This window comes from Megascapheus bottae, chromosome 8, assembly GCF_031878675.1.
Source record: "Megascapheus bottae isolate mThoBot1 chromosome 8, mThoBot2.hap1, whole genome shotgun sequence".
In the NCBI taxonomy this organism is placed as follows: Eukaryota; Metazoa; Chordata; class Mammalia; order Rodentia; family Geomyidae; genus Megascapheus; species Megascapheus bottae.
This window is the reverse complement of record NC_143516.1, coordinates 37,824,534-37,968,712: the sequence shown is the minus strand read 5'-3', so window position 1 is coordinate 37,968,712 and position 144,179 is coordinate 37,824,534. Positions and strand designations below refer to the sequence as shown.

Below are 144,179 nucleotides of genomic sequence, written 5' to 3'. Positions count from 1 at the left end.
TAAAAAATATATTAAAAAAAAAAGAAAGAAATGTACCCTGCAGAGAATAACTTCTAAATGGTTTCAGAGAGCAATGGAGATGAGTTTGGCATAAAGATTATTGTCTTTATTTCTTGGTGAGACCTTGAATTATTTGTGCTATGCTGGGAATTCTTTAGCTTATCAACTAGACTTTTAATTTGCACACTCATTGTTTATTCATGAACCACTATGGAGAATCTAGCTAGTAAATACAAGCTCCTGCCTGAATTCTTTTTTCTTTCTTTCCTCAAAAGTGGTGCTCTACCACTTCAGCCATAATTCTACTTCTGGCTAGTTGGAAGTAAGAGTCTCTCAAATATGGGCCGGGAGTTTGGCCTAGTGGTAGAGTGCTTGCCTCGCATGCACAAGTACCCGGGTTCGATTCCTCGGTACCATATACATAGAAAAAAGCCGGAAGTAGTGCTGAGGAGCAAGTGGTAGAGTTCTAACCTTGAGAAAACCCAAGGACAGTGCTCTGGCCCTGAGCTTAAGCCCAGGACTGGCAAAAAAAAAAAAAGTCTCTCAAATATGTCTGCCTGAGGGGTCCAAACCATGATCCTCAGACTTCAGCCTCCTAAGCAGCTAGAAGTGTAAGTGTGAGCCAGCAGCAGCGCCCAGCTGATTGCTCTGGGCGTGGCCTGGGAGCCATGTCCCAAGACGAAGAAGACTCTGTGCCATCTTTCTGAACCTCAGAATCTGTAGTAGTCAAGCAACTGAGCTCTGAGTTGGGACGTCACACTCAGGAATTTGTCTTTGTCCTGTCCCTATTCCAATGGTTGAGTCATTACCAACATCCAGTAAATCACGAGGAATGAGTGAACAACCACATAAATAGAAGTTTTCACAAACCATAACTACAGAATATAAAGGGAACAAAAACAATAGAGATTAATTGCTACTTGGTAGATGGAGCATCTAATTTCCTATAAAATGTCAATATGATTTCTTTCTTTTTTTTTTAATGGTCAGTTATGGGGCTCGAACTCTGGGCCTGCGTATTGTCCCTGAGCTTTTCAGCTTAAGACTACTGCCCTACCCCTTGATCCACAGCACCACTTCTGGTTTTCTACTGGTTAATTGGAGATAAGAGTCTCAAGGACAATAGTGGGGGCCAACTTTGAACCGAGATCCTCAGCATCCTGAGTAGGAGGATTACGGCATGAGCCACCTCCACTGGCTCAATATTTTTTTTCACATTTCAATACAATTTCTTCAATTAGGATTTTGATGTGTAAAGCAGAACCTTTCAGTCTAGCAGCAAGATACCTTTTAAAATACAAACTATGGGGCCAGGAGTTTGGCCTAGTGGTAGAGTGCTTGCCTAGCACGCACAAAGACCCAGGTTAGATTCCTTGGTACCACATACATAGAAAAAAGCCAGAAGTGGTGCTGTGGCTCAAGTGGTAGAGTGCTAGCCTTGAGGAAAGCCCAAGGACAGTGCTCAGGCCCTGAGCTCAAGCCCAGGACTGGCAAAAAAAAAAAAAAAAAAAAAGAATGAGTGATTTTCAGGGACCTTTTCCCAAAAGGAAAAATATAAACTAAATTAGTTTTCCCATCCCTCAAAATAAAAACACTGGCTCTCTGGGGCAGACTGACACTCATGAGATGAAAAGGAAAATTAATCATTTTATTTTATTTTTTTGCCAGTCCTGGGCTTGAGCTCAGGGCCTGAGCACTGTCCTTGGACTTTCTCAAGGCTAGAGCTCTACCACTTGAGCCTCAGCACCACTTCCGGCTTTTTTCTATGTATGTGGTACAGAGGAATCGAACCCGGGTCTTCATGCATGCTAGGCAAGCACTTTAACCACTAGGCCAAACTCCCGGTCCCTCATTTCATTTTTTTGAGTGTTAAAAACAAAAAGCAACATCTGTTGCATTCCACAGAAGCACATTGACAGACTATTTCTGCAAACATATTCAAGACCCTGCACGGAAAGGCTGTATTGGAACAGGGTCTGGTCACTTGGGCAGGGACTGGGAGGAGGAGCTGATGGTTCTTGAAACTGTGTACTCATTTCTCTGGTTCACCTGTGTACAAAGAGTCGCAGCATTTGGACTGGAATCCAGCTCTGTCACCTTTTAAATTGTGCAACCATAAGCTACTAATTAGGGCTGGAAATGTGGCCTAGTGGTAGAGTGCTTGCCTTGCATGCATGAAGCCCTAGGTTTCATTCCTTGGTACTATACATTCAGACAAAAAGCCGGAAGTGATGCTGTGACAGTGTGCCCAAGGACAGTGCTCAGACCCTGAATTCAAGCCCCAGGACTAGCCCAAAAAATTTTTTTTAATCTAAGCTACTAATTACTTTCAGTTAATCTGTCTCCTCACTAGTAAATGGGGAAAATTAGATATAATCTGCATTATATGAAAATTCAGTTTTACAAAACATTTAAAACTTCTGGGTGCAGTGGCTCACACCTGTAAATGCCTCAGAAAGCTGAGATCTGAGGATCGAGGTTCAAAGCCAGCACGGGCACTAAAGAACATGAGACTCATCTCCAATTAATCACTGGAAAATAGGAAATGGGACTGTGGCTCAAGGAGCAGAGCAGTAGCCTTCAGCTGAAGAGCTCAGGGATAGCACCCAGGCCCAAAGTTCAAGCCCCTCAACCAACAAAAAGAAAAGAATATTGAAGCAAGGTGCAAATAGTTCATGTCTACAACCTCATGAAGCTAAGGTTACAGAGAATCTGATAATTATCATTTGAAGTCAGTCTGTATAATATATTCTATATAATATATAATTAATATACATATAAGATATATATGTAATATGGCTGGGTACCAGTGACTTATGCCTGTAATGTAGCTACTCAGGAGGCTAAGATCTGAGGATTGTAGCTCAAAGCCAGCCCAGGCAGAAAAGTCCCCATGAGACTGTTGTATCCAATTAACCACTCAAAAGCCAAAAATGCCACTGGTGCTCAAAGTGGTAGAGCACTAGCCTTGAGCAAAAGAGCTTAGGGACAGCATCCAGGTCCTGAGTTCAAGCCCCATGACTGAAAAGATATGTATGTATACATATATATATATATATAGTAAATTATAGTGTAAGTTGTACATGAGCTGAAAGAAGGTCTTTGCCATTCACTTCTAGAAAATGCAAAATGTCCTGTCCTGCAAGAGCTCAGCAGTCTAACAGAGGACACAAAGACACATTCAAATAATAAAACCAGGAAACTGCACTGTGGTTTATGAAAGACACATGCACTCAATTCTATGCAGGCATGCGTGGTGAAGGGAGAAATCGGATCTTTAGATCTGGGAGGCCTTTCTGAAACTCTTTTGTCTTCTTCTTTGTGCTGGTTCTGGGAATTGAACTCAGGGCCTGAGCCCTGTCTCTAAGCTCCTTTTTATGCTCAAAGCTAATACTCTACCACTTGAGCCACAGCACTTCTGGAAATAAGAGTTTCACTGCCTTTCCTTTGTGGGCTAGCTTTGAATCTTGATCCTCAGATCTCAGCCTCCTGAGTAGCGTGGATTACAGGTGAGAGCCACCAATGACTGCCTTTCTAGAGAGAGGATGTGCATTTGACAGTTTGGGAGGGGAGATGCAGGAGAAGAACATTCTTTCTGGAGAGGCTGTTCGGGCAGAGGAACAGAAGTAGAGAAGACTGGGGAGACCCAGGAAGGAAGTTGGAAAGCCAGCAGTGGGAAGTGATTGTGAGAAGGGGAAGTTGTGCAGCTGTGTGAGGAAACCCAACAGAAGACTAAGGTGGGTGGGCAGTAATTTGGAAAGGTCTAACTATTGCCTGTGTTGAGCCCCTCAGTACCAGCTCAGCTGAAGACCCCAAGTCCTTTAACCCCTCCATCAGGTACCACAGCATCTTTGGGAGAACAGGCAGCCTCCAGAATTTTCCCGGAGCTATGGGCCAACAGCAGGAAGGCATGGGCAAGGATTGGATCCGGTGGTGGAAGCAGAGGCCTGAGAGAAAACAGAGAGCACAGCCCTCTCTGCTGCAGTGCTGGCTTCAGGCTGAGGGTGGAGGGAGCCCTCTTCTGGCCGGTGGAGATCATGCAACAGCTCCTCAGGGCTGGAAAGCAGCAATCAAAGAGCCACTATCACCCTGCTAAAGTGTGAGTACTCATCATGTTTCTATGAACCTCCATCGTTAAATGTTAAATTGGCTTCCAATAAATAGAAACATAGAAGATAACCAGACACAACAAGGTCATGGCTCATGTCCATAATCCTAGCTAGTCAGGAAGCTGAGTAGCTGCCAGTTTGGGCAAGAAAGTCCCCTATCCCCAACAACAACAACAAAAAAGCCAGAAGTGGGGCTGTGGCTCAAATGGGAGGGTGCTAGCCTTGAGCAAAATAGCTTAGGGACAGTGCCTAGGCTCTGAGTCCAGGCCCCAGTACTGGCACACAACAAAATACAGAAGGCAATTGGAGACTCTACCTCTATGCTATCCCAGTAAGGTTCTGTAAAATAATGAGGCCCTGTAGTAAGAAAACCCAGATTTTGGTGAGCTCACTGGAAAATGGGTACCTGGCACTTGCCACACAAGACACATCCTGCACCAGCCTGCTACTTCCCATAGCCATTTACATGAGAAGATGAGAGGAAAGAATCAGTAGCAAGAACAAGACCCATACATGAAAAGCACCATTGATATAGAGCTTGGCGGGACTACTTCCTGGAGCTCATCTTCTGCCCTCCAGAGTGAGGTTAAATAACAAAACTTTAGCTCAGAAGTAACCTTCATTTTTCAAGAATTACCCATGATTTAAAGCTACTTTCTATGAAACAGTGGTGTAGATAAGCATGCAGACAATTCAAGATGAAAGAAAAAAGCCAATTGTTTTTGATCTACACATAACTGAGGCTCTTATGTATAATTGATCCAGCTTACTACTAAGGCTAGAATGAGTTTTCTAGAACAGGATTTTTTTCAGGTAGGAAGTAGGAATTTTAAGAGCAACAGGCTTATCTACTCATGGATCATTAAATTTCAAGTTTTAAAGCTTAAACACTGTCTTAACACGTTGTTTTTCTAACGGTTAAAGAAAATTTGTAGTGTATCTTAGGAAATGGCAGAGCACCTGCCTAGCAAATATGAAGCCCTGCAGTTAAAATCGCAACAATAACAAATGATACAGAACTCTAGGCATTCACATACATTGAGACCAGAGGAGGATATTCTCAGGAGAGGAACACATAGGTACAATGCCTATGTGCCTCTGATCATACACAATAATATTTATTGAAATGAACTCCAAGAGATGGAAAAGAAAAATAAATAAAACCCCAGCAGGGCCAAAGACTTCTAATATGTCTATCAGCTTTAAAAGAAATGACTCTGCCCCACTACCATTTTGGGGTCAAATCCAAGGCCTTGGGCAGGCTCGGCAAATACTGTATCACTGAACTACATCTGGCCAGCCCAAGGAAAGACGGCTTTGAATGTGCACATGTTGTGTGTATGTATGAATGCTGCATATAGAGCTTGAACTCAGAACCTGGGCTTTTCCCCTGAGCCTTTTTGCTCAAGTCTAGTACTCGACTGCTTAAGCCACAGCTCCACTTCTGGCATTTTTAGTGCTTAATTGGAGATAAGAGTCTCATAGACTCTCCTGCCTGGATTGGGCTCAAACCAAATCCTTAGTAGTTAGTATTACAGATGTGAGCCACCAGTGCCCAGTTTGAATGTGTACCTTTGTAAGTCAGTGGTGCCTTATCTTTTCTGGGTCATATACATTTATGAGTAATTCATAAAAATTAAGGCATTCTTCTAAGAAAGAAGTCGCACCTCAGCAAATTAATTCACATGGGCTATATCAGGATGTCAGAAAATCCACAGAATTTGTTGAGAATCCCCTTCATTAAATATTCATATGCTAGATTTGTTTTGAGGACATGTAGCTCTAGCTACAGACCAACAACACCAAAGAGACCTTAATGCAATTGTATCTGTAATCCCTAAGTACAGGGATATTATTTAGTTGGGATGACTTCTTTTTTCATATAATTTACATTCAGTCAGCATACATGTGTTGAATTGAGCAGGCTTTTATTCAATCTGTTTGAACTGAGAAAAATCTTCAGATTCTCCCAACTGGGCAGAAATCTTCCCAAAAGCCCACAGAGTATGCCAACATTTTTGTCCTGATTTACAGAGCATTCTCTTTCCTGTGGAACTACAGTCCAAGATGGCAAATACACAATTTCCCATTCGGTGATGGTCAACCAGTTCCCTAATTGTCACCCTTATATGTGCTTATCTGTACAGAAATTCTTTTGCCTTTCACACTTGTAATGCATGGCAAATAATAGACTTCTAAAAATGGACTTCTAGATATGCAGTTCAGTATTCCAAAAATATCTGTATAAAAATCACATGCCTTGGATTCAGAATTAGAATCCCCATGGAATTTTGCCACATCTGAGAGCTCAAGATACATTCTACAGAAGAAAACAAAAGATACTGGACACTAGTAGCTCATAACTGTCATCCTGGCTACTTAGGAAATAGATCTAAGGATCTAAGCCCAAGTGGGAAAGTACGTGACATTAACCACCAAAAAGCCAGAAGTGGAGCTGTGGCTCAAGTGGTAGAGCAGTAGCATTGAGTGAAAAAAAGCACAGAGACAGCACTCAGGTCCTGAATTCAAACTCCAGAATCAGCAGGAAGGGAGGAAAGGAGCGGGGTGGGGGGGGGAGATCTAGTCAGCTGGGTACTGGTTACTTAACCAGTAATCCTAGCTATTCAGGGAGTTGAGCTAGCTCAGGCAGGAAATTCTATAAGATTTTCATGTCCAATCAGCCACCAAAACACTTGAAGTGTCCATGTGACTCAAGTGATAGAACATCAGCCTTGAACAAAATAAGCCAAGCAACAGCACAAGGCCCTGATACACACACACACCCCATCACCACCACCACCAACAACAACACTACCACCACCCTCCCCCTCCTCATCATCATCTAGAACCACACCTTGCTCTCAGGTTTCCCATCATTTAATTCAAAGTGCTTTCTTGGCTCTGGCTTCTTTTGCCTCACATTCTACTGCTCTTCCTCCCGCTACTCCACTTCATCCCCAACATAACAAATACTCCCCAGTCACTGCTTTGACACTTGCTTACCCCTCTGCCCGGAGCCATTGTCTCCCAGGAGCCCCATTGCTCTGTTCCTTACTTCAGGCAGGCCCCTGTCCTAATCTTGCCTCTCCTGCACCACTCTAACTTTTCTTCAACATGATTACATAGGCAACACATCCATGTACAGATGCTAGAGCCTCTATAGAATATAATAAACTCCACAAGAGGCTGTACCTGCTGTTGTCTACCCTATCTAGCTGGGCTCACTGCCCACCGAGGAGCTTCGCTTAAGTGCTAAAAGGATTTGAGAATTCTCAGGCTATCCTGGGTGCTAGTACTTGTCTGCTCAGTATTGCCCAGTGGTTTTCTGTCTCCAAATCTGACAGTTCTGTGTTCTGCAGACAGCCCTGTAGAGAATGAACCCATAACTAATTACCTAATGGTTCCAGGAGAAGATAGGAGCAATAATAGGAAAAAAAACAGTGGACAACATCTGATACGGTGGTTATTATACTGTGTTCCCTGATAACCCTCTCCCTACAATGCCACCAAAATGGCCAGAGCAACATTTAGACTGAATTGTGCAACCAGACATTAAAACGACATTTTGAGTGTGATAGCAAGGTATGATAATCATCACATAGACGCTGAGTTTGTGACATATCAAGAGGATGTGTTCCATGCAGGTAACAAGAACACAAGACAGGTTGGAGACACCTCTGGGAGAATAGTTGCTAGAATTCCCTGGGAAGGCCATGACCGAACCCCCAAAAAGAGAAGTATATTAAAGTGAAGCTTATTTTTCCTGATCTCTGCCTTTGAGCAGGTAGGAATTGCTTGCAGTCATGCACCACCATGCCCTGATACAGACGGCTATTTCATGTCTTCTACCTGATTCACTCCAATATTTTTTTGGGGGGGGTCGGTCATGGGACTCTTCAGCTCAAGACTACCACCCTACTCCTTGAGCCACAGCGCCACTTTCTGGTGGTTAACCGGAGATAAGAGTCTCACAGACTTTAGTGTCTGGGCCGGCTTTGAACCATGATCCTCAGATCTCAGTCTCTTGAGTAGCCAGGATTACAGGCATGAGTCACTGCAGCCCAGCTTCCAATATATTTCTAAAGAAAATACATCAGGGCATCTCCTAATTGTTATAATACTTCTACCACAAGAGGGCACAATGTGATTATGTATTCTAGGTGAGAACACAAGTGCTGAAAATAAATATCATAATACAGGATATACTGTATCACAATCGTTGTTTTTATTTAACTATTATTTTCCTAGCTGGATTAGACCTGTGGTCCTCCTGCTCCCACCTCCATAGAGGGCAGACCTCCATTGCCACATGCTTTGAATTATATTTTTTGAGGTAAGAATAATTGAAAGCCGAAAAACACACTTTTGGAATTTTTCCCCCTCAGGCTATAACTGATTGACTTAGCATCATTATTTTCTGTCTAAAATACTATGATTCATCTGTTTTCTGGGAGTCTTTCCTGCAGTGCCTAACCAGGCCTTGAAGCTCCAAATTATTCTACATTCCTAGTTCATGTTATGTTTCCTGCAGGCCATCAAGTTCATGGGTTTTATTATAGCTTTGCAAATTAGTAGAAAAAAACTTTACTAGCCTATAAACATTTTATCAGCTTCATCTTGCTCCTGGGGGCAGATTGGTAATGTAATGCTGAAAGCAATATTATTCATAACTCACTCAGCTATAAAACTAATGATTGTTATGCAACCAGTTGCTAGCTTTCCCTGCTCCCTGGTGAAGCATGTGCATGCTCATGGAAGCTCTGGTAAATGAGGTCAAATTGTCCTGTTGCTCAACATCCCGTGCAGTTGGCGTTGCACAGTGGTACTGGTAGAGTCTGCTTCCCATGGAAACTAGAAATCACCCTCGACTGTGGTCTCTGTACTGTGTCCCTGGAAGTCTGCAGATTGAACTGATGATGTTAGGGGGTGGGGATTTGGAGAGGTGATTCAATTATAAGAGTTAAAGCACTTTAGTATCCTTCTAAACGAGGTCCCAAAGAAACCATACGCCTCTTCTGCCATGGAGGTTACACTGAGAAGCTGGCTGTCGGTGGTGAAATGGAACTGAGCACACACTGAGCTGCCAGCATCTTGATCTTGGAGTTCCCAACCTCCAGAACCATGAGAAATACTTTTGTGTTGTTGTTTAGACATCATAAGTCTGTGGTGTTTTGTTTTGCTTCCTCACTAAGACCTTGCTTTGAGCAGTCCTGCGGGCAGCAATGTCAGCTCCTGCTAGAAAGAATCTGTGTGCCAGGTGTGCACGCTCATGCCTGGAATGTGCTCTTAGCTGGGTGTCCGTGGTTCATGTCTGTGGTCCTTCCTGGCTGCTCAGGAGCCTGAGATCTGAGAATCAATGTTCAAAGCCAGCCTTGGTAGACAAATCCATGCAATTTTTTTTTCTAATTAATCAGCAAAAAAGCTTGAAGTGGAGGTGTGGCTTTAGTGGTAGAGTACCAATTGGGAACCACAACAAAAGCAGAGTGCAAGGTCTAGAATTCAAGGCTCATCACCCTCGTTTGTTTCATTTTTTAAAGAAACACTTATGACTTCCTCAGACCTTCCTCGCCCTGCTACTCATGTGTTTCCCTTGCAAAGTCACATGTGCTTCTTTATGATTATCCCATTCATCTCGACTTCCACTTCTCAAACGATCTTAACAGAAACCTCACTCTCATATTTAGGGCATGTCTCCTCCCTCTGGAAATCTAGCCGAGGTCAGCATCTTGCTCACCCAGTCTATGGTTCCGTTCCACTCATTCCAGCCAGTAGAACAGGATAGCAAAGGAGCTACATGGTTTATAACAGAAGCTGGCTCAGCACAGAGAAACAGCCTTCTGCAGGCCAGAGGGGCAGCCATGGAGAACTGATAGGTTGTCTTCTCCACCATCAGACCTTCTGCTCCCATAATTTAAGGGCCTGAGCTGTCTGGCACCATTCCTGGATAGTGGCTGTAGATGGCAGCCATCATCACAGGGAAAGGGCCAGTAAAGAAATGGCAGCAGCAGGATGGGGCAGCTGCAGTCAGGTTCCCCAGTGGTTCCCAGGCCTGGGAAGCCAAGAAAAATGTGCCACAGGATACTAACAATCTGAACTGTAAGACAGATCTCAGAGTAGTCTTTTTCAATGGTTGTATGAGAGAGATCAATAGATGCCCTGTGAAAATGCCATCCTTTCTTTGCTACAAGACTCCCTGGAGCCCTTAATAGACCAAATTTCTTATCTCCCAAAGGGAGAGATTATTTTACTATAAATCTATTGAAAATAGTGTCACACAAACCTACTGTTTTGACTTACACACATGGGAACTATTTGTCTAATCATTTCATTTGGGTCAATAATTCCAAAGGGGGTGAAAAAAACCAAAATGTGTGGTTTTCTTATTAAATAAGAATAAAATTTGTTTAATCATGTATGACAAAAAGAATAAGACCAAGAAGGGGCTGGGAGTTTGGCCTAGTGGTTAAAGTGCTTGCCTAGCATGCATGAAGACCCAGGTTCGATTCCTCGGCACCACATGCATAGAAAAAAGCCAGAAATGGTGCTGAGGCTCAAGTGGTAGAGCTCTAGCCTTGAGAAAGTCCAAGGACAGTGCTCAGGCCCTGAGCTCAAGCCCGGGACTGGAAAAACAAACAAACAAAAAAAAGAATAAGACCAAGAAGTACCATGGCAAGTTGGTTATTAGGGGACTGGAGATGCCATTACTGATACGATGTATCCTTATCAAGGAGTATTAGTAATATTCTAGGGTCCTGAGGAAGGGAACAATGGTTGTCTTTCGTCCAAGTGCCTATTTCAACAAGCTTGTGGTGCTTCTCAGATGACATTGTATAAGGATTCCATGTCCTAGACAGTTGTTGAGAGGTGGCCTCGTGAAGGAATAAGTAAGAGGGTGGCGTTATTCATGAACTGGGCTCCAATCGTCTCATATGGCAAGAAGATGTCCAATGTCATGGTCTAGACTACTTCCGTACACATAAAGGAATCCATACACGCTGATGACGAGGGCTAGGGTTGTAGCTCAGTGGTAGAGCACTTGCCTCAAGTGCACGAAGCCCTGGGTTTGATTCTCAGCACCATTGAGAAACAATAACAACACTAGGCACCTATGGCTCATGCCCATAACCCTAGCTACTCAGGAGGTTGAGATCTGAAGATCAACGTTCAAAGGCAGCCCATGAGGCTCTTATCTCCAATTTACCAGCAAAAAGTTAGAAGTGTAGGCGTGGCTCAAGTGATAGTGTGTCAGCCTTGACTTGATAAAACGAAAGGAGAGTGCCCTTCCTCTAAGTTCAAGCCTCATTACTAGCACCAAAAAGATAAGTAAATAAAGGAAACCAACCAAACAAGTCAATGACCTCCAAGAAGATAACCGATTACAAGGAGGCAGGATGTGCACCACCAGAAGCCCGGGGATTGCTGAGATACCACAGCCCTGTGTGGCTTTCTTTGTCTCGTAGTGAGCACTGCCCTGACAGCACGTGATATAAGGAGCTGGAAATGCTTGGACTGTTCTGTTGGCAGGTGAGGGAGGATTTTCACTCATCTGGAAGACTTCAAGACTGCTCTTGCCACAAAATGAAATGTTTTTCTAGTATCTATTGTGTAGTTTCCACTAGCTTAGTCTGACTAATGTGTTAGTCAGAGGTTACATGAGAGAATGAAGGAAAGGTAGTCCTCACCTCAGGCTGTGAAGGTGCAGAGTGTTGCATGCAAGTATCCTCCACAGATGTGGGGATTCCCAAGAATTGTCTCCAGAATTCCACACTGAAGAAAGCAAGCCATTGACATTCAGGGCTAAAGGAGAGACGGCAATGACTAAACCCATATTTAATCCTGTTCATGTGATCTAGTCCCAACTCAAAAACAATAAACTACTGTGCCCATAAAATCCTTCTAGTTGGGTGCTAGTGACTCATGCCTGTTATGCTAACTGCTCTGGAGACAGACAACTGAGAATTGAAGTTCAAACCCAGCCCAGGCGGGAAAGTATATGAGATTCTTATCCCCAGTTAATTACCAAAAAGTCAGAAGTGGAGGTATGACTCAAGTATTACAGTGTCAGCCTTGAGTGAAAGAGAAAGGAAGGAAGGAGAGGGAAGGGGAGGGAGGGATGGTATCTGCGTGAATTCCCATGTTGAGTTGGCCAGCAGGCTGAATGTGCCCACCAGAATTCTCACTCAGGACTAAACTCAGCTATCTAATCTGAGAAAACAAGTTCTGACTTAAATGCCTAAAGCCAAACAACAACAACAAAAAACAGAAGGAAGGATGGAAGAGAAGGAGGGAAAAAAAGGAAGGAAGGAAGGAAGGAAGGAAGGAAGGAAGGAAGGAAGGAAGGAAGGAAGGAAGGAAGGAAGGAAGGAGAAGGAAAGCACAAAACCTTCATCTCCTCCAGAAACCCAGGGAGTAGGGGAACTCCAGTTCAATACTCACGGTAACAGGACAGGGCACTTACATGGCCCAAGGAAAAATGTGCCATTCTAAATGGAGAAGAAACAGCTATTGTCTAAACACTTGCATAAAAAGTACTGTATAAACAGCTAACAGCTGTTTTTGGTCTTTGCTTTTAGAGAAAGCCAATAAAAGAAAAGACAGTCTTTCAAATGTGGTTTTTTGTTCAGAGCCCAGATTTTCTACAACTAATTTCTAACCCAGAATTAGGCCATTTCAGACAGCTCTATTTTGTAAACTAGAGAAAATGATAGAGCTGGAGACTGCCCAGGTCAGGACAGAGGCTGAGCCAGGCAGGCACCACTGTGCAGAGAGGGGGCTGTAGGTTTCTGCAGCCATCTAGAATTGAACAACACAAAGCAATACTCCCAAGGTCTGGAAAGGATAAAGCATTCCAATGAAAAAGTAGGAAACAAAGTGCATCTTTTTGAGATACTGTTGTTTGATTGCAGCTCTTTACCTCTCAAAAAAAAAAGAATAACAATCCAGGTGTTGCTGGCTCACACCAGAGGCTACACCAGAGGCTGAAATGTGAGATTTGAAGCCAGGCCAGGCGGGAAAGTCCATGAGACTCTTACTTCCAATTAAGCATCAGAAAAGCTTGAAGTAGAGCTGTGGCTCAAGTGATAGAGCACTAGCCTTGAGCAAAAAGGCTCAGGGACAGCACACAGGCCCTGAGTTCAAGCCCCAGAACCAGCACCAAAAAGAAAAAAGAAAAAGAACAACAGACCAAGCTTTGCCCATGCAACCAAGGCCACCAATAAAGACGAAGAGAATTTTAATGAGCACTCCTTTTATAAATGAGGAAATTATAGAGGACTCCCAAAGAGATATTTATATGAAACATTACTAGTGAAGTCCTGTAATTGTGAAACCAGAGGGATAAATTAACAATGAGGCCAGTCCCTCTTTTTATAAACAGAGATTTCAGGATGAGCCTTTGCTTCTGTTCTGTCAGGGATTTGTTGATGCTATCTTCTGTTCCCTGAGTACCAATATTGTCCCTTAAAGGAGTCTGACACTTAAGCTAGCCGCTCTTTACCTAGCTAACATTCTTTTTATATGTAAATGTAGTTTATATATGTGTGTATGTGTGTGTGTGTGTTGTACGTAGATGTCATTACATAGAGGGAGAGAGAACTTCTGTTTCCTATATCATTGTTTTACCTAAAATTTGGAAGTAAGGCCTACGCCCCTTCATGATGCTCTGTCTGTATTGCACTGACCATTTGAACACATGGATATCTTTCTAGCCAGCACAGCTGAGCCAATCCCTTCAGGACTGTTCTGCTACAAAGCTTTAAGACTTTAGAGGAAAGCTGGGCACTGCCAGCTCACCCCTTAATTCTAGCTACTCAGAAGGCTAAGATGTAAGGATTTCAGCTTGAAGCCAAAAGTCCATACGATTTTTTTCTCCAATTAACCACCAAAAGTAGGGCTGGGAATGTAGCTTAGTGGTAGAGTGCTTGCCTAGCATGCATGATGCCCTGGATTTGATTCATTAATTCCACATAAACAGAAAAGGCTGGAAGTGGCCATGTGGTTCAAGTAGTAGAGTACTAGGCCTTGAGCAAAAGAAGCTCAGGGATAGTGCCCAAACTCTGAGTTCAAGCCCCAGGACTGGAAAAGAAAAAAAAAAAGCCAGAAGCAGAAGTAGTAGAACTACAATGGTAGAGGGGGTAAGTGAAGGGACAGCACCCAGACCTTGAATTCAAGCCCCAGTACGGGCAAAAAAAACCCCAACTTTTTAATAAAAAAGAGGTCCAGGAGTTTGGCCTAGTGGTAGAGTGCTTGCCTAGCATTCACTAAGGCCTGGGTTCCATTCCTCAGTTCCACACACATAGAAAAAAGCCAGAAGTGGTGCTGAGGCTCAAGTGGTAGAGCTCTAGCCTTGAGAAAGTCCAAGGACAGTGCTCAGACCCTGAGTTCAAGTTATTATTATTAATAATAGTATTTTTTTAAAAAGGCCTTAGATACAATCTGATTTTTTAATGTTCCACTAGGCTCCTAGATAACAAAGAAACTCTATTGACCAAACAGAGGAGTGAGAGCTGGAAGAAGAAACTCAGATGGGAAGCCATAGAGTGGGACAAACTACAGTACTGAGCTCTGGAACCACTGCAGGTCACAATGGGCCAAAGTCCTCTCCAATTTTTCCACCTTAAACCCTAACCTTTAAAGAATCTAAGAGTCTAAACCAACCTTCTAGATTTTCTGGGGATTTGGTTTTCTGATATGTTTCTCTTTCTGTCTCTTTTTCTGTCTCTCTCTATCTCTGTCACTGTCTCTCTCTCTCTCTCTCTCTCTCTCTCTCTCTCTCTCTCTCTCTCTCTCTCTCTCTCTCTCTCTCTCTCTCTTTCTGTATTAGGCACAAATTCAGAGTCTTGTACTTGGTAGTCAGTACTCAACTCTTACAGACCAAGCAAAATAAGTTCATAATAAAGAGCACTAGAAAACAAGATAAAGCAAAAAAAAAAATTAATAGCTGGGCGCAGTGACTCACGGCTGTAATCCTACTACTCAGGAGATCTGAGATCTGAGGATCAAGGTTCAGAGCCAGCCTGGGCACAAAAGGACCTGAGACTCTTATCTCCAATTAAAACTCTAGAAACAGGAAGTGGGGCTTGGTTGAAGGGTAGGAAAAAGCTCAGGAACAAGCGCCCAGACCAGAATTCAATCCCCATGACCCACTAAATAAATAAATAAATAAATAAAATAAAATTAATACAGCTAGGACTTTGGTGTAGCAATTAACAAATGAAAAATGCAAAAAATATAAAATGCCTAAAGATATCCAAGATGGAATTATACTTTTGTAGAAGCTGCACTAGGAGTCTGTAAAATATGAGCAGACCAATTTGAAAAGGTCCCAGACATGCTTTACAGATGAAATAAATTGATAAAATTAAAAGCTCAATTGTAGGGCTAAAAAATAAGACTCTGAGGACTGAGGTATAGCTCAGTGGTAGAAATTGTGTGAGGCCTTGGGTTTAATCTACCTCACCTCAAATAAAAAAAGAAGATTCAGTTGTAAAAAGATTTGATAGTTTCACTTTCTGAAGAAGTTACTCAGAATCTGAGGACTGTGATCCAAAGCCAGCCTGGGAAGAAAAGTCCTTGTGAGACTCTTACCTCCAATTAACCACTCAAAAAGCACAAGTGGAACTGTTGCTCAAAGTGATAGAGTGCTTGCTTTGAGTAAAAAAGCTTAAGTCACAGGCCCTGAGTACAAGCCCCATGATTGACAAAACAAAACAAAACAATACTGTTGAGTTGGGCAGACTAAGATCTGAGGATCACAGTTCGAAGACAGCCCAGTCAGGAAAGGCCATGAGACTCGTATCATTAACTGCCAGAAGACTGGAAGTCCAGCTGTGGGTCAAAGTGGTAGAGCACTAACCTTGTGCAAAAAAAGCTCAAGAATAACACCTAGGCCCTGGGTTCAAACCCCATTAGCCACAAGAAAAGGTTGAAAGGAGCATTATGTTTTAACAACGAAATAAGCAAGATGAGAGTGTAATGCTTAAGCTTCCTTCTGCGTGCATACCAGGAATCTTTTCAAGTGAAAGATAAATTTAATATGAGGTTACAAAGAGAAGTTTGTGCGTGTGTGTGTGTGTGTGTGTGTGTGTGTTCCCTGTCTCTGGGAATTCAGAAAACAATTGAGTTATTGGTGATTTCAGATGTCAGAGAGGATAATAACCATGTGTTCCCATTCTCAATTGCTTCAAGCAGTATCTGATTTTGAGGCTAATCTTAAGAACTAAAATGTTTTTTCTAGAATATCGTGTTGTTTCCACGTGCCCTGCTTGACTAATGCATTCGTCACAGGTTACAACATGAGAGAGTCAAGAAAAGGCAGCCTTAATCCCTGGAACAACCTTACTTCCCAACTCACTTCCTCTATCCCACAAATGACCCTCTCAGCCTCGTCTGCACCGGCTATCTTCCTGGCAGAAGATATTTATTGAGTAGAGACTTGCTCCTGCTTGAAACTTCAGCTCTGCTTCTTAGACAGACATTCTCTGTGGATTTCTCACCTCTTTTCCTATCACCTCTTGTCTATCCATAGGGAAACAGAGACCAGGGGATATGAGAGGAGAGAGCAGGTAAAGTTGATCGGCCTAAACAAAGATATTTTTATCTTTAACAAAGACAGTGTGTGCTTTCTGTATCATGAGAAAGGAAGAACTGGGTTAGCAAACTTTGGCGGATGAAGAAAATAGAACATTGTATTGCCAAGGACGATGGGAAATTGGAGGAGTATGTGGCTTCCAGAACTAATGAACTGCTGATATAATGTCAACTGACAAACATAGAGAACAGTCTCACAACTATGTGATAATCAAATACATAGCCAAGAATTGAAAAAGAATAAAGAATCAGTAAATGTGTAAATGTATACTGGAAGTTCTTTTTTTACTATTTTTGTTGCTTCTGTGATTCTTATTCTTTTAGTACAAAAAGGGCTCTATTTTTATTTAATAGCAGGCCAGGAAAAAAAAATAAGGATGGAACAAGCCAGGCACTGATGGCTCCTGTGTATAATCCTACTTTCTCAGGGGACTGAGATCTGAGGATCATAGTTCAAAACCAGCCCAGAAAGATAAATCTGAGAGTTTCCATAACCAACAAAAAAGTCAGAAATAGAAGTATGCATAAGAGATACAACACTAGCCCTGAGCAAAGACAAGCAAGAAAGATCTGAGTTTGAGGCCCTGATTTCAAGCCCCAGTAAACACACACACACACTAGTGTGGGATGGTATCTGAGAGAATAGATAGTGAAACACTAATCTCTGGAGCATTCCAACTCTATTTATTCCATCAGATATGTCTACAGAGACCTGGTAAACTTTGAAAACGGGGCCCGTTGCGATCACTTTCAACCACACTCACCCTAGTTCCGTGCATTGATCACTGAATGAGAGTGGCATCGTGGCAGGCCCTCAGGTTTTCCTCTGAAGACCCTGGAAACAAGACACAGAACACCTTAGCTGTGTTTAAAATTTTCTTTTTCTGTTTTGTTTTATTTTCATTTATTTTGAGTCAGATCTTAACTATGTTGGCCAGAGTAGCTTCCAATGACTGGACTCAAGTAATCTTCCTGTCTCAGGCTCCCCAGTAGGACAGGTAGGTACCCCATACTTAGTTTGTGTTTAAGTGTTTTAAAGACTTTTTTTTGCAGTCATGTCCTATGTTGGGTACTATAACACAATAAAACAGAACACACACATGCCCACATACACACATACACAGAGATAATAAGTGAAGAAAAGGAGACAGAAACCACATGGTAATTACTACAGGAATAGCTATAAAGAGTTATTATCGCTGGGCACTGATGGCTTGCGCCTATAATCCTAGCATCTCAGGAGGCTGAGATCTAAAGGTTTTGGTTCAAAGCTGGCATAGACAAAAAAAAGTCCTCATGAGACTCTTATCTCCAATTAAACACTCAAAATCTGAAAGTGGTGCTGTGGTTCAATTGGTAGAACACTAGCCTTGAGCACAGAGAAACTCAGTGACAGCACCCAGGCCTGAAGTTCAAGCCCCACAACCAACAAATAAAAAATATCAAGTGCCAATTTCAAGTACCAGTCTCAGACAAGGAGGAGGAGGAGGAGGAGGTGGTGGTGGCAGTGGCAGCAGCCAGATGCCAGTGGCTCATGCCTGTAATCCCACCTACTCAGGAGGCTAAGGATCACAGTTCAAAGCCAGCCCAGGCATGAAAGTCTGTGAGACTCATCTCCAATTAACCACCAGAAAACCCGAAGTGGCGCTGTAGCTCAAGTGGTAGAGCGACAGCCTTGAGCTGAAGATCTCAGGGACAGCACCCAGGACCAGAGTTCAAGCCCCACAACCAACCAAAAAATAAATAAATAAAAGGGGAAGGAAGGAAGGAAGGAAGGAAGGAAGGAAGGAAGGAAGGAGGGAGGGAGGGAGGGAGGGAGGGAGGGAGGGAGGGAGGGAAGGAAGGAAGGAAGGAAGGAAGGAAGGAAGGAAGGAAGGAAGGAAGGAAGGAAGGAAGGAAGAAGAAGAGGGCATTCCCAGGGGTCATTCACAGGAGGTCTCCATAGCAACTTCCTGCAGGAAGGCTCCACATGCCTCTGGCACATTGCACCACAGAAGAGTTGGGCACAGGGGCACACTGTTGGAGCCTGAGGAAGTCAGCACATCAGTACAAGGAAGAAAAGCCTCCACTACACTGCAGTGTCTCTCGAGGACCTTCCACTGCCATTGACTGGGCCAAAAAGAACTTCTTAAAGGGCCCCATTCTATTACAGGACAGGTAATGCAGGGTGAATCTGGACATGAGAGGCAGCAGACTGCTAAGTGTCACAGTGAAGTAAGCTGATGACTGATGTGAGGGCCGTACAGACGTTTGTGTGAAGCCTTGCGTTTTCCTATGCAAAAGCCAAGCTTTTGCAGGTCACCTGACCTGATGTCAGGTAGCCAAGTGAGTTAGACATTGATGTCCTTGTGTGCAATTTTTTTTCTGTTTGTGTTTGCTTTTATTTTGTTTTATTGCAATGCTGGAGACAGAACCCAGGGTCTCACACAGACTAGACAAGCACTCTACCCCTAACATTACTCCCTAGCCCCTGTGTATGAAATCTTTTATGAAAACTCACTCGCTCAGTTGTAACTATTATGTACCAGGCCTTAGAATGTGTGTGTGGTGTGTGTGTGTGTGTGTGTGTGTGTGTGTGTGTGTGTGTGTGTGTGTCTGTGGTGCAGCTCAGTGGGAGAGTGCTGACTTAGCATGCACAAGGCCCTGATTCAATCCCCAGTATAAGGCAGTTGGGGAAGGGGAGACACAGACAGAGAGAGAGAGAGAAAGAGAGAGAGAGAGAGAGAGAGAGAGAGAGAGAGAGAGAGAGAGAGAGAGAGAGAGAGAGAGAGACAGACAGACAGACACACAGACAGACATAGACGCAGAGAGAGAGAGAATGAGAGAGAGAGAGAGAGAGAGAGAGAGAGAGAGAGAGAGAGAGAGAGAGAGAAGAAGAAGAAGAAGAAGAAGAAGAAGAAGAAGAAGAAGAAGAAGAAGGAGAAGGAGAAGGAGAAGGAGAAGGAGAAGGAGAAGGAGAAGGAGAAGGAGAAGGAGAAGAAGAAGAAGAAGAGAGGAGAGGAGAGGAGAAGAGAGGAGAGAGAAATGTGTTTCTTTTGGTCTGCCCTCAGAAAACTGGACCCAAAGACAACTATGTCTTTAAGGCATAGTTAGGGGGAAAAAATGAAATAAGAACAGAGCAAAAATGTTTACCATGTAACTAAGTGTCATTTACATTTTCTCTCACATACTTTTTCTTCACCTGCCCCTCTCACTCACTTCAAGACAATGAAGTAATGGAGAGCGCAGGTTGTGCTGGACTCTGGTGGCTCATGCTTCTCATTTTAGCTACTCAGGAGGCTGAGATCTGAAGATCAAAGTTCGAAGTCAGCCCAACAGGAAAATCCATGAGACTCTTATCTCCAACTACCACCAAAAAGCTGGGAATGGAGATGTGGCTCTACAGAATATTAGCCTTTCACACAAAAGCTCAGGCCTTGAGTTCAAGTCCCAGAACTGCCCTCCCCTCACCCCCCAAAAACAACACTGGACTAAAAGGCCCAAAGCCAAACCAAGTGCTGTCCCCCACCCCCGACTCCACCCCCCCCCCAAAAAAATACTGATCCAAACAGCTTAGGGCTTGGCAGTGCCAATGCAAGACCTTGAAAAAGAAAAACAACCCGAACAACACACAGGCTTGTCTTTGTCATAACTGACCCTGCTCAAAGCCAGGCAGGCACGGAAACAGAGCCACTTTATGAGAAAATGCCTTTCTGTCCACACAGTAATTGAATCCAGTTGTGGATCGAGCCTGTCCATTAATGAGGTTTAAGAAAAGGTTCACCCCTCAGATAGGTCTACTCCAGCTGAGCAATCTTTTCTTTCTGTTAAATTCCAGTTAAGCAGGGTACGAAAGCCTCCCTGGACAATATAATCCTTTCAAGAGCCATGCTGGGAATCCACCAGGCGCTTTAAAACCCCGACTCCTGGGCAGACTCCAAGACGACCCCTCAGGATACTGAATTCAGCTTTGTACCAAAGAACATTTGGGGCAGTTTGAGGGCAGCTACATTTTCAGAACACTTCAGCTTGACATCTGCATAATTCCTGTTCAAGAGGGCTCCCTTGTCTCATTAACAGTGCTCACTCAGAGGTCCCCACCTCCCTTCCTCCCCCCAAACAAAAAAAGGAGGAGAGAGAGAACTGGGCTGTGGCCTGGACAGGCTTTTGTGGAGTCAGATCAGTCCCGTGACTGTCTCTGCCTGCTGACCTTGAGCTTCGCTGTTAATGAAACGAAGCAGTCCCTGTTGTAGCGGGCCTGCCACCCACGGCAGAGCAGCAGGCTATGAGCCACCCAGCTGGAGTCCTGCCCCAAGCCCTCAAGGCCACAGATTCAAAGTCTTCCCCAGAAATTCTTCTATAAAGTAGGCTTTAAAAAAACAAAGTTGGCATGTTTGAAAAATTGCTTTGCTAGTCTTGCAATAATGAAATGCTCCCACATGCGGTGTCTGATGGGATATGGTTCTAATTAAAACCATTAAGATTGCTTTTATATTTTTTTAAAAAATTAGTTCTTGAGTATCTACTCCATGCTAAAGACTCTGGGCTATGCAGAAATTCAGAGTGTGGGACAGACCCTCAAAGGCCTTGGGTGTATTTGAACTGGCTAAAGAAGATGGCACATGGGGCAGGGTGGTGTGAACTAAATGACTCATGTCGATACAAGGCAAAGCTTGATAACATGACCGTGTGCGAAGGTGTGGGCAGAGTGTGGGTACACCACAGGATGGTGGAGTGGTGTGGTGCTATGGTCAAGAGGACACAGTCACCACCGCAGCCGGAGAGTGAAGATGGAACTCGTTCTCAATCCTGAGGAGAAAATCTCTCCTAACCAGACCTCTGATGCAGCCACCAGGAGCAGGGAAACCCACATCTGCCACTCCCAGGCCTCTGCCCACCTGGCAGATACTCACAGGAAAGGACCACAGAAGCGCAGGGGAATGGAACCTGAACATGGGGCCACAGCACTAACCTTTGGGGGCCCAGGGAGGGCAGACAACAGATCTGTTATGGCCAGTGCCAGGCAGCCAGCCCACACTGTTTTCTAGAAGTGTCTTAAAGACAGAAGCTGGCACATCGTAAGTACATAGTACTTTCTTTTTCTGAGCAGAAAGGAGAAATGAGTGCTTTTGTCCATCCACACATAAAAATGTTCCAGCAGCAGGTGACAGATGACCAGTGTTCAAGAACAATAACAAAGGAGAGGGCTCTGGGGCATTCTCAGGATGGTGGTCCAGGGATGTGTCTGCCAGCAGTGGACAGGACTGGAACCTGGATGACTGCAGCAGTGGATAGTCCAGGAGGGACAAAGACCTGAGGATTCAGAAAAGAATGCCTGAGCTTGGTGCCACTAGCTCAAGCCTGTAATCCTAGCTACTGAGGAGGCTGAGATCTGAGGATTTTGGTACAAAGCCAGTCCAGGCATGCAAGTCCCCCTGAGACTCACCTCTAATTAACTACCAGAAAGCAGGAAGTGGTGCCGTGGCTCAAGTGGTAGAGCTCTAGTCTTGAGCTGAAGCACTCAAGGACAGTGCCCAGGCCCAGAGTTCAAGCCCCACAACAAACCAAAACAACAAAAAGGGAAAAATGAGAGAGAGAGAGAGAGAGAGAGAGAGAGAGAGAGAGAGAGAGAGAGAGAGAGAGAGAGAGAGAGAGAGAAAGAGAGAGACAGAGAGAGACAGAGAGAGAGGGAGGGAGGGAGGGAGAGGGAGAGGGAGAGGGAGGGAGGGAGGGAGGGAGGGAGGGAGAGGGAGAGGGAATCTGTTATAGTCACTGACAGGCTAAGTGTAGCACTGGAAAATTACAGTGTTTGTCACTGAGCGGTGGGGAGTGAGGCCTGTGGTCTGGCTCGGGGTTGGTCGCAGGAGGTCTAGCCATGGCACCACAGGAGGAGTGGCAGCTCCGCCAACCTTGAAATCCCCCAGGAACAACTAACCTTAGGTCCAGGGGGAAGGAAGCCACGACAGCCTTCCTCACTCCAAGCTCCCACACCAGTCCTGGCTGATTTTGGAGGTCCTGACCTGAGCCCCCACCCCAGGATAAAAAGATGATAATGCCCAGTCTCAGAGAAGCTGAGAACTGAGATCCCTTGCTCAGCTCTGCCTGCCTGATTTCAGGACGTGACTCCTCAGGACCCCAGAGAGAAATGAGTCCTCTGTGTCACCAGGTTTGGCAGCTCCAATGCCTAACCGGTGGAAAGGGTCAGCCATCCAAGATGAAGTCCCCTCTGCCACAGGCTGTACAGCTTAATCACAGGCCCCTTGTCACCTGGTCTGTAGGAGGTGTGGCTCCCGGGGACCATGTCCCCTAGATACCCTAGGGGAGCACATTGGCTCCACAATCCCTGAGTATAGAGGAGAAAGACAGACCTCCATACTGAAATCACTGTTAACTGCCTAAATTCCAGTGGGAACACTTAAAAATAAGGACACAAACTCACTAGCCACTATGTTAAAAAATAAACCATACAACTTGTGGGTAAAAATGGGAAAGAAAGTTAAATAATCCACCTTCTATCTGGCGAATATAATGTAGCCCTTCTATTAATTACAATAAAAATATTGAAAGATGATGGGAGAGAAAAACTGAGAGACACTGTCAAACAAGAAAGGTGCTCTTTACCTCACTTAGGCAACTGTGACCCCTCTTCACATTATCTTTATAATATCAATAAGAAAGAGGAAGAGAGAGGGAAGAAAGGAAGGAAAGAAGGAAAGAAGGGAGGAGGGGAGGGAGGAGGGAGGGAAGGAGGGAGGGAGGGAGGGAAAGGAAGGAAGGAAACGTAAGGACATAAGCCAGGTGCTGGTGGATTACACCAGTAATCCTAGATACTTAGAAAGCTAAGATCTGAGGATCATGGTTAGAAGCCAGTCTGGGCAGGAAATCTATGAGACTCTTATCTCCAATTAACTATCCAAAAAGCTGGAAGTGGCTCTGTAGCTTAAGTGGTAGAATGCTAGCCTGAGCAAAAGAGCTCAAGGACAGTGCCAAGGCCCTGAGTTCAAGCCCAAGACTGGCATCCAAAAACAAAAAAGACGAAACAACAACAAACGCCAGGCACAAGTGTGCTACTCAGGAGGCTGAGATCCGAGGATCACAATGGAAAGCCCAGGCACTCAAGTCCATGAGACTCCTATTTCCAAATAACACCAGAAAAAAACGGAAGGGGCATTGTGGCTCAAGAGCTCAGGGACAGTGCCCAGACCTAAAGTTCAAGCCCCACGACCGATCCAAAAGAAAAGAAAAAGAACAAAACTGAAGAGGGGGAGAGGAAAGGGTGACATTATAAAAAAAAAAAAAATGTAGCCAGAGGCTGGTGGCTCACACCTGTAATCCTAGCTACTCAGGAGGCTGAAATCTGAGAATTGAGGTATGAAGCCAACCCAGGCAGAAGAGCTCTGTGAGACTCTTATCTCCAATGAATCACCCAAAAAAATGGAAGTGGTATTGTAGCTCAGTGATATAATGCGAGCCTTGAGCCCAAAAAGGCTCTCTCAAAGAGTGCTCAGACCCTGAGTTCAAGACCCATAACTGACAAACAGATTTGCACCTGACTTATGAAATGGTACTCCTTCTATATAATACCTTACTAACGATAATAACATTATATAATGACTATAAACGTAAGGACACAATTATTTCTCTGAGGAAGCTCCTGTCTTGATTACTAGAGTCTGATATATCTAAAGTCATAGTAAGCAACCACAGAAGTGGGGCGGGTATGGAGGGCTGAGATGGGAGATGTCATTCTTTGCTTTCAGGCCTCCAACTGGGATCTAATACCTCAGGCTGCACGAAAGTTCCTAGGAGGCTGTAAGAAATAACCAGAACAGGGCTGGTGGTATAATTTAAGGGGTAGAGTATTTGCCTGGCATATGGGAAGGTCGGGGTTCAATCCCTAGTATTGCAAAAAAAAAAAAAAAGGAAAGAAAAGAAAGGGAGAAAAAAGGACAACCCACAACAAATATGGCTTAAGACAACAGAAAGTCATTATTCATGCACTATTCTGGAGAGAAGTTTGGAATCAAATTCCACTGACACAATCCCACATGTTCCTCTTCCATTTCCTATGTCTTCTCCTATCTCCTCTCTCTCTCTCTCTCTCTCTCTCTCTCTCTCTCTCTCTCTCTCTCTCTCTCTCTCCCCAGTTTTTGAACTTGAACTCAGGCCCTAGGTGCTGTTCTTTGAGCTTTTGTGCCCTACCACTTGAGCCATAGCTCCATTTGCAGCTTTTTAGTGGCTAAGTAGAGATAATAGTCTCATGGATTTTCCAGCATGGGCTGGCTTAGAACCAAGATCTTCAGATTTCGGCCTTCTGGGTAGCTAGGATTACAGGTATGAGCCTCTAATGCCTAGCCCCCTATCTCTTGCAAAGACTCTTGGCATTGGATTCAGGGCCCACCTGAATAATCTAGATGAGTTCAAGATCCTTAATTAGTAACTTCAACCAAAAAAAGAGAAAAAAAACCTCTTTCTAAAGAAAGCCATCTTCCTGCTACCATGTCTGGCATGTCTTTCTGGGGCTGTCTCTCCACCTGTCCTTCATCTTTACTTTTTCCCTTCCTGTGAGTCTGCCCACCCAAGGAACATGTGCAAGTTGCCTCATCTACTGTGGGAACTTGAACTCAGGGTGTCATGCCTGCTTGGTAGACAAGCATTCTAAGTATTTGAGACATTTCCCTAAATCCTATTGCTTTAACTATTGTTTTTCAGCTAAAACCTCATGCTTTTATCAGGGTGTCCAAAGATCAGGATACTCCTACTTCCACTTCCCAAGTAGCTGGGATTACAAGAATTGTGTCACCATGCTCCATACTCCCCTTAGCTTTCATTGCCTCCGTGGAAGGCTTCTTTAGTTTCATCCAATGTGATGGCTTCAACTAACTCCTCAGCATAGATAGCTCACTGTTGACTATAAGTCTGCACTTGCCTCTGTCCTAGGCACATATTTCCAGTTGACATCTGACCTTCTCCACCTAGATGTCCCATGGAGACTATAAATTTAAGATGTTCAAAAAGGATCTCTCCTTTCAACCAGCCCCTCTCAACAAAATGAGAGATGCCAAAGGAAATACTAGAGCCAACATCAAACACACCTATCACATTCTCCCCAACCTCTCCTATGACCCTCTAACTTCACCTCTCCAGTGGCTTCTCCCTCCTGCTATCTTTTCAACTCTGACAGTTTTCTGATGCTCACTTATGTCTGCCTCCCACCTGAGCCCAGGGCCCCATAAGAGTCTTACCAGATTTCCCATCTCTAATCTCTATTTGCTTTAATTCACAGTTTGTTAATATGTTCCTCTGCCTAAAACGGTCTTGATCCACTTGGTTAAAAAGATTTGTATTGTTAGGCATTGTAGTGTACACTAGTAATCCCAGCCTGTGGGGATGCTAAGGAAAGGAAGACCCTTAGTTAAGACCAGCCTGAGTTACACAGGAAGACCCTGTCTCAATAAAACATGGTGGTGGTGGTGATGATGGTATTTGTTTTTCTCTTGGTGAGGTGTTTTTCTTCTCCTCCTCTTCCTCCTCCTCCTCCTCCTCCTCTTCCTCCTCCTCCTCCTTCTTCTTCTTCTTTCATCTTCATCTTCTTTTGTCTTTTTAGAGAAAGGGGGAATGCAAAAAGGAAGGGAGGAAGGACTAACAAACGCAGTCATGGTACGCACTATACATTATGTGGAAAATAAACTATGCAATTTGTGGGCGGGGATGGGAGGGGAAAATGGAGAAGGCTGAAAGAAGAGATGGCATAGTCAAAAAAATGTACTCATTAACTGACTTGTAAAATGGTAACTCCATTGTACAAATTAAAATAATATTAAATAAAATTATATTTAAAAAAATAACAACACTGGGTGCCCCTCACACCTGTAATTCTGGCTACTCTGGAGGCTGAGATATGAGGATTATGGTTCAAAGCTGTTCTAGGTGGAACAGCCCCCAGGAGATTCTTATCCCCAATTAAACACTCAAAACAAAAGAGGTAGTGCTAGCTTGAGCAAAAGAGCTCAGAGACAGTGTCCAGGTCCAAAGTTCAAACCACAGCCAACAAAAAAAACATATCCTAACTCAGCCAGGTTAGAGGAAGTGTCTCACACCTATAGTCCTAGCTACTTAGGAGGCTCAGGTCTGAAGATTGACGTTCAAAGCCATTTCTGGAAAAAGAAAAAGAAAAAGAAAAGAAACTACAAGACTCTTATCTCCAGTTAACCAAGTAAAGGCTGGAAATGGAGGTATGGATCAAGTGAAAGTCAAGCATGAGCTTGAGGCCCTGAGTTCAAACCCTAGTACCAATGTGCACGTACACACACACACACACACACACACACACACAATTTTTCCCTAAATCTCACTACTTTGTAAATAAGCTTCAAATCTGTCCCTGAGACTTCCAGTGCCTAGATTTACGCTGCTGGATCCTGGACCCACCTTTCTCCAACCAAAAGGACCTAAACAGGATGCACTCTCCACCTACCTATGCTTCCCTCCTACTGTCCCCATTCAAAGAATGTGTTTCACGATCTCTTAAAGGACCTTTACACCTTCTGATAAAGCATGTATATGAAGAGATACTGAGTCAGGACTGCCAGATACCATAAATTAAAATTGCCTCTTCTCCTGAGTCAAATAGAAAACACAAGCCCAGATTATTTTTTCTTGTTCCTCTCCCTCTCCCTCTCCCTCTCCCTCTCCCCCCCCCCCCCCCCTCTCTCTCTCTCTCTCTCTCTCTCTCTCTCTCTCTCTTCCTTTCTTTCTTTCTTTCGTGCCAGTCCTGGGGACTGAACTCGGGCCTGAGTACTGTCCTTGGGCTTTCTCAAGGCTAGCACTCTACCACTTGAGCCACAGCACCACTTCTGGCTTTTTCTGTTTATACAGTAGAAATGCTAGGCAAGCACTCTACCACTAGGCCATGCTCCCAGCCCAAGCCCAGATTATTCTTACCTGACAGAAATTACAAACAGATGTTTGCTTTTGCTCATGGACTTCAGCCTGAAGAAAGAATGGAGGCACAGACAGGATAAACTGTAGATACTTTGTGGGGGTGCTTGTTTTGCTTCCTAAGTCCTTAGCCTTACCAGGAGATGGCATCAGAATGCTTTAAGGAGCCACTCATGCCTCCCTCAGCAACCACACTAAAGGAAGAATTGCTTGGGGAAACCTAGGCGTGGCATCCTGTAATCTGTCTGAAAAGATGGAAGCTTTTTGAAGTTTTACACTCATTTAGGTTCCTGGTTCCATTTGGCATGTCCAGTCCCTGCAACCATGGAGATACACGAAGACAACTGCAGGCATCCAAGATGCTCCCAGATTGCAGCTTGGGAAGCAGCCTATGAATGCTAAACACCCTTTGAAAGTCAGCCCTGCACAAGTCTCAGCAACGTTCTGCTTAATTTTCAGAGAAAGGCCTCCTGGGAATACACAAGGACATTAGGGTGTCAGTCCAGGACAGCTGTAACCTCTCCCAGCCTCCCTTTCCTCATCGGTAAAAACAAGACCGCTAAGATTATTACCCTGCAAGTTGGTGGAAGGCAATAGCTCAAGACCTGGTACTGGAAAGATTCTCAAGCATTTGCAAAAATCACCTTTAATACTGTACATCTGAGTGGAAAAGGAAGACAAGGTTATTCATTAAGACGCCTTCTAGGCACTAGTAGCTCAAGCCTGTCATCCTAGACACTCAAGGAGACTGACATCTGCCGTAGCCATCTGAGAATTCAGCTGGTAGACACTAAAAATGAGTGACCACCCTGGCACAATTTCCTGTTGGGAACATGTGTAAAGGACATTATAAATACATTACAGCCAGGCATAGATGGCTCACAGCTGTAATCCTAGCTACACAAGAAACTGAGGTGTGAGGACCTTCATTTCAAGCCAGCCTTGTCAGGAAAGTCCACGAAACTCCAATAACACACCAAAAAACTGGTAGCATGCCAGCCTTGCGCAAAAAAAGCTAGAGGCCAGCACCCAGGCCCTGAGTTTGAGTTCCAGGACCAGCACAAAAAAAAATACAAAGGTGTTCATTGTACCTTAAGGTTAAAAACAAAAAGGCTATGGGCAATATCAGTGTACATGATACTAATTACATTTAGTTTTTGTACTTCGTATACTCACCCAATCTGAAAAGAAACCTACAAAAATGTATTCACAGTGGTGAGATTATGGAAAACACACATTTATTTGTGTCCTTCTATTCTAGTGTATTGTATAAAAAGATGTATTACTTACAAAAAAAATCAAAATAACCGTCAAGATGTCAACTGAGGCAGAATTAAACTGCTGCTGCTTTGTTTTCAAGTTCAGACAGAGGTTTGCCTGTGGCCTTCCTGTGGGACCAGCCTGGACCACAGCTACCAGAGCCTGCTGATTGCCTTAGGCCTGAGGGTGGGCCCAGAAAATCTCCCCATCACTAGCCACTAAAAATACCAACAACAACAACAATAATAGTAAGGCTTTGCTGGTTGGACCAAGCAACTCTCTCCAGTTTTTGTTGGTGTTGTTTTTTTCCAGTCAGAAAAGTCCTCTACCACCAGATGTCTGGGGAGCGCCCCGAAGCAGCTAGGGAAGGTGAATTGGTCTCTTAGCCTCTTCCTGGCCTCATTAGCCCTGATCACAGCTGGGAGCACGAGCCCTAGGGTAAAAGGCATCTTCCTAAATGGCACTGGGCCCGCAGAGAAAGACTAAGTTGTATGTAGACAAAAGACCTTGTTTTTATTGAATGTTCTTCCCAAAGAAGCCATAGCAAACTTTCCTCCTCCAATCAGCGGTAGCTATTTCTCACAATGATACCATGGGCCAATACATAATTTCCAATGATTTTTCAAACATTAAATGACAGACCACATTTAAAATGCCAATTGCAGCTAGATGCCAGTGGTTCATGCCTGTAATCCTAGATCTGAGGGCTGAGTTTCAAAACGAGCCCATGAATGTTCATGACACTTTTTATCTTGAATTAACCACCAAAAAAAAAAAACAAAAAACCCAGAGGTAGAGCTGTGGCTCAAAGAACTGGAAAAGTTCAAGGACAGCATCCAGGCCCTGAGTTCAAGCCCTGAAACAAAAAAACACAACAGCAAAAACTTGAAACAACACAAATTGTAAACATGATGCTATTTTTCCTGTGTGTGTGTGTGTGTGTGTGTGTGTGTGTGTGTGTGTGTGTGTGCGCACGCGCGCGCGCGCTGGTCCTGGGGCTTGAACTCAAGACCTGAGCATTGTCCAAGTCCCTTCTTTACTCCTAATCATGTACTGGTAGCCCCCCAAGTCACTGCTCACCCGAATGGTCAAGTGAGAAACCTATTTACATTCTAATCTCTGTGCATGGTTTTCATAGAATCCCTTCACTAAGGAGAAAAATACCACTTCGGCCTCCGTTTTCCATCATCTCCAGAAGGAGGTCACCTCTCATACTCAAGGCATGACCAATGCCTTTGACTGATTTCCCTCTCCCCTTCCTAAACTCACTGGGTTGAAGGTGGTGTGACTGGGGGCCTGCTTACAAAAATCCTCAGTGCTCTGGCCCCTGGGATGTCAGCTCTAAGATGTTGCTTTACTGGCCTTTTCACTCTGGCTTCAAGTATCCCGGGGCAACAAAAAAATTCCCACTGCGGGTTTTGTGATGTCTTTAACATAGCTGAAGTTCCATTCCCAAAGTTCTTTGTTCCTTTCCATGGAGCAAGATTTTCACCTGGTGACATTTTCCTTTCGCCTGAAGTTTCGCTTGCAGTTTGGAATTGCCAAAGATCTATTTTTCAGCTTTTGGATTTCAATTAAAAAAAATGCCTTTTAGGGAATTTGGGATTTATTACCTTAAGTTAAAGTTTGGAGACATGTATTAGAGATTTAAATGTAAAATTGTTCATTAACGTCGGAAACTTTGTCTTTTCTTGCAAACTGACACTAGAAATCTAATGGTAAAATGTGGATAATGTGATTAGTATTTTAAAGGAATGTTTAAAAAAATGCCTTTTTCTGCACTTTTTTTGGAAGGAAATTACTGACTAGTATAGAATTTAGGTTTGAGGATTATTGTTCTATTTTCTCACAGCTTTGTTTCTAATAAGATGTCTTAACATACTTTTTTCTGTACATTACGATACTTTCCCTTTAGCTAATTTCAAGATTATCACTGGTTTTGAGCAACTTGATTTTTGATATATGTCTTGGTATAATTTTTTTTGCCAGTCTTGGGGCTTGAACTCAAGGCCTGAGCACTGTTCTTGGACACTCTTTACTCCAGGCTAGTGCTCTGCCATTTGAGCCACAGCACCACTTCCAGCTTTTTCTATGTATGTGGTTCCAGAGAATCGAACTCAGGACTCTGTGCATGCTAGGTGAGCATGCTGCCACTAGACCACGCTCCCAGCCCTCTTGGTATAATTTTATTCATGTGTCTCTTCCTTGAATTGTACCAAGTGCCAGATATTCTTTTCTATATACCAAGAATATACATATAGGTGCTTGGGTATTTTTCTGGGACACACTCAAGTTTCTTCAAAATGCTTTAATGCTTTTGAGACCAGTGTGTGGGTATATGGGTGTGGGTGTGTGGACACGCACATGTGTGGACACACAAGTTGTGTGTACGCGTGTGCCAATGCCAGTTTTTGAATCCAAATCTATTTTTCACCATAAGTTGGTACTCTACTGCTTTAGCCTTGCCTTCAACCCCCAAAATGCTGGTTATTTCATTTTCTCCATCCCTACCACCTCTGCTATTTACCAATAAACACAGCCTATTGTACATTCCTGCCCTTATTTCTTCTAATGCATATCAATTGTACAAAGAGGTGTCATTGTGATATTTCACACATGCTTATATTTGTACTTTAATCAGCTTAACCCTCCCTTTCTATGTCCCCTCACCACTGGGTGATTCAATAGCTTCCAATGAGGTTCTTTATGCCATCCTTTTTCCCCCTCTGGTCCTGGGACTTGAACTCAGGGCCTGGGTGCTATCCCTGAGCCTCTTTAAGGCTAGTGCTCTACCACTTGAGTCACAACACCACTTCTGGCTTTTGTGAGTAGTTTATTGGAGACAAGAGTCTGCCTGGGCTGGCCTTGAACCTCAGATCTCAGCCTCCTGAGTAGCTAGAATTATAGACATGAGCCACTGGTGCCTGGCTCTTTATGCCATCTTGATACATAGACACAACGCCTTTTGATATAATTCACCATCCATCATTCTCACCTCCAAAGGTCTCAAGTGTTCTCTCTATATATGCATGTGTGTGTAACCATGTTCTCTCTATATATATATACATATCTACATAGACCTGTATCTATCTATATTTAGATATACATATATCTATTACATATGTATGTGTATTTATGTGTATATCTTTTAGTCTAGATCGCACCAGTCAATACTTAGCATTTGTATACTTTGCGATTCGTATTGTTAACGTTTGCCCAGCTTGCCACTCACTGTTTGCTCTGCAGCAGCTGGAGCTGTGTCTGAATCAGAAACATTTCCTTGTCTCTTTTTCCATGTGATCTGAGTACTTTGAACAATCTGCTCTGCACGTTCCTCAGGACAGTGAAGTACAAATTCCCAACTCAAGCCCCAGGCCATCATGAGATGGCCTGTTTTGTGGGTTTTATTTTTTTGGGAGGAGCACAAAATATCACAGAAGGAGGAGGAGCAAGAAGAAAGAAAGAAACAATAAAAGCAATAAGCCCATTTCTCTGGTATTTTTTTAAAGCCTCTATTTGGAGGCCATGAGCAGATAAGTATCTATTTTTCTTTGCTCTGGATGTTTTTAAAGGAACCGTCCCCACCCGGCTTACTCAAACACAATAACAAGTGCGTACTTCTGAGCACGTAGAGTCAGGAGGCTGGGGCTGGCAGCTCCTGCTCTGCCTTGTTGACTCCCCTCACAATTAGGCCTTTCACTGCCGGACCACAGGATTGCTTGCAACGTGACCTGGGAGCTGGCAAACATTCCCAGACAGCACAAAGGAACGGAACTTGTCTTTGTGCTGGGAATGAGTGCACAGATCCTTGGACAGTGTTTGGATGACTCCACTGCCCCAGTGTTCAGAGCTCAGGCAGCCACTCTGTCTCCACACCCCGTCCCTACCTGGCTGCCACTCAGTAAGGCTCGGGCACTTGGTTAGAAGGAAGTGCAGGAATGGAAAGTGAGAGTCCCCAATGGAGAAAAATGCAATATGCACATAGAACATCATTCACAGAGTTCTATGAAGTTGGATATTTGCAGAGTTTATTAGGCAGAGTTGGAAAGAGTAAGGACAAGATAATTGGGTCATCAGGAGCCAGGCATGGGTGAGTCAAGCCTGTGATTTTAGCTACTCACAAGGTTAAGATCTAGAGGATTCTGGTTTGAAGCCAGCTAGGGCAGACAAGTCTCCAAACTTCCACCTGTGGCTCAGGTGCCTGTGGCTCAGACCTATAACCCTAGCTACCCAGCAGGCTGAGATTTGAGGCTCATGGTTCGAAGTCAGCCTGGGCAGGAATGTCTGTGAGACTCTAACTGCAATTAACCACCAGAAAACTGGAGTAGAAAACTGACTGAAAGTGGGAGGGCTTTGAACCAAAAGAGCTCAGGGACAGTGCCAAGTCCTGAGTTCCAGCCCAACCACAAAAAAAAAAGGAACTGATCACATGAAATTTATTGAGCATCTACTATTATGTCTACTACATGGATTACTATTCTCTCTGAGTACAGGTCCACTAAGCACCCCTATCAAGAAAATCTAGATCTTGGCTGTGGAATTCTCACTGTATACTGGGTTTTTGAATGTGGTATCTCACTTGGTGTTGCTAACAATCTCAAGATCAGGGGAGTCATATATTCTCCATCTTCCAGATGAGGAAACAAGCACAGAATGGCTATGGACTGGTCCAAGATGCAGGATTTCAACCCAAGCTCAAACCATGCTTCATTCAGCAGCAGAAACTGTTGATAAATGGAGGGAAAGGGCAGGAGAGGATGAGAGAGAGGCAGGCTATATAATGAAGTGTGGGGTTCAGTCAACAACCCCCATGAATCTCCAAAGGCAGGATGGAGACATCCTCTCTACTAACTCAGAGCAAGGAATGAGAGAGCAAGAAAGAGAGGGGAGTTGGGAATGTAGCTTAGTGGTATGCCTTGTATGCATGAAGCCCTGGGTTCAATTCCCCAGTACCACATAAACAGAAAAAGCTGGAAGTGACAATGTGGTTCAAGTAGTAGAGTGCTAGCTAGCCCTTGAGCTAAAGAAGCTCAGGGATGGGGCCGGGAGTTTGGCCTAGTGGTTAAAGTGCTTGCCTAGCATGCACGAAGGCCCGGGTTCGAGTCCTCAGTACCACATACATAGAAAAAAGCCGGAAGTGGTGCTGAGGCTCGAGTGGTAGAGCTCTAGCCTTGAGAAAGTCCAAGGACAGTGCTCAGGCCCTGAGCTCAAGCCCAGGACTGGCAAAAAAAAAAAAAAGAAGAAGCTCAGGGACAGTGCCCAGGCCCTGAGGCTAAGCCCCAGGACTGGCAAAAAAAGAAAGAAAGGAAGGGAGGGAGGGATGAAAAGAAAAGAGGAGAGAGAGGAAGAAAGTGAGAGCAAGGCAGGAGAGGGAGAGAGAAAGAGGTTCTGCTGCAGAGAAGTTAGTGGTAAAATATCAGTAAGATGCTGTGCTGCCTGCTCTCATGTTTTTATGTTGCAGCCCTAGCCAGAGTTACATGACACTAACATTAGTAAGTGGTGATGCTTTAAGATACGTGTTCTTCAGGTGACCCCCCTCCCAAGCAAAGGAAGCGCCATTATAGTCTGCCTAGTGGAAAAGGAAAAAAAGGCAGATGGGAAGTTATTTAAATTTCAAGGGTGTGTCAGAACAGAGGAATCAAAACAGATGCCTAACACTCTCTGAGAAACAGACAACAGGAGAGATAAGACCCTGGAGAGAGTGGTGATTGAGTCTGTTGTGCCTCTGCCTATGGCTGCTGACAAGCTTTTTTAGAGTGTCTGAAAATACCCAGCTTAAAGATCCCTATGTGTTATATTTAAGAGGTTGTTTCCATAGCCTGGAGGTGGGAAAACAAACAACTCTATTACCATGATGAGCTCATACTGGAGTCTGTGGAAATTGTTTCTCCTTGTATACAATGTTTCTAATTAGGATTAATATGGAGGATGAGTTTTATGGCTGTTGAATTGATTCTTTGTGCTAGTTGTAAATCTAGGACTCTATGCCTGCATGGCGGGGGCTAACCAGCTTCTCGATGCTTTGCTGGATGGGAGGATTGCCATCCAGACAACCTGAATCAGAACTGTGGGAAAACACCTCAGGAGTTTGCTTACACGTCAAGCAGCAACTCACCACCATATCATTAAAAAGGAAGGAAGCAAGGAGGTAAAGCCAGATGCCAGTGGCTCATGCCTGAAATCGTAGCTCGGGAGACTGAGATCTAAGGATCAGGGTTTGAAGCCAGCCCAGGCAGGAAAGTCCATGACATTCTTGTCATCAATTAACCACCAAAAAGCTAGAAGTAGAGCTGTGGTTCAACGGGGTAGATCACTAGCCTTGAGCACAAAACCTCAGGGCCAGCACCCAGGCCCTGAGTTTAAGGTTTAAGTCCTGATACCAGTACACACACACACACACACACACACACACACACACACACACACACACACACGTTCAGCACGCGTGATAAGAATTTCCACTGTAATTGTTGTGCCATAGCAGAGAGTACGGTAAATCTAAGCCAAAGTTTCTTAATTCCCCCAGAAACTGTTCTAGGAAGTTAATGAATATGCAGTACAGTAGGCAGATAAGCAGGCCTGAGCTGGAATGAGAAATGCCCGGGGCTGTTAGACTACAATCTAACCTTCCCCCCTCCCCCAGCCCACACTCAAGTCTGACAATTAAGATAATGGCCTTACATCCTAACAGAGCAGGTTGAACAGAAAGAGTGAAAAGGATCAGATGGTAGACATGTGCTTTCCATATCCCAGTAGCGGCTGCGGGGTGGCCAAACCATTTGGGGAGGACCAGGAGAGGAACTCTTTCAATTTCATGCCAGCCATTCATCCCACCCTATCAGATAAAACCCCAACTCCTGCCAATTTCTACCTCGAGTGCCCACTTCGCTCCCCAATGTATAATTCTACTTTTCTAATAAACCATTCGTGTTGGGGAGGTAGCTGTGATGGGACTTCAATTCAGACCATGGCTCATGGCTGGTTTTCTACTACTTGATCCACTATCTCCTACTATCCACTATCTGCTGTCTTCTATTTACACACTTTTGTTGGTTAATTGGAGGTCAGAATCTGTCAGGTCTGTATGCCTGGATTGGCTTACCAACCCCAGAGCTTGTACTGTGCTTGGAACCACATCCTAATATTTCAGACTTCGTTTTTAAGGACTGAGAAATAACAGTGACAAAAGTGTTTAACATTTGACTACTTCATAATTAAACACTACCAGTAATCCCAGCTGAGGATTGCTGTCAGTTTGATCAGAAAGGCCATGAGACTAATTAACTAGGAAAAAGCCGGCTGTAGAACTGTGCTTCAAGTGGTAGAGCAACAACTTTGAGTGGAAAAAGCTAACAGACAGTACCCAGACACTGAGTTCAAGCCTCGGGTCCAAGGCTTTGTTTTCTCCCAATGATATGATTTTCCTGTACAGTCATCTATGAAGGTCCATGAGTACTAGGTTCTAAGCCCCTATAGGTAACAAAACTTCATAGTACTCCAGCCCTTTGTAGTATAGTAGTTTCATATAATCTACAGGGAGAAAAAGCTGTCTTTTCTATTAAAATGGGTTTCTTAAAACTTCCTTCTTTGCTATGTTAAAAATGAACTACTCAATTTGTGGATGAGGATTGAAGGGAAAAACTAGAATAGAGTGAGAGAAGGGGTGATATTGTCCAAAAATAAATGTACTCTACCTGATTTATATAGCTACAGCCCCTCTGAACATCAGATCTATCTATCTATCTATCATCTATCTATCTATCTATCTATCTATCTATCTATCTATCTATCTATCTATCTATCTATCTATTTTGCCAGTCCTGGGCTTCAACTCAGGGCCTGGTCACTGTCCCTGAGCCAGTCTGTGCTCAATGCTAGAGCTCTATCACTGGAGCCACAGTTCCACTTCCAGCTTTTTCTGTTATATGATACTAAAGAATTGAACCCAGGGCTTCATGAATAATAGGCAAGCACTCGTTTTGGTGTAACACGTTAAAGTACGGAAAAGCAGAAAAAGAAAAACATCTCCTACTCCTCATTCAGGAAATGGACATTAAAAATCAAACTGGAAGTCCTTCCTCTTTTATGCATTCTCAGCAGGCAGAATGCAAACGATCTTGTCATCTAGTAAAAGCTGAGACCAAGTTTTTGGGTGGTAAATGGTGAGCCCTACCCTAAACCCAGGTATCTTCAGGACTTCTTTTTCACTCGTTTATTCTCTCTGTCTTTACACCAAGAAGGTTTATTTTTTACTACTTCAAAGGATAATAAAGATTTAGAAAGTCCCTCCCCTATCTCCTAGTTTTGCATTTTAACAATAAAAAGGAGGCATGGTGAGAGAGGCATTGTCTTCTTTTGTCAACTTACTTTGCAGTTTTGACTTCTGACTATTGCTTTTGATATTTGTTTAAAAAAAAAAGAAAAGTAATTCTCCTGTCTCCTCATCTATCTATCCTAGCTTATTATTATAATGTAAATCTGTGTAAATAGTCCTTATGTTATATTGCCTAGAGAATAACAACAACAACAAAGTATTCAGTAAAGACTCAGATTTTCTTTCTGAAATTTTTTTTTTGCCAGTTCTGGAGCTTGAACTCAGGGCCTGAGCATTGTCCTTGAGCTTTCACATGGCTAGTACTCTACCACTTTCGCCACTAAACCACTTCTAGCTTTTTATTTGTGATACCAAGGGATTGAACCCAGGGCTTCTTCGTGCATGCTAGGCAAGCACTCTACCACTAGGTCATGCTCCCAGGATCCCTTTCCCATTTTTTTTCTTTTTTTTTTTGTCAGTCATGGGGCTTGAACTCTGGGTCTGGGCACTGTCTCTGAGCTGTTCAGCTCAAGGCTAGTGCACTGCCACTTTGAGCCACAGTGCCAATTGCAGTTTTCTGGTGGTTAATTGGAGATAAGAGTCACCTTCGTGCCTGGGCAGGCTTTGAATGGATCCTCAGATCTCAACCTCCTGAGTTGCTAGTATTACAGTCATGAGTCACAGGCACCTGGCAAAGATCATTTTCTTTAGCCACTACTTCTTGCTGATAGGGAGTGCTATCAGAATCTTAGAATTAAAACCTTGACAGGATTATTGTTTCCTGTGATTTGTTTTTGCCATATGCATGTATGTAGGGGTGTGGGAGAGAGTAGATGTCACTAGTTTTTAGACAGACACTCCTTTGATTGATTAGCATGCCCATATGTAGTATGCAGCAGGCTCAAATGAAGAATCAGTACTTTTTAGGAAAAGCAGTTTCTAAACACTGGTTACAGAAGCTCTGGCTCAGAAGCATACTCCAAACGCTTTGTATGCTTTGGTCATAGACATCTCCTTTGCAAAAGGCCTGCAATGGTATATGTAGCCACCTGCCCAGCACAAATGGTCTTTCTCTCTCTAGAATGGCAAAAACTCAACACAAAGCACAAGTAAGACACCATAACCTAGGAATGACATGTTGGATCCAAGAATCCAAGATAAAGGTGATAGTGTAGTATTAAGTGTTGGCCACATTCTCACCTAAACTAGGGGACCAAAAACTAGGGGATTTTTGTGTGTGGAAGGTATTGTGTGTTTTCCACTACTAGAACTTGAACTCAGAGCTTCATGCTCTTCTTTGGCTTTTCTCATTCAAGGCTAACACTATACCACTTGAGCCACTTTGGGAATTTTGCTGGCTAATTAGAGACATAAGTCTCAATAATTTTTTCTGTTCAGACTGGCTTTGAACTTAAATCATCAGATCTCAGCCTCCTTAGTAGCTAGGAGTACAGGAACGAGCCACCAGTGCCTGACTAGGGGATTATTCAGTGAAGTTTATGGGACATTATCGATTTGGGCTGAGCTCCTGCACTGTGCCCCCAAGACTCTGGACCCAGATGAAATCACTGGCTCCAGTTTGCTATTACCAAATTAAATAAGTATCTGACCTTCCAAGAAATTGGGAGAAAACATCATTAATAAATGAAACTATAAGGACTTTCTTCTGCTTTAACCCTTAGAGGACAAATCTGCTTTTTGGTCTTGTTTTTGCTTTATTTAGCCTTCTCCTGTCAAAAATATTTACATCCCTTCTTATAGATTGTTCTTTGTGAATCTTTACTAATTCTAAGTGCTACCACATTTAGAAATCATTCTTTAATCCAATAAACGTTGTTATATTTATTTTGTCTAAAACCTGAAGAAATCTTAAGTGAACCTTAGTCAGAGGACTCCTAGCCTGGGCCATAAACGTATAGGTAGGGGTAGGCAGTTAATAAGGACAGGGAGGAAAAATGAATATGTTGTTTTCAGTATTTCAGACAATGCATGGAAACAATACAATTACTGAAGATAAGAATGCTTAGCTCAGCACAATGTCCGGAGGGTTTCTTTCTTTCTTTCTTTCTTTTTTTAAAGTTTAGACTAGAATTATTTCAACTCAATATGAAAATTCTGGTTATCTTATGCTGATCAAAAGTTTTTGTTGGAAATTATAAATAGCCCTGGTTAACAAAAGTGGGAAGGAAAGGTAGGTCAGTTATTACCTAATAAAGCAGTTCATTTTACACATGGGTGTGGATCCTAGAAAACAAAGCAACAAAGGAATCCTGGGCGATAAAATAGATGGAAACCTCTGATTTGACTCAACACTTCCCTGGTACAATGGAAAGAACGTGAAGCCAGGAAGGGTGACCACATGGCAAGACAGTCGTAGAACTGAAACTTCCATCTGTGGGCAGTTCAACTCATCATCTAGGCCTACAAACATTGCCACACAGAACATACAGCCACTGTCAAGCAAGTCCTATGATTCAAACAACACAAAATACATAAACTAAGTAGCAATATTTAGATCAGTGCTATGCATAAGGGCAGCCCCTATCATGTGGCTATTGAGTATTTGAATCATGACTAATGTGATAAGGTTTTACTTGGTTTATGCTGGCCCCAAAATTCTTGAGCTCAAGCAATCCTTCTGTCTCAGCTTAAAGTTGTTAAGTAGGAATTGAAATGGATCAGCTATGAGCCAGAGCCAGATGAGGCAGACATAAGCACAGTCACAGAACTTGAAATTGGAGAAGAGGCCAAGTAGTTCTAACTCAGTCCTAGGCTCCAATGATAGCCTGACTATGAGACAAATCCATGGGCCTCTAAGCTAGGAGCAAGAGTATTTTGTATTGGTATCCAGATTCATAGTCCAGTCTCACTGAATGCTGTCTCCCTGGTTGACCTGTGAGAAGAGGACATGACAGCTAGAGGAGAGGGCCTGTCTCCCCTCCCTTGTGATGCCTGCCAATGTAGTTTTTTGTTTTTTGCTGGAAAGAACCATGCCAACTACCAGTTTTGTTTAATACTGCTTTCTCATCCTGGGACCCTTTTCTCCTTAGCTGTTCCATAACGTTGGAAACTAATGACCTCAAATTGGTATTTTTCATGGTGAATTTTTAAAGTGGTTACTGGTAAACTAGATGGCAGTAGGTTATGCTTGGTGCCCGTGGTTCATGCCTAGCTACTCAGATAGCTGAGTTGTGAGGATTGTGGTTCAAAAATAACCCAGAAAGGAAAGTCCATGAGATTTTTGTTGTTGGTGGTGGTGGTGGTCAGGGAGCTTGAACTCTAGTACTCTACAACTTTAAGCCACAGGGTCATTTTTGGTTTTCTGGTGGTTAATTGGAGATAAGAGTCTCACAGACTTTTGTGCCCTGACTGGCTTTGAACTATAATCCTCATATCTCAGCCTCCTGAGAAGCAAGATTACAGGCGTGAGCTACCAGTGTCAATGCCTATTACTTCTTACAGCTGTCAAGACTAAGTAATCAGGGCTTTGAGTTTTATAATCCAATAGGGTGGTATTATTAGGTGTTATGAAATTAGAGGCTTTTTCCTTACAATCCATCTGCCCAAAAGCTTGAAGAAATGCAGTGAGAAGTCCTGTGCCTGCATTTTTGAGAAGATGAGGGTAGGCAACCTTCCACTTTTAGTTTTTTTGCCAGTCCTAGGCTTAAGCTCAGGGCCTGAGCACTGTCCTTGGATTTTTCTCAAGGCTAGAGCTCTACCACTTGAGCCTCAGCACCACTTCCGGTAGTATTGGTATGTGGTACCGGTATCTGGTACCAAGGAATCGAACCCGGGTCTTCGTGCACGCTAGGTAAGTACTCTACCACTAGGCCAAACTCCCGGCCAACCTTCCACTTTTAATATCAATGGAAGATCATATAGTAAGGGGTATTCTGACACTGATGAAAGAAAAGCATTCTATAATGAAAGCCATTGTCCTAAGTATTAATCTAGGGTGTGGGCCATCTAAAGTTTTACGATTCTACCTTCAGGAATGGGAATGGAATCTGGTAGCCCAGGACCTTTCCTCATTTCTGCTCCAGTCTAACTGGAAGGGTATACAACATACTAAGGTTCTGACAGCTCTGAGTGATCTGAGGAAGACAGAGGCCTATAGGACTAGAAGGAATGGGGGCCAGGTGATCAATAGAAGATAAGGACAAGAATGTATAAATCAAATGATCTATGGCAACTTCTTAGCCTCTGGACACAGTGTTTCAGATGTTTGAAGTAAAAGCAGAAAAGTGACCACCATTCAATTCCAGACCCAGCCAGAATCACACATAAACCATTTCCACTGTGCTATATCCTACATTCCAAATGCTCTTTTAACTGCTTCTACTTTCACAAATGTGAGACTTAGTATGAGTGGCCAGTAGAGGCCAATGACTCTGCCTGGGCCCAGCAGTTATATTCAGCAAAGGTGTAAGAGCAGCTATTATAAATGTGCTCAAATAGTTAAAAAACAAACAAACAAACAAACAAACAAAAACTGGGCCAGGAGTTTGACCCAGTGGTAGAGTATTTGCCTAGGATGAACAAAGACCTAGGATTGATTCCTTGGTACCACATACATAGAAAAAGCTGGAAGTGGTGCTGTGGCTCACGTGGTAGAGCTCTAGCCTTGAGAAAGCCCAAAGACAGTGCTCAGGTCCTGAGTTCAAGCCCCAGGACTGGCTAAAAATAAATTTAAAAATTTTTTAAAGATTAAAAAAAAACTATGACAAAAATAACTCGATATGTAGAGAATCTCAGCCAGGCCCTGTTGGTTCATACCTTCATCCAAGCTACTCAAGTGGCTAAGATATGGGGATCTCAGTTTGGAACCATACTGGACAGAAAAACCCAAAAGACTGTCATCTCCAAATATCCAGCAAAGTGCCAGAAGTGGAAATATGGTTCAAGTGGTAGAGAACCAGCCTTGTGCAAAAAAAAAAAAAAAAAAAGAACCAAGCCAGCACCTGAAACCTTAAGTTTAATCTCCAGTACTGGCAGAAAGCAAAAGCAAAAACTTGGTCAAGTGAAGTATTGACCCCGACCCTATTATCCCAGGTGCATACAGACTTCAGGCAAAACCCAGGTATACGTGGTCATGCTTGACCCAGGCAGGGCAATCTGACCTAAGCCTCGCCATAAACATTCCACTGTGGGGCTAACCTTAGGGAACTCTGTGGCCCAACTGTGAGACCAGGATAGGGTTAAGAGGTTGGAATGTCACTTCATCAGTAATCAGAAGGCTGAGAACTGGATCCTGAAAAGGCCAAAGTCAAGGCAAAACTAATGCATAAGTTACCACCTTAAATGTGTCTAAGTTAGAGCTGTTTGGACACTAAATGTTTGAGATCTTAGAAATAAGATAGCTTCCACTCCCTAGCAATAAGGGAGTCAATTATCATCATGTATACAAACTCTACCTCATGTTAATGGTTGTAACCACAAGACAGATTGATACCCTATTTTCAGCCTGTATCTATAGTCACCTCCCCATAATGAACTAAATAAATAAGCTTAAAAGGAACTCGAGCTTCAGAAGCCAGTGAGGGCTGGACCCCCTTGAACTCCCCTTTTTATTAAAGAATTTATTAACATTGATTTTTTACATCATATTTCAAATAACGTGTTTAACAAACAAGTATTCAAGAAGGAAATCTCTATAAACACAACTACATAGACATAAAAATCTATGACTCTATAGACAATGTTTTATTACATAAATTAATATGTATCTATGACATACAAACCCTCAGCCTAATTTTAATTATGTTCTAAAATCTAAGTGCCAGTGATTGAACCCCTTTTCTATCCTTTCTCTCAGTTGTTTGGCCTTGGTATCCTGTCATGATGCCCCTGGTTGTAGGTAACATCACTAACTGAAAGTCTGTACCATCCCCAGACCTAATGGTTGTTCGGAGAACCTCTGTCTCCTTGCTCTGACCCCATTAAAGCCTAACTCCAACCCGACCTCCTTGTCCCTCCATTCCTGCAGGAAGATTGCTTGTTCCCCTTGCTGTGCCTCAATAAACATGCCTCACCAGTTGAGACAGAATCCAGCCTGTTCCTTTCTCTTTCACTTCCCTAACATCAACCATATATAGTCCTTAAAAGTGGGGAATCCTTTTGTTCACACAAGGGTAAATATGGGAACCGAATGGCTAAGGGAAACACTGAGATTGGAGCAGGCTCTTAGGTTTGACTTGCAGTCTCCTTTAGATTATTCCATACCCTGGAGAACCTAGGCAGGACACTGTTAAACTGGCATTTGGGGATTTACTTTGAACTTTCAGAGCCTGCAAAGGTGGAGGACCAAGTTCTGGGCTGTCCACTAATAATACTGTCTCATGCAGGCCTTAGTTTTGGTACATATCACTACAACCAAAAATGTATGGAAGAACTATTTGGCATTGCTGATTTAGCAGCCGGTATAATATGCTCATAGAAGAAAAGAAAAGAAAGAAAAAGAGATCTGCATCTGAAGGAATATTTTTTTTTCTTAAGATGAAAAGGTTAGCTAGAATTTTTTTTTATCATTAATTTAAACCTGTTAGTAATTTTCTCCATACTCTTATGGAGAAAAAGGATGAAGAACACAGTCCCAAAGTCTCCAACTTTTAAAATAGAAATATCAGGATTTGTTTTTCCAACAAGTGGAGGACTGGTCAGATAACATGAGGAAAATGATAACAGAAGATGGCTAAAACTCAAAACATATTTCCAATAGGAAATGTCTACAAAATGAATATTTCCTTGATGAATTTGGTCTCTTAGAGCATGTAATTGGTGGCTTTTATATATTCAGTGATATTTTAGTAAATAAGACAATTGCAGATAACTTAATATTATATTTTCCTTCTGTGGGAAACTTTGAAGATCCAATGACTGTTTCAAAATAAAATTTGCTATCCTAATTCCAATAGCAAAGAATATGGGGAACCTTAAATCTGGATATGATTCTTACTTTTTCTAATAGCAATCTTTCAAGTTTATTTTGCTAAATAAACAGATCATACTCATTAAAAAAATGTATGAAAGGCTGTGACGGTGGCACCATGTGCTTGCCTAGCATGCATGAAGCCCTGGGTCCCATTCCTCAGTACCATATAAACAGAAGCCAGAAGTGGCACCATGGCTCAAGTGGTAGAGTGTTAGCCTTGAGCAAAAGAAGCTCAGAGACAGTGCCCAAGCCCTGTGTTCAAATCCCCAGACTGGCAAAACAATAACAAAAATGATGGAGACTTTGGGTTGACCAATGATTGATGGGGTTTGCTGGCCTATAGTGGGTAAAGGCCAGTGCTATTGGGCATGTTAATTTTATAAGACTGTGCCTTACCATGAAGGCTTGTAACTTTCCCTTTTCTTGGGTTTTCTGATTAAACTGCTTACACTACCTACTAGGACTTTCCTATGTTGGCTGGTTTCAAACGTGCTCCTCAGCTCTCAGCCTCCTGAGTAGCTAAAATTAACACCTGTATTTTTTTCTTTTATTTTGGAGGGTGGGCAGGGTCTCACTATGTAGCCTAAGTGAACTTCAATCCTCCTGCCTCAGCCTTCTAAACTTTATGACTTACAAAGTCCATTATTAGGTGAAAATGTTGCGTACAATTATCTAAACCTAGAAGTAAATTCTTTTTAGATTTAAACAAAAAGTACTTTGGGCATTGTTTTTTTTAATTGTTTAGAAGTGTTGGGATTTGATCTGAGAACCTTCTCTTGCTAGGTCAGTGCTCATACCCTCCTTCAATACACAGTTTTAATAAACACTGAACCTCTAAGAACTAATTGCCACACAAATTAAGGAAAGCCATACTTTGGTTCTTTTTTTTTTTTTTTGTCAGTCCTGGGGCTTGCACTCAGGGCCTGGGCACTGTCCTTGCGCTTTCTCAAGGCTAGTGCTCTACCACTTGAGCAACAGCACCACTTCTGGCTTCTTTCATGTATGTGGTACCAAGGAATCGAACCCAGGTCTTTGTGCATGCTGGGCAAGCACTCTACCACTAGGCCAAACTCCTGGCCCTCCATGTATCATTTTTTATTATAGGTATAAGAGATGTGGGTCAGTATTCCTACCACAGCAACCTCCCCTTCATATTTTCATTCATTTAGAGGTTGGGGGTTTAGATAAAATATAAACTAATAAGAGGGTGAACACGAATAAGTGCCAGAATGCATGGCCAGTCTTGGCATCTTGGATGTATTCTTCAAAAATGTTAGAGGCTGAGTAATTTGCTAGGCTTCCGTAGGATTTGGAGTAGGGCCCAGGGATGGGAGGAAAGGGATGGGAACCTCTTCTAGTGCTTTGCAGACAGGAAGGACTGGATGCAACTTGGATGACTGCCAAGGGTCAGACATTGTGCAGCGCACACACAGACTCACAGAGAGGCACAGGGCTGTGCACGGGGCTGCTTCCAAGAAACGCGCCAAGAGACTAGGAGGTCAGTTACACGGATTTCATTGTTACAAAGCTTTGATGATGGTTTATCATCATAGCTCCTTGCCCCAGCTAAGGCATAAATGTTTAATTTTCTAATTTAGAGATACTAAAAATGATAATATTAGAGTCATTCATTTAAACATCGCAATTGCAGATCTGGCAATAATGGTAAGAGACAAGTTTGTAATCAGCCACTGCTTGCTAATAATACACATTTCTAAACACAAGACTTTGCACATTCTATGCCCGTGCCAATAGCATTAAATAAGGTTGTGACTAGTAAAGTCCCAGAGTGGCAGCATGATTTTTCTCTGCTAATACCAGTGGAATAGAGCTATTTCTTATCTTCCAGAAAAGAAATCCAAAGACAAGGCAGTTCCAGGACTGGTTACCATGCTGAGTTGGTGTTATTTTTAGAGTTCCAGCTCTTTCTTTCTTCCCAGTTCTCCTCCCAGTTTCTTCCCATGTGGCCTCTGAGGCTGCTCCCTACCTCTTCCCTTACCGGTCCCCACATTCCCCACATGGCTGCCACAGAGTCTCACTCACATACAGATAGATACTCAGATAACAAAGAAAATGTTGAGGTCTTTGTTGTTTTCAAGTTCAAAACAAATCCTTCTCTCATCCCACCCCCATTTCCCTGAATATTTTGCCTCAGACTGTATTAGCTAAAATTTCATTTACATGGCCACGCTTAAGCCAGAAACTTGGCAGAGGGAACAAGAGTGATATTTTATTAATATTTATCTTCTAGCTGAAGAGAGACTTAGCCTCTTGGAAGGAACTGGGTACTCTGGGCAGAGTGAACAAATCAGGCTTCTGGCAGTAAAGAGGAAGCAAGGTACAAGGATGATGAGAGTCTGCCATAGTATGAGATTTCTAAATTGTTTCTACCATTTATTCTTTGGGAGTACAAGAAAAGGAATTGTTCAAAGAAGCTTAAAAAGAGTATATTTCAGCAGCTTCCTGGAAAGTCATAATATCGTGAGCATATTATAGGCTTTGAGAAGCTGGATGCTGGTGGCTCACTCTTGTAAAGCTAGGTAGTCAAGGAGGCTAAGATCTGAAGATCGTAGTTTAAAGTCAGCCATGATAGGAAAGTCCATGATAGTCTGATCTTCAGTTAACCACCTAAGTGGGGCTGCACCAGCTTTGAGAAGTCTTGTATTTTCATGGTAGGTTTTTGTGGGTTTGGGGTGGTTTTTTGTTTTGTTTTGTTTGCCAGTCCTGGGTTTGAACTCAGAGCCTGCGCACTGACTGTCCTTGAACTTTCTCAAGGCTAGGACTCTACCACTTGAGCCTCAGCACTTTCATCTTTTTTTCTGTGTATGTGGTACCCAGGAATCAAACCCGGGTCTTCATGCATGCTAGGCAAGCACTCTATCACTAGGCCAAACTCCTGGCCCTGTTGTGGTTCTTTTGTTGTTGTTGTTTGTTTTTTGGCTGATCCTGGGGCTTGAATTCGGCCTGGGTGCTGTCCCTGAGCCTGTCTGTGCTCAAGGCTAGACTCTATCACAGCACCACTTCCAACCTTTTTCTGTTTATGTGATACTGAGGGATTCAACTCCGGGCTTCTTTGTGCATGCCAGGCAAGCACTCTACCACTAGGCCATACTCCCGGCCCCTCTTGCTGAATATTTTTGATCTACAGTCTATTTAGTCTATGGACAGGGAATTGTGAGTACAGAGGTCTGACTGTATTTGCCTTTGAAAGCATTTGTCTTCTAGGGCCATACCATCCTGAATACACCCAATATTGTCTGAAATAATTTACTTTACATTGTTTCATAATGCTCTGTGGTCTAGTTTTGTGGGAGGAGGTGTAGTAAAAATTAAGGTGTTATTTTTTAAAATTTAAAAGAATCTGCTTTTAATATATGAGTCTTTTGGGGGGAGATTTTTGAATTTTTAAATTTAATTTTATTGGTAGGGCTATATACAGAGGGGTTACAGTTACATATGTAAGACAGTAAATACATTTCTTATTGGACATTGTTACCCCTCCCATATTTTTCTCCCAATTTCCCTCCACGCCCCCCCACATATGAGTTTTTAAGAGTCTGTACATGATATTCAAGATACAAATTTGGCTTCAAAATTTGCAGCTCGATACCTGTGGTTCATACCTGCAATCCTAGCTACCCAAGAGGCTGTGATCTGGGGACCAGCATGTGGAAACACCCAGACAGCTATGTTCATGAGTCTCTTATCCCCTATAAACTACCAAAAAAGCCAGAAATGGAGCTGTGGCTCAAGTGGTAGAGTGCTCGCCTTTAACAAGCAAAAAACTGTAATTGGAGGTGTGGGTCAATAGCACAGTGCCAGTCTTGAATGAAGAATGAGTTCAAGTCCAAGTACCAACATACATACACACACGCACACCATAAACATACTTCCCTCCAAACTGTCTCAATTGATCATTTAAGTTTGACAGTAAAAGACTGATTCATGATAGTGTACAGCAAAATCTTTGGGAGAAAAAGTGAATGGTTTGGGGAGAGGGGTGAATTCTATAATTGGAGGCAAATGAAATGACAAATTTTGAGTTGTCCCCTAGGTTATTAACCTGTTGTATATTTGGTGTATATTCACATGTGTATTTAATGAGTAGAATTTTTTTGTGGTAGGACAAGTAAGGCTCCCAGACATAATGATGATTTATCCTAAGCCCAGAACCTAAGGATATGTTGGGTTAAATGACAAAGGAAGATTCAGGTGGAAGAAGGACTAAATTCTGATTCTCTGGAGGGATTAGTTTGGATTGTCAAGCCAGCCATTCAAAGGGTCCTTGAAAGTGAAAGAGGGAATCAGAAGTGTCAAAGTCAGATGAACAGCCAGAAAGATGTACCTTTGCTGCCTTTGAAGACGGAGGAAGAGGCCAGGAGCCAAGGAGCTCTGGAAGCCTCTAGAACCAGAAAAGGCCATGATCTCTCCTAAAGTCTAAATACATTGCTTTTGGCCCACAGGACTTAGATCAGATCGGACCCACAGAACTATAGAAGAACAGGTTCACATTTTAGCTACTGTCTGAGATGATGTGTTTCTGCAGCAAGAGGAAGGTTATCTGTGGCCATCTTTATTTTGGAAGTACTTTTCTAATTCCTTCTGGTAATTTTATTTAGGATGCATTTTGCATTGAATTAAATAAAAATATAATCTTAAATTCTTACTAATAAATACCAGTTCAAAGTCACAAATACCTAACAAGTAACTTATTAGAAAGACATTTAGCATTAACATTCCCCCAAATGTGTGTATTGTTTATTCAATACATAAGGATAGAGAAAAAAATGATGAGTTAATATTTAGGTACAGATACAGTTTTAAAGAGAATTCTCAGCAGCTTTAACTTAATGTTTTGCTAAGTTTTCAAACTTAACATTGGACAGGAAGTAGAGTTGTGGCTCAAATGGTAGAGAGCTAGGCCAGCCTTGAGCCAAAAGGCTAAAGAGAGCACCTAGGATCTAAGTTCAAGGCCTGGCACTAGCACCAAAAAATTAAAATAAAACAACTTAAAATGTTATAGAAGTAATGAAATAAACCAATAAAATGTTGCAGAACTCATTTGTTTCCTCTTTAGCCCATGGAACTACCATGGGCTAGAGATTAACTTCTTTGCTGAAAATAGGGTAAAAAGGTCTCCATAGATTTTTTTTTGGCTTGAACTCAGGGCCTGGGCACTGTCCTTGGACACTTTTTGCTCAAGACTAATGCTCTGCCACTTGAGCCACAGCACCACTTTTGGCTTTTTCTGAGTACGGAGGAATGTAACGTAGGGCTTCATGCATGCATGCATGCTAGATAAGCACTCTACCACTAGGCTATACTCCCAGCCCTAGATGCATTGTTTTAATTCTTTTTTGTTGTGGTTGTTAGTCACGGGGCTTGAACTCAGGCCCTGGGCACTGCCCTGAGCTCTTCGGCTCAAGGCTAGTACTCTACCTCTTTGAGCCACAGCACTACTTCCAGTTTTCTGGTGGTTAATTGGAGATAAGAGTTTTCTGAACTTTAGTGCCCAGGTTGGCTTTGTAGCTAGGCTTACAGGCATGAGCTAGCAGTGTCTGGCTGTTTTTATTCTTTTGTCTGCAAACAAACATTAATTCTGTTGGCTGAAGTGAGATCCATGTAAGATCTGCAGCCTTTCTATGATTTTGTTTTTCCATAAAACATAGGGAGAAGAACAAACCAAAGAGACTGGATTATCCAAAGCCACAAGGTACATAAGCCACCTCAAACTCCACATAATGGACAATGGTTTTCAACAATGATCTTGTTTAGGTCAATAGCTAGCTACAAAATTTCAACTTAGGAAGTTTTGTTATCTACCCAAACTAAATCTCCTATAGTTAACTTAATTGATAAAATTGTAGGCTTATCATATATACAAAGCTCTGGGGATATTCAAAATAACAAAACCAGAAGTACAGTCCTGGCTCTAACAGGGGCCTGACTTAGTATTTCAAGGGACAAGCCTAAAAGTTAGATGATAAATTGGGTGCTGGTGTCTTATGCCTATAATATTAGCTACTTACGAGGTCGAGAGTTGAGCATTACAGTTCAAAGCCAGCTCAGACAGGAATGTGCATTTAACCACCAAAAGCGCCATAGAGGATCAGTGGTTCAAATGGTACAACGCTAGCTTTGAGCAAAAAAGCGCAAACTTTTTCAAGTGTAAAGCCCTGAATTCAAGCATCAGGACTGGCAAAACAACAACAAAACCCACTAAAAATCAGCAACAAAAACCCAGGAAATGGGTTTGGTAACAGGTGTTTAAAAGGCTGCTTTTGCTTAAAAACAGGGACTACTTTCTTGGGCCCCACAAATTAACTAAAAAGGAAGAGAAAATCTTGTCACTCCAGCTTTTACTTCCTGTCTATCCATGTCTTATGCTTTTCACATTGCAGTCTGGAAGGAATCCAGGAAAAGATGGGACTGATAACATCTTTATGACAAAGGACTAAAACTACCCTTAAGGAAAAGCAATGCCTTGCAGGACAGGCCACTTCCCATATGAAGACAATGACCTATAATGATGAGGCCACACTCTAGGGCAAGAGTAATTAATCCTCTATAGAGATCAGGCTGCTTACCAGTTCTCTGGAACCCAGAAGCAGAATTGACAACAAAGTAGGCCACAGCTCTACCTGGGACTGTTTTCCTATCTTACCCCTTTGTGTTCCCTAAGCCTTAGTTCTTTGTCTATTTAAACCTAAAGGTTATGTCTGTATCTGGAAGAAGGCCGAGTGCTTATTTCTCCTCTTCCCATGGTTGCCCATGCTAACTAAGCAATAAGTATTTCTCTGCTCTTCCCCATGACCATCTCTTTTATTTGGTATATAGGGAAGCAATCAGACCTGACATAAGGAACCCCAAAAGTCTGGACTTACAACCTAAAACTGGTTTCATTATCAATTCAGAGACAATTTAAAGAAGGAAGTAAGTCAATCATCAAGTAAGAACAACTAGTTGGGGCCAGGAGTTTGGCCTAGGGGTACAGTGCTTGCCTAGCATGCACAAAGACCTGGGTTCAATTCCTCGGTACCACATACATAGAAAAAAGCCGGAAGTGGTGCTGAGGCTCAAGTGGTAGAGCTGTAGCCTTGAGAAAAAAGTCCAAGGACAGTGCTCAGGCCATGAGCTCAAGCCCAGGACTGGCAAAAAAAACCCCAACAAAAAACAAAAAAAAAGAACAACTAGTTATGCTAGATCCAAAACAGACTATATTCTGATATATTGTATATATGTTTATTTGGTTATTTGAAATAGGATAGGGAAGGGAGGAAAACAAGATGAGGGGCAGGGGTGAGAGGAAGGAAATGGGGACCAAGACATGAGAAAGGGTATCAATGTATGTGAAGTAATGCACCTTCTGTCTGGTGAATATAATGTAACCTTTCTATTAAGTACAATAAAAATATTTGGCTTTAACACCCAGAAATGTATTTTCTCACACTTCTAAAGGTAAGGAACTCCAAGGTAAAGGTCTGGCAAGCTGGATTTCTGATGAAGGCTCTCTTCCCAGCTTGCAGATACCTGTTTCTTTTGTTGTTGTTGCTGCTGTTGTTCTTAGAGGGAGAATGAAGAGGGAGGAAGCTTTCTAGTGTCTATAGACCCAATTCTACTGGATCAGAGCCCTGTTCTTATAACTTCATATAATCTTAATTACTTCTGTAAAGGCTCTGACTCTAAATATAATCATATGTTCAGGGTTTCAACAGGTGAATCTGGAGGAAACATGTTCACTTTGTGTGGGGAAAAAAAAGCAAGTTATGGGAAAAGTTCTAACAGGAAAAGACAATTACTGAATAGAAACATGTTGATGTTTTCAGTCAACATTTTAATTTCTTTCCCCTATATTATATTCTTTAGATAAAATGAACAAAACTTCCCGCCAGGTTCCTGTTATTTAGACAAGCCAGCTTCCCCCAACCTATTATATAAAATGAAACTATGCCTGCCTCGGGGCTGGGAGTTTGATCTAGTAGAAGAGTGCTTGCCTAGCATGAACAAAGACCCAGGTTCAATTCCTTGATACCACATGGAAAAAGCTAGTGAAACGTCCAGAAACAAGGATATACTAAAGCCACTAGCACAACGATGTTCATTGCAAAGATATGGAACCAACCCAGATGTCCCTTAGTAGGTGATTGGATCAACAAGATGTGGTATTTATACACAATGGAATTCTATGCTGTCATTAGAAAAAACGACATAGCCCCAATTGTAAGGAAAAGGAAAGACTTAGTAAAAATCATATTACGTGAAGTAAGCTAGAACCAAAGGAACATAAGCTCAATGGTTTCCCTCATTTGTAATAATTAGTACATACCTAGGACTCTCCTAGCAGAGGATTACAATAGCACAAAACCTAGATACATAAGGTCATACAGGATGAGGCTAAATGAAAGGGTATCCAAGATATGAAACATGAGCTTTATCTTTTGTGATTATTATTCTTAATGTACTGTTATTTCTCTACTCTTTTGTTGACCTTTGGTTAATCTCATATTATTACAGTATCTGACTTTGTTACTTGGCATATTGTACATACATTTATTTGAAATAGGAAAGGGAAGGGGGGAAAAGATGATTGGGAGGGGTGGGGAAAGGGAAATGGGGACAAAAGCATGAGAAGGGGTATCAGTGTTTGAGAAGTAATGCACCTACTATCTGGTGAATATAACTGTAACCCCTCTTACAATTAAAAAAAAAAAAAAAGAAAAAGGAAAAGCCAGAAGTTGTGCTGTGGCTCAAGTAGTTGAGCTCCAGCCTTAAGAAAGCCCAAGGACAGTGGTCAGGCCCTGAGTTCGAGCTCCAGGGCTGGCAAAGGATAAATAAATAAATAATGAAAAAAAAATGTCTGCCTCTAGGCAGACAAAAGATGGCTTCTCAGGATTGATGAGCACAGTTCTTTTTTATTCAATTTGTACTGTTTTATCATTTTTAAGTGATGTTTTACTATGATTTTGCAGCTAGAAGTATAAAAAATAGTGCATAAGAAAGTGATGCTTAAGGCTGGGAATGTGCCTTAGTGGTAGAATGCTTGCCTAGCATGCATGAAGCCCTGGGTTTGATTCCTCTGTACTACATAAACCAGTGATTTATGCTTGTAATCCTAGCTACTCAGGAAGTTGAGATCTGAGGATCACAGTTGGAATCCAGTCCAGCAGGGAAGTCCATTAACTCTTATCTCCAACTAATCATCAAAAAGATGGAAGCAGAACAGTGTGGTTCAGGTGGGAGAGTGCCAGCTTGATCAAAAAGAAGTCAATTGACAGTGTCCAGGCTCTGGGTTCAAGCCCCAGTATTGGCACAAGAAGGGAAGGAAGATAGCTATTTTGAGTATTTTCATTATTCATTAAATATGTTCATCCCTGTCCATATACAAAATAAATACAGTATACTATGTGATCCAGGAACTCTATACAAGTTGTATAAATCAATGGTAATGACTTGCCATATTCAGCATCTGCTCTATACCCTGCATCATGTCAGCTGCTGAAAGTACAGAAATGAATAAAACTCAAACCTGTCCCCCAAGAACTGTGAGTCTACTAGGGACATACATACTTCCCAGTTGTTTCACGGGAATGATAAGGGGTTCGTCCATTCATCTACTTTCCCTTACTCAGATGGCTGTTAGAAGGGCAAATTAGGGCAAAGAACATTTTCCAAGAGAAGATGTAGCCTACAAATAGCACAGGACCGAATATATAATCCATGCCAACAGCAAAGCAGCCAAGCTGGACATGTGCAGTCTATTTTAAATACAGTGTAAGCTTGATATTTTTGTTACACACTTAAATTCATTCTATGATGTCCTTTATCTACTGCAGTAAAAGCTCTGCAGAGGTACCACTGAGGCTTTATCAGGTGGAGGGCACAGGAAGGTCCAACAGAGTGCTATTATGAAGAGAATCTCCCAACCCAACCATCCTCAAAATGCTGTTTGCTCTTTTTAAAACATCAAATTTTCATTAATCTAAAAGAGACATTTCTCTTGGAGGTGTTTGAAAACTATAATTTTACTTTTGAGTTATTTGTGAGTCTTGCTTGCTGCTTTGGTTTTGTGGCATCCTAACTATCCTGGAACAAAATAACATACTAAAATTCATGGGAGGATTATCTTTGTAAGATCCATGTAACCACAGAAGCTTCTAGGCATGCAGATAAAAATTTAACAATAAAACTTATAACAAATGGCTGTCTACACTTAAAAAATCCACACATAAGCAAAATCAATTAAATTTTATTTCAACAAAGAATATAAAATAAATGCAATGTAATTTATCCTCACTTTAACAGTCATTTCAAGAAGGATGTTAGGACAACTCAAAAGCAGAAACACTCTGAAGTGATAGCACAACCTGCAGTTCCTCCCCCCACCCCACCCCAAGCAGGTCCCACTGAGGTACAGGCAGCTCCATGCACACAAATTGCAGCCGAGTGTGGAAAGCTATAGTCATATCTCTAATCATACTGAGAGGGGTGCGTGCAGAAAATGACAGAGAGACAAGGACAGGTAGACTTCACAAAGAGGCACTATCAGAAATACAAACTAGGCAGTTTAGAAAGGATATTCTACATAACATATATAAAAGTACTTTCCATTACTGTTAAAAAGGACTATTTTCAGTCCAGATTTTGTGTAATACTTTTAGTGTCCACACAGACAAATTTTTAAAAAATTAAATAGTATTAATTTACTAAATATTTAGGAGATAACAGTGCATTATGTTTTTTTTCATATAATACATACATATCACTTCCCTTGCAGTGATAGCACAGAAGAGTAAGTATGGCCTTAGTACAACACATTTTTAAAAACCCTAAAACAATTATTTTTGCTCTGATACTTGTGACTATTCTTGAAGATATTGGGACCTAACCACTATGCTTTATATAAAATATGACTTGTACTTGACTCCTTCAAGTGTCTGTTCATCTAAGTGGACTCGTTCTGCCTTTGTCCATTTCCTAGGAAGACAGCACTATGGAGTTTAAGACATACAACTCTCATAGAATTGTCCTTTCACTGTATAATTTCTGCTACATAAATGTACTTAAAAGCAAATCAAGCCACAAGTCTTACATCCAATACTTTTTCTTCTTTCTACTTTTAGTGGAGAAAACAGCATTGCTGTTGCTGAGGCAATTGCTTCAGCAGGAATGAGGCAGTGCACAGGTATATAAACATCATCCCTTCTCATTCTCAAGAGTAAATTATTTTTGTAAGAGCAAAAGAATAGTGCAGAAGGCCAAAATTCTAAGTACTAAAGTTTCAAAACAACAAAGATATAAAAATATACATGTCCTTGGTTTTTGCATCACACTGCATGATCTACTTCATTACCAGGATTGCTTCAGCCTCACAGTATCAGCCTTGCTACCAAGTTACCTTAGGCTAATCTGTCCTGAAATTTTAATCCCTTTTCCCAAACACAAGCCTCACCAGAAAGCTAATTCTTAAACTGATCTGTTATGTGATGAGCACATAACCTTCAATAGATTCATTCCTTGTTTTGAGTATTCTGGCAGGCAGAGGGAAGTCTTCACACATACCCAACAGACCTAATGGTAATAAGCTTTCAAACAGAAATGCCGTCATTTGGGGACCACAAGGACCAATTTTACCATCTGAAAGCTAGAGCTTTTACCATCTGAGGGCTAGGGCACGTCGTGCATGTGAAAGGCTTTGCTCCCTTTATAGAGAAAAGGAAATTACCAACCAAATATATATCAAAGGGCAATGGGCACCAGTGGGCATCACCAACCCTGAGGCAAGAAGAGAGGAGAAAGGGGCCAGAACCAGTGCAGTGGTTTAAAAAAAAACAAAACAAAAAACAAAAACAGTCGTACATGTAACGGGGATTTCTGGCTATGTCCTAGAAAACTGTGTACTGGAAGCAACTGACAAAAATCCCCTTAAGTCTGTGTCAGTTCTACCACTGAAATACATATGTACAAGAAAAGCAGGGTAGTCCTGTGAATGCATAAGCACTATTAAAAACTGTATTTCAAAGTTGCTTATAAATTATTAAGGGGCAAGGTATTTTGGTTTATGTACATATTTGGGGCTGTCTTCTAAGCTCCCTTGAGGGCAGGAACAGAGTTTTTATTTTCGTTGTAATTTACTACAGCTACTTAGTAGAGCAATTTCTGCCTATGAGGATCACTATGAAGGCTCCTGTGAACATTTCAAATACAGATGAATGCCTTTGTGATATTTAACCTAAGGTGGACAGATAGAAACTCTTCCATAATACTGTCTATATAAACATTGAAAGAATAACTATCCAAGTGTATTTAGAAGTTAAAAAAAGACCTTCATATTATACAATGGTTTCACTTATAAGCCTATCACATGGCATAGATATTCCAGGACAGCTTACTGTCACTCAATGGATCACAAGCTCTTAAGGACAGGAAGTTTGCATTGCTCCATATGTTTCCCATCCACTGGAGAACTTAGCATGTGCTAAGTGTACAGTAAGCATCTGATGACCAGTAGCTCTGGAAAGAGCTTTATATAGGTAGCTACATTATGCAAGAGGTTGTCAATTTCTTATTTTAAAAAATGGAAGAAATGAAATACTATGTAGACAATCACAAATTCCTTCAAATGGAGCAGGTTGACTGTTTCATCTTCAGTCTGGATGAGTGTCACTGTACAGCCTTTATTACTATTTATGAACATTATTATGTTGAGATCAATAAGGTCCTGGCTGGCTACAGTATCACATCAATAGTGCAAAATGTATACTGGCTTCTAAAAATCTTACTTTACTTGTACATGGACCCAGAGTATCATAACCAGGTAGATAAGTTCACAAAGAATAGTTTAAAAATGCATATAGTTTGCATATACAACAATCAGTTATTTCTTCTAGCTCAAGAAAACATTTAAAGAAGGCTGGTGCTGATAGTAGCATTCAGAAGAACACAAGTATTTCTGCCCCCTGTACTACAGGTCTAAGTCTTGACATTTCCTTTTGCGTCTGGGGATGGAGGGGCTCTTTAAAATGGCTAAGAAAGAATTCAGTCTGTTATTCATAGATAATACAAATGCGAATATTCATCTTATCTTGTATAGTCTTACACTATCTGCCCATAGTTTTTAGGCACAAGTATTAAGTTTTCTCCTAGGGGCAAAAGAAAGCATTCAGTGCAATAAAAAGATTCTTGATAGAAGATTCAGTAACAACAGCAAAATTAGGTATACAGCATACATACTTTAAATATGAATAAAACCTACATTTTTAACATGCTTTAAAAATAGTCACTCTTTCTATATCTATTGCAAATACAAATAGAGAACACTGTTCTTTAATTTAAAAGTAGATGAATTTTCAGGTTTCTACTTGAGTACCTTCAATTATGTAAGAAAGTTACTCAAGCAGATCAAGACGTGAAGAAACCAACAACTCTTTAAGAAAGTCCTTCAAGGAGAAGTAACATACCCTTTGATCAACATTACTCCTTAAAGAAATCCTAGTACAGTTAATATCTCTTCAGCTTTCTGATGTGGATCACCAGAGGACTGTATTCCATCAAAGCTCTTGAAACCCTTTTTAAGAAGACTTGGCTACATGAAGGTTAAAACTCTATTCTTAATTACTGAATACTATTCAGAAAACAATGATATAAAAATCATCACACACTTCAGTTGTTTTTAGGATAAAGCATAGTAACTGCAGAGATCTAGACTGCTTTTTGGTTGTAGGTTCCCTCTGTCCCACCAGCTGTCTTTTTACTAGAACTTCCCTGAAACTAGATAAATAAAAACATAATAGCAAAGTACTTTGGGACAGTAAGTTTCAATTTAAGACTTCCATGAGCAATATTTGTAGTTTGTGAAAACTGTAGTGCTTTAAAAGGTGCATTTTTACTTGTGTTACTATATCAGTTCATGGAGTATAAAACTATATACACCACTGAAATCCTGTTTCTAAAACATTAAAATCCTATTAAAAGAGCTTTGAAAAAGTAAATCATAATGATTGCTACAGCATAAGAAAGGTGCACCTGGAAATCCTTCCAAAAATGCTGAAGGTTACAGAAGTGCTGGGATTAGATTAGACACTTTATCAGAGAAGTCACATGGAACTCATGCAGGGATCAGGGGAAGAGGAAACTTCACAAGAATCTTCTTTAACTCCATAAAGAAGAGACAGGAGTTCTGCAAAACACTCAGTGTAAAAAGTTTTCTTCCTGAGTGTGAGTTCTGAATGGCATCATAGTTTGCACTTGGGGGTTCTTTGCAATGCAGACCTCCAATTGCTGAGTCTGTGCTCTGTCCTGGGCCAGGTGGAGGTGGCTGATCAGTACCGGTGGGCCTGATGCGATGGGTGGTACTGTGCACTCTGTTGAGATGAAGAGGAGTAGCCTAGTGTACTCTGGGACTGAGAGGATCCCTGAACGCTGCTTTGGTAATTCAGGCGAGAACTAGAGTGCTAGAAGGAAACAAGAAAAGGGTATTACTGACAGAAGAGTAAGGCACAAGTTGTCAATCAAAGTAGGATGGAGATTAAAAACCATTGGGTCATGAGATCCTGTCTCAGCAGCAGCTGACAGATAACTGAGCTTGCTAATACACATTACTGACACAGCCTAGCCCTACTATAGCCACTATCTTGGAATACATGAAATTTGCCTCAATTTTTTTGGGAAATAAGCTACACTGGCAAAGACACGCAGAGGAGAAACATGCTATAAACTTATAAATTAGTATGAAGACTTATTATTCATACTGATTAATTTTGGGGTGCAGTCTAAACCTCTGCATAACAAATTTCTATACACACAGAAGTCTTGTCTCCGTGGTCTGCCTTCAGCAATAATCCTATCAAATCAGAAACTCTTCACTCTTGATGTTTCCTCTTAGCAATTTTTCATCCACTGATCTGCTCCTTGGGTAAAAATTTTACATTTAGAGAAGAATCCAATCCCTCTCCTCACTGCAACACTCTATTGCTATGTTCTCTGTACTTATTACCATACTATTGCTACTTGAAATAAAGTGCTTTGCCTTAACAAACGTATGTGTATGTGTGTACACACACATGCATGCATGTGCATATGTGCCAGTCTTGTGGCTTGAACTCAGGTGCCGTCCCTGAACATTTTGCTCGAGGCTAGCATTCTACTAATTGAGTCACAGATCTACTTTCAGCTTTTTGGGTGGTTAATTGGAGATAAGTCTCATGGACCTTGCTGGGCTAGATGGTGTTGCACCACAATTCTTGGATCTCAGTCTTCTGAGTAGCCAGGATTACAGGCATGAGCCACTGGTACCCAACTTTTTATTTCTTTTAACACAGGTTAACAATACAATCTGAGAACAGAAAGATGAAATAGTACAATAAACATTTGTTGAAAATACAACAGGGATAAGCTAATGCTTAGGGGAAAACAGGATTTCGAACAAAATTTAAGTATGTTCAGGAATACTACCCAAATAAGCTATTTATCAAACTAAAGCCTTGACTAGTCTAATTGTAACTAAAAGGAAATATATTCCCTTCTTGAAGAGAAACAGGTGAAAACATATTACATTTTGAGATACTCAAGGAGGCAACTATTTTTTTTTTTCAATTGTTGTTGGGCAGGGTCATGGGGCTTGAATTGGGCCTTGGTGCTATCCCTGAGCTCTTTAGTTCAAAGCTACCACCCTACCCCTTGAGCCACAGCCCCATTTTCTGTTTTCTGGAGATTAATTGGAGATAAGAGTCTCACTGCTTGGGCTAGCCTTGAACCTTGATCCTCGGATCTCAGCCTCCAGAGTAGCTAGGATTACAGGTGTGAGCTACCAAGCCACCTAGGAGGCAAATATTTGTTATGTCTTCCTCATTAATGTCTCTTTGTTCCAGTTCCTTATCAGTGAGTTTATGGCTCCCTCACCAGAGCTTTTGTTTTCTATTCTCTGTCTTAAATGTTCCCCTTCTGTGAATTCCCTGAGAGACTATGTCCCTAAACCTTTTACTGAATAGGAAATCTTTCATTTTAAGTTTTCCCTTCATCCTTGGTCTTTCATTATTTTGTTACCACCTTGAAAAACAAACTGTTTTTGTAAGATTTTCTAAGGTTACCACAATGGAGTGTGTGTGTGTGTGTGTGTGTGTGTGTGTGTGTGTGTGTGTGTGTGTGTTGGTCCTAGGGCTTGAACTCAGGGACTGAGTTTCCCATTCCCCACCCCTATGCTACTTCCTGCAGGATTAGTGTTCTACCACTTAAGCCACAGTTCCACTTGTATTTGTGTGTGTGTTTAATTAAAGGTAAGAATCGCATGCTTGGGCTGGCTCTCAGCCTCCTCAGTAGCCAGGACTACAGGCATGAGCCACTGGTTCCTGACCACAAAAATTTGTTTTCTTTAACTTGTAGGGCTTGAACTCAGGACTGGGCACTGTCTCTGAGCAATTCTGCTCGGTGTTCTACCACTTTGAGCCGCAGTGCTACTTCCATTTTTTGAGTGGTTAATTGGAGATAAGAGTATCATGGGCATTTTTCTTGCCCATGCCAGCTTTGAATTGTGATCCTCAGAGCTCAGCCTCTTGGAGTAGCTAGGATGTAAGAGTCTTACTCTACATCGTTTTCTCTTTTGTGTATATGTGGCTATTTATTGATAATTTCTGCCTTGTAAAGGAACAAACGTTTCTGAGGAGTTGACTAATTTTGTTCTAAGTAAGCTGCCATTATCTTCCTTGTCAATTGCCTATTTAGGTAACATTTTCTGATCCAAAGCTCTAAGCAACAATATGGGCCAGAGCCGGCATGAGGATCACGGTTCAAAGCCAGCCCCGGCAATACAAAGCCATGAGACTCTTATCTCCAATTAATCACTAGAAAACTAGAAGTGGGGGTATGGCTCAAGGATAGAGTGGTAGTCTTGATCTGAAGAGCTCAGAGACAACACCCAGGCCAAGTTCAAGCCCCATGACCGGGAAGAAAAAAAACAAAACAAAACACTATATGGGACAAATAAGGAAATTTTCTAAGAAGGGAACAGCCTATCTCTTTACTTTTTCTCTTACAATGTTAGGATAAACAAGTCAAGATACAAAGTTCTCAATTATAGGAAATATGTCCAAAAACCCCTTCATTTTCATCTAATGTCTTAGAAACAGAATTGTTCTACAACAATCAACAACTGTTAAAATTTAAGAACTATTTAAAAATCCATTTCCCACTTATGAAACATATCCACATTAGAAGGGAAAAAATTCAGGGAGTACCTGATAATCAGATGGCATAACAGGTCCGCCTGAATTTGTGCCTGAAGGCCCAAGACGTGGCTTCTTGTTCGGAGGCACCTGATTCAGGCTGGAGTCCTGGCTGTGCTGCAGCCCTGCTCCAGTACCAACGCCAGCTGTGGTTGCCCCTGCTGTCCCATTGGTTTGGGTGCTATTCTGCTGTGGTGGGGGTGCCTGTGGAGGGGCTGCTGCTTGCTGTGGAGGGGCTGTGGGCTGCTGATGCTGGTTCTGCTGCTGTTGCTGATTCTTTTATGAAAGGAAAAGAAAAAGTAAACTTGATATAAAATTAAATCAACAAAAATTTCTTTCATTATTTTAAGTGGGTGCAGTGGCTCATGCCTGTAATCCTTGCTACTGAGGAGGCTGAGATATGAGGATCAAGGTTCAAAGCCAGCCCGGGCACAAAAGGACCTGAGACTCTTATCTCCAATTAACCAAGAAAAGGGAAGTGTGGCTTGGCTCAAGGGTAGGGAGGTAGCCTTGAGATGAACAGCTCAGGGACAATGCCTAGGCCCAGAGATAGGGCGGTAGCCTTGAGATGACCAGCTCAAAGGACAGCACCCAAGCCAAGTTCAAGTCCCATGACCCACACAAAAAAAAAAAATTATTTTATATGGCCTCCTGACTCACCTGTGAGTCATTAAGTGACTGGAATGACTGGCGAAGGGGCAGCTGCAGAGACTACAGCATCCCAAAGATCAACATACTGAATCCTGAACAGATTGCACTCCCAGTTTGTTTAGATTTCAGTATCCTCCAAATTAGTCACAAGCATTTCACTGATAGCCATAGGCACGTAAGGAATTGTGTTACACTCATTAAAGTGGCTACAAGAAGTCCTGGAAGAGCAGAGCAGTGTAATGGGGGGGGGAGGGAGGAGTAATACAGTTAAAAGAACTGGGTTGAGATAGGACAGGTATGGTGACAGCGATTATAATCTCAGTACTGTAGAAGTGAAGGCAAGAGGGTAGAGAGTTCATGGCCAACCCAGATTATTTTGTGAGTTCCAGGTTAGTGTGTGCAAGAGAGGAAAACCTGGCTCAAAAAAGTCCAAAAAACTGTCAAAAAAAAAAAAAAAGCCCAACAAAATAAAAAGAACAAGTCAGGCATGGCAGTTATACCTATAATTAGGAGGGCAGCCTCCCAATTTTCAGCCTGGACAGGAAAATTCCTATCATCCCTTCTCAATCAGTAGCTGGGAACAGTGGTGCATGCCTATAATCTCACTATACAGGAGGCTGATATTGGGAGGATTATGGTTCCAGATGTCAGCCCACGTAAAAAAGTTCATGAGATTTCATTTCAGTGGAAGAAGCTGGACATGGTGGCAAGCTTCTATCATCTGTGGGAAGCATAAAACTGGATCCTAGTTTAGGCATTGGGTCTGAACAAAAAGTGGGACCCTATCTCAAAACAACTGTGCAAAAAAAAAAGCTGGAGGCATAGTCCCACAGTACAGTGATACTTGCAAAAGCTAGCCTGCATAACATGATGATAATGACATGGACAAACAAAACTAAACAAGCAAGAACTAGGAGTGAAATGAGCTATCAAACAGATCAGAAATTTTAATTATCTGTAATTTATATTTCAAATACATTTATATCCCCAAACTTCCAAGGAAAAGAAATACATAAAAAGGGACAGATATATAACAATTACCAAATTATCTTTCTGTTTCCCTTACCTTCTGAAAGCCAAAATGAAATAAAGCTTATACCTTGTCTCCTTTTTCTTCAGATTCATCTTCATTAAGAAATTCTCTTTTAGGGTATGGAATCTGGCATCCAGCAAACACACTAAAAACCATTAAAAAATACAAGTCATAATCTTAAAATTTATACTATCATTTCCTTATTTATTTAAAATTCCACCTTTTCTTTTTAATTGTTGTTATTATTGTTTTATTTTGCCAGTCCTGGATCTTTTCTGTTCCAAACCTGAGCACTGTCCTTCAGCTTTCCTCAAGGCTAGCGCTCTACCACTTGAGCCACAGAAACACTTCGATTTTTCTGTGTATGTGGTACCCAGGAATTGAACTCAGGGCTTCATGCATGCTAAGCTTGCACTCTACCTCTAAACCACAATTCCTAGCCCCATTAGTATAATTTTATTGTCATTATTAAAGCTTTATATGGGAAGTGGTGCTGAGGCTCAAAGTGGTAGAATGGGTAGCTTTGAGCTGAAGAGCTCAGGAACAGCATGTAGGCCCAGAGTTCAAGCTCTACAACCAATTAAAAAAAGGGGGGTAGGGAGGAATATTATACAAAGAATTTATCATTTTAAACCAGTTAATGTTTATGATTCTTTTTGGACAATGTCACTCCTTCAATTGCTTTCTTTCCCCCAGTTTATTCCTCCTGTCACTGCCTACAAGTTGCATAGTCACTTTTCCTTTCTTACCTTGCATCCTATGCTTCACCTGTGGCTGGATACCTCCCCAAACAACTTAAGCAACAATAAAAATTAATCACTTCAGCCAGGCATGGTGGCTTACACCTGTAATCCTTGTTACTCAGGCGGCTGAGATTTGAGGATTGCAGTTCAAAGCCAGCAGGGGCACTAACAACTGTGAGACTTTGATCTCCAATTAATCTCTAGAAAATGGGAAGTGGGGCTGTGGCTCAAGGGGTAGGATGGTAGGCTTGAGCTAAAGAGCTCAGGGACAGCGCTCAGGCCCAGAGTTCAAGCCCCATGACCCACAAAACAAAAACAAAAACAAACAAAAAAAAACCCATCATTTCAACTTTTATGCTGTCATTTTTAAGTTCAAGGCATATCTGTTGCTAACGTATACGACAGAGATTTCTTTATACTAATTTCAATGTATCCAAATAAACATGAATTTCTTTCAACAAGAACAAAATCCCCTCAAAAAAAGATGAACTTCTAGCCACGTACTGGCTAGTAGCTAGTAGTCTAGTTACTTTGAAGGGGTTAAGACTATTGGAATCATGACTTGAGTTCAACTTAGGCAAAAACATGTTTGTGAGACTCCTCAATGAAGAGTTGTTATGACAATTGTTATCCTACCTATCAGGAAGCCTAACACTAGTGGATTTCATACACTTGAACAAAAAGTGAGACTTTATTTCAGCCTAACGAGAAAAATGAGGCCTGGAAGCATGGCTCTGCAATAAGAGTACCTGCTTTTCTGCCTACCAAAGGCAATGATCTGAGCACACACATGGTTCTAGGGCTTGAACTCAAGGCCTCGGTGGTGTCCTGCTTTTTTTGTTTGTTTGTTTCTCAAGGCTAGTATTCTACCACTGGAGCCAGAGCTCTACTTTTGGCTTTTTGGTGGTTAGTCAGAGATAGCAGACTTCCTGCCCAGGCTGGCTGCAAACTGAGATCCTAATTCAGATATTAGCCTCTTCAGTAGCTAGGATTACAGGCCTGAACCACTCGTGCCAGGCATGATACACTTCTAATCAGTATAAACTCAAAGTACATACGTGGTAAAAAATAAGTTTTGCAGTCCTGTGGAAATGTTCTGGAGGAGGAAAAACACTTCTTTTGTCAATTCTGAGATTTGAGCTCAGGGCCTGGGCATTGTCCTTGAACTTTCTGAAGGCTAGTGCTCTACCACTTGAGCCACAGCACCACTTCTTGCTTTTTCTGTGTGTGCAGTAAGAAGGAATTGAAACGAGGGCTTTGAACATGCTAGGCAAGCACCCTACCTCTAGGCCAATTCCCAGCCCTGGAAGAGTAAATTTTAAGTTCACCATTACCTACTGGTTTCGTTTATCATCTGTTTTTGGCTGATTGCTCTATAAAGTCTCATCTACTTTCACTTAAACTTGCAACTGTAAAGCTGATTAGTGGTCATTCCGTACTCTTGTTCACAGCTTGTTCTATTTCAAAATTTGTGTCTGTTTTTTCTATGAGGCAGCCTTATGAAGAAAGTCAACTACTTTAGTAACAGGTGCTTCCCTTGCTTTCAGCCACCATGAAACATCCTCAACCTAGAGCACAAAGGGAAGAAGGATACATACTCTAATGTTGGCAAGGGGTCCTCCTGAAAATAGGGGTCCTGTAGAGCCTGCTCTGAGGTAATTCTTTTGGTTGGATCCATAGTAAGGAGTTTCTGAAGCTAAAGCAACACAGAAGAATTTGATAACACATGAGAAGGTTGTTTATGAGTCACTGTCCTGACTTTTATATTAATGTCTAACAGGATTAATACCAAATGTATTTTGAATTACACACTGTACAATTAGTATATTATGCTTGCTTTATATGAAGTTGGGTAGAAGTCATAAGCATTAAAGCCTTCTAAAATAATTCCTCTGTCACTAAATCACTGTTAAACATAGGTTTTAAGTCAAGGATGATACCTCAACAAAAAAATGCTTAACACTGTCCCCACAACCAACCTCTAGTGTCTTTTATTTCAAAAGGAACAACCACTAGACAAGTTCACAGAAAGCAAGATGTAGCTAGAATTGTGCTAAGGTCAGATTTCAGTCTGATAGACAGGTACCTACCAAGAGGAACACTTTGCTGTCAGGTTTGACTTTGTGCTTCTCCATGTACTTTATGAGACTACTGTTTGCATACCTGCAAAGATACAGATCATCACCAGTCAATGGGGGCATGCAACTCAAATTTGCATTTCTTTTTTCTGTGGTGGATCTGGGGCTTCAACTCAGGACTTGGATGCTGCCCCTAAGTTTTTGTGCTCAAGGTCAGTGCTCTTCTACAAGTTGAGCCAAAGCTCTGCTTCCATCTTTTGGTGGTTAATTGGAGAAAAGAATCTCACACTTCTCTGCCTGGGCTGGTTTCCAACATAAACTTTCAAATTTCAGTCTTCTAAGGGGTATCTGGCTTTATTTACATTTCTTTTTTGCCAGTCCTGGAGCTTAAACTCAGGGCCTGGGCACTGTACTTGGGCTTTCTCAGGGCGTTTCCACTTGAGCCACAGTGCCACTTCTGTCTTTTTCTGTTTATGTGGTACTGGGGAATTGAACTCAGGGCTAGGTAAGTACTCTACCACTAGGCCACGCTCCAGGCCCTTAATTTACATTTCTTGATGAATAGCTCCAAAACTGTTTTTCTGAAAAGGTATGTATGTAATCCATTGTCTTCTTTTTTTATTACAAAGAAACACTGTACCAAATACTAGCAAGCAAAACCAGAAACAGGAATTGTTAAAAATTACATTTGAGAGTTCATATTGATTCAATCATTTTGGAAAATAATGATGTGTTAGAGTGGAAAATATATTTTACCACCCAGAAATTCCATTCTAGGTATAAACTTGAGTCTAGCTGTTGCACTAAACAAAGAACTCCCCTATGACCCAAGCATATCACTTTTGGCATTTACCCAGAACATCTAAAACATCACAAATCAGGATAAAGTGAAGACACACGCACATCCATGTTCATTGCTGCACTATTCACAATAGCCAAGTTATGTAAATAGCCCAGATACCCTACAATAGATAAGTGTTAAAAAAAAGTGATAGAGACATAATGAAATTTTACACATCCATTAGAAAGAAGAGATAAAGTTTCAAGATATACCAAAGTAAATAATAACTTTTTTTTTTTGCCTATGCCAGTACTAAGAGCTTGAAATCATGACTAGAGTGCTCACCCTTAGATTTTTTCCCCTAGACTGATTTTCTACCACTTGAGCCACAGCTCCTCTTATTTTTGGTAGCTAATTGAAAATAACAGTATCACATACCCCCTGCCCAGATTGGCTTTTATCATCAACCTTCAGATCTCTGTCTCTCAACAGCTAGGATTACAGGCCTAAGACATTAGTAATCAACAAAACAATAACTTTCAGAAATATGTTGGTTTGTCTGTTTTTCGCTACTATGACAAAACTGAACAAACACTTCAAGGGAGTAAGGATCTGTTTTGGCTTATAGTTTCAGCTCATCATGGAGGGGAAGAATGTGATGGAGCAAAGTAGTTCACATGGTAAAAGAGAGCAGAGGAAGTGTGGAGGGGAGGAGAGGAAGGAAAGAGGAGAGGGAGAGAGAAAAGATGAGTTGAGGAAGGGAGAGCAGAGGAAAATAGGGATTATAGAAAATTATAAGAAAGAAACTAAAATCCTGATAACCAAACTACTTTGTGATAATCATTTGAAGGCTTTTTTTTCCTTTGGAGTGTGTGTGTGTGTGTGTGTGTGTGTACACACACGTGTGCAACAGTCCCGGGACTTGAATTCAGGGCTGAGCACTGTCCTTGGGCTTTCTCAAGGCTAGAGCTCTACCACTTGAGCCTCAGCACCACTTCCAGCTTTTTCTATGTATGTAGTACTAAGGAACGAACTTGGGTCTGCATGCATGCTAGGCGAGCACTCTACCATTAGGCCAAACTCCTGGCCTTCCTTTGGCTTTTTAAAAGTGCATACACACAGAATAAAAACAAAGGGTTGGGCTGCAAGCACTGCCAAAGTGGTAGAGTGCTTGCCTAGCATGCATGAAGCCCTGGGTTCAATTCCTCAGTACCACATACGCAGAAAAAGCTGGAAATGATGCTGTGGCTCAAGTGGTAGAGCTCTAGCTTTGAGAACACCCAAGGAGAGTGCCTAGTCCTTGAGTTCAAGCCCCAGGACTGGCAAAAAAAAAAAAAGAAAAACAAAAACAACTGAGGATTTCTGCTTTGTTTTTATAAACCTGGAATTATAGTAGCAAAGTAGGCTTTTCCCATTTATAATGCTACATAAACATTTCTAGCATGTCTTACTGGTATAAGCTGATATAATAGCTATATAATACAAATTTCTGCAAGTAAATCTGATGCAGTTGGTAAAGAAACAACATTTTGTAGCAGACAAGAATGAGAGCTCCAAGCTGAGTTGTTGTGGCTCATGCCTGTAATCCTGGCTACTCAGGAGGCTGAGATCTGAGAACCTAGGTTCAAAGCCAGCCAGAACAGGAAAGTCTGTGAGACTCTTATCTCCAATTAACCACCACTCCCCTCTCCTCTGCCTCTTTTTTCTCTCTCCTCTTCCTTTTCTCTACTGCTGCTCGTCCCTGCTCCTCTCTTTCCTTCTTCTCCTGTATTCCTTTTGAAAATTCTTGTTTTACTGAGATCCTACAGCATATGTTATTCCCACTATCATTCCTGGTTTCCTATACCAGCATTTCAATTATCAATCATTAGTCAGAAAAAGATAAAACTACTCATGTTAGAAGGAAATAGACATTTAAACTGTCTACCAAAGCTGGAATTGTTAAAAGTTTAAAAAATACTACTGCCTAGGGGCCGGGAGTTTGGCTAGCATGCACATAACTCGGGTTTGATTCCTCGGCACCACATACATAGAAAAAAAGCTGGAAGTGGTGTTGAGGCTCAAGTGGTAGAGTTCTAGCCTTGAGAAAATCCAAGGACAATGCTCAGGCCCTGAGCTTAAGCCCAGGACTGGCTAACTAAATAATAAAAAAATTTAAAAAAAAACCCTATTGCCTAAAGTAGGTATACATGTTATTATGAATATATTCTTTAAATCATAGACACAACACACTAAAATTTCAATTTTTTTTTTTTTGGTGGGTCAAGGGGCTTGAACTCAGCCTGGGCTCTTCACCTCAAGGCTACCGCCCTACCCTTGAGCCAAGCCCTACTTCCTGCTTTCTAGAGGTTAACTGGAGATAAGAGTCTCAGGTCCTTTTGGGCCGGGTTGGCTTTGAACCTTGATCCTCAGATTTCAGCCTCCTGAATAGCTAGGATTACAGGCGTGAGCCACTGTGCCTGGCTAAATTTCAATTTTTTTTATACTTTTTTTTTTTTTTTTGCAGTCCTGGGGCTTGAGTTCAGAGCCTGAGTGCTGTCATTGGACTTTCTCAAGGCTAGAGCTCTACCACTTGAGCCACAGCACAATTCCCAGCTTTTTCTATGTATGTGGTACTGAGGAATCGAATCAGGGTCTTTGTGCATGCTAGGCAAGCACTCTACCAGTAGGCTAAAACTCTCAGCCCTTACATACAATTTTTAAAAGATTATGTTTTGCCTTTAACATTAATACATATCTGTAACTTATAAGCTATGGCTTGAATATATGTGTTCCTTATAAAACCTAATCCCCAATATACAAGAATGAAAATGAAGGTGATTAGGTCATGGAAGGTTCTCATAAATGACATTAATGTCTTACAATAGAAGCTTCACAATGAGTTCACCCCTTTTTTTTCCTGGACCACATGAGGACCCAGCAACAAGGCACCATCTTGGAAGCAGACACTGAACCTGCTAGTTAGGACCTTAATCTTGGACTTCCCAGCCTTCAGAACTGTAAGAAAATAAATTTCTGTTGTTTATAAGTTACATAATCTAAAACTTACTTTAAAATTTCAGTAGACATAGACTAAGACGTTATGGAAATACTTACGTTGTTCTCCTAAAGTCCTTCTGAAGTGTAGGGTATTCTGGCATCTTTCTGATATCTTCCCAGTCTTTATCTTACAAAAAATAATGAATATTGTTATAGAAAATAACATTAATTTTATTATTTTAGAGTTTTTTGTTCATTTTTTTTGGTAGGGGGGATCATGAGGCTTGAACTTAGGTCCTGGATACTGTTCTTGAGTTCTGTTTTTGCTCAAAGCCAGGGCTCTACCACTTTGAGCCACAGTGCCACTTCCAATTTCCTTGTGGTTAACTGGGGATAAAGAGTATGACAGGGTTTAGTGGTAAAGTACTTGCTTAGCATGCATGAAGCCTTGGGTTCAATTCCTCAGTACCACATACACAGAAAAAGCCAGAAGAGGTGCTGTGGCTCAAGTGGTAGAATGATAGCCTTGAGAAGGCTTAAGGACAGTGCCCAGGCCTGAGTCCAAGCCTCAGGATTGGTCCCCTGCCAAAAAAAAAAAAACAAAAAGGAAGAGTCTGACAGAATTTCAAGCTTGGACTGGCTTTGAACCATGATCCTCAAATCTCAGTTGTCTGAGTAGTTTAGGATTACAAGTGTGAGCCACTGGAATCCAGCAATTGCTTGGTTGTTTTGTTTTTTGGGTTTTTTTTTTTTTGCACTTTTTTATTGTTATTATAAAGGTGATTTACAGAGATTTTTTATTTTAAAATATAAATCAAATATAAATACACTTCTGAACAGGAAAATAAATTACCTGCAGGAAACCCCATGACACTAAATATTCGATCTAGCTGATCATGATGAAAAGGATTGCTTGTTTTTATATCTTCTTGACGACAATGAAAAATAGGTTCTGAAGTCAATAATTCAGCAAATATACAACCTATTGCCCATATATCTATAAAGAAAAAAGTTTTATACAAATGCATTATATTTACTTAGGTATAATTTCACTATGAATATACAAATACTTTTTTAAAAAGAATATTTTTCAGTAACGCAATTTACAAAGTACAGTAAGTATATTAAAAAATGTATAATCTAGGTACTGATGATGGCTCATGCCTGTAATCCTAGTTACTAGAAAGGAAAGGAAAGGAAAGGAGAGGAAAGGAGATATCGGGCGGGGTTGGCTCATGCCTGTAATCCTAGTTACTCAGGGAGCTAAGATCTGAAGATCCTGGTTCAAAGTGAGACTCTTATCTCCAGTTAACCACCAGAAAACCAGAAGTGGCACTGTGGCTCAGTTAGTAGAGTGCTAGTCTTGAGCTGAAGTGCCTAGGCCCAGAGTTCAAGCCCCAAGACCAACGAGAAAAAGAAAAAGGAGAGGAGAGGGGAGGGGAGGCAGGGAAGAGAAGAGGGGTAAGGGAAAGAAGAGAGGAGAGGAGCATGAGGGGAGGGGAGGGGAGAAGAGGGGGAGGGGAGAAGAGGGGGAGGGAAGAAGGAAAGAAGATGAAAGAAGGAAATCTCTTGATAAATGAGGATATTGCTATATTTTAACTTGAGGTTTTCCATAAACTAATTATGAGCTTTATTTTTATCTTACTAAATGTGAGAACTGCCTTTTGTGCTTGTCTGTTTTTAATAACAGTATCTTTTTTTTTTTTTTTTTTTTGGTGGGTCATGGGGCCTGGGCCCTGTCCCTGAGCTCTTCAGCTTAAGGCTACCACCCTACTCTTGAGCAAAGCCCCACTTCCCATTTTCTGGAGGTTAATTGGAGATAAAGAGTCTCGGGTTCTTTTGTGCCCAGGCTGGCTTTGAACCTTGATCCTCAGGATCTCAGCCTCCTGAGTAGCTAGGAATTCAGGCGTGAGCCACTGCACTCCACACCACATAACAGTATCTTTTAATGGACTTACTAAACAGAACTTAACAAGAACAATACAAAGTAGTGAAAACTGGTATTAGTCTAATATCAAAACACAGAAAATTTAGAAAAAGAAAACTTAAAGAAATACACTTAGAAAATGCAGGTACTTTATAGAACTAGAACTTTATAGACTTTACACCAGCTACTATTTATCCTCTATCATCTCTTTTTACAGTAATCTCAAGATCTGAGAAAGGCTCTTTCTTAGTAACTCAAACTACAGTAGGGTCCTGTGAAGACACTTAGTGACTGGATAACAAACTGTAAGGCAGACTTTTGCTTAAAAGAGTATATTTAGAACAAGTTTCCTTACAAAGGTTTTTGGTTGTTTTGTTTTGTGCCAGTACTGAGGCTTGATCTCAGGGACACTATTCCTGAGCATTTTTTTTTTTTTTTTTGCCAGTCCTAGGAACTGAACCCAGGGCCTGAGCATTTGAGCATTGTCTTTGGGCTTTCCTCAAGGTAGGTAATACTCTACCAGCTGAGCCACAGCACCACTTCTGGCTCTTCTATGTATGTGGTACTGAGGAATAGAATACAGGTCTCCATGCATGCTAGGCAAGCACTCTACGGCTAAGCAAACTCCTGGCCTGGAAAGTCCAGGAGACTTTTATTTTTCTTTGCCAGTCCTTGGGCTTGAACTCAGGATCTGGGGCTGTCCTTGAACTTCTTTTGCTCAAGTCTAGCACTTGAGCCACAGTACCACTTCCTGCTCTTTCTGTGTATGTGGTATAGAAGAACTGAACCCAGGGCGCTGTGCACACTAGGCAAGCACTCTACCACTAGGCCATGTTTCTGGCCCTATTCCTTGACTTGTGAGCTCTGCCACTTGAGTCACAACTCCACGGCCTCCAAAAATGCTTTCTTCTTTCAAAAAAAAAAAACACCTTTTTCCTGTACAGTTAAAAAACTATATAGATTTGGTTGCTCAAATCTGCAGTTCTTGCTATTTAGAAGAAACTAGAGGAGTTATGGTTCACAGTCATCCATGGCAGAAAAAAAAAAAAAGTTGGGGAGACTTCATCTCAACCAATGTCTAGGTGTAGTAGCACATATCTGTCATTCCATTTATGGAAGCACAAATAGGAGGCTCAGGCCAGCCAGAGCATAAAGTGAAATCCTATCTTAAAAAATAACTATTGCAGGGCTAGAACATGACCTAGTGGTAGAGTGTTTGCCCAGCATGCAGAAAGCCCTGGGTTCAATTCCTTGTTACCACATATACAAAGAAAAAGCCAGAAGTGGTGCTGTAGCTCAAATGGTAGAGCACTAGCCTTGAGCACAAAGAGGATTAGGGACAGTGCCCAGGCACTTAGTTCAATCTCCAGGACTGGCATCAAGCCCCCCACCCCAAACCCAAACCCAAACCCAAACCAATGCAGGGGCCAGGAGTGTGCAGAAAAAACTGAAAGTGGTGCTGTGGTTCAAGTGGTAGAGAGCTAGCCTTGAGAAAGCTCAAGGTTAGTACCTGGGCCCTGAGTTCAAGGCTCAGGACCTGCAAAAATAAAATAAAAATAACCAACATATAAAAGGGCTAACAAAATGTCTCAAGTGACAGAATAACCATCTAGCAAGTGAAAGGCCCTGAATTCAAACCCTAGTACTTCTTTTTTTTTTTTTTTTTTTTTTTTTTTTGCCAGTCCTGGGCTTGAGCTCAGGGCCTGAGCACTGTCCTTGGACTTTCTCAAGGCTAGAGCTCTACCACTTGAGCCTCAGCACCACTTCCGGCTTTTTGCTATGTATGTGGTACCGAGGAATCGAACCCGGGTCTTCATGCATGCTAGGCAAGCACTTTAACCACTAGGCCAAACTCCCGGCCCACCCTAGTACTTCTTAAAAAAAAAAATCCAAATCTACCAGAATGTATAATCTAGACACACAGAAGACAACAGAACTTTTACAAGAAGCTATATGGCAGGTTTTTACTAAGTACCTTTAATATTATAAAGCTAAAATACAGTTCTATTTACTTATATTTCACAGATACTTGATATTAATGAAAGTTTGATATCAAGACAGTGAATTATTTTAGATCCACTTACCAATGGCCTTTGTGTAATGCCGGGCACCAAGCAGAAGTTCTGGAGCCCGATACCAAAATGTCACAACTACTGGATCCAAATCTGCTAGTGGCTTTAGAGGAGAATTGAATAATCTGGCAAAACCCATATCAGCTAAAAAGTAAAGTAAATTCACATTATTAAATTCATTACCACATTATTAAAACCATTCAGGGTTGACAACAATAGCCACTAATCTTATAAAAACAATGCTTTCCCTTTGAAAAAGAAGCAGAAATCTATACTACACACTGGATTATGTTTAGTATTCCTCACCCAGAAAGATACTACCATACCTATTTTGTTAGTGAAGAGCAAAATAGTTTCCTCTGACTTGCCCAAGAACCCATAGAGTAGCTTCAGAGTCAGAATTAGAATTCAGCTCTGACTCCAGATACTTGCTGCATGGACAGTTAAAATATTCTTAAATGTTTTTCAAATCTAAAGCAGTCTAAAAATCTAAACAATTACTTATTATTTCTGCATACCTATGTATCTAAGAACTGACTACACCTAGGTTCAGTACATGCTAAGGCCAACCTTCCCTACAAACTCAAAAGAGCTGATTTGTACATAGCTCTTTCATATAGCATATCAGGGACTTGGAAGTGGCTATGATGGAAATATTTACATCACGAAAAACAGAAAATTTGGGGCCAGGAGATTGGCCTAGTGGTAGAGTTCATGCCTAGCTTGCACAAAACCCTGGATTTGATTCCTCAGTACTACATATACAGAAAAAGCCAGAAGTGGTGCTGTGGCGCAAGTGGTGGAGCTCTAGCCTTGAGAAAGCTCAAGGGCAGTGCTCAGGCCCTGAGTTCACATCCCAGGACTGTCAAAAAGAAAAGAAAAGAAAAGAAAAGAAAAGAAAAGAAAAGAAAAACAGAAAATTCCACAAATTGTGACCATTTGTTCTCCAGAAAGCTGGAGAGTAACCAACATATCACACATTTCTAAGAATATGCATAGAATACACAAGCAATAAGTTATAAAGCAGTATTTAACAAAAGTCTAAACCAAGTTAACTGATTTAAATATTAGAGCATATATAAAACTAATAAAAAGAATATTTAAAACTATACTTAAGTCCTAGAAATCATTTTATTTACATTTTATAAGTAACAAAGTACTGTGAATGCTTCAGTTTACAAATGTCACACAACACACACACACACATCCTGTTATCACCTAATTTAATCTTCATGAGAATATTAGTTTGATAAGCGCTTCTGAGATGAATGACCTAAGGCCAAAGGAGTTGAGTGACTTGTCCATATTTATAGGAATATTAAGAAGCCAGTATTTTTAAAAAATCATGTTATAATTTAGGATCTACTGACATCCAATAGATTATACATATGACAATTACAAGCCACAAAGGTACTTTTACAAGAATAACAAACCTCTGTAATTTGAAAAAACATAAAATATGAATATGTAAGGGGGCCCCAGTATACCATAAAATGCACAAATAAGACATAAACATTTCAACTACAGAAAATCATTTAATCTAAAACTATGTCATAATATACATTAAAATTTTAATTTACTATGATTTCATTAGCATTCGATTTTAGCATTTGAAAATTTTACAACACACTTAAAAAAATTTACAAGACTTTTTAAATTATTTTATTGTTTGGGTAATATATAGAGAGAGGAGTTACAGAGGCCAGGAGTTTGGCCTAATGGTAGAGTGCTTGCCTAGCATGCATGAAGACCCGGGCTCGACCACATACATAGAAAAAAGTTAGAAGTGGTGCTATGGTTCAAGTAGTAGAGCTTTAGTCTTGAGGAAAAGCCCAAGGACAGTGCTCAGGCCCTGAGTTCAAGCCCCAAGACTGGCAAAAAAGAAAAAAAAAGAAAAAGAATGAAAGGGTTGTCTCTTTCAAGGTGTTATCCGGAATCATGTTTAATAGACACTTACAGACTAAATAGTTTAATAGACTAAATTGAAATTGGAACTTGAACTGAATCGTGGAAGGTAAGTATTTTTATATATTAAAATACGAAGGCAATAAGCAATTTAGTAGAGTGCCTGCCTAGAAAGTACAATGATGTTCCGAGTTCAAACTCCAGGGACTGGATGGATGGATGGATGGATGTAAGCATTTTAGATAAGGTCTGGGAATCCAGAGCCTCATGTGTGCTAGGCTAAACATCCTACCACTGAGCTAGATATGCTCTCAGTTCACCTATGATTATTATTGTTTACATCAGTAATGATGAGGTTGGGAAAATGCAGAACACTTATTTATTATGTATGAGGTCCTGGGTGTAAGGTCTGCTGAAAGGAAACTCCACTAAGTTCAGGAGGAGAGGTTTTATTGTGTGAGGAAAGAGCAGATTCCTGCTACCCAAGATGGAGTCAGGCAAGCAAGAGAGCTTATGGCAGGAAGTGAGAGATTATATAGGGGGAGAGGTATAGTCACAGCAGAAGTGGATGTGATCTCAGAGGATGGAGAAATACCTCAGACTGGGGGACCTTCCACTGCCCCCAGGCATGCCAGTTGCCAGGATTACAGGTGCTGGGCAGGGATTTGCAGGGTGCAGGGGAAGAGAGCCAAAGGAAGAAGTCATTTCTTTTAGGCGTACTTAACACTGGGTTCAATGTCTAGCATTATAAAACTCTTGATAGTGAACAAAAAAATAATGTGCTATTAAAACAAACTCAATCAACTAAATTGTTTGTTTATTAGCACCTTATTATTAATTACTGTTTTTTAAATGCCAGCCCTGAGGCTTGAACTCAGGCCTGGGTACTGTCCCTGAGCTTTTTCTGCTCAAGGCTAATGTTCTACTGCTTGAGCCACAGCTCCACTTCTAACTTTTTTTTTTTTTTTTTTGCCAGTTCTGGGGCACTGAACTCAGGGCCTGAGCACTGTCCTTGGGCTTTCTCAAGGCTAGCGCTCTACCACTTGAGCAACATTTCCAGCTTTTTCTATGTATGTGGTACTGAGGAATTGAACCTGGGTCTTTGTGTATGCTAGCAAGCACTCTACCACTAGGCCAAACTCTCGACCCCCAACTTTTTTTTAGTTTATTGGACAGAAGAGACTCATGGACTTTGTTGCCTGGGCAGGCTTTAAACCATGGGTAGAGGAAATAGTATGTCTGAATGTGTGTTTGAAGGGGGAAATATCAGAAATGCTAAGCAAAACAATGTGGAGATAAAGACATTTTAAAAGTATAAGAGGATTATGTTTAAAAAAGAGAAACTAGAAGGGTTTAAATGGCAAAGCTGTGCTATATGGAGTTTAAGTCAGATGGGAAGATATTTGTAGAAAGGGGACTAAGGTAGTACTTGGAAAGGGAAGAGCCACTATTTCCCTAAAGTTAGTTCTAAAAGTTTGTTCTGCCAAAAGCAGAGGTCAGTAACATGGTACCAGACAGCTCTGATAGCACTAGATAGCCATATTTGTAGAGGAAAGTCTCAGAACCACAAACCTAAGTTCTGACAAGTTATAACCTCTAAATCTAGCCTATTCTTTTTCGATATCTACTTTTAGAAGAGGGTTGTGTAAAATAAGGAAACATATGAAAACAACTAGTACACTACACAGTAAATTGCTTATTTGGCTCCCACTGGAAAGGACTATCCTTTTATCTTACTTCCACCCACACCTGGCAAAAAGCAGGCACACAATAAATGCCTAAGACAGTGGGTATGAAATAACAGAAACAGGGGCCATGAGTTTGGCCTGGTGGTAGAGTGCTTGCTTAGCATGCATGAAGACCCAGGTTCCATCCCTCAGTACCACATACATAGAAAAAAGTCAGAAGTGATGCTGAGGCTCAAGTGGTAGAACTCTAACCTTGAGAAAGTCCAAGGACAGTGCTCAGGCCCTGAGCTCAAGACCAGGGCTGGCAAAAAATAAAAACCATAGCAACCCAGATGCCCCTCAGTTGATGAGTGGATCATCAAGATGTGGTATTTATACACAATGGAATTCTATGCTGCTATCAGAAAGAATGACATAGCCCCATTTGTAAGGAAATGGAAACACTTAGAAAAAAAATCATACTAAGTAAGCCAGAATCAAAGGAACATAGGCTCAATGGTTTCCCTCATTTGTCATTATCAGTACAAACCTTGGGCTCTCCTAGCAGAGATTTACAATAGAGCAAAACCTAGATACATAAGGCCATATAGAATGATGCTAAATGAAAGGACCTCCAGGATATAGAAACAAAAGCCATATAATGAGTGATTGGTGTCCTTCATGTACTATGTTATCTCAACTCTTTTGCTGTCCCTTGGTTATCTCATATTGTTACAGTATTTCATCTGGTTATCTGATATATTGTATATTTGTGTATTTGGTTATTTGAAGTTGGATAGGAAAAGGAGGAAAACAAGATGAGGGGTGGGGATGGGGGGAGGGAAATGGGGACCAAGACATGAGAAAGGGTATCAATGTATGTGAAGTAATGCACCTTCTATCTGGTGAATATAATGTACCCTTCTATTAATTACAAAAAAATATATGAAAAAAATAAAAAATAGTAATAGAAACAATGAAGGGTGTTGGAAAGGGAAAAGAGGAAGTGGCTCATAGGTGCTTAATTAACATACTTTTTTTTTTTTGGCCTCTCTTCAACATGAGCTAGAAATCACAATGTCTATAGGGCTTGACCACCTGTGGTAGTCACAGGGAAATAGTGTCACAAGACCTCAAAATGAAGTAGAAATTCAAGTAGAGAGGTGTCACACAAGTGAATGACCCTGATTTACTAGCTTTCTAATCCTGTGTTCAGCCTTGTCCAGTCTAACTTTTCTCCTATTTATCCACATTGCTTTATATCTGACATAACATATTTTTTGAATAAATTTGTTTCCAGCAAACTCAGAACTGAGCTTTAAAGAAAAGAAAGCAAACTTAGAAAATCAAGTAATGGCACAGGCACAGTTGAATCAGGGAGTTGTGAATATGGAGAAAGTCAAATAAGCACAACTTTAGCACTGTATATTCCAACAACAAAAAACAAAAAAAAAATCCCCCCCCCCCAAAAAAGCAAGCTGGTCAAACTGGTAGAATATATTTTATTTTAAAATTGCTAGCCATATCTTAATCTATATAAAAGTATAAAATATGTGTGTACACATGTATACACCCATACATACATATAAATATATTTTCATTTGGAAAAGACATGTTAGTACCTAACAAAGAACACATAGACTGGGGTGCGAGAGTGAAGAGAAACTGTGAGACAATCTCAGAGCCAGGGAGAATTATTAAGGGAAGGAAAAGTTGGGGGAGGGGGGAGGGGGGAAGGAAGGTTGGTTTAGGTGATCTGTTTGGGATGACACTGGTGGACACTGTTGGTAACATTAAACACAAGATTGGGGTAGTATATGGGACTTCGTGTTTTGTAAGCTTGTTAGTCAATTCCTGGTGATGTTCAACTTTAGGATTACATTATTTAGCCTGGCAAGGTGGCTCATGCCTGTAATCCTAGCTACTCAGGGATGCTGAGATCTGAGGATTGCAGTTCAAAGCCAGCCCAGGCACTAAATACTGTGAGACTCTTATCTCCAATTAACCACTAGAAAATGGGAAGTGGTACTGTGGCTCAAGAGGTAGAGCGGTAGCCTTGAGCTGAAGAGCTCAGGGACAGTGTCTAGGCCCAGAGTCCAAGCCCCATGAATGATCCCCCCGCCCAAAAAAAAAACTTTAATTTTTTTGGAAAAACTAGTATTCTTTTTCAAAAAAGTAATGTTATTGTTATTTTTAAGGAGTTTACAGAGGGATAAACACTTCACAGTTCAGGTAATACATTCCTCTTTTGGACCATGTCATCCTTCCTTCACTGTTCCCCAGTTTCTCTCTCCCATCTCCCTAAAGTTTTTTATTTGTTTGTTTTTATTAGTCCTGGGGCTTGAACTCAGGACCTGAGCACTATCCTTGGGCTTTCTTAAGGCTAGAGCTCTACCACTTTAGCCACAGCACCATTTTCAGCTTTTTCTATGTATGTGGTAGCAAGGAATCAAACCCGGGTCTTTATACATGCTAGGCAAACACTACCACTAGGCCAAACTCCCGGCCCCTCTAAGCGTTTTTATAGACCATAAGCCTGTACTTTCCAATGGTTTTGCTAAAAAATTGTAATATTTTTTATTTTTTTATTTTGTCCTGGAACTTGACTTAAGGCCTGAGCACTATCCGTGAGGTTTTTTTTGCTCAAGAATAGCACTCTGCCACTTAAACCACAGTGCCACTTCTGCCTTTTCCAGTTTATACAGTGCTGAGGACTTGAACCCGGGGCTTCATGAATGCTAGTCAATACTCTACCACTAATACACATTTCCAGCCCTATAAGTAATATTTTTAAATTAACTACTTAAAAAATTGACTACTTAAATAAGAATTTGAGGAAGGGAAACACTTTAACTCTTAATAAATTATTTTAGGAATAGTTACCTACCTATTTTGACTCTCCCCCTTTCAGGACCTTCTCCCATTACTAGGATATTTGCTGGTTTCTAGAAATAAAAATAGAGCATTCAAATTACTATGCTTATTCTTTTGACATGCTCTAAATGGAAAACCTTATAATTGAAAATATTTTTATATTTTCGACAAAATTAAGCTAATCAAATATTAAGCACCTTTTACATAGTTGAAGCATCTAACATAAACTTGAAGTTAGCACTAATTTTATATAAATACTTTTGCCATGGAAACATATCTTGTTTTCAAAACTGTACCGCACAAATACTTACAAAGTAATTAAACCTACCATTTCTATTCACTATATATTAAAAAAAACTAGTAATGACATTTTAAAACCTGTACAAAGTATATAAATTGTTTACGGACCACAACAAAGAAGTCATGTATTCAAGGAAAAAAAAGTTGGTAGAGCTAAAAATCAAACAGACAATAACTGTCTATGTTAAATGGAAAAGGGTTTTAAAATATTCAATCTCAAGCACCACAAAGGACAAACAAAAAAACAAGCAAACCAAATAGAATATTCTTGCTAAATATTCCTAAACTACCACTGTAAAACATAACCAACATTCAACAGACCCCATTAAAATTCATGTCAGCAATAGTACAATGCAATAGGAAGAAATTCCAAATATAATTTCAAAATGTAGGCAAATAAAAGTCAAAGCTAACACAGATTTATATAAAGAAACAAATGTATCACTTTTTTTTTTTTTTTGGCCACTTCTGGGGCTGTTCCTGAGCTTCTTTTACTTAAGGCTAGCACTCTACCACTTGAGCCACAGCACCATTTCCGTCTTTTTTAGAGTAGTTTATTAGGAGGTAAAAGTCTCAAGGACTTTCCTGCCTCTACTGGCTTCAAACCCAGATCATCAGATCTCAGTCCCTAGAGTAGCTAGGATTATAGGTGTGAGCCACAAAAATTGAGCTTATCTGTCAATTTTTTAAATTCTCCATCTGTAAACCAACAAATATGATAGGATTAGGGATAAAGAAAGGGAAATAAGCTCCTAATACTTTGGAAAGAAAATTTATGCATTTTTAATTTATTGGATTCATCCATTAAATCAATGAACATGTTTTTAGTATTTCCTAGTTATAAAGTATCATTAAGCATTAAAATAAAAGTCAAACCATGATAAACCAAAGCTCCTAATCTCCAGATACTATTAGTAAGTTTGTGTATTATAAGAAGCTAGTTATACAAAGGCGTGAGATATGCATTTAGACATTAAAGAGTACTTTTACTTTTTTAATCTCTGATTTAAAAGAAACTGAACAGGGCCAGGATTTTGGCCTAGTGATAGAGTGCTTGCCTAGCATGCACAAAGACCCAATTTCAATTCCTCGGTACCACATACATAGAAAAAACCAGATCTTGAAAACTGAGCAAAACCCAGCATACCTGAATAGAGGAAAGACTACAGTATTGCAAAAGTGAACAAGCCAGGCGCTACACAAGCCAGGCGCTACACAAGCCAGGTGCTACACAAACTAGTAGTAAGGATTACAGTTGAATCTGGTAGGTCAGTGTTCAAATTCAGCTCTGATAGAAAAATCTGTGGCATTCCATCTCCAAAAATAACCGCAAAAAGTCAGGCTCAAGGAATACAATATAAACTGACCAAGCAAAGTCAAACAAGTCCTGAGTCCAGACCCTAGTACTCCCCTCTCCACCTTAAAAGGCTATAAGCAAGTATGCTTAGAATATAATTATGAAGTCTGACTTTAGCTGTAATCCTAGCTACTCAGAAGGCTGAGATCTGAGGATCACAGTTCAAAGCCACCCGGGCACAACAAAGCCATGAGATTCTTAATTCCAATTAATCTCTAGAAAATGAGAAGTGGGGTTGTGGCTCAAGGGTAGGGTGGTAGCCTTGAGCTGAAGAACTCAGGGACAGTGCCCAGGCCCAGAATTCAAGCCTCAGGATTGTCACCTGCCCCTGGCATCCCCGGCCTCCCCACCGCGCCCCCGCAAAGAAAAAAAAAAAAGAAAAAAGTCTGACTTGACTAGGAGGAAAAGGGTCACAATGGGGTGGGTAGATGCATTCTTTTCTTTCTTTCTTTTTGGCCAGTCCTGGGGCTTGAACTCAGGACCTGGGCACTGTCCTTGGGCTTTCTCAAGGTTAGAACTCTACCACCTGAGCCATAGCACCACTTCCAGCTTTTTCTGTGTATGTGGTACTAAGGAATCAAATCCAGGACTTTCAAACACGCTAGGCAGGCACTCTACAACCAGGCCACACTCTCAGCCATTTGCAGAATGCTGGGTGATGTAACCTGACGCTATATTACAATCAGTGAGATTACTCAAAAGAGGAGGAAGTAAGCTGGTAGCAACTGAATTTTTTGAGGTGATAAGGGAACTGGGGGATTTGAAGCTGAGAATACTTTAGAGTGAAAAATTTACAGAATGTTGTGACTGGTTCCAGTCAAAGATTAAGAAAATAGAATGATAAAGTTTTCATCAATATCTTGAATTTATGTAACCTGAAGAATGATGGTGTCTTTTATGGAAATAAGAGTTACAAGAATTACTAGGGAAAACAAGGAGCAGGAGATGACACTGAATAGGAACAGGGTATCTATTTGAAAGTTAGTTTCACTAAACTATGATAACTAAAGGCAATCACTCTACTGCTAAGACTACGCTCCCAGCCCCAAGACAAAAAAGCATTATATTATTAGGACCACATGTGGTCACTACAGAATAACACAGGTCCAATTTACCAGGAGGAAGCCAAATACATTTAAAATACGTACATCAAGTAAAACTTGATATAATTTCAGGTATGAAAAAGACCAATGGTAACAAGTGTTTTTTCAGTTATTGGGATATCAAACACAGACTAGTAAAAATTTAGATGATCTAAAGAATAGTATTACCAAGGACAAGAATTTGTATAGCTTTATTCCCTTCCTCTCTTACCTATTTCTTTTAAATAGTTGTATAAAATATAGGTGGAAGGAGGAATGGAGGGAAGGAAAGCAGAATTTATTTTGATATTCTACCAATCCAATTTCTTTCATTTTTTTTTCTTTTTAGATAGTCCTGGGGCTGGAACTGAGTCAGGGTCTGGGCAATGTCCCTGAGCTTCTTTTGCTAAGGCTAGCACTCTATTACTTCAGCCACAGCACCATTTCCAGCTTTTTCTGTTTATGCAGTACTTAGGAATCAAACCCAGTGCTTCATGCATGCTAGGCAAGCTTGCTTGCTTGCTTGTTTCCCTGCCTGCCTGCCTTTTTTTTTCCACTATGTCTGTGGTACCAAGGAATTGAACCCAGGTCTTTGTGCATGCTAGGCAAGCAGTCTACCACTAGGCCAAACTCCAGGCTCCCATACACCCAATTTCTAATGATAGGATTCAGAGACTCATTTGAATAGTTACATAAGGTTTGATTTTTGCATATTTCAATATTATTCACAATGAAAGAAATGGAATGATAAAAAAATAACCTAGCCAGGGATGGTATTAATATGTAATATAAGCACTCTGGAAGTAGAGGCAGGAAGAGTTTGATCTACCCTGGGCTATGTATTAAGACCCAGTCGCAAGAGAAAGAAAAAAACAAAGAGGAAACAACAAAAATCTAGATAGCACAGTATTCTAGAAGCTAAGGGAAATAAAATTTAAAAGTAGTTGTCAGGCAAAATAAAACACCAGGAAGCAGGTATGCAAAAGGGATAGGGAAAAAGGCAGACAGAAGAGAGGGAAAATGCAGTCAAGAATCCAATGTATATTCTACAAAATTAAGAAGATGAGGGAGGGGGCAGGAACGAGAAGGATAAGTAAGAATGTTGAAAGGGGTGATATTAATCAATATATATTCATAAACTCCTTTGTCTAAGTATTTAAAGATTTTTCAAAAAAGGCTGTCAATATGAAAGAGGAGAAGACACAACCAAAATGGACAACTGGAAGATCACTGGTAACTCAGTAAATGCACCCCCCAAATAAAGAGGAAAGAGGCAAAGGCAGATGTGAAGCATAATTTTGAAGGCCTTTGTAAAAATGAGATTTTTTAGGAGGCACAGATTAAACTGTAAGATTACTATATAAGCCATCTTATATACCATTTGCTATAGTGTTTGTAATTTCTAAGATTTGAGCTTCAAAACACTTTCAGCCAGTAAGATATAAGCACAAAACCATTTTTAAAGATGATCTGTTTCCTTCAGAACAAGAAAATAAATGTTAAGGCCCCAAGTCCTTTATGTCTAAAAGTAGCAATAAATCCAACAAAATAAATTATATAGTCACCATTAAAATACATTTAAGCCAAACACCAGTAGCTCACATCTGTAATCTTAGCTACTTAGGAGGCTGAGATCTGAGGATCTAGCCTAGGAAGAAAGTCTCTCTGAGACTTTTATCTACACTTAACCACTCAAAAACTTGAAGTAGGGACCTAGAGCATGGGCTAGTGGTAGAGTGTGTGCCTAGCAAGCATGAAGCTCTGGGTTCAATTCCTCGATACCACATAACACAGAAAAGACCAGAAGTACGCTGTCGCTCAAGTGGCAGAGGGTTAACCTTGAGAAAGCCCAAGGACAGTGCCAAGGTCCTGAGTTCAAGTCCCAGGACTGGCCAAAAAAAAACCAACAACAACAAAACTTTAAAGGACAGTGCCCAGGCTTTGAGTTCAAGCCCCAGGACTGGCAAAAAATAAAATAAAATAAAATAAATAGGTTTAACTATTCAAATAATTTTCAGATCAATCATTACATTTCTCGTAATGGACATAATCAAGGTCCTACACTGAAATTTATTTATAGATGCTGTGTTTAATTTTTAAAAGGCTAGCGTTAGTCATTAATTTCAATGAAAGTATATGCACTGGAAAAAGGAAATTACAGTGCATGCATACACACTCATACCCCCACACAAATCTAAAAGGATGATGAAAGGGTACCAAAATTGTCCTGACCTAGATACATCCCAATTAACATAGACTATGCTTTGCTAAAACCCCTCTTTTTACTGTGAACACACAAAATGCCAGCTGTGAAAGAAAGTGATACTGCTGGGTTTACACACTTTAGTTACCATAGAAACAGAAGAAATGGCAGGAGTTAGAGGCCTAACAGTTATCATCAATAAAATCAAATAGACAAATCATTGCTGTTAAGTTCATTTTAGTTAAAATAGTATTCTAAAGACAAAAGTCAAAGGGAGAGTGTGATAAATAATACAATTACTCAAATGCTATTCTTGAACTATCTATATTTTTGTAGAATCTTGTTAAATCTTAAATTTGTGTTCATGATGTTTTTAATCCAGACTTGCCTTTTCTTTTTACAGGAACACTTTTTTACAAGGTTAAATTTATTTCAGTTAATCAGCGATGCACAATTATTTGCTTTGTATTCCCCACAACAGGGCATTTGGGACAAAAATATAGAGCTTAGGGGCCAGGAGTTTGGCCTAGTGGTAGAGTGCTTGCCTAGCATGCATGAAGACCCAGGTTTGATTCCTCGGTACCACATACATAGCCAAAAGCCGGCAGTGGTGCTGAGGCTCAAGTGGTAGAGTGCTAGCCTTGAGAAAGTCCAAGGACAGTGCTCAAGCCCTGAGCCCAAGCACAGAACTTGCAAAAAAAAAAAAAAAAAAGAAAGTTTATACTGACTTTTATCAGTACTAATGAAAAAAAGAAAAATACAACACAATTGACCAGAATAGAAACAATCAAGAGTATCAATTAGACTAGTTTCGGAAACACAATGTAGGACAGGTATTAACGGCTACAGCCATACTTTTATTTAAATATAGTGGCGCACAATTCCCCTTTTATTTAATATAGAATTATATTCCAGGAGAAGACAATCAATTAATGTTCCTTTCCATATAGTGTTCTTCATTGTTCAATCTGAATATGTAAGACCCTGTATTGTAACAATAGGGCAAATAACTACCTAAGAGTGAGACCTATGTTATCTTCTCTTTAGCAAAGACAGTGGTCATTTGCTAGTAATGTTAGTTTAATATATCTGTTTACTCTTAAAAACAACCTCATTAATTGGATAACCGAGAACTGCAAAACAGAGAATCTGATCTTTGTGCTTACTACTTCTTCAAAAGCAGATACATAGTTTTGTCACTGTATGTATTAAAACCTTGCCACACACTAAATATTTAATAGACATTTGTTGAATGAGAGAACGAATAAATGAGTGAACTAACTTGATGAATTGACTTGTAACCTATTCATCTATGGGCAAGGCATGAGTGTCCTATGACAGACAACTTCCCAATCTTACAATTGTCAGGAAATATGCCAAGCTCATTTTACATGGGCTTTTTAGAATTCTGATTTTAGTTTGTTATATAGGGTTGAAAAAAATCAGGTATATGCTAATGACTCTCAATTATAGATCTCTAGGACTCTAACCTTCATGTATTTTAGAGATTGTCAACTACATATAGGCCATCTCCACAATTATTACATACTCAATTCCCCTACTTGTCAGGCTGGTGCTTTGCCACTTGAACCATACATCCACTTTTGGGTTTGTGGTGATCAATTAGACTTATGGACTTTCCTACCGGGGTGGCTTTGAATCATGATCCTGAGATCTTGCATCACTAATATTGCAGATGTAAGCCACAGGTGCCGAGCTGTTTATAGTTTCTTACTGTATGCTTTATGCTGTCTCCTCTGCCTGAAATGCTCCCTGACCTACCCTCTTCACCTTATGAATAAATATATCTACTCATCCTTAGTACAGTCCTCCGAGAAAAACTCCATACTAATTGATTAGATGTGTATACTCAGTAACTTATGCTTAGCCCATCCTTAAAACAGTATCAATCAGGCTGGGAGTTTGGCCTAGTGGTAGAGTGCTTGCCTAGCACTCTACACAAAAACTCAGGTTGGATTCCTCAGTACCACATACATAGAAAAGGCCAGATATGGTGCTATAGCTCAAAGCTCAAGTAGTAAGCTCTAGCCTTGAGAAAGCCCAAGGACAGGACTCAGGCCCTGAGTTCAAGCCCCAGGATTGGAAAAAAAAATAGTATAAATCTCCAATCCTTGAGAAATACCCCCCCCATATCAAATTTAGGGATTTGTGTATGCAAGATAGGCATTCCGCCACTAAGCTACGCACCCTAGCCCTGTAATTTAAATTTATTTATTTACTTAATGTATGTGGTACTGAAGAATCAAAGTCAGGCCTTCATGTATGCTAGGCGAACACTATACCACTAGGCCAAACTCTTGGTCCTGTAATTTATTTTAAAATCTATTGTTTTATGATTATCTACTTACTGAATCTTCCCTACAATATACCACCTATACAGGGAAGGAACTGGATTTTACTAATCCCTGTATTTCCAGTGTCAAAAATATAGTGTTAGGAAGTCAAAATTTGTTTCTGAAGCAAATATTCTTAAGTCTGAAACTTAACCCTTCTTCCATATAAATCCAGTTATAAGTAAGTAATTTAAGATTAAATGACAGTTACATTCAGCAATACTATTAAGTGTCAAAGGGTTAAATAAGGCTTTCTATTCACAGAATCTGACCACTGTTTAAAATGTTACTATTAAATGAACTGGAGGTTTCATAGTCACAGCTAGATCCCAGCTATCTGTAAATCACAAGTAGAGTACAACATTAAATGTTGTGATTAATTTCATTTTGCATTCACAGCTAGATCCCAGCTATTTCATTTTGCCTTAAACCAAGTTGGCAAGCTCTATAATACAACACTTACATTAGTCAAACTTAGGTACTCACAGTAAACAATGCCTGCCAACCCAGTACTGTCAACAGTTAACAAAGCACTTCTTTGTCTGCTTTTTAGAAGTGGTTTCAGGCCTGAGCAGCAGAGATAAGCTTTCCTTTTCTCTAACAAGAATCAATAAAAAGCAATCATTATAAAAAGCTCAATGTAAGACAAACACATGAATCTAGAAGGCTATTTACCTAGCTTCAAGGTCAGGAAAGGAAACAATCAACATATATTCCATGTTTTAAGAAGGGAGAAAGGAATCTGAATGATGGTGGGGGATAATATTTATTGGGTTACATTGTTTATATGTGTAAATATTACAATGAAATCTCTCTTGTACAACTAATTTATGCTAATAAAAAAGATACATTCCACATTGATATCAATGGCAGGAATAATATAGGAATAACACTACAAAGGCATACAGAGCTTAGGCTTTTCATTAACCACAGCAGTCAGTCCATCTTCAGAAGTACCACTTATAAGAAGTAGTTTTCTATTTATATCTATGTCACTGATACGCAAATAAAAATTCACTCTTGTTATCATAAAAAATTAAGTGTTGGAGAAATTCCAATATGAGCCCCTTGTTTAACTGATGAAGAAATAGTTCCAGAGAGAAGGATCTAGAACATCAGCCAGTGTATCCTCCCTTGGCACACACACTAGAATCTACTTCCCAGTTATACACTTCAGGCCAGAGTTGTGAGAGCAAAAGCACACTAGAGAAATGAATAGCACTTATCTGATCTAGGGCCCTCACCTCTAGAAATATCTTACTCAGATATAAACTTAGTTGTCAATATATTCCCAAAATACTATTTCGAATCTCCTGGAAAACAAGCAAGAATCTTTGCCTGCAAAATCCCCTCATTCTCAATCTTGTTAGTGAAATAGAACACTTGGGTTAGGAATTACTTGGACAGTCATTTGTTAAAACTTAGTGACCTATACCTAAATGGGTATACAGAAACTGGGCAACGATGGCTCATGCTTGTAATCCTAGTTACTAGGGAGGCTGAGACTGACAGGATTGTAATTTGAGATCAGCCTAGTAAGAAAAGTTCTCAAGACCTCAAGAGAGAGCTGGGCATGGTGGTGCATAATTCCTAGCTATGTGAAGAAGCCTAAAACAGGAGGATTGTGGCCTAGATATGTGCAAGGACAAGAAGCAAAAACTTATTTAAAAATTAATCAATATAGGGGCCGGGAGTTTGGCCTAGTGGTAGAGTGCTTACCTAGCATGCACGAAGACCCGGGTTCGATTCCTCAGCACCACATACATAGAAAAAAGCTGGAAGTGGTGCTGAGGCTCAAGTGGTAGAGTGCTAAGCCTTGAGAAAGTCCAAGGACAGTGCTCAGGCCCTGAGCCCAAGCCCAGGACTGGCCAAAAAAAAAAAAAATTAATAATAAAAAAATTTAATCAATATAGGGCCAGCAGTTTGGCCTAGTGATAGAGTGCTTGTCTAGCATGCACGAAGACCAGGGTTCAATTCCTTGGTACCACATATATATAAAAAAAAAAAAAAAAGCCAGAAATGGTGCTGTGGCTCAAGTGGTAGGGCTCTAATCTTGAGAAAGCCCAAGTGGATTACCCAGGCCCTGAGTTCAAGGCCCAGGACTGGCAAAAAATAAAATAGAAAATAATTCATTTAAAACAAAGGGCTTTGACCAGGAGTTGACCTAGTGGTAGAGCATGCATGAAGTCCTGGGTTCAATTCCTCAGTACTACATACATAGAAAAGGCCAGAAGTGGTGCTGTGACTCAAGTGATAGGGCTCTCGCCTTGAGAAAGCCCAAGGACAGTGCTCAGGCCCTGAGTTCAAGTCCCAGGACTGGAAAAAAACAAAGGGGGTAGGGGACTTTGGAGCTGGGAACTGGCGGCTCACACCTGTAATCCTAGCTACTCAGGAGGCTGAGATCTGAGGACTGCGGTTCAAAGCTAGGCCAGGCACTAAAAAGTCCTCGAGACTCTTATCCTCTAATTAAAAGTCCGAAAGATGCTTATCTCCAAGAAAACCAGATGTGGCTCTGTGGCTCAAGGGGTAGAGTGCTAACCTTGAGTTGAAGGAACAATGCCCAGGCCCAGAATTCAGGGCCCACAATTGACCCCCCCCAAAAAAAAAAGAAGGGAGGGGAGAGGGGAGGAGTGGTCATACCCAAACTTTGTGTTTGGGTTGTGTGTTGCCTAGCGAACAGAAAGCCCTGAGTTCAAATCCCAGTACTCTTCCTCCCCCAAAAGCATATCTTATAATACATAAATTTTATTCAATTTTACCCAAGCATTATAAAAGTGCTTGAGTGCTGGGTGTCAGTGGCTCACACCTGTAATCCTAACTATTTAGGAGGCTGAGATCTGAGGATCCAAGTTCAAAGCCAAGTCCATGAGACTCTTTATCAATATTTAACCACCAAAAAGCCAGAAGTGGAGCTATTGCTCAAATGGAGAGAGCTAGCTTTGAGCAAAATAGCTCAGGGACAGTACCCAGACCCTGCATTCAAGCCTCAAGCCTCAGGACTGGTATGTGCATGCCTGTACACATAAATTGGCATGTTATGTGTGCACATACAAATGTGTGAACAGACATATACAAAATACCCGTTAGTGTGAAGAACAATTATTCAAACACAAGTAAAGTTTTGGTATAAGTCCTTCACACTTTTTGTTTTTAAACACAGAGCTAAGTTGGGAAGCATTCATTTAAGTTTATTCAATAAAAAACCTAGTAATTCTTATCATGTGCTATATTCTGTAATATGATAGAATAATGTAATATGATAATATGATGTAATAGGATAGAATTCTGTAATATGAAGATATTTCAGTTTCTGTCACTGATACAGCAGCAATGTTTTGGAATTAAGGAATTATTGATTTACTTAATAATACTAACATTCATCTAGTATTTCTGTCTTTGCTGAAGAAAAATAAGGAAATATCAGATTCTTTCCTGAAATTCTATTCAAGTAACTTATAAACACACAACAGAGCAACACAAGACAACACAATCTGTGAGACATGAACTTTGCCCTCAAGAAGCTTATAAAAGTCTAGTTCTGGTGGCTCATGCCTGTAATCCTAGCTACTCAGGAGGCTGAGATCTGAGAACTGCAGTTCAAAGCCAGCCTATGTTAGCAAAGTCTCTTTTTTCCAAATGACCATCAGAAAACCAGAAGTAGTGCTGTAGTTCAAAGTGGTATAGTGCTAAGCCTTGAGCAAAAGAGGTCAGGGATAGTGCCCAAATTCTGAGTTTAAGCCCCATAACTGAAAAGAAAAAGGAAGTTTAAGACCTATGACTGAAAAGGGAAGAGGAGGAAGAGGAAGAGGAAAAGGAAGAGGAGGAGGAGGAAGAGGAGAGGAGGAGGAAGAGGAAGAAGAGAAAGGAGAAGGAGGAGGAGAAAGAAGAGGAGGAAGAGGAGGAGGAGGAGAGGAAGAGGAAGAAGAAGAAGAGGAAGAGGAAGAAGAAGAAGAAAAAACAGCTCGTAATTCTAAAAACAAGATGAACCCTGAATCTTGGCATTCCTCCAATCTACCAGAAATAGCAATTTCATAAAAATGAGTCATTGTATATTTCATCTTCTTACTCTTAGCTATATCCTGCTGTAAAATTCAGATACATCTTTTCTCTCTTAGTGTTTACAAGGTCCAAATATTTATAGACTTATGTCTCTTCTTTACACTCAGCCAAAAATGAATACATATAGCTCTCCTCCTTTTCTTTTATAGCAATTTCTCAGTTTAAGTAAAATTCTAGCTTTTGCATTGAATTCTAGGATCCTAACCTGGCAATTAAAATATCGTTTCAGACATAACATAAATTACACTGAAAAAAAATCAAACTTTTTGTGGTATAAAGCCCCCAAGTTTGTATCTTAGTGCTGAAGGCTAGTGCTCTACCATTTGAGCCACAGCTCCACATCTAAGTTTCGTATGTCTGTCTTCTAATTATTTCTTAAACAGAAATAAGAGCTCATCAATTTTCCTTCAAACTATAATCATCAGAACTTAGCCTCCTCAAGTATCTAGGATTAGTCATGAGCACCAGCACTTGGCCCAAACTCTGGTTTTTATTTACTTTTGAAATTTCTTTGGTTATGTTATATTGTAAATTTATATTTAGCACTTTACTTGTGTGGATGTTTCAGATTTTTCATCAAAAGACTATTTAGAGATAGTGAACACATTTAAATATTTGTGAAAAATAAAACATGAAAAACTATATCCAACCAGCCGCCAGTAGCTGACACCTATAATCCTGTTCTCTCAGGAGATTGAGATCTGAGGATTACAGTTAAAAGCCAGCAAGAGCAGAAATGCTCCCATTGAGACACTTAACTCCAATTAACCACTCAAAAACTGGAAGTGGCACTGTGGCTCAAAGTGGTAGAGTGCTAGCCTTCAGTGAAAAGCTCAGGGACAATGACTAAGCCCTGAGTTCAGGCCCCACAACCAACAACAACAATAACAAAAGCAACAAAAGGCAAATTACATTCAAAGCTGGGCACTGATAGCTTATGCCATTAATCCTAGCTACTCAGGAGGCTGAGATCTGAGGATCATGGTTCAAAACTGACCCAGGGCCAGGTGCAGGGGCTCACCTTTATAATCCTAGCTACTCAGGAGGCTGAGTCTGAGGATCGAGGTTCAAAGGCAACCCAGGCACTAAAGAATGTGAGTTAATCACTAGAAAATGGGAAGTAGAGCTGTAGCTCTAGGGGTAGGGTTGTAGCCTCAAGCTGAAGAGCTCGGGGACAGCTCCCAGGCCCACAGTTCAAGCCCCATGAACCACAATAAAACAAAAGCAAAAACAAAAAAACTAGCCCAGGGAAGAAAAGTCTATAACCTTAAGATAGCCAGAAGTTGCACTGTACATACATACATACATACATACCTAGATCCACTGACTAAAATAACAACTTCTATTCATAAGTTCACTAAAAATAATTTTGAATATCTTCATTATGTCCATTTCACTATTACATTTCTTTATCTGTTACATACAAAGTAAGCATATAGTTTGTATTTACTGAAAATACTTATGCAATAGCATGAAAATATGATGCAGCTATCAAACCTCTTGATTAGTGAAAAGAACTGGAGGATCATCTCAGACTAGACAGGTCAAAGTTTTAGATCTTCTCATTGGAGTTACTTGGGTAACAGAAATTTAAAAAAAAAAATGTCTGGGTATGGGGCTGGGAGTTTGGCCTAGTGGTAGAGTGCTTGCCTAGCATGCACGAAGACCCAGGTTCGACTCCTTGGTACCCCACATACATAGCAAAAAGCCAGAAGTGGTGCTGAGGCTCAAGTGGTAGAGCTCTAGCCTTGAGAAAGTCCAAGGACAGTGCTCAAGCCCTGAGCTCAAGCCCAGGACTGGCACAAAAAAAAAATGTCTGGGTAAAATATAAACAAGCATTAGGCAGGTCAGTGGTACACTCAACACATTTTCAATACCAATACTCCATTTATGCCAGGGACAAGGAAGCAGTGATATTTTTTACTCTATGTGTATGGGGTGTAAGATCTATTCTGTTGCACACAAATTTCAACACATTAAAACAAGCAAAACAACAGACCATCCAAATTTCCTAGACTCACAGAGCCTGTTTCAAACAGGCTCCAATCTAAATCTTTTTGGTCTTACCTCACAGTACTCCAATTAGCCACAGCTGATCTAGGCAAAATTCACACCTTCAGAGATAATTCAAGTACTTTTCACCTCAGAATTTTAATATCAACACTCTTTCAAATGTCTTTCATCTCTTAAATCTCTAAAATTCTTCTCATTTCTTAAAATCTATCTCAAATGCTACCTGGTCTCCCCATACTCAGAAGCTCTTTTGACCATTAATAGCATTTATTGAGAATAATCACATTCTCTCTCATTATCTTATGGCAGCATTGCTTGTATATGTCATATTCTTCTCTCAGACTATAAGCTCTTTAAGATGATATTGGGAGGCAATCACTGTCCACTGTCCACACCAAAAAAATAATGTTCACTAAGAAGGTAGTTCCTCATATCCAAGTGTACAGAGGTGATGGTATGCAAAAAGGGTAACACCAACCCTGTCCTCTCAAGAAGTTTACAATCTAGGAGATGTTCTAAACACCTACAACAATTGCTATAGTACTAAGAGAAAACTATTACAAGCAAATAAAGATTAATAATATCAGGATCCAGTAACAATAGGAGATTATTTCTAAGTAGAGATCATCATGCAGGTAAGTTTTAACATCTGTGTTGAGCTCTGAAAGATGGGTGCATCTGAATATGTGGCAGCATGAGCAAAAAGTTGCAAAATGTACCTGGTTCTGGCAGCTCACACCTGTAATCCTAGCTACTTAAAGGCTAAGATCTGAGGATCATGGCTCAAAACCAGCTCAGGCAAGAAAGTCCATGAGATTCTTATCTCCAATTAACCACCAGAAAACTGGAAGTGGAGCTGTGGTTCAAATGGTAGAGAATTCTTCAGCCTTGAACTAAAGAGTACAGGGACAGTGCCCAGGATAAGAGTTCAAGCACTGTGACCAAAACAAAACAAAAAAAAAACAAAAAAAAAATCTGTAAGGTGGTAAATAAAAGCTGATGAGACATGAATAATCACTAGTTCATTAGTAGAATACAGGTGAAAGATGACAGGAATAGAGACAAAGTCAGCAGCTGGAGCTATATGTGATACGACCCTGACCCTTTTTGTCAGTCATGGGACTTGAACTCTGAGCCTGAGTGCTGTCCCTGAGCAATTCAGCTCAAGGATTCCATCCTATCCCTTAAGCCACAGCCCCACTTCCAGTTTTCTAGTGGTTAACTGGAGATAAGAGTCTCACAGTCTTTAGTGCCCAGACTGGCTTTGAACCTCCATCCTCACAATCTCAGTCTCCTAAGTAGCTAGGATTACAGGTGTGAGCCACCCAGGCATAAAATTTGATATGAACAAATTTTCTATAGGTTCACTGAATAAGAAAATCAAGCAGAACACCACACCAGTGACTCATGTCTATAAAGTTAAGTCAGGGACAGCACCCAGCCCTGACTTTAAGCAAAGGAAAGGGGAAAAAGGGGAGAAAAAAAAAAAAACAAGTGACAACATTCTTTTTACCAGATATAATGGCATTCTTACAGCCTAGCTCCTAAAAGGAAAAACAAATACACAGTTTTTACTTCTACTTTTTTTCCCATTTTTGTGCCAGTACTAGGGCTTAAACCTGGGGCCTGAGCATTGACCCTTTTTTTTTTTTAAACTAAAGGCTAGATCCCTAGCACTTGACTCTTATCTTCACTTCTGGGTTTTTGCCTCTTAACTGGAGATGACTCTTACAGATTTTCCTCCCTGGGCTGGATTTGAATCACTATCCTCAAATCTCAGCCTCATGACTAGCTAGGATTAAAAGCATGAACTACTATTACTCAGCTATTATTAAGTTTTAAATTGTTAATATTTTACTGAAGATAAGCAAGAATACAAAGTAAAACTATATGCACTTGCTTTACATAGTACCTATTCTACTAAAATTACAAATTAATCACTGGCCAGCTTACTCCTATAATCCTAGATACTCAAGCAGCTGAGATTTGAAGATTCCAACTCAAAGCCAGCCCAGGCAAGAAAGTATGTAAGACTCTTATCTCCAATAAACTACTCACAAAAAGCCACAAGTAGCACTGTGGCTCAATTCTTAGAACACTAACCTTGAGTCAAAGCAGCTCAGGGATAAGCACCCAGACCCAGAGTTCAAGCCTCAGGACCAGCAACACACACACACACACACACACACACACACACACACACACACACACACACACACACACACACACACACACACACACACACACACACACACACACACACACACACACACACACACACACACACACACACACACACACACACACACACACACACACACACACACACACACACACACACACTTTACAGCTATGCGTAAATATAATCAAGTAGTAACAAACCAAATATTAATTGGTAAATGTTAATTGTATGTCTATAATTTTTATCCCTTCTTTCTGCTTGTGTGTACTTTCTATTTTTTCTTAAATAAATGTACTAAGGAAAAGTTTTCTTAAAAGAAGAGAAGACATGTCATTTTAAAGAAACACACTTACCAGGTCTCTGTGAAGCACCCAATTTGCATGGAGGTAATGGATACCATCAAGAATCTGGTAGAGTAAGGATTTAACCATAGATCTTGGCAACTGCATGGGCTTTTTATTTGCTTTTGATGCACGATGAAATTTAATAATATGCTAAAAATTAAAAATAAAGCAACTATAATAATATAATCTTTGCAATACTTATGTCAATAGAACATAAACTAATCTGTAAACAGTTTAACTATTTTTAAGCTACTCTGGAGGCTGAGATCTGAGAATTGTAGTTTAAAGCCAGCCTGGGCATGAAAGTTTATCTCCAAACAACCACCAGAAAACCAGAAGTGAAGCTGTGGCTCAAAAGTGATACTGCACTAGCCTTGTGCACAAAAGCTCAGTGATAGTGTCCAAGCCCTGAATTCAAAGCCCCATGATGGACCACTCCCCCCCCCAAAAAAGCAAGAACTAATTTTTAAAGGCTAATAATGGCATAAAGAAAATAAAGTTGAATAAAGTCAACCAAAATTATCTATTTTGGGGGTCAACTGTGACCAATATTAATATATGGTTATAATAGTCTACTGAAACAATATTGTCATTAAATAGAAGCAAAACAAATGAGTCAATGTTAAAATGCCTGCATAAGAACGCATTAGTTATGCCAGGAGCAGTGGCACACGCCTGTAATCCTAGCTACTCAGGAGGCTGAGATCTGAGAATCACAGTTCAAAGCCAGCCAGGGCACTAAAGTCCCTGAGACACTTATCTCCAATTAACCACCAGGAAATCTTAAGTGGTGCTATGGCTCAACAAGTAGGATGGTAGCCTTGATCTGAAGAGCTCAGGGACAGCGCCCAGGCCCAGAGTTCAAGTCCCAAAACCTACAAAAAAAAAAAAAAGTTCCCAAGACTCTTACCTCCAATTCACTACTTAAACCCTGAAAGTGGAGTTGTGGTTCAAAGTGTTAGAAAGCTAGTCTTGAGCAAAAGAGCTCAAAGCTGGACTGAACAGGAAGTCCAAGAGACTCTTATCTCTAATTAATTACCAGAAAGTCAGAAGTGGAGCCATGGCTCAAAGTAGTAGAAAGCTAGCCTTGAGCAAAAGAGCTCAGGGACTATGTCAAGGCCCTGAGTTCAAACCTTACAACCAACAAAACAACAACTAAGAAGAAAAGAAACACTGTAATTACATGCCAATCTTAACCCCTATCTCCACCTACATCCCTAACGATTCTACACATTTCAAAAAATTTCAATATAGACATTGAGGGTCATTTAAAATCTTAAACATTTGTATAAACTGAAAGTTTCTTTGGGTTTTAGCTCTGTTAAAGTTGTTCCTAAACAAATTTATAATTTGTATAAATTCTTATCACATTGAATCAAAAGTAATTATCCATAATTTTGCTACCAAATTTGTGGAGTTTTTAACTTTTAACATTCATGCCTGAATCCTAATTTTAAAAGTTAGGAATTCATCTTTTTTATTCTTATGGCCATATATTCATACAACACTCTAAAATCTATCTAGGGAAACACAGTTTTACATGGCAAAATACAACAAGTAGTTTATCTTTTACATTTTTAATAAATAGTTGTTCAAAAAAATTATAATTCCATAAATCAGGTTAGGTGTAACAATGCAACTTGACCGGTCACCCCTTCTGATTGATTTCCCATAATCCTCCCTCCAATTTCTATTCTGAAGTTACGTAGTTCAATTTTTACACATTGTATATTGAAGTACATATATAAATTTGAATTACTGTATATATCACAAAATTAATTTTTACTATATATAATAGTAAACTGTCATGACTTGTATGAAATGCAACTTCTCAACTCATTAAAATTTTCTGAAGTGAAGCTTCTGAATATTAGGAATACTCTCTTTTCAATACATTTCTATTAATAATTTAAAATAAACATGTCTATTATGCTTATTTTGAATTACGGTTAATAGCAAGCTTACTTTCTGTATGCTAGCAGTATATACCACTTAAGTATTTGCTTCTCATTTACATAAAATAACCCTTAATGAGTGAGTTTAGACTTACCCACAAGTCATGTTCTGCATAATCAAACAGCAGCCACACCTTCCTGTCACTATGAGAAAGGAACACTTTCTGCAATGCGATCACATTAGGGTGCTTCAATTCTCTCAAAAGCTGATGTAAGAGAAACAGATGAATCACCATTCTGTTAGTAAGAAGTGAGGTGGGAGAAACTGTCTCTTTTAAACTTTAAAATAAAATTTTTGAAATTTCAGAAAACACAAGGAAGTGGAAAAAATACCAGTACTCAGTTCTAAATGATAAAAATAACTTGACTGAAAGACAAACAGCTAGAAAAAGAAAGGGTTCAGCTTTAAATAGATCTGCCTGGATATATCAAATATGATTTTCCCACAACTAAAATAGTTGTCTTCAATTCCTACAATGCAGTAGAACAAACATAAAATCAATGAGTCAGAGAAAAATTAATTGCTTGCCCCCTTAGTGATTTCTTTCATAGTACTAGATGTAATCAACAAATCCTAAAAATAGTATTTCAAAAAGAGTATTAAGTTTAATTTTTTGCTTTTTTTCTTGGTGTGGTGCTGAGCATTGAACCTAGGTTTCTATACATGCTGGGTAAGCATTTATCATTTAGGTACATATCCAGCTCAACTTTAATTATTTTCTGTAGCACAGTTTTTAAAGGTATTAATTATTAACATCTATAAAAAATGTTCAAGGCCCCAGGAGTTTAGCATAGCAGTAGAGTGCTTGCCTAGCATGCACAAAGACCCGGGTTTGATTCCTCGGTACCATGTACATAGAAAAAAACCAGAAGTGGTGGTAAGGCTCAAGTGGTAGAACTCTAGACTTTAGAAGGTTCAAGGACAGTGCTCAGGCCCTGAGCTCCAGCCCAGGACTGGCAAAAAAAAAAAAAAAAAAAAAAAAAAAAGTTCAATAATAACCAGGTTTAAAAAACAAAAACAAAAACGGAAATGAGCTGGGCGCAGGGCTCATACCTATAATCCTAGGTACTCAGGAGTCTGAGATCTGAGGATTAAGGTTCAAAGCCGGCCCAGGCAATACAAAAGCCAAGAGACTCTTAACTCCAATTAATCACTAGAAAACAGGAAGTGGGGCTGTGACTCAAGGGTAGGTAGGTAGCCTTGAGCTGAAGAGCTCAGGGACAGCACACAGGCTCAGGGGTAGGGTGGTAGCCTTGAGCTGAGGAGTTCAGGGACAGTGCCCAGGCCAGAGTTCAAGCCCCACGACCCCCCACCCCCCACCCCGGCCCAAAAAAAAAAAACCTGAAAATGAGGGAGGGAGAAAAAAGAAGAGAAAGAGGAAGAAACAAAGGAGGAATATTAGAAGTACACTTATGCAAAAAATATTAACTTTAACATTTTAAATTATTTTTTAGCTTAGCTATTTGATGTCTATTCAGAGATAGACACATGTGTAACTGTCAAATATCACTACTCTATCCACTTTGAAATGTTCTTTTTAAGTTAAGTTTTGATAACAACCTTTAATACACTTTAAACAATCACCAGCTATTCAGGGAACTCCTTTTAAATAAAATACATAAAGAAAGGATTGCCTACAGAAAATATATCTTGAACAAGGTCAAAAGTCTAACAACCAACTTGTATAACATTACAATTTATAGGTTATAGGACTGAGCTGCTTAAAAGGCTAATAAGATTCAATTAGAAAAAAAAAACACTTCATAGTAAATGGCAAAGAATGTAGATCTGTCACAAAAGTTAAAAAAAAAAGTATATAGGACTGGGAATTTGATCTAGTGGTAGAGTGCTTGCCTTGCAAGCACGAAGACCTGAGTTTGATTCCTCTGTACCACACACATAGAAAAAAGCTGGAAGTGGTGCTGAGGCTCAGGTGGTAGAGCTCTAACCTTGAGAAAGTCCAAGGACAGTGCTCAGGGCCTGAGCTCAAGCCCAGGACTGGCAAAAACAAAACAACAACACAAAAAAAGTATACAATAAAATTATTACCTCAATTTAAGAATGTAATAAACTGAGCCATCTTCTACTTAACAGTATCTAAATGGTAGCAATAAGGAACTAGTTGGAAAATTAAAACTCCTAGAATGAACCAATATATGGAAATTAAAAAGAATATACTGGGGCCAGAAGTTTGGCCTAGTGGTACAGTGCTTACCTAGCATCACGAAGACCCTGGTTCGATTCTTCGGTACCACATGCATAGAAAAAAGCTGGAAATGGTGTGTGTCTCAAATGGCAGAGCTCTAGCCTTGAGAAAGCTCAAGGACAGTGCTCAAGCCCTGAGTTCAAGGCCCAGGACTGGCCAAAAAAAAAAAAAAAAGAATGAAAGAAAGAAAAGAATATACTGAGTAGTTCATACCTATAATCCCAGCACTGGGAGGCAGATGAATCAATGAGTTCGGACCATGGGCTATATATAGCACATTCAAGGCCACTCTGATCTAAATACCAAGATCCTGTCTCAAAAATAAAATAAAAGGATGTGCTGAGAATGATAGATCTATATTGTTGATTTGTAAAGATCACTACATAGGGACTGGGAATGTGGCTCTAGTGGTACACTGTTTATCTAGCATGCTTGAAGCCCTGGGTTCTATTCCTCAATACCACACAAACAGAAAGTGGCAGAAGTGGCACTATGGCTCAAGTGGTAAAATGCTATCCTGGAGCAAAAGCAGCTCAGGGACAATGCATAGGCCCAGCCAAAAAAAGAAAAAAGAATCATTACATACATATATATTAAATCACTTTAATATAATATATAATGTTAAATATATAACAATATACATTATAATAATATATATCCAGTTGCTTTTAATGGTGGTGGTAGTCATAAGGCTTGAACTCAGGGCCTGGGGGCTGTCCCTGAACTCTTTCACTCAAGGCTTCAGGTCTACCACTTTGAACCATAGTTCTACTTCCAGTTTTGTGGTGGTTAAGTGGAGATGAGTCTCTTTGACTTTTCTGTCTGGGCTGGCTTCAAACTGCAACCCTCAGATCTCAGCCTCCTGAGTTAAGTTTACAGGACTGAGCTCCCAGCACTCAGGATCCTGTTGCTTTTTAGGAAATATTTTGTAGTAGATACATACATTAAAAACTTCCATAAGGGACCGGGAGTTTGGCCTAGTGGTTAAAGTGCTTGCCTAGCATGCATGAATACCTGGGTTCGATTCCTCGGTACCACATACATAGAAAAAAGCTGGAAGTGGTGCTGAGGCTCAAGTGGTAGAGCTCTAGCCTTGAGAAAGTCCAAGGACAGTGCTCAGGCCCTGAGCTCAAGCCCAGGACTGGCAAAAAAAAAAAAAAAAAAAAAAACTTCCATAAGGCCATAAAGGAATAGAAGGTATTGAAGAGGGTAAATGTTTACATTTTTATACTTTATATCTTTTAATATTATCAATTATAACAATACAAGCCAGGCACCAGTGGCTCATGCCTATAATCCTAGCTACTCAGGAGGCTGAGATCTGAGGAGCACAGTTCAAAGCCAGACTGGGCAGAAAAGTATAGCAGGCAAATTATTCCCAATTAACCAATCTCTTTCTCCTCTACCCCTAAAAAAAGCCAGATGTAAAGCTGTAGCTCAAGTGGTAGAGCACTAACCTTAAGCCAAAACCTCAGGGACAGCACCTACACTCTGAGTTCAAGTCTCAGGACTAGCACACACACATGTACACATGTGCATACAGGCGCACACAAGCACACTCACACACACACACACACAATCTAATCTTAGTGACTGCTTTTAAAGCTTGGGACCCATTAGTGAATTATGATCAGTTTATATGAACAACTCAGCATCATCTCCGCAAGGGACACCACATGAACTGGACTAGTGGACTAAAGTAAAAAATAACTGAAAACACTAGTTAACATCATAGATTATGAGCAAGAAGAAAAGTCAAGGGGCCAGGAGTTTGGCCTAGTGGTAGAGTGCTTGCCTAGCATGCACAAAGACTCGGGTTCAATTCCTCAGTACCACATACATAGAAAAAAGCTGGAAGTGGTACTGTGGCTCAAGTGGTAGAGCTCTAGCCTTAGAAAGTTCAAGGACAGTGCTCAGACCCTGAGCTCAAGCCCAGGACTGGGGGGAAAAAAAAGAAGAAAGTCAAAGTAAAATGGACAAATAGACTCAAATAGTCTCAAAATTTGAGAAGCATTGCTCTAAGATATTATGTTACTGAAGTGTTAAATAGATTGCTCAAGAAACATTTTAATAAATCCTACTTTAAAATCAAGAACTATTTTGTTCATTTTTACACAAATGCTTACACAAATGCCCATCTGGAAAATATTGTTTTTGAAAATTCAGAAAAAGACAGCTATATACCACACAATAAGACTTGAATACATACTAAAGAGTGACCTGTACACATACATTTGGAATTGCTCCACAGTGCAGTCACATATTTATGTCTTTAGAATTTATTAGGTTGAATACGAAGCGTAGAGGAGGTGTATCTATAAAAAGGACACCAAAATAATAGGTTTTTGCTATGTAGTTACCTGATTGTAAAATATTGAGGAAAGCTATATTATGCAAATATATATGCAAAAGATAAGTAGAACACTTTAATTATTTATGTAAGTATGCACGCACGCATTTAATTAGGAGATTGCATCTCACTACTGCCTGAGTTTACCTTGAACTCGGGCTCCAGAATAGCTGGGAATACAGGCATACACTACCATACCTAATAAGACTATACATACATATACATATATAGTTGTGGTTTTTGTTGTTTATGTGGTACTAAAGAATTGAATCACATCATCATGCCTGCTAGGCAAGCACTGTACTACTAAGCCACGTTCCCAGCCAAGGAATATATTTTAATCAAGGCTATAAAAACAATCTATTGTCTCTTAATCAAGGCAAACAATCTATGAAGTGATGAGTTAGGGTTAGAAAAATAGTTCAATCAATAAATCAAATAAGTAAAATTAAATTAACTATATAATTTTAAGGTGGGGACCATAGGGAAAGACTGGGAAGGGGTGACATTGTCCAAAAAGAAATGTAGTCATTACCTAACTTACATAACTGTTACCTCTTGTCACATCACCTTTACAATAAAAAAAGTTGTTTAAAAAAACTTTTGTTTCTAATAACATAGCAACTAACTCATGTATACTAACCAGCTAAATCATGCTTCTTTATTTTGTCACATCACCTTTACAATAAAAAAATTGTTTAAAAAAATTTTTGTTTCTAATAACATAGCAACTAACTCATGTATACTAACCATGCTAAATCATGCTTCTTTATTTTGCTTCCTTTGTTCTTTCCCATTCATTAAGCTCTACATTCACAAAGATCCTTACTCTTACCAAATCCCATATTACTCATCAGGAATTCAGTAAATTATCTCATATTATAGGTAGATAATATATACCCATATTGACTATTTCAACAACAAATCCTTTTAGCTTTTTAAGTCCTGATACAACTCAGAAGTCAAAGGTTGTTCAGCTGGGCACTGGTGGCTCACCTTCATAATTGTAGTGCTATTCTTGAGCAAAAATACTCAGGTACAGAGCCTCGGTGCTGTGTTCAAACTCCAGGACCCTCAATGGGGGGACAAATCACAAAGATTCAAAATGTCTGCTCCGAGATGTATAAGATCTATTTTCTCAGGAGAAGACATGGTTATCAAACCAGTCAGGAGAATAGATGACTTTAGGTGTTAAGAGAAATGCCTATTAGAGTTGTCAAATTCTATTGGAGATAGCCTAAGAAACTTAAAAAGAACAATTCTTGCATTTAAAACTTTTCTTTCATGAATATAAATATCATGGGTTTTTTTTATTTTTTGTTTTATTTATTTATTTTTTTTGGTCAGTTGTGGGACTTGGACTCTGGGCCTGGGTGCTGTCCCTGAGCTTTTCAGCTCAAGACTAGTGCTCTATCACATGAGGCACAGCACCACTTCCAATTTCTGGTGGTTAATGAGAGATAAGTGTCTCATGGACTTCTGTGCCCTGGCTGGCTTTGAACCTCAATCCTAACATCTCAGCCGCCTGATAGCTAGGATTACATGTGTGAGCAACCAGTGCCCAGCTATAAATATCATCTCTTTTTTTTCCCCTCTGTGTATGTGGTACTGAAGAATCAAACCCAGGGCTTCATGCATGCTAGGCCAGCACTCTAACACTAGGCCATGCTCCCAGCCCTAAATATTATCTTTATCTTGTTATTACTGTAGTAACAAGGTCAAGCATGTATGGGCACATAAATATTTTTTAACTAATCTGAAAGCAGATCAAAGCCAGACTACAACAAAACTAAGCTGACATTAATGGTTAATCCTGATGGGGAAAAAAGGGGGGAGGGTCAAAGAAGTGGTTTTTGTAAGGTCTGTCCAGGAAGGATCTGTGTGCAGAGCCATCTCCCTCCTGTTTAAGTCTCTGTTAAGTGCCTTACCTGGGTAACCAGCACACCTGGAGGCAGTTATAGTCCTTTTCTCTGAGGTCACATCCTGGACTGCCCTGGTTTACACCTCCTGCCTTCTCGGTTCAATTCAAACACTGCCAGAGATCGGCCCTTTTCTCCATGGACCCTCAATACAGGCAGACTGGCAATTTGCTCTCTAATAAATTCATTTCTGCCTGGACCATGTGGCAGTTTACACTCTGTGAACCTTACAGTTTTGTATTGTTTTGCTCTGTTGTGACAATAGTCAACATTTTTAAAACACAGAAACAAAAGCAGCAATGAAGAAAAAAAGGACATGAGTCAGGAGCCAATGGCTCACCCCTGTAATCTCAACTATTCAAGAGGTTGAGCTCTGAGGACCACACTTCAAAACAGTGCCATGGTTCAAACGTAGATCACTAGCGTTGAGTAATAAAGATCAAGGACAGTGCCTGGCTCACAGTTCAAATTCCAGGACCAGAGCACCTGTGCACACAAGTATGGACATTGAAGCTCTTTGACCTAATTTTTCCACATTCTTGCTGTCTGGTCCATTGCACAACACTGCCTCCATAGTATTATATATATATACTCCCCAAGAACCACTGGTGGCAGGGAGTGTAGCCTAGTGGTAGAGTGCTTACCTAGCATGCATGAAAACCAGGTTCAATTTCTCAGTAAAAGCCACAAGTGGTGCTGGTGACTCAAGTGGCAGAGTGCTAGCCTTGAGAAAGCCCAAGGACAGTGCCCAGGCCCTGAGTTCAAGCTCCAGGACTGGAAAAAAAAATTTTGAAACAAGTTTAACAGTACACTAGTAATCTCAAAGCATATCCTCATCTGCTGCTATCTCTAGAATAATATGAGGCATGTCTTCTGAGGTGTTTTAATTCCATCTTGCAAAAGCCAGTTTAAGATAAAATCTAGGATAGGCTCAGTGGCTAAAGCCTATAATTCTAGATACTCAGGAGGCTGAGATCTAAAGATCACAGTTTAAGGCCAGCCTGGGCAGGAAAGTCTAGTGAGATTCTTACCTACAATAAACTACTCAGAAAAAGCCAGAAGTGGAATTCTGACTCAAATGGTGGTAAAGCACTAGCCTTGAGCACAAAGAGGCTCAGTGCCTAGGCCCTGAGTTCAAGCGCAGAGACAGGAAAAAAAAAAGATAAAAGATAAAACCTAAAATTTGAAAAATATTCCCTTCAGGGGTTGGAAATGTGGCTTAGTGATAGAGTGCTTGCCTAGCATGCATGAAAGCCCAGAGTTTGATTCCTCAGTCCTTTCCTTATTCCAAAGCAGTTACTCTTTGCCTAACGGAACTGGTAGATAGTGTCTTAGCAGATTAGTCAAAAGCAAATAAAAAGGCACTGTGATCACTCATGTCTGGCTCAGAATAAACTATTTTCTTATTTCCTTAAAGCAAAGCTGGCATTTTTACATACAGATATGAGAGGAAATTTCTACTGAAACGAAAATGAGTTTGTTAGGTGGCTACTTATCTCTAGTGGGACTTTTTTTTTTTTGGGGGGTGGGGGGGTCAGTGGTGGAGCTTGAGTTCTCTGAGCCTGGCGTTGTCCCTGAGCTCTTCAGCTCAAGGCTACTGTCCTCCACCTTGAGCCACAGCACCACTTCCAGTTTTCTAGTGAGTAGTTACTTGGAGATCAGTCTCATAGACTTTAGTCCTCAGATCTCAGCCTCCTGAGTAGCTAAGATTACAGCCATGAGCCATCTCAATATGCAAATAATTTGACAAACAACTGTGAAAGATGAAACTGATAAGGAAAACCTATCATCAGAACTAGCTCAACAAGGTAAGGAAAAGTCTATCACCAAAGCTAGCTTGACCTTTAAGCCCTCAAGCTTTAGAAAAACTGTAACCATTGTGGTAAACTGAAACTCAAAACATCTATGCTCTACCCAGAACTAAAACCCAGAATCCAAATGCTATGAAAGGATAGTACTCCTGCCAACCAGGGCTCAAGACTTAGGAGTAGGAACTCCTTTGGGCCCGCAGGCATAATAAAAAAGGAGTTCGTTCTTCTTGCCGCAAGGCACGGTGGCTCACGCCTATAATGCTAGCTATTCAGGAGGCTGAGATCTGAGGATCTAGGTTCAAAGCCAGCCCGGCACAAAAGAACCTGAGATTCTTATCTCTAATTAACTTCTAGAAAACGAAATGGGAAGTGGAGCTTGGCTCAAGGGTAGGGCAGTAGCCTTGAGTTGAAGAGCTCAGGGACAGTGCCCAGGTCGAGTTCAAGCCCCATGACCCACCACAACAACTCTCCAACTTTCCCTCTACAAATTACCACAGAGATTAAAACCAATAGTAAAAAAGGGACAAAGGTGTTCCACATATGACCAATATTGAAGTATGTATGTTTCATGATAATCCACTGGATTGTCAGGATAATTTATCAGCTATAGAGTGCTTTGTATCAAAACCCTAATTGTGAGTTCTCTATGATTTCTTAACTATTCATTTTAGATATTTTGGTCACTCTATCTCTCCACTTGTAACATAGCTAATAACTAGTCAAGTTACTCCATTACTCATTTATATACTGGTGAAATCTCTCCGTTGCCTCCCAGATTCTTTAGCCTATCTTAGCTCCCATCATCCTTTCTTCCTCTTTTCCTTCAAGGCTAAGAATTAACTCCAAATCCTCACTGCTTGGAGAAAACAATTCCTTATTTCTCACTTCTGGTTGTCATTAAACTTCTGGCATTTTCGCTAACTTTTCCCAGTCTGTATTCTACTTTTGTAGTGCTCATAATTTCAGTACCTAAAGGACTTAAAGAGTCTATTGCTATCTCTAAAACTAGGACAAGGCACATCTTGGCATCACCAGAATTCAATTTTAAATCCATTTATTGATTGAGCATGTATAGTTCAGTGGCAGGGTACACAATAAAGACAGGCAAGGTCCTAATTCAATCTCTAGCAAACAGACAAATTTCCCTGTAGAAGTCAGTTATAAGGAGTCCTACCATATTATAATGCTAGACTACCATAACTGACTTAGTAGGTTTGGATGAGGTAAAATTAGTAACCTGACATCATTTATATATATTCTTCTTGAAGAAAGGGTATTTTGTTTTAAAGTCAAGTGCCAATAGCTCAAGCCTGTAATCTTAGATACTTAGAAGGCTGAGATCTGAGGATTGTGGATCAAAGTCAGATCAAACAAGAAAGTATATGTGATTCATCTCCAAGTAACTACCAAAAGTCACAAGTAGAACTGTGGTTCAAGTGGCAGAATGCTAGTCTTGGGCAAAAAAAAAAGCTAAGGAACAGTACTCAAGCACTTAAGTTCCAGCCCCAGGACCTGGACAAAAACAAAATGAAACAAAAACTTGATTTTAAAAGACTTGTGTACCAAGACATGTGAAAGGGTATCAATGTATGTGAATTAATGCACCTTTTATCTGGCAAATATCATGTAACCCTTTTATTAATTACAATAAAAAATATTAAAAAAAAGACTTGTATATTTCTGAAATCTTTTTCTCTGTTTTGTCTCAGCCACTGCTATAAAGCAGAGTAATTACTGGTGGAGATGGCTTTGTTTTCCCTTTTTGGGTTTGTTTGATTCTTGGAGACTTTTGGTCTTGTTTGTCTGTCTTTTAGGGGCAGGAGCTAAGTGAGGGCACAAAAATGGAGGGACAAAGGATGAACAAATGCAGCAGTGGTACTCTATGTTGAAAATGAGCTATATAACTTGGGTCAGGAAGGGGAAACTGGGAGACAGCAAAAGAAGGGGTGACATTGCCCCCCCAAAAAGGTACTCACAGTCAGACATTGTGGCTCACTCCTGAAATCCTAGCTACTCAAGAGACTAAAATCCAAGTGTCACAGTTTGAAGCCAGCCCAAGCAAAACAGTTCCTATGAGACTCTTAGTTCCCACTTAACCCCTCAAAAACCACAGGTAGAGCTGTGGCTCAAAGTGGTAGAATGATATAGCCTTGAGCAAAAGAGCTCAGGGACAGAGTCAGACCCTGATTTCAAGTCCCACGACCGAGAAAGAAATAATTTTTTTTTAAAGTATACTCATTACCTGACCTGTGAAATGGTAACCCGTACATTACGTTAACAACAATTAAAAATTTTTTAAATAGTAAGGTGACCTGACAAATGTAACTGTAACCCCTCTATACATTACCCTAACAATAAACAAAAAGAAAAAGAAGATTAATATATCAAAAAAAAGAGTAATGTGTACCATCAGCTTTAATCCCAGCTATCTACTCAAGAGCCAGGAGTAAAAGAATCAGATCCAAAACCAGCACAGATGAAAGTTCAACTAGACAAATCAAAGCTTTATCTCTAAATAAGCAGCAAAAGTCTGGAAGTTCATCTATGTCTCAAGTGCTATAGCACTAGCCTTGTGGGAAAAAAATGCTCAGAGACAGTGTCCAGGCCCTAAGTTCAAGCCTTAGGACCAACACATATAATCATGAAAATAATGTATTTTATTCACATTTTTAGCTAAAAGTTATATTTGATTAGAGTTTAAAATAGGAAAAGGTTATTACAATAATAATAGTAATAAATACCACTGACCATTAATATTAAATCCTTCATATGCTGGTATCAGGTTTATTTTCAATCTTCAGTGTATTTTATATCACTAATGCAACTTTGCTTCCATATCACTTAAGAGAAAAATAATACCAAAAATAGAGGATAGCCAATTAAATCTAATTGCTAGCAACAAGAACATGAAGTTGATAACTTTTACATTTTTAGAAGAACTGAAATAACTCTACTGATCTCCTTAGTATGAGTGATAATGATACCATAGAAAGTCCATTCTTCAAGGGCTGGGAGTTTGACCTAGTGACAGAGTGCTTGCCTACCATGCACGAAGACCCGGGTTTGATTCCTTGGTACAACATACATAGAAAAGGCTGGAAGTGGTACTGTGGCTCAAGTGGTAGAGCTCTAGTCTTTGGAACGCCCAAAGACAGTGCTCAGGCCCTGAGTTCAGCCCTCAGGACTGGCTAAAAAAACAACAAAAAAAGAGTCTCCTGGGGACTTTTCTGCACAGGCTGGCTTCAGAACCATGATCCTCAGATCTCAGCCTCCTGAGTAGTCAGGATTACAGGCAAGAGCTACAGGCACGCTCAGCTATGACAGGTACTCTTATTTATAACCATTTAATTACATGTGTATGTCACATTAAGACAAGCAACAAAACATCTTTCTTTAAAGGGTTGTCTTATTATAATAGTCTTATTTTTCTGGCAACTAGTGAAATCTACATCAGAAAAAGAATAATCTAATAATATGGTCACTTTCTTTATAAGGAAATACAGGACAGGAATAGTAATCCTGCTGCTCAAGAGAGAAAGATTTAGAAGACTGTAATTCAAGACTAGCCTGGGCAGAAAGTTCACAAGGACTCCATCTCAACCAATAATCTGGCATGGTGGTACATATCTATCATCCCAGCCACATCAGAAACACAAATAGTAAATCAAGCTGGCCTAGGGCATAAATATAATACTTCAGCGAAAAATTAAGTAAAACAGGGCCTAGCAGTAGAGTGCTTGCCTAGCATGCACGAAGACCTGAGTTCAATTCCTTGGTACCACATACATAAAAAAAAGCCGAAAGTGGTGCTAAGGTTCAAGTGGTAGAGCTCTAGCCTTGAGAAAGTCCAAGGACAGTGCTCAGGCCCTGAACTTGAGCCCAGGACTGGCAAAAAAAAAAAAAAAAGTAAACAAAAAAGGCTAAGGACATAGTTCAAGTGGTAAAGTATATGCCTAACAAGCATATAGCTCTGAGTTCAAACCCCATTACTGAAGCAAAAAAGAAAAAAAGGAGAGACAAATCAATCCTAAAATTATAGGACAACTTATATTAAGATAATTATATATTACTTATAGTATTACAGTACATGACAATTTAAATCATTTAATTCAGGGTTTTTTTGTTTTGTTTTGTTTTGTTTTTGGTTGTGGGGCTTGATTTCTGGGATTGGGCACTGTCACTAAACTCTTCATCTCAAAGCTAATGCTCTGCCACTTTGAGCTACCATGCCACTTCTGGTTTTATGGTAGTTAATTGGAGATATGAGTCTTAAGGCGGGAGTTTGGCCTAGTGGTAGAGTGCTTGCCTAGCATGCTTGAAGACCCAGGTACAATTTCTCAATACCACATACATAGAAAAAGCCAGAAGTGGTGCTGTAGCTCAAGTGGTGGAGCTCTAGCCTTTGAAAATGCTCAAGGATCAGGCTTTGAGCTCATAACCAGGACTCCAGGACTAACACAGAGGCAGAGAGAGGGGGGGGGGAGGGAGGGAGGGAGAGAGGGGGGGGGGAGAGGGGGGAGGGAGGGAGGGAGGGAGGGAGAGAGAGAGATCGTCTATATACCAGCTGAGAGAGAGAGAGTTGGTCTTAGGAACTTTCGTGCCTGGGCTGGCTTTGAACCATGATCTTCAAATCCCAGCCTCCTGAGTAGCTAGAATTACAGGCATAAGCCATCAACGCCCAGCCAGTATTTCTTTTTTAATTTTTTGTTGGTTGTAGGGCTTGAACTCAGGGCTTGGGCACTGTCTCCGAGCTTTCGTGCTCAGGGCTAATGCTCTACCCTTTGAACCACAGCTCCAGCTCCAAATAATTCAGTATTTCTAATATTACAAATCCTAAATACAATTCAAAGTCCATGGAAATATTTTCATCTTACATGAAATTTCCTTAAACCAATTAACATTTATAAGATAACCATACATTGCATACATTAATGAAACTTTCCTATTGAAATAAATCATCCCAAATATACATATTATGTTACTATTTATGTCCACTTACTGCAATCTCTCTACAAGCCGACATGGATATTCCTGTGCCTTCAATTTGCTTCAGTGCATATTCCTTTTCATCTTTTCTGCACATGAACAAAAAATATTTTTTTACTTTTCCATATATTACTTCCAGATTCAAAATTGTTAGTACTAAAATAATGGGAATGCATTTAGTCTCTCAATGGTATGTAAATACTCTTACTATGTCATGCATTGCTTATTATTTTTATAATATTTTAACTACAGAAATATGTAATACCAAAAGAAATTTATGTAACAATAAAAACACCAGACAGACCCAAAACACAAAATTCAAAACTTAACAGGATAGTATATTAAACACAGCATTGGTTACAAAAAAATAAACAAGCGTAAATACAAACTCAAAACATATTGCAAGATGGTTCCACTCCTGCAGTAATTATGTATGCCTATGAAGGCATTCTGTTGTAAACATATACTACAAAAATAACTAGCAGACATAAACTCCTAGGTTCGCTTAAAATAATCTCATACTATAAGAAGCACTCATAGAAGGGAGAAACCACTGAACACACAGCTTTCCTCTTAGAATAGAGAATGCTTATATTCCCCCAGACCCCAACCCCAAAGCCACCAATATCACATTCCCAGGAAACTCTTCTGTGAATTCTAGTAGTTAAACAGTAGGGAAAGAACAGGAATCTGGGAAATCCAAATAGTTATCAGGGTGCTTTAACCAATAGAAGATGTTGTTTCAATAATAGGGGTGAACTACTAGGGAAAAAATAAGTGAATCGCTAAAACACAAATGTACTCAAGAAACTGGCACCAGAACCAACCATAGGCGAGTACCAGATCAATTACCCTTAAGAGTAGGTCATCTCATGGGTTGTTATTACAATAGGGGCATAATCTATAACTTTTGGCCTTCCGATTATATTAGTGCCTCAGCAAGGTACATTATGTTGTCATGGTTTTGTTAAATGCTGATATCACACAGCACCACATTTGTCCTACTTAGCTATCCAATTTACCCATTCTGCAGCAGCAGGCTCAGTACTATTTTAAAAAAAAGGATTAGTCATAATGTACCTTTCAGAACAATATTTTATATGCCTTGTGAGAGTTTCTTCAATCATCTATGTTAATCTGACCATAACTGGAATATGGTCAATTTTCTCCCATTCTTAGTTTGAAAATTATATAACCACTTTTCTTCCATTATATGGTTTAAAAAATAAGCAGTAGGGCCGGGAGTTTGGCCTAGTGGTTAAAGTGCTTGCCTAGCATGCATGAAGACCCGGGTTCGATTCCTCGGTACCACATACATAGATAAAAGCCAGAAGTGGTGCTGAGGCTCAAGTGGTAGAGCTCTAGCCTTGAGAAAGTCCAAGGACAGTGCTCAGGCCCTAAGCTCAAGCCCAGGACTGGCAAAAAAAAAAAAAAATAAGCAGTAGTTTGATTAACATTATATAACAGATATGTAAAAAGGATGAACTATGATCCAACAATCAGAATATGACTATGAAGATCATTAGGGAAAAATATTAAGAAAACACACAAATTATGCCATATATAAAAATACACCTACATATACACTGAAGTCAATACAAAAAATTATCAACACTGTATTAACTTTATTAGTAACATAGTACTGCTTTTTAAATTAGAATGGGGTGACACAAAATAATTTGATACTCTAGAAATATTTAAGTAATCTCTAGTATTTTTGAAGGAAGAACTTAGAACTGAATTATCTTTTGAAGAGCAAAATCAAAATTTGGGGAAAGTCTGGCCAGGAAATAATTCCTTTAATATCACCATTCAGGGGGGATGAGGCAAGAAGATTGAGGGTTGAAGACCAGCCTGGGCTACACAGTGAGTTTGAGGCCAGAGAGGCTATATAGTGAGATCCTATCTCAAAAGGGAGAAAGAAGAAGACAGGCACAGTGACCCATACCTGTAATCTCAGCTACTTAAGAGGTAGATAGGGAGGACTGAGGTTTAAGGCCAGCCCATAGCAAAATGTTAGCAAGATTCCATCTCAATTTATAAACTGGGCATAGAGGAATATGCCTACCATCCCAGCTATGCAGGAGTCATAAATAGGACTATGATCCAGACTGGCCCAGGAAAATAATGTAAAAGCCCATCCCAACATAATTAAGGCAAACTGGGATGGTAGCTTAAGTGGGAGAATGCCTGCCCAACATATACAAAGCCTGGAGTCCTAGCCCCAGAACTGCCAAAAAAAAGCAGGAGGTGGGGAGCTTGAACAATCTTTATTCATCTTTTCCTCTATCTTGTTTTCTGCTTTTTGCCAGACCAAGGTGAACTCAGATCCTCAAGCTTTTTCCTCAGCTGGCACTAGCACCACTTCCATTCTGGTTTTTGCTAGACCTTTTCTACTCAGGGCTGAGTAGCTAGGATTATGGGCAAAAGTCACAAGCATCTGACCGGTTTCTTGTTTTTTATTTTTTTTATTGTCAGGATAATGTAAAATAGAGGGGTTACAGTTACATTTGTCAGGTAGTAGGTACATTACTTCTCACACATTGATGATTTCCTATTTTTATGGACTTCCTAGAAACCACAAAAAGCACAAACATCAGATGAATGTAATCAAAGCCAATATCCCCTTTAACTACAATGTATGTACAACTGTGTGTTCTACAGCCTATTTGCCTTAGATGCTCTGAAACAATGCTTATAATGTATGTACTACACATTTAATAATTAAGTTAACTATCAGGTATCTGTTACTAAATATCTGAGCTTGATAAATTCTAGAAACATTATAAAAGCCTTCTAATTTTTATATAATCATAATTATGTTCAAAGAAATATTTCAACTCCCAGTTCTCCTAAGTGAAGTGTTCCAGAAGCTCATGTAATGCATGACTTTTTTTCATAACTTTATTTTTAATACTGTAAAGAATATTACACAATCTGGATAGGTTATCGTTGCTATGGAAACTATAGGACTTTTTTTGCAGTTAAGTCAAAAAGTGCAAAATTAACACATCACATTAATGGCTTTTGAATTTCACACCCAGCTGTCAAAGGAATTTGGAAGCTTGAACAGAATAAACTGACGCATAGGCAAAGGCCTTTACACTGAATTATATGGCTACAAACAAGTATAAAACCCAGCAATTATTTCACTTAATAAATTTAAATATAACTTCCATCTATCTAAGATTCACCATATGAAGAAATGGCAAGTTCCCACAAGGCCTATGAGTCTCCCTGGCATCATACTATATTAGTGCAGATATTTAGGCAGAGTATAAAGACTGAGAATATGTCCTTGACCATACTGTCCAGAAATATTTTGATAACTAGGCACATTGTGTTTTTTATCTTGAGTGTTCCTCTCAGCGAGTAGTCTGACAGTTTGGTTATTTCCAAACCTCCAATATCAAAATACAGAAGCATTTCTGAAGATTCTACTCTCTCATATCCCTTCAAGACAAATAGTTCTCTTAATTTTTTTCTCTCTTCTTTTTTGGTACTAGGGATCAAAACCAAGACATTGCACTTGCTAGGCAAGTGCTTTGCCACTAAGCTACATCCCAGACCTCTCTTAATTTTAAACTTTAATTTTGCTTTTCCAAACTACATGAAAATTTAACATTTAAGATACTATAGTACTAACAAAAATATAACATTTAAGATAGTACAGTAATAACAATTTTTATAACTAGATGTTATCAATAACACATTCTTCAAACTGTATGGCACCTGAATCTTGCCAATATAGTTTTCTACAAGAATATGTTAGAATAAATCAGCATGAATTCTTTCCTTTATTATGTGGTAAATGGTTTTTCTGGTTAAGAAGCTTCCACACTATACCACACCATACCCACAAGAAAGGATAGATGGTGGGAGGGGGAGAGGATGAAAAGAAGAAAGAACAAGAGGAAGAAAAGATGGGAGAGAAGGAGGAAGACAGAATTATAAAAATTAACTTTGGGGTTGGGGGGGGGGATTCTTGTTCTTTTGCTTTTTGTTTTTGCCAGTCCTGGGGCTTGAACTCAGGGCCTGGGCACTGTTCCCAACCTTCTGCTTTTGCTCAAGGCCAGCACTCTACCACTTAAGCCACAGCACCACTTAAAAGCCTTTTCTGTTTATGTGGTACTGAGGAATTGAACCCAGGGCTTCATACATGCTAGGCAAGAACTTTACTAAGCCACATTCTCAGCCTTTAACTTTAGTTTTTATGTTAGTATCATTCCGAATTATTCAGTATCATGAACCCAGCTTAGTAGTAGCTTAAACACTGCCCCTTATTTTATAAGTACTGTGGATTGAACCCAGAGGCTTGTACATGTTAGGTAAACACTCTACCACTGATTTACATCTCCAGTTCTTGGTTTCGGAGGTAAGATGTTGCTATGTAGCCTCAGCTAGTGCTGAACTCAAATCATCCTGCTTCTATCTCTAAGTGACAAGATTACAGGCATACATCATCTTGCTAAACTTATATAGGGAGGGGGATATTACTGAACTATGGCTTCTATTATTTATCTTGAAGAGTTTCTAAGTTTAAAATTATGGATACAAAAATTTCCCCTTAATTTTGTCAAGAAACTGAAAGGTAGATCTACTACGATCCGTTACTTCATTCATTTGATAGGTCTATCCTCCAGGCAACATGCTCGGTCATGGAGATCATTCCAGGACAGAGATAAAACCTAGGTAGGTTATAGGAGTCTAGTACATTGCCACAGGAAACTCTTGTCTTCTACCCCTAGAGCTGTAAAATGTTAAAGTCAAGCAGAGCAAGAGCAAAGAAGCCCTGAGTTCAAGCTCCAGTACCAGAACAAAAAACTTAAATCTTGAATTGTGGTTCAAGTAAAAACAGCTATAATTGTGCCAGGCACAGTGGCTCACACCTATAATCCTAGCTACTCAGAAGGCTGAGATTTGAGAATCACAGCTCAAAGCCAGCCCAAGCACTCAAGTCCATGAGACTCTTATCTCCAATTAACCACCAGAAAACCAGAAGTGGCACTGTGGATCAAGGGGAAGGATGATAGCCTAGAGCTGAAGAGCTCAGAGACAGCACCCAGGCTCAAAGTTCAAGCCCCATGACCGACCAAAAAAAAAATTATTTGTAGGACATCTGAGAAATTTTAAACATGGACTAGATTTTACATAATGATTATGATATCACAGTTAATGTTTGTCTATGTGTGTGCCAGTCTTGGAGTTTGAACTCAAGGCCCTGAGCTTTATTTGCTCAGGACTAGCTCTACATCAATTGAGTCACACAGCTCCACTCAGTTTTTTTGATAGTTAAATGATGATGCATGTCATAGACTTTCTTGCTCCACTGGCTTCAAACTTCAATTCTCAGATCTCAGGGTCCTGAGTAGCTAAGATTACAGGAGTAAGTCACTAATACCTGGTGGGTATTGTTACTTTTAATTTTTTTTTTATTTTAGTGTCTTTTCTTTCAGGCAATAAAGGGTTTACTGGAGGGAAAACAAACTGCAGGCACACACAAGATGGAGGAAAAGGGGAAGAAAAAAGAAAGAGAGAAAAAGAGTTTATTTTACTGTTTTAAATATAGAATAATTATGGTTCATCAGAATAATGACTCCATTCTTAGGAGATAGAGGCTCAACTACTTGGAGGTGATGTTATGACTATAATTTAACTTCAAATGGTTCAATGACAAAAAGAAAATCATGTATATTCAGAAGGTTAAAAAGTAAATATAAAGCCGGGTGCCAGTGGCTCACGCCTATAATCCTAGCTACTCAGGAGGTTGAACTGAGGATCAGGTTCAAAGCCAGCCCAGGCAAGAAAGTCCATGCCTGTGAGACTCTTATCTCCAATTAACCACCAGAAAACCAGGTGTGGCACTGTGGCTCAACGCAGTAGAGTGCTAGCCCTGAACTGAAACGCTCAGGGACAACACCCAGGCCCAGAGGTCAGCCCCATGACCAACAACAACAACAAAAAATAATGATAATAATAATAAAGCAAATATAGAAAGAGTAGTGTCAGAAGCAATGTCTCAGAAATAATATCTCAAAACAATGTTTCAGAAACAACTGAGGAAACCAAGCAACAGTGGCTCATGCCTACAATCCTATCTACTCAAGAGGCTGAGAAATCAGCCTTCAAACTTTGCTGAGAACTAAGGCAACAAAGGATCAAGGCAAAGCCAGCCCAAGCAGAAAAGTCCACGAGACTCTTAACCTCCAATTAACCAGAAAAGAGCCAGAAGTGGAAGTATGGTTCAAGCACTAGAATTAGGTGGAAAAAGACAAGCAAGAGAACAAATTCTGGAGCCTGGAGTTTGGCCTAGTGGTAAAGTACTCATCTAGCATGCATGAAGACCAGGGTTTGATTCCTGGGTACCACACACATAGAAAAAGCCAGAAAAAAAGCCAGAAGTGGCACTGTGGCTTAAGTGGTAGAGCTCTAGCCTTGAGAAAGCCCAAGGACAGTGCTCAGGCCCTGAGTTCAAGCCCCAGGACTTGCAAAAAAAAAAAAACAAAACCCACCTCTATAAAGGACCAATATTCTGTTTTATTAAAATAAATTGAAATTGGGGGCCAGGAGTTTGGTCAAGTGGTAGAGTGCTTGCCTAGCATGCATGAAGACCCAGCAGAGTGCTAGCCTTGAGGAAAGTCCAAGGACAGTGTTCAGGCCCTGAGTACAAGCCCCAGGATTGGTAAATAAATAAATAAAATTGGAATTGACTGTTTCCTTTCAACCTACTCTCCTAAAGAAAGGAGCTGTCTTATTTCTGCATATTCTATAGGAGTTAACAAAGAATTGTGTGGATATTTAAATTGCGTTGAAATAAATATACTTATCTTAATCAGCATAAAAAGTATTTTCACAATAATAAGAAAATACAGAAAAGTTTCTTCTAATAACATATAGTCCAGCAAGGTGTGGTGGTATGCACCTTCCCAGATACTTGGAAGGCTGAAGTAGAAGAATCATATATATTTATAAGTTTAATACCAGGCTTAGCAATACAGCAAGAATCCATCTCTAAGAAAAGAAATAATAAAAAAAAATGTTTAAACTGGGGATATAAGTCAATGAATGTAAAAGGCCTAGAAAATGTGCAAGGTTTTGGGTTAATCTCTAGTGCTGAAGAAAATACTCCAAAAATTAGAAATATATTCTAAAAAATAAAAGCAAAACAACAGTGATATTCTTACAGCAATATTTTCATTGAAAAGATAATCATATCTAAAAACTCACCAGACGGCAACAACTTCCTTCTGGTGAAGAATAGAACTACAAATATTTTGTCATTTTCAAATTTGAGCTGACAATTCAGATAGAATTTGACTTACTTGCATTTTGGGGGAGGTTATTTCTTTGTTTTAGTGCTACTTAGTTATGCCCAACTCACTCAGCTCAATTTTTATATTTCAATCTCCATGAAATCATCTAATATTCTAAGTATCAATAGAAAAACACAAGAAAAAAGAATACACAGAAAATCAAAATCAACAGTTTAAAATGTTAAACATATGTTAATTTCTTAGCCACTGAAGGTCCTACTAAACCTATGCGATTGAGGCATAGGTTTTATGTTTTTCCTAGCTGATATAAACTATCTGAACCTTTATGATTCACAAGCTCTATAATACATTTGAAAGAAATAAGTGAATTTCTTTAGAAAACTTTACTTAAAAACTTATATGGATGTGTATGCACATGCACCAGTACTGGGGCTTGAACTCAGGGCCTGGGTGTTGTCCCTTAGCTTTTTGACTGAAGGCTCAAACTCTACTCTATCATTTGAGCTACAGTTCCACTTTGGGCTTTTTGCTGGTTAAAAGGACAGAAGAGTCTCAATGACTCCTGTCTGGGCTGGCTTCAAACCCTGATCCTCAAATCTCAGCCTCTTGAGTAGCTAGGGTTACAGGTGGGAGCCACTGGTGCCTGGCTCATTCACTTGATGCCATTTATGGGGCTTGAACTCAGGGCCTGAGCTTCTTTTGCTCAAGCCTAGCATTGTACCATGAGCTCCACTTCCAGCTTTTTCTGAATAGTTTATGGGAGAAAGAGTTTCAGGGACATTTTTTGCCAGGGCTAGCATCAAACCATGATCTTCAGATCTCAGCCTCCTGAGATTACAGACATAAACCACAGGCACCCAGCTTACTTGAAACTTTTATCATCAAGGCATATAAATCATGAGGTAAAATGAAAATGTCAGCTCTCTGCTAATGATAATAATTATGCATTAAATTGCTGCATTATCATAATATTCTTTTGGTGGGATCAGAACTAGAATTTGAATTCAGGGCTTCATGCTCCCTTAGCTTGCGTGATGGACTAACACCGTATACCATTTGAACCATGGCTCCAGCCCTGCTTTTTCCTGGTTATTTTGGAGATGGAATATAATAGATTTTTCTGCCTGCTCTGGCTTTGAATGGTAATCCTCTAGATCTCAGCCTCTTGAGTAACTAGGATTACAGACATGGAGTACCTGAGCCCAGCTTATAAAATTCTTAAAGGTAAATTACAAAAACATTTACTAACTTCTGTATTACAAAGCTCTTACATGTTGGATATGGTATGTGACTACAATTCTAGCACTTGGGAAGTATAGGTAGAAGACTGTAAGTATAAGGCCAATCTTGTCTATATAGTGAAGTCCAAGCCAGTCTAGACTACCAAGCAAGACCCTGTCTACAAATAGCAATTATCTACATTTATAATAAAAAGGTATAATGAATAGTTATACTTATATGGTACTTACTACATGACAGGGGAAAAAAATCTAAGAGCTTCAAATACTGACTTTCAGTCCCATCATATGCTATAATTCGTGTGGTACAGATGACGATACTGAAAGCAGAGGTAAAGTAGAGATCACAAACTAGTGAACTGACAGATAGCTCTAGCATCTGTGGGTATTAAATCACTAGAGCAATTATTTTCATTTCTTCATATACCTCTCCTGAGAAAAGGAACAGGATGTGTCAAAGCTCAGACACAAGAGGACACATATATCATAAGTTCACTAGAGCTGGTTTCAAATAGTGAAAGCAAATTAAAGCTGAAGAAAACAGCAGTGCTAAATAAAGCAGAACAATCAACCATGGCAAGGAAACTGAACTTCATGCCAAGAAACAAAGTAAGAACGTTAAGCAATCTATGTTCTTGTGAATAGTTTAGAGGTATGAATGTGGCTAAGTAGACTTGTGAAGAGGACTCGGAGGTAACCTATTGTCTATGGTCTAAATTAGGATGGTGACACAAGGTATAAAATGAATGGCTAGATCTGAAAGATAATTAGGAAATGGTAGAAACAGAACATGTGGTGAAAAAAACAAGAAAAACACAATAATTATTCCCAGTTTCTGGCATATGCAATGGGTGGCACTAAGTTTTAGAGAAGTTGAAGTTCAAAGAATTGTGGTAATAGCTAAATGGAAAGGTCCAAGAGGCATTTGCACAAACCCATAGTTTCAAAAGAAGATAAATGTTATGTGAGATAAAGATGTGAAACTAATATCATGAGTGAGGCACCAGTGGCTTACACCGGTAGTCCTAACTACACAGGAGGCTCAGATCTGAGAACTGCAGTAAGAACCCAGCTCAGACAGGAAAAGTCCATGATCTCTTTATCACCAAATGACCAGCAAAAACCAGAAAGTGGACCAGTGCCTCAAGTGGTAGAGCTCCAGATTTGAGGATAAAAAGGTAAGAAACAATTCCCAGATCCTGAATTTTCCTGAGTTCAAGCCACAGTGCTGGCACAAAAAATTTAAAAAGGAAGAAACTAAAAGTCATGAAAATAGGAGACAGAACAGGATCCTGAAGAACATCACTTAAGAAAAATGATTACAATACCTACCAACTATTGAAGGGTTAGGGTAATAGTACTGGAGTTTGAAAAGAGCTTTGCACTTGCTAGGCAGGCCCTTACCATTTGAACCATGTCTTGAGCCCCATTATTTGGTTGTTAACACTGTTAAGTGATTTTAGATATAGTACGCTCACCTTACTATATTCACAGATATATTACAGTTTTGACCAAGCATAGTCAAAAATAAATTAAATAAACAACAAAAATATTTATTTCCTCCCAGCTGAGTAATGCAGAGAAGCACTCAGTCAGTTCCACATTATAATCAGCTGTTGTTAAATCCTCCTGTGATCTGCTGAGTGTTTGCTTGTCAGTAATTTTGTGAAAAATTGCCTTCCAAAAAAAAAGATGTTCCAAAGGCAAGGTAAAAGTTAATTGCTGGAGCTCACACCTATAATCCTAGCTACTCAGGAGTCTGAGATCTGAGTGAAGATCAAGGCAAGGTTCAAAGCCAACACCAGTACAGAAGGTCCTGAGACTCTTATCTCCAGTTAATCACTAGAAAATGGGAAGTGGGGCTTGGCTCAAAGGTACAGATGGCAGTAGCCTTGAGCCAAAGAGCTCAGGGACAGTGCCCAGGCTGAGTTCAAGCCCCATGATCCACAAAAAAAAAAAAAGTTAATTGCTGCGCTGGGAGTTTGGCCTAGTGGTAGAGTGCTTGCCTAGCATGCACGAAGACCCAGGTTTGATTTCCTCGGTATCCCATAGATAGAAAAGCTAGAAATGGTATTGTGGCTCAAGTGGTAGAGCGCTAGCCTTGAGGAAAGCCCAAGGACAAGGCTCAGGTCCTGAGTTCAAGTCCCAGAATTGGTAAAAAAAAAAAAAAAAAGAAAAGAAAAAAAAAGTTAACTGCTAAAAATCTGAGATTGTTTGAGAGGTGTCGTGTTTTTAGTAGACATTGAGTAATGTTACAGAAGTACAGGACTGAATGCTATGCTTGGTTTTCCTTAAAAACACTCTCGCAGGACCTACATACCCATTGACACCAAGGGTCTACTGTATCTTCATTAAAAGGAATAATACCTCCTTTCTTAACTCCATAGCCTATTAGTATTTTCTGCGTTTTTAGCTGACATATGAAGAAAGGATAAACTAAACTTTTATAGAGAAACTAAGGAAGAAGTTCACAAAAAGATATTTCAAGGGGCCGGGAGTTTGGCCTAGTGGTAAAGTGCTTGCCTAGCATGCACAAAGACCCGGGTTCAATTCCTTGGTACCACATACTTAGAAAAAGCCAGAAGTGGTGCTGAGGCTCAAGTGGTAGAGTTCTAGCCTTGAGAAAAATCCAAGGACAGTGCTCAGGCCCTGAGCTTAAGCCCAGGACTGGCAAAAAAAAAAAATTCAACTAAATTGAACAATATAGAATACAGGGCAGTGTCCCTGACAAATATTATCAGCAAAAAAATAATATCACTTGCATGGTTAAGTTTACAGAGAGGTGATAACCTAACAGCTTATAATTAACAATCAAATATTTAGTAGATTCACTAATTGTTTAGGTGTCTAATATTAATTTCTGGTTATCTTTTCTAGCAAGAGGAGGTTTATAGTAAGCATCTAGAATTTAAGACTATAGATGTGTGCTACAGTGCCTACTGGGTATTAGTCTGCCATAGTGTAATGGCTTTGCCCTACAGACGTCATAAGGTAGCACAGGAGCTAACTAGCATGCACATTCCTAAATTTGAGGTATATTTTAAAGTTGCCTAAATACCATCATTTAAAATACTTTTACAAATGGAATCATGTTAATTGGATGGGTGGGGTTTAGAGAAAGGGAGAATGATAAAGGGGATGACATGACTCAGGAGACTGAGATCTGAGGAACATGTTTCAAAGCCATTCCAGGCAGGAAAGTCCTTGAGACTCTTAGCTCTAATTAACGATCAGAAAATCAGAAGTGGTGCTGTGGTGCAAAATGGAAAGCATTAGCCTTGAGCTGAAGAGCTCAGGGACAGTGTTCAGGCCCAGAGTTCAAGCCCCATGACCAAAAAAAAAAAGGTGGGGGGGGATGACACTGATTAAGGTGCACTGAACAACTATTTAAATAAAAATAAAATATTAAAAAAGTACTTTTAGCTGGGTGCTGCTGGCTCATGCCTATAATCCTAGCTTCTCAGAAGGCTGAAATCTGAGGATCACAATTTGAAGCCAGATAGGACAGGAAATTCCAAGAGACTCTTATCTCCAATAAACTACGGGGGCGGGGGGGAGCTAGAAATTAGGGTGTAGTTCAAACAACAACAACAAAAAAAACTAAGAAAGTGTGCCCAGGTAAATTTAAGCCCCAGAACCAGGACTCTGCCCTGATCCCTCAGGCCAAAAAAACAAAAAATCATTACAGGTGCTATTATGGATCTAAAAACAAAAACCTATTCAAGTATCACCAAAAGAATGTTCATAAATAGTTTGCATAAGTTCACAAAAAGTAGTTTTAACATTTAGTAAATAAATGGCAAAATGTTTCTTTTTTTCATCAAAGAAACAATACCTAGGTAAGGTATGTCAAATTTCTTATTACAATTTCCTCAAGAAGCAACTTATTAAAAAGGCTCTACAAAAACATATTTTACAAGTATGTGGGATGTGTTTTGCTGCTTTGCTGAAACAAGAACTAACTTGAAAGAAGAGCGTATTAACAAGTTAGAAAGAGAGGTAATTAGCATATTGGAAACCAACATTTTTGGCAATGGAATATAATGCAAGAATGTCTATCCTCCAGTCATGAGTCATGGATTAGGCTGCCTCTTGTTTATTGTGAAGCAATCTTTCAGTAAAAGGAGCAGCAGAGAATAATACAACATATGAATAATGACTTGGACAAGTGCCCAGGAAGAAATCATAGTGTCGCTAACTCTGAGAAAATTATACAGTCTATTTTATACATTTTTACTAATGATTTCTTTTGGTAATCACTCCTACTCTGTTAATGACATAAAAAAATAAAATTAGTCTTTATTTCTACTGAAAGTCTTCTATTTTTTATGGATTTTACTAATAAAATTGTGCAGGTATTAAATGATTTTTCAATCCAATGAAAGTGAATCAATTAATGCATACTTATGAATAGTTTTGTGGTAAAAATAGCCATGTAGCCACCCCAGCACACACACACAATGACACCAGAAGGCAACACTCTGCTTTACCTTCTGCTGAAAAGCTGCTACCTCCAACTCTTGAGGTCCATACACGAAGCACTCCTGGAATCTACGAACACAGCAGAGGCAAAAGGCAGAGAAGTTTATGTAGATTTAAAGTTACACTGCCCAAAACATAAAATGCCAAATGCCTATCATAAATCTACATATCTGCCAAGGAAATTAAGATTTTAGATTCGAAAGTGGGCAAATTAACAATCTATTGATAACAGTTCACTTATGCCACTAGTTATATGAAAAGATCAAAACTTGAGCCTTTTCTAATAAACATGCTTATCAAAAGAAGTAATACCATAAAAACCAAAAGAACAGTAAAATATGATTTCATTTATACTGAAAGTAACAATCACTGTTAATTATATGAAAACCAATATATATTTATATATGAAAACTAAAAGAAATTAAATGGAAAAATATACCTCAAAAAAGGGAGTATGAAGGGCCCTACATTATTATAGCTTCTCTTATACCAGAAATTATTGATAATAACAGAACAATTCAAAACACACCAAGAAAATGATAAATACAAAGGAAGAAACCCTGAAAAATAGCACAATAAAGCTTCTGCAATGACAAGATTTAATTTTCAACTTATGGTTGGAAAAAGTAACTTACTATATATGCTGGATACTACAAAGGAATCTATTGTTCCAATATTATATAATAAATGACAGACTTTTCAGAAAATGCTTCTGTAAAATATTAAGAATTTAATAAGGTAAAAATATTTAGATTTAAGATTTTATTTAATTCTTTTCTAATGAAAATGATTTTTAAAAATCCAAAATAGACATGATTACGCATATCCTTAATCCCAGGAGTCAGGAGACTGAGCCAGGAGAATCACAAGTCAAGACCAGCCTGGACTAAAGAAAAAAAATCAAAAATATGAATAATCCATGGGAATAAGTAGTCATATAATTTTCCTTAACTATTAAATCTAAAAGAGCAGCACCTACTACACTTACGTAAAATCTACAAATCTTTATAAAAATATTACCATGGCCAGGAGTTTGGCCAGGGTTCGATTCCTCTGCAGAGTTAAGTGGTAGAGTCCTAGCTTTGAGAAAGCCCAAGGACAGTGGTCAAGCCTGAGTTCAAACCCCAAGATTGGTAAAAAAAAAAAAAAACAAAAAAACTGGGGGGCAGTAGTTTGGCCTAGTGGTAGAGTGCTTGCCTACCATGCACAAACACCTGGGTTCAATTCCTCAGTACCACATACATAGAAAAAAGCCAGAAGTGGTGCTGTGGCTCAAGTGGTAGAGCTCTAGCCTTGAGAAAGTCCAAGGACAGTGCTCAGGCCCTGAGCTCAAGACCAGAACTGGCAAAAAAAAAAAAAAAAAGGGAAGAAGAAGCAGCAGCCTTAATAGCCCGGTGTGGTGGCCCACACCTGTAATCCTAGCTATTCAGGAGGCTGAGATCTGAGGATCGTAGTTCAAAGCCAGCCCAAGCACTAAAAAAGTCTGTGAGATTCTTATCTCCAATTAACCATCAGAAAACTGGAATTGGCGCTGTGGCTCAAGTGCTAGAGCACTAGCCTTGAGCTGAAGAGCTCAGGAAGAGTGCCTAGAGCCAGAGTTCAAGTCTCTCTATATATTAAAAAAAATAATAACTATTAAAGTATTAAAGAAGGAACGAAGAATTCTTAATAAAAGATGATTCATGAAGAAAGAAATACAATAATAATACAGTAATAAAACATGAACCCTAAAGTCCAGGTAATTAATCTCTCAGAATTGAGTTCAAATTGAGAACTCCTTCAATATCTCTCATATTTATATTGAGAACTAACTAAAGATATTAAGATACTATGAACCACGAATGTTATAGTGACCTATATTAGCAACTTTAAACATTGATGTAGAACCAGAAAGAATATAGTGCCCAACCAGGAGTTTGTGGAACTATGTGAGGAAGCTCAAGGAAGCACAGAAAGACTCATCTAGCCAGAACAATCTAGAACAGTTCTGAAAGATAAAAGGCAAGAACATCTCCAAGTGATGATAGTATATTACTAATTTAGCAATATGACCAACACTAGATGCCTGAGATGTAATCTCTTAATTCCCAAAACAACTTCTTTCTCTAAAGCTGTACTTGTGACATTTTAAGGTAAGAGCTTAGGGCATAACTGTGTTAGAAACGCAGTAACTACTTGCATATTGCATGTACTTCTAAAAACCAAAAAGAGAAAAAAATAGCAGAAAAAGGCTTATCTAGGATTATAATATGATACTTCTAAGAATGCCACAGGTATTAAATTATGAGACCTTCACAATATGGAGTGTGTACTATATTCCTTATAGATGAAGAAATAAGATGTAGAAAACTTAAGAAAGCTGACTAAAAGTAGGCAAACAGAAATAAATCAAACCTACAGTAAGGTACTATGGCTTACACTTGGAATCCTAGCTACTCAAAAAGCTAACACTGAGTAGATCTCGGCTCAAAGCCAATCTGTGCAAAAAAGGTCCACCCCCATCTTAACCAGTAAAAGCCAAGTGGGAGTAAGGGGAAAGACACATATCCTTGCCATCCTAGTTTTGTGAGAAGTAGGAAGATTATGGTCCAGGCCAAACCAGGCAAATGTTAAGACCTTATTCCAAATGTGGAGAACTGAGGCACTAAAAAGCTGCACATCCAAAACAAAGCCATGATATCCAGGAACATGCTGCACTGCCATGAATACCAACATGGGAGACTATCCCTCTATATCAACTAGGGGATACTCACAACAAAATGGAGTTACCCCTATTGGGAGTCTCAATCAGTCAACTCCCAATATCCCATGAGGGACTCCAGGTGTCTCTTTAATAGGGATAACAGGTGTTAGCTGCCTGACTGACTTCCCTGGATTTGTAAATAAAGCTCAATGTTGATAAAACCACAAAAATAAAAAAACTCACTGCTTTCTTGAATTATAGGCATGACAATTTTCTCTCAAGTATTTCTTTTTCTTTCTTTCTTTCTTTTTTTTTTTTCGGTCATGGAGCTTGCACACTGGGTCTGGGCCCCTTGAGCCACTGCACCATTTCCTGTTTTCTAAAGGTTAATTGGAGATAAGAGTCTTTGAACCTTGATCCTCAGATCTCAGCCTCCTCAATAGCTAGGAGTGCAGGCTTGAGCCACTGCACCCAGCTAGCTTCAAGTATTTCTTGTTTCAACAAAATATCCAACTCCTTGTCACAAAAACACATCGATTACTTTAAAAATAAATCTTTTTTTAAATTTTTTGATTATAGTACTGGGGTTTGAATTCAGGGCCTAGGACCTCTCCCTAGGATTTTTTTTTTTTTTTTTGGAGGGGGTGGTGTCAGTTGTGAGGCTTCAATTCTAGGTCTGGGTGCTGTCCATCAGCTTTTCAGCCCAAGGCTAGGGCTCTACCACTTGAGCAACAGCTCCACTTCCAGTTTCTGATAGTTAATTGGAAATAAGTCTCACGGACTTTTTTTGTCCTGGCTGGCTCTGAAGCATGATTCTCAGATCTTAGCCTCCTGAGTAGCTAGAATTACAGGCGTGAGCCACAGGCACCCAGCCTCCCTAGGCTTTTTTTCACTCATGGTTGGAGGATCTACCATTTTGAGCCACTGGTAATAGGAGAGAAGAGTCTCACAGACCTTTCCTGCCTAGGCTGGCTTCAAATCTCAATACTCAGATCTAAACCTCTCAAGAAGCAGCTACAAATGGGCTTCTATAAATTGTTATGTAAAACTGAGTACCCGTGGCTTGCACCTGCAAACCTCCCTACTCAGGAGGCTAAGATCTAAAGATTCAGGTTCAAAGCCAGACAGGGCACTAATATCTCTGAGACTCTTGTCTCCACATAACCACCAGAAAACCGGAAGTGGCACTATGGCTCAAACTGGTAAAGCACTAGCCTTCAGCTGAAGAGCTGAGGGACAGGGCCCAGGCCCAGAGCCCAGGACCCAGTCCCCACAACCGACTAAATAAATAAATAGTTATGTAAGAAGATTATCTGAAATTGTTTCTTAGCCTTCGCATTAAGTTTTTATTCAAAGGTGGGAAAGTTACTGCAGCCTACCTATGGCTTATTTTTCAAAACTATTGTATTTTCATTCAAAAAAAATCTATTTCTAAGTTCTTACAACAGAAATAAAACTAAGCAGGTAAACCAAACAGGAAAAAAAAATTCTTGTGAATCACTGAAAGATTTAAAATCACTCCTCCCTCCAGGATGAAAGGAGTAGTTTTCTTCGGTTGACTTTTTTTTTTTTTTTTGGTGGGTCATGGGGCTTGAACTCCACCTGGGTGTTGTCCCTGAGCTCTTCAGCTCAAGGCTACCACCCTACCCTTGAGCTAACTAAGCCCCATTCCTGTTTTTTAGAGGTTAATTAGAGATAAGAGTCTTGGGGCTTTATGTGCCAGGGCTGGCTTTGAACCTTAATCCTCAGATCTCAGCCTCCTGACAGGATGTACTCTTAGTATGAGTAAAGCATGGTTCCTAAATAGTAACTGATCTAACCATTATAACTAATACAGAAGACAAATGGAAATAGGCTGCCATCTTACTATAGCTAGCAATCTAGTTGTTTTTTCTGTGGCTGACAGTTGAATATGGATTGAACATATTGAATATATTTAATCTAAATCTGTGAGTTCTTCATGTATAGGTAGAGACAGAAAGAATGAAAGACTTGTCTGGCCAAAAGAAAGTCCTACCAGGGTTTGAGGTGGGCCTCATCTATTTTACCCACCTCCAAACCATTGTCTAAGTAAGTATTAGGAGTCACTAGGCTGACATAACAATGTTATTGACCCAGCTCAAGAATATGAAAGCTACCATTTTGAGTTTAAATTCTATTTTTTTACATAAAGAACAGGAAATGTTTGTCTCTTCCACTTCTCCCTACTTTAGCCCTGTAACACCAAAAAAGAAAAATGCTACAATCCAAAACAGAAGCAACTTCTTAAAGGCCCCCACTATCCTTATCCAAAGGAGAAAACATAATAAGAGAAAAGAGCATGATATAACAATTCTTTTCTATCAAAACAGATTTCTTACTTTTACCCTCACCTTCAAAACTCAGGAGAAAAAGCAACAAAAGGATATACTCTCACATTAGAACTATGTTGTTCAAAGAAACTAGTTTGATCCTAGCTTCTAGAAAGAACATTCAAATGCTAGTCTGGTCATTTGACACTTGTCCTTTCACTTGATTCACCTAACTGGTCACTGAATCCTACTTTCTATATATCCCTTGCGCTTTCACCAGCCTTGACCCTTGTCTACCCCCACAACTATTACTAAGAACAAGTTCTCATCATTTCTCATCTGGATCTCTCTAGTAGCCTCCAACTTTTACTTCCATCCCTTTGTCCTCACCACCACCCACACCATCACAAATCCCAAATCTGACTAAACAAGTCCTCTCTGTAGAAACTATGCAGCTATTTTGGACTATGTTTACCTCTACAACATGGAATTATGGAATCAATCTTTCATCACCTTCTTTATAAGCTGGTTTGCATCTGTAATAATGTATTCCTTTTCAATCAGGAAAAAAAAATTACTATTTCCCTTTTGAGAAGTGATGAAAACTACTCTACTTGGAATCTATTATTCCCATACTCCCTCAAGTTAAAGGCCAAATTCTTTGGCTTGGCCCACATGATCCTATTCTACTTTCTCTCCCAATACATTCCCAACCCCCACCCCCAGTTCTTACTCTAGTAATCCTGAATAACTTTCTGTTCTATTTCTTTACTTCATAACTGTGTATGTTTTGTTTCCTCTACATCCACTGCAAAGAGGTACAAAGAATCTTGAATGTTCCTAATAGACTATTTACCATCATTAGTCTAAAGAAATAAAGTCTTATTTGTCCCATCTTGAATTATACTAGTCCTAACTAAACACAGCCTACAATCCCACTATTATACCAATACACCAAATTCTTTCATTCTAATGGGAAAAACTGATGTTTTAAACAGAACAAAATGAAATGAGTCTAAGCATCCATAGCCTAAGAAATTATGGGATAGGGGAAAAAGGCACAAAGCAGAAGGCTAAATTTGGGTAGAACAAGGAATAGTAAAAAGAAGACAAGAACCTCTATCATTTTGTAACACAACTTTCACAGGGTGGAATGGCTTTTTTTTGAAACACTATACTTATCATACCAAGTAAAAGAAAATTTAACAAAATTGGTCACTTTTCAGATGTACTTGGCTTTACCTAACTTCAATAAAAGTAAAATCTACATTTTTAAATAAATAAATAAACAAATTGGGTCAGGAGTTTTGCCTATTGGTAGAGTTCTTGCCTAGAAAGCCAGAAGTGGTCTTGTGGCTCAAGTGGTAGAGCACTAGACTTGAAGAAAGCCCAAGGACAGTGCTTAGACCCAAAGTTCAAGCCCCAGGACTGGCCAAAAATAAAAATAAAAAAGAGGGGCTGGAAGTTTAGCCTAGTGGTAGAGTGCTTATTTAGCATGCACAAAGACCGGGTTCGATTCCTCAGTACCACATACATAGAAAAAAGCTGGAAGTGGTGCTGAGGCTCAAGTGGTAGAGTGCTAGTCTTGAGAAAGTCCAAGAAGAGAGTGCTCAGACCCTGAGCCCAAGCCCAGGACTGGCAAAAAAAAAAAAAAAAAAAAAAAAAAAAAAAGAGCCATGTATGGTGGTGTACTGAATTTCCGACAGTAAAGACTAAGGCAGAAGTCTAAGTTTAAAGCTAGTTTAGGCTACCTAAAAAAAAAAAAAAAAAAATTACTTTAAAATTAGAAAATGCGGGTCGGGACTTTGGCCTAGTGGTAGAGTGCTCACCTAGCATGCACAAAGACTTGGGTTTGATTCCTCAGTACCATATACATAGAAAAAGCTGGAAGTGGTGCTGTGGCTCAAATGGTAGAGGGCTAGCCTTGAAATGAATGCCCAGGCCCAGAGTTAAAGCCCACAAAAGAAAAAAGGAAAATGTACTATTCTTATGTGAATCTTTTGTTGTTGTTGTTTCTAGTACTGAGGCTTTAACTCAGGGCCTGAACGCTGTTCTTGGGCTTTCTCAAGGCTGGTGCTCGAATGAACCATAGCTCCACTTCTGGCTCTTTTTTAAATTATAATTAATTTTTTAATTAATTTTTGTTGTTGTTGGTCATGGGACTTGAATTCTGGGCCTGGGCATTGTTCCTGAGCGATTCAGCTCATGGCTACTGCCCTACCCCTCAGGCCACAGTGCCACCTCTGGTTTTCTGGTGATTAACAGGAGATAAGAATCTAACAGACTTTTTAATACCTGAGCTGGTGTTGAACCTAGATCCTCAGATCTCAGCCTCCTGAGTAGGATTATAAGAGTGAGCCACCTTACACGGCTCTGACTCTTTTTTTGTGGGTGGTCAATTAGAGATAATTATCCCATGGACTTTTCTGCTTAGGCTGGATTTGAACTACAGATCTGTGTCTGTTCATTTATATTGTTACATAGCAGTACCCAACTCAAATAACTCATTTCTGAGGCCTTCTGCTATTTTTTTCAATGTGCTTTTTAGGTTTCTATACTTGTTCTTATATGTATAAAATCACAATAAGATATATTAGTATCTCATAAACTGTTTGTACTATAGCCATCACCATCTGTTTCTAGTATATTGCACAGAGTTGAACATGTATTACACATCGAAAAATTGTATTAAGCCAGGCATGCTGATAAATTCCTGTAATCCTAGAACTCAGAAGGCTGAAGGAGAACAGTAAGTTGAATGTCAGTCTGGGCAGCACAGTGAGACACTTTGTCAAAAAGAAAATAAGGGGCCGGGAGTTTAGCCTAGTGGTTAAAGTGCTTGCCTAGCATGCACGAAGACCCGGGTTCGATTCCTCGGTACCACATACATAGAAAAAAGCCGGAAGTGGTGCTGAGGCTCAAGTGGTAGAGCTCTAGCCTTGAGAAAGTCCAAGGATAGTGCTCAGGCCCTGAGCTCAAGCCCAGGACTGGCAAAAAAAATAAATAAATAAAGGGGCCAGGAGCATAGCCTAGTGGTAGAGTGTGCACCTAGCATGTATGAAGCCCTGGGTTCAATTCCTCAGTACTACATACTCAGAAAATGCCAGAAGTGTAGCTGTGGCTGGAGTGGTAGAGTGCTGACCTTGAGCAAAAGTGTCCAAGGACAGTGACCAGGTCAGTTCAAGCCCTATAACTGGCAAAAAAAAAAAAATAGAAAAGAAAAGAAAAAGGAAAAGAAATAGAAAAGAAGGCTGGGAATATAGCTTAGTAGTAGAGTGCTTGCTTAGCATGCATGAAGTCCTGGGTTTGATCCCTTAGTATCACATAAAGAGAAAAAGCCAGAAGTGATGCTGTGGCTTAAGTAACAGAGTGCTATTCTTGAGCAAAAAAGTGTTCAAGCACAGTGCCCAGCCCCTGAGTTCAAGCCCCAGGGCTGGCAGAAAAAAAAAGAAAGAAAAACATATAGATTGGTAAGAATACTTAACCTTAGAAGCAGATCAATTTCATTCTTGAAGATTAGGTTTATTTAAAAAGTAATTATTTTGAAATATTACATAGTTGTAAGAATTTCTATAACACTAGTATGTTTTCTAAAAAATTATAAGTGCTTTTTTGAGGCTTTCTCATGTTCATATGAGGCTGGCCATTGTGGCTGATAGTTGTAATTCTAGATACTTGGGAAGTAAGGAAGATTGCTCTTTGAGGCCAGTCTGGGTAAGAAGCAAGGCCCTACATCAAAAAACTAGACATAGCTGGATGTTAATGGCTCACCTTACTACTCAGGAAGCTGAAATCTGAAGATTGTAGCTCAAAGCCATCTTAGGGAGGAAAATTTGTTTGACTCTTTATCTCCATTTAACTACCAAAAAGCTAAAAATGGTGGTTTGTGTTAAAGTGGTGGAATACTAGCCTTGAACACAAAAGCTCAGGGAGAGTGCCCAGACCTTGAATTCAAGCCCTAACACTGGTACTGGCATTGGCACTCGCGCACGCGGAACAAGGTTATTCTAGTTTTATGGGAGGAATAGTCAGGAAGATTGTTGTGGAAAGCCTGCCCAGACAACGTGTGTGAAACCCCACCAACCTGAAAAACAAAAGAAAAAGGACTAAGTATGTGGCTCATGTGGTAGAGTAGCTGCCTAGCTATGAGGCTCTGAGTTCAAACTCTAGCACCACTTTTCTCCTCCCACTAAATAGTTAATTAACATTTTTTCCTCTTAGACTTTTTTTCCAAGATTATCAAACTGCAGTAATCCCCTGTGTTTGTAATAGCTATTTATAGAGATGTTAGCAATAGTTATTATTCAAATATATTTAGGAAATGTTTTGATATGGATTTGTAGTTTAAAAAAAAGAAGCTGGATATGGTGGCTCACACTTGTAATCCTAGCTATGCAGGAGGCTGAGATCTGAGGATCATGGTTCAAAGCTAGCCTGACAGGAAAGGCTGTGACATTCATATATCTAAATAACTACCAGACGCACGCACGCGCATCACGTGCACACACACACACACACACACACGTGTGTGCGTGTATCCATACATATTTAAAAAAAAAAAACAACAAAAAGATGGAAGCAAATCTGTGATTGAAGTGGTAGACTCTTAGCCTTAAGCAAAAAAGCTAAGGGACTGTGAGTGCCCAGGTTAAGAGTTCAAGCCTCAGGACTGGAAAACCAAAACTCATTAAAATGAGTTATATAAATCATTTATTTTCTGTAAAGTGTAGTTATTTCCTGTGTAAGTGTGTTTTTAGTAGCACAGAAAAGCATGTCTCTTAAATTTTAGGTCTATGGAAAGGCTTTTTATTACAGTAGATATGAACCTTGATAAATTAAGTATTTTTGCTTTGTGTCTCATATACTTTTGACCTTGTCATTATGGATAAGTGTTAATGTTATTAAATTGTGACTTTACAAGATACATAGTACAGTGAGGCTTAGATGTCAAGATAGGTTTTTTTTTATGATAGAAGGTTATAACAGTATAATTTGAAATTTTCTTGGTAGCAATCATTAGAGTAAGAATACTCAGAACTTTAATATAGTTATAAAAATTGACTTGTATTTTAAATTGTGAGTATGTTAGTACTGCTGCTGTATTCTAAATAAAGGAACAAGGAACTTTTTAGAGTATATTTTAATATTTTGAATAATATAGCCATTTTTAAATCATGTTTTAAGTTTAGAATTATAAAGCGGTAGCAGTCAAAATTATTTAGGGACTTTTTATCTATTTATAAATAGATGAAACTCCAGCACTTCCTGTAATGGCTGTTTCAAGCATGCACTGTTCAAGATAAAAGAAAGTCTGAAGAGAGATGACAGGATGTAATTCAGGATACAAGTGTACAGCCAGTAGTTTTTAATTGAGGGCTTGAATTCTTATCCAGAAATGAGTGATGGATCAAAGAGAAATAAACCTTTTATGTCCTGAAACAATTGATGTCTATATAAATTATTGTTAATTTCAAATATAAAGTTGGTTTTGGTAGTGGAAGGAATCAAACAAATATGTTTTGATAAAGAAAGTTTTTGTAAAACATTATTTTACCAGCAGTAGCTTTATATTTGTGTTTATATTTATGGAGTTCATTGTTATATTTATATTTATGTTTATGGAGTCCCTTTATTGTATGAAGAGGCAACAAGGATTCTTTTTTTTTTTTTTTTTGCTAGTCCTGGGGCTTGAATTCAGGGCCTTGGCACTATCCTTGCATTTTCTTAAGTCTAGCTCTTTACCACTTGAGCCAAAGCACCACTTCTGTTTTTATGTGGTACCAAGGAGTCAAACCCAGGGCTTCTTGCATGCTAGGCAAGCACTTTACCACTAGGCTATACTCCTGGCCTCAACATGGTGTCTTTGACCTGCACCACGTAGGTTTTGTTTGCATATTTTGTGATATTTCCACAGTCTCTAGATGCAGTGTGTGACTATTCCTAAAACTTACCTAAAGAAAGTCAAATTCTGGGTGAATTGATCAAGAGGCATTATACTCATAAATTGGCAAGTTGAAATGAAACCACAAAGATAATTTTAAAAATAAAAATAAAAAGACATTTAAAAATGTCATCTAAGGGGGCTGGGAGTTTGGCCTAGTGGTAGAGTGCTTGCCTAGTATGCACAAAGACCCGGGTTCGATTCCTCCGTACCCCACATACATAGCAAAAAAAAAAAAAAAAAAAGCCAGAAGTGGTGCTGAGACTCAAGTGGTAGAGCTCTAGCCTTAAGAAAGTCCAAGGACAGTGCTCAAGCCCAGGACTGGCAAAAAAAATAAATAAAAATGTCATCTAAGGGCTAGGAGTTTGGCCTAGTGTTAAGAGTGTTTGCCTAGCATGCATGAAGACCCGGGTTTGATTCATCAGTATCAACACACAAAAAAAGGAAAGATAGCTTTCCAAAAAAGAACTGTGACTGGCTTTATTTTTTAGGAATCAACACCAGGAGTAACTTAAACCTTGTACTATAGTGAGAAAACACTAAAGGCAGAGAACCATTTGACTACCATTGAAGTCAGGTAAGATTCTATAGTGAGGACAGTTTAAAGATAAAGAGAAGCCAGGGGAAGAACAGTAACTACACTAACCAAATCTGAAAAAATAGGGAGCTACTATTGTACCTACAATTTACCCATATGTGTTTTACTATATCTGTTAAGAATTTAATGACCTATAGTCACACAATTACCCACCTGAAACCCTAACACAAAAAAATGAAATTAAGATATCTGTCAGCCATTTCACTTTCAATTACTGAGTATTTTTCAAAAACATCCCAATACAGGGCTGAGAGTTTGGCCTAATGGTAGAGTGCTTGCCTGGCATGCACGAAGACCCAGGTTCGATTTCTCAGTACTACATACATAGAAAAAAGCCAGAAGTGGTGCTGAAGCTCAAGTGGTAGAGCTCTAGTCTTCAGAAAGTCCATGGACAGTGCTCAGGCCCTGAGCTCAAGCGCCCCCCCCAAAAAAAATCCCAGTACAAACTTCTTTTATGGTGCTGAGGCTGAAACCCAGGGTCTTGCATATGCTAGGCAAGCAATGGACCACTGAGCTACATTCCCGTGCTGGACATTCTTTCATTGGACAGATTCAATACACTTAATGAATTTCTGAACTAGTATTACTGGGTACAACTGTTTTCTGCATAGTACTATGCTATAAAATCATCTTTCCCTAAACTACTTAAAAAAAACTCTTAAACAATAATCCTTAATTAATTAAAAGAAAAATGTTTCTAAAAATTATTTTTTTGGTCAGTCATAGGGCTTTTACTCCTGGCCAGGAGCACTGTCCCTGAGCTCTTCAGCTGAAGGCTACTGCCCTACCCTTAGAGCCACAGTACCACTTCCCGTTTTCTGGTGAAGATAAGAGTCTCACAGACTGGGCTGGCTTTGAACCGCATCCTCAGATCTCAGCCTCCAGAGTAGCTAGGATTATAGGCATAATTTCTAAAAGAAATATGAACCTGAGATTTGTTAACCATAAAATGTGTGACTTCTTACTGAGAAAAAACTATTAATTCTTGCTCATACTAAAAAGGTTAGAAATGTTCTGAATCTGTTCTCTTCAAGAATTACTTTTAGGTCTGGGTTCAGTAGTAGAGTGCATGCACAGTAGAATAAGTACAGACAGCAATATTATATATATTGTGTGTGTATGCACACTCATACATGCATGCATGCAAGTACACTAATACTGGGGCTTGAACAAAACATAAGCACTGTCCCTTAGCTTTTTTTTCCTCTCCAGGCTGTTGCTCTACCACCTGAGACACACCTCCACTTCCAGCTCTTTGTTGGTTATTTTAAGAGTCTTACTGATTTATGTGCCAGGGGATGGCTCTAAACTAGTATTTTCAGATCTCAGTCTCCTGAATAATCTAGTAATACAGGTGTGAGTCAACAGAACCTGGCAACAATACTGTATAGTCTTAAAAAGCTGTAAGGAAGGATTTTGAGCCAAGCACAGTGACTCACCCCTGTAATCTTAGCTACTCAGGAGACTGAGATCTGAGGATTGAGGTTCGAAGCCAGCTGGAGCACAAAACAACCTGAGACTTTTGTCTCCAATTAACCTCTAGAAAACAGGAAGTGAGACCTGGCTCAAGGGTAGGGAAGTAGCCTTGATCTGAAGAGCCCAGGCCATGATCAAGCCCCATGACCCACAAAAAAAAAAGTATTTTGAATATTTTAACCTCAGGGAAAAAATGGTAATGTTTTTAGGACACAAATATTTCCCTCGACTTAAACATTATACAATATATACATGTATTAAAATATCACATAGTGACAAATGTTAGTTTTCATGCTTCATTAAAATGTGAAAAACTTAGCTGGCACAGGGGCTCACACCTGTAATCCTAGCTACTCAGGAGGCTGAGATCTGAGGATCAAGGTTCAAAGCCAGCCCAAGCACAAAAGGACCCAAGACTCTTATCTCCAGTTAACCTGGAGAAAATGAGAAATAGGGCTTGGCACGATGAAAAACTAAGATATATTACATCTCCAATCTGTCAATTGATATAGTGTAATAAAGCCTAATGTTTTATTTCAAAGAAGTGTCATACTTAGGTTTTGTAAGGCAGGGTTAAACCATTGACAAAGGTTTGTTGTTTTTCCTGCTTATTTGTTATTTCTACTCAGTAATTCTTCTAAAGACCTGAAGAATTCATTAGCTATATACATAGAATTGTATACATAGAATTGTTCAACATCCAGTGCCACTTCCTTGATCTAATTCTTTAAGATACACAAATACCATTAAAAATGAATGTAAAGAAAGAGAAAATGTATTTTTTGCATGACAACAGGCACCTTAACAAACTTAGTATCTCAGGTAAAAAAAGAATGAATAATCATGTATAAAATTGATAAACTATATAGTTGGCTGTATTTTCTTGCCAGTTTTTATTTTAAGGAAGCATTTAAATGGAAGTAAAAACGATCCTGGTAGTCTAAATCTTTTCAAGTATGCTGCAGCATCTTGTCTGAATCTACATTTAATTACATTAAGACTGGAATTCACATCCAAGAGAGGCCCCTAAATGAGGAACTCTTTAGTGAGAATTCATTAATGGTTTTAACATTTGAGTCACTAGATAAATACTTGGAATACAAGCATTTCTTAACCTGATCCCAAACAGGGAGGGTTTTCATAAAGTAACATTAACATTTAAACATTCATTTGATTGATGAAGTTTCCTTGTTAAATTATTACAATGATTGCATGGAAGAAAAAAAATGGCTATTTTTTTTGAAGAATTGCTTATTCTACTTTCAATGTTCAAACTTGAGGGGATAAAAATATTACTTTTTACATATGCCTAGAAGTATCTTAACTGTAATTCTATTTTCATTTGCTTTGTTATAATAGCATGCATGTAAAATACAAAGTGCATTTATGAATACTTTTGTAAAAAATAAAGATTTTCATTTCTCAAAAAAAAAAAAAAAGAATTATGGGCCGGAAGTTTGGCCTAGTGGTTAAAGTGCTTGCCTAGCATGCGCTAAGACACGGGTTCGATTCCTTGGTATCACATACATACAAAAAAGCTGGAAGTAGTGCTGAGGCTCAAGTGGTAGAGCTCTAGCCTTGAGAAAGTCCAAGGACAGTGCTCAGGTGCTGAGCTCAAGCCCAGGACTGGCAAAAAAAAAAAAAAAAAGAATTGTTCAACATCCCCATGATTTCTCTACTCCCTGAAAAGCATTAAACATTTTTCTTAGCTAACCAAAATAAATTTGGAAATAATCAAATTGTAAGGTCCTTTACTATGTAAATCTTTATCACAAGCTAAAATCATTACTAAAAACCTGTGATCTTTCAAATCACTGATTATCAATGAACATAAAACTAATCCCAATGTATGAATGTTTGCTGAAAGCTACAAATCCTTGAACCAAAAAGAAAAAAAAAATTATGGGGACTGGGAATGTGGCTTAGTGGTAGAGTACTTGCCTAGCATGCACAAATCCCTGGTGTAATTCCTCAGCACCACATAAACAGAAAAAGCCAGAAGTAATGCCGCAGCTCAAGTAGTAGAGTGCTAGCCTTGAGCAAAAGAAGCTCAGGAATACTACCCAAACCTTGAGTGTAAGCCCCAGGACTGGCTAAAAAAAAACAAAAACTTCAGAGCCAGGAGTTTGGCCTAGTGGCAGAGCGCTTGCCTAGCATGCACAAAGACCGGGGTTCAATTCCTTCATACCACATTACATAGAAACACCCAGAAATGTTGTTGTAGAACACTAGCCTTGAGAAATTTCAGGGACAATGCTCATGCTTTCAGTTCAAGCCCCAGGACTGGGGAGGAAAAAAAAAAAAGTAATATAGAGGGCCGGGAGTTTTGCCTAGTGATAGAGTGCTTGCCTAGCATGCACGAAGACCCGGGTTCGATTCCTCGGTACCACATACATAGAAAAAAGCCAGAAATGGTGCTGAGGCTCAAGTGGTAGAGCTCTAACCTTGAGAAAATCCAAGAACAGTGCTCAGTCCCTGAGCTCAACCCCATGACTGGCAAAAAGAAAAAAAGTAATATAGATTTTTCTTATATGTAATATAGTGGTTTGAAATAATCAGATTCTTAAACATTATAAGGAATTCTATTTTGAAGCTTTATTAATTCCAATTAACAAATTCCACTCAAAAAGACAGTATAGGGCTGGGAGCATGGTCTAATGGTAGAGTGCTTATCTAGCATACATGAAGCCCTGGGTTTGATTCAAGGAACCCAGAGTGGTGTTATGGCTCAAGTGATAGAGCACTAGCCTTGAGAAAACCCAAAGACAGTACCCAGGCCCTGAGTTCAGGCCCCAAGACTAGTTAAAGAAAAAGAAAAAAGGATACTCAACTGAAGAACTTTATTAATGGAAGAAATATTCAAAAATAACAAATAGAAGCAGTTATATTATATTCTTGGTTAAGCCCAACTATTCACACTGCAATTCAGAAGATTTTTTTAACTTTAATCAAAATTTTCCTGCTAAATGAAAGGTACTTTAATAGACATTAAAAATGCAGCTATAAAACAAACTTAGACATTAAAAATGTAAACTGGGCACCAATGGCTCATGCCAGTAATCCTAGCTACTTAGGAGGCTGAGATCCAAGGATTACAGTTTGAAGCCAGGTAGGGTAGAAAAGTACCCAAAAGATTCTTATCTCCAATTAACCACTCAAAGCAAAAGTGGAGCTGTGGCTCAGATAGTAAAGTCTTGAACAGAAAGAGCTTAGGGACAGTTCCCAGGCCCTGGAGTCAACATAAGGAGAATAGGAAAATAAACCTAGCTCACAATATTCTGTAACAATGTACTAGTGAATGCGCTTTCTCCTACTATATCTGATAAGATCCCCACAGGAATACCAGTAAACACGGAGAATGGATATTCCAAAAGCAAAGTACAAATCAATTACAGTACCTTACATTCCATAATTCTGTTCAGATAACTGGCAATTAACTGAAAAACTAGAAATGATGACATACCATTGGTCTATACAGTTATTACAAGATAAAAAGGTCATCTATAATAATAATAATAATAATAGGGCTAGAAATGTGGCTTAGTGGTAGAGTGCTTGCCTTGTATGCATGAAGCCCTGGGATTGATTCCTCAATAACACATAAACAGAAAAGGTGAGAAGTGTTGCTGTGGCTCAAGTGGCTGAGTGTAGACTTGAGCAAATGACGCTCAGGGGCAGTGCCCAGGCCCTAAGTTCAAGCCCCAGGACTGGCAAAATAATAATAATCCTTCAAACGTGCCTAGTACTTTGTAATATTCATGAAACTTTATTATAAAATATTTTAAAGTTGTGTTTGGTTGTTCCTTTTATGAAATTAGCACAGCACATTACCTATCCACTTTGGTCCCAGAGTTTTTAATCTACCCATATCTTAAGTGTATGCAGACAAACACAAATCTTACTAATTCGGTGGGGCTCATAATGTTTACTCAATACTGGTCCCTTATAGTCTTAAAACCTCATTACCTAGTCTGACCTTTTTAGATCTAAGAGGGATTGGCAGCTCTTTCTTCACTCCTCAACTCTAGGGTAAGGGAATTCTGGCCAGGCTGGGACAGAAGCTGATTAATTTAAATTGACCCTCCGCAAGAAGGGATATGGTTCCAAATGCCTTGCTGTATGAACTACAAGACCAAAAAATGACAGACGTGCTCAACACTTTATCCAGCTTGTGTTTCACTATGATAATACTGGTAAAAGGTTCCCTTTGGTTCACCTCAACACTCAGGGAACCAACGGTTCAGGACCAGCTGTGTCATTCCATATTCTCACTCCATAGTAATTCCAGGTCCCAGATAAACCTTAGCATACAGCCCCTTCGGTAAAGGATGAAGTGAAGAGCAGGTATATTAATACTCTTTCAAAATAAAAATAAAAGGAACATCCCTGCAGGCGGGCTGGCGACTCCCAGTTGTAATCCTAGCTCCTCAGAAGGCCAGGGTTTGAGGAATGCAGTTCAAAGCCTTCGTGGGCAGAAAAGTCCGTGAGACTATCATCTCCAGTAAATGAGCCTCTGTGGCTCAAGGGGTAGAGCATTAGCCTTCAGCGCGCAATCCGTGAGTTCAATCCCCAGAACCGGTACACGAAGAAAGGGGCGAGGGGTGGGACAACGAGATAGGTACCAAGCGAACTCTGAAGTCAGCGCTTGTAAAATACCCTTCGTCTGTCTGGAGGTTCTACTTTGGAGAACAGAGGGGACGAATCAAGAATGTCACGACTGTGAAATCTGGGGCAGAAGAGGAGGGGGGCGAGAAGCGTCCAGGTAAACCCCCGGCACGAGGACCGGCGCGGAAAGACCAGGGGTGACCGGCGCCACTAGAGACCACCGTGGCTGGGCAGCAGTCCCTCAGGAGCCCGGGCCGGAACGCGCGCCCGCCCGCCCGCCCGCCGGGCTTCCCGGGCGAGGTTTCAAACCGCCGCCCCCGGGGAGGCGCTCCGCCGATTGGAAGTTTCACAACGCCCGTCACTCCCCGAAGGGCCGGAGCCGCAACTCACCAGCGAAGCCCGCCCTCAACCCCCCCACCCCCCCGCCGCCCCAGCCCGCGGCGTCCCGGGAAGACAGGACCCCGCAAACTCCACCTCCGACCGAGGTCCCAACTGGAGTCCCGCCGCCAGCCCGCGGCTCGAGGAAAGCAACCCATACACACACACACACATTCCGCCCCGGGACGGGACCGACGCCCCCGACCCCGCAGCGCCGCGGGAGTTCCGGGGGGCGCGACGGCACCTCGCTGGGGTGGTGGGGGGGAGGACGACGACGGACGGACGCCGTCCTTCCGAACCCGCCCCTCGACGCCGCACCGCGACCACCTCCGCCTCACCCCGCCGACACGGTCCCGCAGGGCTCCGACCCACCCAGCCCGCCCGGCGGAGGACCGGAGCGAGACCACTGCCCCCGCCCGTGCTCTTACCCATCTTTCCGCCTCGCCTTGTAGACGTGCCCGTAGGTGCCGCGTCCCACTTTGCACCCTTCGTACTCAAACAGATCCTCCACCCGCTCCCGCTCCGCCGCCAGCTTCGCCTTGAAATCATAATCCATTGTCTGCTTCCCCCATAGAGGCACCGGGACGCGGGGGCCGCCGCCACTCAGTCCCACCTCCTCCTCCTCCTCCTCCTCCTCCCCCCCGCGGCCGCCGCTCCACTTCTCCAACAGCCGTCTCTCAGGCGCGCGCGCGCCTCCCGCCGCTCCGCGGGAGCCTTCAGCAAGCGACACCGCGGCAGCCACCGCCTCCACCGCCTCCTCCTCCACCTCCTCCTCCTCCGCCTCCAACTCCGCGACGGTAGCGGCGGCGGCGGCAGCTCCGGCAGACACCCCCAGTCCCGCCTCCCCCCTTCATTTCCTTGTTTTGGAACCTGGTGGGCCGAGCCGCGGCTTCCTCGAACTCATTAACGAACTAGCGGATCCGCCCCCCTGTATCGCGGTGACTCCTGGGAAATATAGTCCAGAAGTCTTCGGGAAGACATGGCAGTTTGGCTAGCACGAAATACAACTCCCAGGCTGCTTTGGGCAGCCTCAGCCCCGCCCCATCTCAAGGCATGTACGCCTGCGCATTGGCGCCCTCTTGCCACCCTCCCCCACCCCTGCCGACCCAGGTAGCACCCGTTGATGTTCCTGTGGAGATAAACCAAGCACTCTGTGAGTTTTTTCTGAGCCTGTAAGAGCGGGAGGGAAGAAGGCAGTTGCTCCGCTAAGAAGGAAGTATTTGTGCTCCAACAGTCGTCACGGCCAGAAAGACAGCAAAAAAAAAAAAAAAACATTTATGGAGCACCTTGCTCCTGAGGCTCGGCTGACCAGGACTGGGTAGGACAGTATATAACTGTATTGCCGATTACTGTTTGTTTTCTATGGCTGTTGGTCCGCCCGTTGCTCCGCCCCATCCAGCAGCTCATTGGTGGAGACTGAAGAATGACGTTCTTCCTAGTGTGTAGGTATCCCCGGGCTTTGGCTTCTTTCCCGCTCTTGATTAGATATGCTCCATTCTCCCTGATAGGTTACTCTTTTTTCCTTTACGATGCAAAAACCGTATTACAAAACCTGAACACTCAGCGGTTTCCTAGCTCTTGCAGTGGGGAACTGTAACTTCTGAGCCACGGCAACCAATCATCTTATTCTTAGCTCTGTAGTTGGTTTTTCTCCTGGCATTTGTGATTGCAGTAGCCAAGCTTGAGCCATCTGTCTGGGAACAATTGAAGAGCCTAAAGATGCAGCCTTTTAAGAACAATCGTATGGGTTGTCAATTCCCTTTAATCAGATTGAAAATGAAATTCAATATAGGTTAGGGCACTAGATACACCATCGCCAAAAAAAAAAAAAGGACAGGAGACTAATGTGCTACACTAACTATGCACCTCTGGCATATTAATAACTTTGAACTTAAATTGGTAACTAGGCAACACAAGGCACACTTTTCAGCACCATTCTAGTGACTAAAGTATTAATTTGTAAAGAGAACTTCACATTTATAAAGAAAAGTTTCACTTTTAAAATTATCTGTACCCGTTTTTCCTAATTTTTATGATCCAAGA

General features: G+C 40.3%; 1 protein-coding gene and 1 long non-coding RNA gene across 3 annotated transcripts; both read right to left on the bottom strand.

Annotated features, from left to right (window-relative positions):
- Positions 1–26,228: 26,228 nt before the first annotated feature.
- On the bottom strand, positions 26,229–30,253 carry LOC150059812 (uncharacterized). Its single transcript, XR_016536411.1, has 4 exons — positions 30,182–30,253; positions 27,621–27,668; positions 26,777–26,833; positions 26,229–26,275 (listed from the first exon to the last, which is right to left on the bottom strand). It is a non-coding gene; the product is annotated as an uncharacterized LOC150059812 (long non-coding RNA).
- Positions 30,254–54,352: 24,099 nt separating this feature from the next.
- Positions 54,353–142,765, bottom strand: Cdk19 (cyclin dependent kinase 19). 2 transcript variants are annotated; one of them, XM_090338288.1, is made up of 14 exons: positions 126,019–126,120; positions 124,173–124,233; positions 111,184–111,259; positions 97,993–98,103; positions 95,952–96,092; positions 80,062–80,119; positions 73,615–73,746; positions 70,457–70,600; positions 69,721–69,790; positions 65,856–65,928; positions 65,364–65,461; positions 63,089–63,167; positions 61,351–61,614; positions 54,353–58,572 (listed from the first exon to the last, which is right to left on the bottom strand). In XM_090338288.1, exons 3-14 carry the CDS (start codon positions 111,205–111,207, stop codon positions 58,441–58,443), a joined length of 1,326 nt encoding a protein of 441 aa, XP_090194414.1. In that variant the 5' UTR covers positions 111,208–111,259; positions 124,173–124,233; positions 126,019–126,120; the 3' UTR covers positions 54,353–58,440. The 2 variants fall into 2 exon arrangements, with proteins under 2 accessions (XP_090194414.1, XP_090194413.1); XM_090338287.1 differs by lacking the exons at positions 124,173–124,233; positions 126,019–126,120 and adding an exon at positions 142,565–142,765.
- Positions 142,766–144,179: the final 1,414 nt, after the last annotated feature.

Bases quoted from the DNA above. Each gene is read 5' to 3' on its own strand.
- Cdk19 (XM_090338287.1), bottom strand. From the start codon at position 142,692: ATGGATTATGATTTCAAGGCGAAGCTGGCGGCGGAGCGGGAGCGGGTG. The intron at 80,120-95,951 runs GTAAGTGTGTTT...TTTTATTTCTAG, and splicing joins GGGTGCTTCACAGAGACCTG to AAACCAGCAAATATCCTAGT. The intron at 58,573-61,350 runs GTACTCCCTGAA...GTTTCCTTCTAG, and splicing joins TTATGCCATCTGATTATCAG to CACTCTAGTTCTCGCCTGAA.